At 31.2% G+C, this 141,397-nt stretch overlaps 16 protein-coding genes across 28 annotated transcripts in view; 10 read left to right on the top strand and 6 right to left on the bottom strand.

Moving 5' to 3' along the window:
- LOC124829085 (plasma membrane ATPase 2-like) overlaps positions 1–1,972 on the top strand; it is a 6,054-nt gene extending 4,082 nt beyond the window's left edge. The window contains exons 13-17 of the mRNA XM_088094037.1: positions 1–145; positions 229–429; positions 521–703; positions 881–1,059; positions 1,161–1,972. The exon at positions 1–145 is cut by the window's left edge and continues 16 nt beyond it. Of these exons, the coding sequence (XP_087950163.1) occupies positions 1–145; positions 229–429; positions 521–703; positions 881–1,059; positions 1,161–1,257 (805 nt within the window). The 3' untranslated portion in view covers positions 1,258–1,972. The remainder of the gene's footprint in view (positions 146–228; positions 430–520; positions 704–880; positions 1,060–1,160) is intronic.
- A 113-nt stretch (positions 1,973–2,085) lies between these two features.
- Positions 2,086–7,527, bottom strand: LOC124829084 (Protein prenylyltransferase superfamily protein). 4 transcript variants are annotated; one of them, XM_047302539.2, is made up of 11 exons: positions 7,392–7,527; positions 6,685–6,800; positions 6,048–6,431; positions 5,502–5,612; positions 5,262–5,352; positions 4,792–4,860; positions 4,483–4,560; positions 4,247–4,336; positions 3,053–3,103; positions 2,538–2,774; positions 2,086–2,445 (listed from the first exon to the last, which is right to left on the bottom strand). In XM_047302539.2, the coding sequence occupies exons 2-11, from the start codon at positions 6,765–6,767 to the stop codon at positions 2,326–2,328; spliced, it is 1,314 nt and encodes a 437-aa protein (XP_047158495.1). In that variant the 5' UTR covers positions 6,768–6,800; positions 7,392–7,527; the 3' UTR covers positions 2,086–2,325. The 4 variants fall into 4 exon arrangements, with proteins under 4 accessions (XP_047158495.1, XP_047158496.1, XP_047158497.1 ...); XM_047302540.2 differs by having other exon boundaries at positions 6,685–6,796; positions 7,392–7,523; XM_047302541.2 differs by lacking the exon at positions 7,392–7,527 and adding an exon at positions 7,114–7,367 and having other exon boundaries at positions 6,685–6,796.
- An 11,162-nt stretch (positions 7,528–18,689) lies between these two features.
- On the top strand, positions 18,690–25,862 carry LOC124829086 (protein PIN-LIKES 3-like). The gene is made up of 11 exons (XM_088094529.1): positions 18,690–19,283; positions 20,100–20,288; positions 20,420–20,499; positions 20,598–20,722; positions 21,613–21,734; positions 22,016–22,273; positions 22,426–22,518; positions 22,611–22,711; positions 22,896–22,948; positions 23,290–23,475; positions 25,208–25,862. The coding sequence occupies exons 2-11, from the start codon at positions 20,154–20,156 to the stop codon at positions 25,330–25,332; spliced, it is 1,278 nt and encodes a 425-aa protein (XP_087950655.1). The 5' UTR covers positions 18,690–19,283; positions 20,100–20,153; the 3' UTR covers positions 25,333–25,862.
- Positions 25,863–30,712: 4,850 nt separating this feature from the next.
- Positions 30,713–35,273, top strand: LOC148195552 (protein PIN-LIKES 3-like). The gene is made up of 10 exons (XM_088094683.1): positions 30,713–30,874; positions 31,012–31,091; positions 31,196–31,320; positions 32,398–32,519; positions 32,800–33,051; positions 33,219–33,311; positions 33,569–33,669; positions 33,843–33,895; positions 34,237–34,422; positions 35,097–35,273. Exons 1-10 carry the CDS (start codon positions 30,740–30,742, stop codon positions 35,219–35,221), a joined length of 1,272 nt encoding a protein of 423 aa, XP_087950809.1. The 5' UTR covers positions 30,713–30,739; the 3' UTR covers positions 35,222–35,273.
- Positions 35,274–38,402: 3,129 nt separating this feature from the next.
- Positions 38,403–43,020, top strand: LOC124830388 (protein PIN-LIKES 3-like). Its single transcript, XM_047304076.2, has 11 exons — positions 38,403–38,446; positions 38,804–38,956; positions 39,134–39,213; positions 39,322–39,446; positions 39,902–40,023; positions 40,382–40,612; positions 41,045–41,155; positions 41,460–41,560; positions 41,637–41,689; positions 42,221–42,406; positions 42,625–43,020. Exons 2-11 carry the CDS (start codon positions 38,822–38,824, stop codon positions 42,747–42,749), a joined length of 1,269 nt encoding a protein of 422 aa, XP_047160032.1. The 5' UTR covers positions 38,403–38,446; positions 38,804–38,821; the 3' UTR covers positions 42,750–43,020.
- A 3,489-nt stretch (positions 43,021–46,509) lies between these two features.
- On the top strand, positions 46,510–53,426 carry LOC124830387 (protein PIN-LIKES 3-like). Of its 3 annotated transcripts, none has more exons than XM_047304075.1 (10): positions 46,510–46,644; positions 49,662–49,741; positions 49,833–49,957; positions 50,654–50,775; positions 50,884–51,126; positions 51,532–51,627; positions 52,271–52,371; positions 52,515–52,567; positions 52,679–52,864; positions 53,302–53,426. In XM_047304075.1, the coding sequence occupies exons 1-10, from the start codon at positions 46,510–46,512 to the stop codon at positions 53,424–53,426; spliced, it is 1,266 nt and encodes a 421-aa protein (XP_047160031.1). The 3 variants fall into 3 exon arrangements, with proteins under 3 accessions (XP_047160031.1, XP_087951637.1, XP_087951638.1); XM_088095511.1 differs by having other exon boundaries at positions 50,884–51,129; positions 51,544–51,627; XM_088095512.1 differs by lacking the exon at positions 51,532–51,627.
- A 1,666-nt stretch (positions 53,427–55,092) lies between these two features.
- Positions 55,093–57,281, top strand: LOC124830386 (calcium ion-binding protein). 3 transcript variants are annotated; one of them, XM_047304074.2, is made up of 4 exons: positions 55,093–55,198; positions 55,330–55,450; positions 56,226–56,286; positions 56,905–57,281. In XM_047304074.2, exons 1-4 carry the CDS (start codon positions 55,165–55,167, stop codon positions 57,220–57,222), a joined length of 534 nt encoding a protein of 177 aa, XP_047160030.2. In that variant the 5' UTR covers positions 55,093–55,164; the 3' UTR covers positions 57,223–57,281. The 3 variants fall into 3 exon arrangements, with proteins under 3 accessions (XP_047160030.2, XP_087951648.1, XP_047160029.2); XM_088095522.1 differs by having other exon boundaries at positions 56,902–57,281; XM_047304073.2 differs by having other exon boundaries at positions 56,899–57,281.
- Positions 57,282–58,331: 1,050 nt separating this feature from the next.
- LOC124830390 (uncharacterized) lies at positions 58,332–59,211 on the bottom strand. The gene has a single exon (XM_047304077.2). It carries the CDS (start codon positions 59,109–59,111, stop codon positions 58,683–58,685), a length of 429 nt encoding a protein of 142 aa, XP_047160033.1. The 5' UTR covers positions 59,112–59,211; the 3' UTR covers positions 58,332–58,682.
- Positions 59,212–62,561: 3,350 nt separating this feature from the next.
- Positions 62,562–68,470, bottom strand: LOC124830385 (FKBP-like peptidyl-prolyl cis-trans isomerase family protein). 4 transcript variants are annotated; one of them, XM_088094228.1, is made up of 7 exons: positions 68,134–68,470; positions 67,153–67,246; positions 66,849–67,063; positions 65,481–65,590; positions 64,341–64,449; positions 64,111–64,187; positions 62,562–62,979 (listed from the first exon to the last, which is right to left on the bottom strand). In XM_088094228.1, the coding sequence occupies exons 1-7, from the start codon at positions 68,453–68,455 to the stop codon at positions 62,860–62,862; spliced, it is 1,047 nt and encodes a 348-aa protein (XP_087950354.1). In that variant the 5' UTR covers positions 68,456–68,470; the 3' UTR covers positions 62,562–62,859. The 4 variants fall into 4 exon arrangements, 3 of the variants coding, with proteins under 3 accessions (XP_087950354.1, XP_087950353.1, XP_047160028.1); XM_088094227.1 differs by having other exon boundaries at positions 67,153–67,277; positions 68,141–68,470; XM_047304072.2 differs by lacking the exon at positions 68,134–68,470 and adding an exon at positions 67,664–67,820.
- Positions 68,471–73,128: 4,658 nt separating this feature from the next.
- On the bottom strand, positions 73,129–76,246 carry LOC124830384 (transcription termination factor MTEF18, mitochondrial-like). 2 transcript variants are annotated; one of them, XR_015780736.1, is made up of 2 exons: positions 74,225–76,246; positions 73,129–73,659 (listed from the first exon to the last, which is right to left on the bottom strand). XR_015780736.1 is itself a non-coding variant. In XM_088094226.1 (2 exons), the coding sequence occupies exons 1-2, from the start codon at positions 76,187–76,189 to the stop codon at positions 73,566–73,568; spliced, it is 1,578 nt and encodes a 525-aa protein (XP_087950352.1). In that variant the 5' UTR covers positions 76,190–76,246; the 3' UTR covers positions 73,129–73,565. The 2 variants fall into 2 exon arrangements, 1 of the variants encoding a protein (XP_087950352.1); XM_088094226.1 differs by having other exon boundaries at positions 74,706–76,246.
- A 9,125-nt stretch (positions 76,247–85,371) lies between these two features.
- On the top strand, positions 85,372–88,682 carry LOC124844802 (homeobox-leucine zipper protein HAT3-like). Its single transcript, XM_047321808.2, has 4 exons — positions 85,372–85,828; positions 86,142–86,467; positions 87,181–87,260; positions 87,885–88,682. Exons 1-4 carry the CDS (start codon positions 85,666–85,668, stop codon positions 88,216–88,218), a joined length of 903 nt encoding a protein of 300 aa, XP_047177764.2. The 5' UTR covers positions 85,372–85,665; the 3' UTR covers positions 88,219–88,682.
- Positions 88,683–90,521: 1,839 nt separating this feature from the next.
- LOC124844803 (actin-related protein 2/3 complex subunit 5A-like) lies at positions 90,522–93,816 on the bottom strand. The gene is made up of 4 exons (XM_047321811.2): positions 93,611–93,816; positions 93,428–93,500; positions 92,558–92,658; positions 90,522–90,825 (listed from the first exon to the last, which is right to left on the bottom strand). The coding sequence occupies exons 1-4, from the start codon at positions 93,706–93,708 to the stop codon at positions 90,690–90,692; spliced, it is 408 nt and encodes a 135-aa protein (XP_047177767.1). The 5' UTR covers positions 93,709–93,816; the 3' UTR covers positions 90,522–90,689.
- Positions 93,817–100,351: 6,535 nt separating this feature from the next.
- Positions 100,352–103,334, top strand: LOC124844805 (actin-related protein 2/3 complex subunit 5A-like). Its single transcript, XM_047321813.2, has 4 exons — positions 100,352–100,598; positions 100,709–100,781; positions 101,549–101,649; positions 103,047–103,334. Exons 1-4 carry the CDS (start codon positions 100,501–100,503, stop codon positions 103,180–103,182), a joined length of 408 nt encoding a protein of 135 aa, XP_047177769.1. The 5' UTR covers positions 100,352–100,500; the 3' UTR covers positions 103,183–103,334.
- A 4,079-nt stretch (positions 103,335–107,413) lies between these two features.
- Positions 107,414–110,720, bottom strand: LOC124844806 (homeobox-leucine zipper protein HAT3-like). Of its 2 annotated transcripts, none has more exons than XM_047321814.2 (4): positions 110,269–110,720; positions 109,604–109,929; positions 108,843–108,922; positions 107,414–108,216 (listed from the first exon to the last, which is right to left on the bottom strand). In XM_047321814.2, exons 1-4 carry the CDS (start codon positions 110,429–110,431, stop codon positions 107,883–107,885), a joined length of 903 nt encoding a protein of 300 aa, XP_047177770.1. In that variant the 5' UTR covers positions 110,432–110,720; the 3' UTR covers positions 107,414–107,882. The 2 variants fall into 2 exon arrangements, with proteins under 2 accessions (XP_047177770.1, XP_087949896.1); XM_088093770.1 differs by lacking the exon at positions 110,269–110,720 and adding an exon at positions 110,003–110,257 and having other exon boundaries at positions 109,604–109,904.
- An 8,474-nt stretch (positions 110,721–119,194) lies between these two features.
- SHOT1 (Mitochondrial transcription termination factor family protein) lies at positions 119,195–122,479 on the top strand. The gene is made up of 2 exons (XM_088095469.1): positions 119,195–121,229; positions 121,952–122,479. The coding sequence occupies exon 1, from the start codon at positions 119,263–119,265 to the stop codon at positions 120,901–120,903; it is 1,641 nt and encodes a 546-aa protein (XP_087951595.1). The 5' UTR covers positions 119,195–119,262; the 3' UTR covers positions 120,904–121,229; positions 121,952–122,479.
- A 1,910-nt stretch (positions 122,480–124,389) lies between these two features.
- On the top strand, positions 124,390–126,365 carry LOC148195551 (oxygen-evolving enhancer protein 3-2, chloroplastic-like). Its single transcript, XM_088094839.1, has 3 exons — positions 124,390–124,741; positions 125,052–125,347; positions 126,152–126,365. Exons 1-3 carry the CDS (start codon positions 124,468–124,470, stop codon positions 126,248–126,250), a joined length of 669 nt encoding a protein of 222 aa, XP_087950965.1. The 5' UTR covers positions 124,390–124,467; the 3' UTR covers positions 126,251–126,365.
- The last annotated feature ends 15,032 nt before the right edge of the window (positions 126,366–141,397 follow it).

The following is a 141,397-nucleotide window of genomic DNA, read 5'->3' as shown; positions in this document are numbered from 1 at the left end:
ATCTAAAGATAGGGTTAAGCCCTCTCCATTTCCTGATAGTTGGAAGCTTAGTGAAATTTTTGCAACTGGGATTGTTCTTGGCAGCTATCTGGCTCTAATGACTGTGATCTTCTTCTATATAGTTGTTGAAACAGACTTCTTTCCTGTAAGTATCTTCTTTTCCAGTTGTCCACTACGTTTTTCTTTCATTCAATGATGTGATCGTTGATATGAAGTATTTTTCCCCAGAACAAATTTGGCGTGAGACACTTTCATTATGATCCAAATGCTGAGGACAGTGATCCAACCAAAAGAATGTTGGGATCTGCTGTCTATCTTCAAGTTAGTACCATTAGTCAAGCCTTAATTTTCGTGACAAGGTCAAGGGGTTGGTCTTACACAGAAAGACCTGGTCTTTTGCTTGTCATTGCCTTCATCATTGCTCAAGCGGTACATGGTTTTCTCAATCTTCCTGAATTACTTATCCAAACCTCTAAAACCATTTGAACTTGCTTATTTCATTTTGCCATAATTTTGACAGATTGCAACTATTATATCTGCCACTCTCACTTGGGATGTTGCTGGGATCAGAAGAATCGGTTGGGGCTGGACAGGAGCTATTTGGCTTTACAATACTGTAACTTATTTACTTCTAGATCCTTTGAAGTTTGCAGTTCGTTATGCATTAAGTGGAAGGGCTTGGAATCTGGTGGTAAACCAAAGGGTTAGTACTGTGACTGAACCTCATAAATTCAGCAAAAAAATGTGGAGAATGAATAACAAGAAATAGGTTGAAAACATAAAGTATGCCAGATGATTTATCATATATTTATACTCTAAGACTCAGAATGACTAGAGCACTTATATAGTTATGTGATACCTTGCTGATGCAAATTAACAGACCGCATTCATCAACAAAAACGACTTTGGAAGAGAAGCTCGTGAGGCTGCATGGGCTACTGAGCAGAGAACCTTACATGGCCTCCACTCTGCTGAGTCAAAAGGGTTTACAGAAAAGCACACCTTCAGAGAAATTAATACATTGGCAGAAGAGGCAAGGAGAAGAGCAGAGATAGCAAGGTCACTGTCTTTATTCAACTTCAAACTGTTTTTTAATTTTAATTTACCATTAAATGGTTTTTCTTTTCCCACTTATTAAAATTTTCTTCCTTGTGATGCAGGCTGAGAGAGCTTCACACTCTGAAAGGTAGAGTGGAATCATTTGCCAAGCTAAGGGGTTTGGACATAGATGCCATGAACGGACACTACACTGTCTAAGACTTTATGACTGCTATCTATCATGATTCTTATATCACGTGGCTCTTGTATTATGGCTTTGTCAAGTGTCAGACTACAGGTTTTACCTCAACAATGTATCTGCTGAATTTTCATTCACTTTTCGTTCAAACCATTGGTTGTTGTTTGCTCTTTTCCTTTGTCTTTCTTCTTTGGGATAATTGTATCTATTGTTATAATAATGTTATTCACACATATCACTCTTTGGAAAGTAAAATATTTCATTTGTAAACATTTCTTAGTTTTGCCAGAAAACATGAATGGCAATAGTTTTAAACAATACATTGAAGTAATATACAAATAAATGGGTGTCATTTTCTTCTACCGGAGCTATAAAATGGTAAAACATTCTGTTTCATCCTATGATATCAACTCAAATTAAGAGATTTTACAGCTAACCCAGAATTTCTTGGCAAGTGGTTAATATATGTTATATACAATTGTTTGTGGTAGGAACTAATATTACTGTGGTTTAATATAGAAAACATTCGGAAGACAGTGCTCTGATGATAAAAAAGGTAATGTGCAGAAATAAGAAATTGAGAATGAAACAAAAAATCAGAGAAGGAAAACTTCTCTTTGTGGCAACAGCTACCCACAACTACCCAAATGATCATCAAGCCCTTTTCCCTTGATCCCATGCAGACTCTCTAACCTTATCACATGCTTCCCACACTTATTGCCAGATATGCAAATTTGTTATAGGCTGCATAGTTCCCTTCTTTACAAGTACATATATAGGATTGCGTAAAATTTTAACTTAAGTGTCTGAGGTGCAATTGAGTTGCTATTGGATGAGTTTAATCATAATTAATGAATGAAATATGACCTCAAACTAACATTGTTACTGTAAAGAGTTTCATATGAAACACATCAAGAACACTTGTTATGAAAGCAACTTCCTATGGATGTTTTTACAAATACATGTATGGAATTATTTAAACTCTGCTTTTACCCTGCAAAAGATGTACCGGACATAAAATAAGATAAACTAACTGTTAGAATGAGTAATAAGATCTACTACATCCTATGTAGCTCATACGCTTTCTTCTAGTTCATGAAGTAATTGAACAGTGAGGATCTCTCTGGGCATGACTTATTCAGCAAGGTCTTCAGATCAGCATCCCTTATCTTCTCTTGGAGCTGATTCACCAGAGTCTTGGGGACTTGCTGATGCACATAATAAATGGAAGACACCAGAGAAAGAAATTCAACTAAGAAATCTTAAAATGGAAAGCTTAATGGACATATAATCTACATACCACTTTCAACCACAGAATATAACAAGCAGAATGTGCAGCTTGTGCTTGGACATCCACAAAATCATCATCAACAAAAGTTGAGCAGGAGTCGAGAAGACACAATTCATTCTGCAGAAAGGTGCCAAAGTCATGATACAGGCCTATTGCCTCCTTGGAATGGTAGGACTCATCCCCAGAATCAGGTACAAAATTATTTATCCAGCACGTGGAAAGGAAGCGCCGATGAAGCCATAGAGCCTGTTAAAAGTCAGCACCATTGAACATCTAATTCTAAACCTTTGAGAAAATTACTGAGGTAGAAAAACCACTTGCACTCAAGACACCCAAAATCACAAAAAGGTGACAATCCGATGGGACATCAAAAGACAAAAATGATAACCTCAAATTTCAAGAATCCAAAAATCCTGTAAATAATGGATAGAGATTATTTATAAATCTCCAGCTAATCAGTGTATTACTTTAGTGAGTAATATGATGACCAATTATAAAATTAATTACAGACACAGATCACCTACCTCTCTTCCAACATAACGTTTTATCAGTGTTTCATTCCAATCAAGCTCGTCCTGTCAAACCATGGTTGCCACATAATTAAAAACTAAATTTCTTTGCATGTCATATAAAGTCTAGGTGATACAGTAATGTCAATTACATCAGTCAATATGCAGTTCTTGTATTATAAAAGAAGTACATGCTGCATAACTTATTGTGCAGTAAGTAGTACATTGAATATTCCAATGAAAATGATAGAGTTGTCAAAACCAAGCCCCGACATAGATTACTACCATCAAGATCATGAACTGAAGTAGCAAAGCAAATATGCAATAACAAAGAATTATGCAAATTCAGAACCATGACCAGTACGATCATGTTATAGTAAGTGAAGCATATATGTGCCTAATAAATTGAGCTATGATGTTTGGAGCAGCAAACTAGTTTGGAAAATTTACATGCATTATTATCTTCCAACTTACTTGCCTTTTAGTTTTCAATTAACTTTTTTTGCATAAATCATTTTCGGCCCTGAAAGTGTTGAGGAAGACCAAGAAAACAATGTAATTAATTGTTAAGAGACATAACGTGTGAATAATATTCCTAAGAACTTGATTTGTAACCGACCCAATGATGTTGTATAATCCATGTGGTCAATCTCATATAGTGGGATAAGACTTGTATTGTTGTATAAACACTAATGAATTTTACAATAGAGCATACCCAAACCAGTCATTTAGTAAAATAGCATATCTCACATATTGTTGCTTGAGTTGTTCTAAAAGAAAGTTCTAATGCTTTGTGTCATATTTCTTGAACATCTCGAACCCACGGCTCTTATAAAACTGAAAGGAAAGTCTTTAATGTCTTTGCACATTCTACTACCATTTCTGCCACAGATGAGATTGAGGCTATATTTGGATATCTATTGATAGTCTAATTAAATGGAATGGAAGTGAATAAAATCCACCAGGTAATTTTCCTTCCTATTTTGAACGACCTAAAGAACACAAGTGAAAGATGAACGCATCACATGATGCCACCACAAGATCTCAGCTGCAGCAAGAACACTGCAACAACCACAACCACTGTATATTGTCATTCTATTTCATTGCAAAGCATACCTTCCTTTCTTTCAATTCACATAATAAGATATACTTGAAACAAAGACACTAGATCATGCACAATATATGAAATAAATCAGCATAATATATTACCTTCAAGGCTTGGACTATATTAACATTATGACCACAAGATACAGTATCTTCCAGACAACTTTGACCCTCCATAATTCTCAGTAATAGTCGCTGCAATACAATAGAAACCGTGATTGGCAAAAGAGAAAAATCCTAAGCTTGTCTAAGGACACACAACATACTGTATTTTTACTCAAAATGTTTTTATAGCATGGAAACAATAACTAGTCAGGTTAAAGAAGGAAAGCAAAACTTACTCTGCGATAATGGAAACAACAATTATCAGCGACATGCAGTGCAGCCCAACTTCTTGATTTCCTTAACTCAGACAGAACCTAAATAGGTACAGCTCAGGAGAACCATTTATTATGTCATTGACAAGCAAGAAATAAGAGGAAATAGGAATGGAATTGAATGCTCAGTTGTTGACTCAACTTCATTTTTATATTTGATATACTATAATTAAAATAAAAAATGCAACACAAAATAACTTAAGATTTTTTTTCAGTCAAATATGCTTAGTTCATAACACTTACAACAAAAAGAAAACATCACAGAATCAAAACCTGGTCAATGGTCATGTATGAGACTAACCAGCAACGGTGATTCCATGCACGATAATTCATTTTTGATCTCTGCAAATGATGAGGTATCAAAAAGGAAAAAAATCAATATTTAATTAAAATAATGAAAATATGATGTCACAATGATGGCAAAATGGTGAAGCATATATAAATCTACAATCAAAATCATCATCTGATATCCCCTACCCATCAATTTTCCTGCTTTAGGATGATGTTTGGAGATTCTTTCACATTACCAATGTATAATGGATTGAAATACCAAAAGTATTAACAAGATAATGTTGCAATAAAATATTGTATAATACGCCCTTTTATTGAGAAAAGGTCAGAACAAAGGTGAAATTAAAGTAACAATTATACTCCTCTCATGTACGAATGCCCATCAATCATACAAACATGAAATAAAACAGTTCCAATTTAAACAGTATGATGTTCCCATACTGAAATTAGACCTCGGCTATTTTTTCCACCAGCTCAGATTCTTTTCCCAATATCTCTTTGAAATTTGAACAGTTTGCAGAGATTGACTTGATCACCCATCGCCTAAATAAAATACTTCTATACATTAGATTGATGTTTGCATTCCAAAGCGTCAGGAGGATCAATTAATATTCAAAATTCAAAGGTATATAAAACTAATCTAGAAAATATTCATTCTTTTAGTGATGAGGTCAAAGCCATATGATGAATACCTATGATTCCAAGCTTGTTCGCTTTTGGGCGAATACGAGAGTACAAGTCCTGACAGCAGAAGTTCATCTACAAACATTGAGAGCTGCTGCTTCTTGGACACTATTAACTTTCTGCAATTGCACAGAAAAACTTAATAAGTTGGTAACAAAAATCAAATTCCCAGCATATTCCCTCAATAGAGGTTAACAAATCTTTTTCTTAGTACATTCATTATGAATCCTATCTTGTACGTTCCCTCATACATCACAACATTTTGTGCAACACTAAGCTTATGCTGTTGTTGACTCTTGAGCACATAACATTTAGTACCATATAGTACCGAAGGTCTTGTGACTGTGCAGTAAAATTTTACTTTCATCTCAAGTGGCACATTTCTATCATAAAAAGACTATGTCATCATTTAGACATTTGAACAAAGGGAAATGATGTCAAATAGACCTGTTATCATAAGTTAAAACAATTTACTGGACTCTGTCAACTTACAAGTCTTATAAATCTCAACAACACAAAGCATAAAAAAAATCATTAATAGATAAGAGGAGAACCTGCAATTCCAAGCTGTCATAAAATCACAGCTTAGCAGCAGAAGAGACTTGCTATGTCTCAGAAGGGTACTTTCAGGATGATCACAAGAAGAGGCAGGTAAGCAAATTCCTTTACCAGATTGGTTGTCACACATTCTGTATTGTTTAAATGTAATAAAAAATGCATCTTTAGCCGCTCTATATAACGGTAGAAGAACATGAGTTGAAATTCCCAGTTTATGATCTCTGTTCCAGAAATATATGTTGTCTTGTTTGGAAGGTTCCACGGGGCTTACTACTCCATCTTCTGATTGATGGATAGCTTCATAAGATAAATTACACGGAATGTCCGATTCTTCCTTTAGCAAAGGGAATTGTGAGGGATGAATAAAGCCCAGCTCGTCACTAGATCCAAAAACATAAGGGAAAACATATTTAAAGGAGGAAACATAATATAGTTAAATCAAGCAACAAAGAAACAAGATTGACCTTAGCCCAGAGGCATTGCTTACAGGGTGTTATTCCATCATCAAGGTTATATTTTACAATTTGTTATATCATCCAGAGACTTCATATGAATGAAGCTCACAAAATCTACTAAAATAAATTAGTATTAGCTTTTATTCAAGTTTGTGGGCAAGAAATCACTAAACCTTACATTAGAGCATCAGATTCAAGGATATCCTCCAACTGGCGTAACAGATCCATAGCCTCGACTTTAGAGTCAGACTCTTCACTCATATCTGTTGACCTGTATCAAGCCAAAGGTGCTGACTTCAAGCAAAACAAAAAAAGGTTGTAATCAATTGTCAAATCAATCTTATTAAATACTAAATGAGGAACAAAGTCATTACATCACAAAAAATTTATTACATCACAAAAAATAAGTCTTCACACGAAAGAAGGAAAATCACTGACTATCGCTAATACATTTCATTTAACTAAAATATTAGTTACAAATAGCCTCAAACTCACAGAAACTATTTACAAAACCAAAAACAAGGCAACTTAAGCGCACACGACTTGCACATCCCTCTATTTCTCATACACGAAACCCATTTTATACACTACAGCAGCATGGTCTTACGGGAATTTTCACAAACAGGTCACGGGCACTACAAATTCAGACTTGTTTGAGCAAGACCCAGATGAAATTATGAGCACGTGAAGTTGTTTCGGTTTCAAAAACAAAAAGAAAAGAGTCATTTTTCTTCTGGGTATCACAAACTTGCAGGTTCCTTTGGGAACAAAAGGGTTACCATTATCATTCAAATAGCTGACAAATAAAGCAAATTGAAAAGCAGTGATGCAATTGCAAAGAGAGAAAGATAAGAAATGAATCAAAGTTCAGTTTGAAAAAATTACCTTTCCCACCCTGATTGCTGTTCCTCAAGAACTTGGCCAAAAGTCATACGAACTCACCATACCTGAATTAATCTAATAATAATTATCTAATCATTGTTTTCATTGTGTTTTTTTTCTAAAAGAGCAAATTAACTTTAATATTTGATAAGTGTATCAATCTATTTAAATAAAAAATATTTTAAATATAATTCATATTGGTAAAAAAAAAAGTTACATACAATTGTACTCCAACACATTAACTTAAAATTAGAATTCTTTCCCGTAAATTTAGTCTACAAACTTAAAAAATAAATAAATATAATTATATAAATTAAGTTAATATTTATATTATTTAATATATTTTAACTTAAATATAAGTTTCAAACATCAAATAACATGTAAAAAAAATAACATATTTAAATTAATAGCATTGTATTTATATATTTTTTAAATTGAGAAACTAAAATATATTAAAATTTAAAATAAAAAAATCATTTTTACATTTGAACTAAAAATATATTTAAATCATATATTTTAAAAAAAAATATTATAAAAAACTAGCGAAAAGATATTAAACTAAATTTTTTTGGAACATCGTCAAATAAAAGTGAAAGACGAATTAAATATATTTATACAATATTACAAAATACTAATTTTAAACTCTAAAATATATATAACTCTTTGTATTTACTATTAATACTATACTATATTTTTATAATAATTTTATTCAAATTTAAAATAAAATAAATAACTTATTTTTAAATAGACACACTATATTTAAAATAAAGAAAAAAATAGATTAGGAAAAACACAATGTAATATGAAAAATATTTTTAAAAATAAAAATAAAACCAACCATCAATAGTAATACTTTAAAATATAATTCTAAAATGGTAAAATGGAAATTTTGAATAATATAATAGTTAAAAATAAATTATATAATGTAAAAATACCAACATAATATTATTATTATTATTAATCAAGTTAGTTTATATTATTTTGAGTAATTTATTGTTTAAATATGTTTTTAATTCTTCAAGTATTATAATTTGTAGTCCTCCGAAGGGGTTTATAGAGAAGACACAATACCAAATGAGATATGGGTCTTTTATCTTTATATAGTGCTCTACTTTCTCATTTTTATCTAACGTGTGTAAGAATCGAGAATTTTAAAGATTTTAGAGTGGACAGGTGTGTGGGAATAATGAGACCGAATGATTTATATTAAAATAATATTACTATATAAAGGAAAATTTCAAATGTTCGTCTCATTTTCTGATACAACCATCTCTCTCCAAATCTTCTTCTCTTTTCTTTTCTCCTCCTTCTCTCTAAAATTACTCACTGTTGGTTCATCTGATCAGTGATCAGAACCTCCCTAGACGATCATGAGATCAAGGGCTTCCTCTTCCACCAATCAATTTCGTGTTTAGAGCCGATAAGTTTGTCTCTATTTGATTCTTGAAATTACTGCAATTTTTGGTATATGCAAGCACTGTTCAGTTTTGCATGTGTTCATCGGTTCTTCATCTGGGTTTTGATTCTGTTTTTGGGTTTGGTGGTTGGTTTCCTTTCACCAATCCAAAGTTTGTAGGTTGTCCTAGGATCACTTGCGGTTTAGCAAAATTGTGGAGAGGTTTAAATTTGTCAAGTTGCTTTGAGGTAAGGGAAGCTAGTTAATTTAATTGTTTGGTTGATGATTCTGCATGTGTGTGAAATTGAATGATTTGATGTTCGGTGATCCTTGTGTGGACTATTATATGATATGTTCATGAGGTTTGGGTTTCTGCAGAATTTTGGTTCAATGGTCGAGTGAATTGTGAGGAAGTTTGATGGTGAAATTAGGGAATTTGTGTTCGGTATTAGGTGGGTGGTCGGTCTCCTAGTCGTACTCAGTTTTGTATTAGTGTTCGTTATTAGTCGTACTTGGTTCTGTATTAGCGTTCGTTACTAGCCGTACTTAGTTTTGTATTAGCGTTCGGTCTTAACTGAGTTCTGCTTCCGTAGGGCTTCAGTTAATGATTGATTGGTCTTGTACTAGCATTTTGTTTTAGTCATAGCGATCAGTCTTAGTGAGGAGTGTGGTCCCTTTAGTAGCGATCGGTCTTAGTGGGTTGTGGGATCTCTTAGTAGCGATCGGTCTCAGTGGGTAGTGTGGTCTCTTAGTAGTGCTCGGTCTTAGTGGATTGTGTGGTCTCTTAGTAGCGTCCGGTCTTGTACTAGTGCTCGACCTCGTACTTGTATTCGGTCTTAACTGCGTTCGGCCTCTCATGGATCTTACCTGTTAATGATCGTTCGATGATATTTTAGTAATCAGTATCAACTCTAAGTGTTCGGCCTAAGCTATAGGTGTTCGGCCTAAGTCATAAGCGTTCGGTCTAAACTTAATACTTGGTATGGTGGTAGTATTCGGTCATGTTGTGGTACTCGAAATCCTCTAGTTGTCGGTCAGTAATAGTGCTCGCCCTTCTCTTCAACTGTATCTATTATTGATCGTTCGGTCCTGCTCTTTAGGTAGTGAGAGAACGATTGGTCTCCAACATTCACAGGGTGTTTGGTCTTGTTCTTATATGTTGGTGATTTTTGTTTGGCCTATGTTCATAGTTATTCCAGTGTGTTGTTTTAATTAATTGATATAATTGCTTTGATGGCTTATGTATGCATTATCATAATGGTGTAAAAAGGAAAAGTAAGGTATGATGTTCCAACTGGTATGAAAGAGAATTCCAAGGAGGAATGTCTCAGTGATTGGTTATCAATGTGGTGGTAAAGTATGAATATGGACAGCGAAATCCACGGCGTTCATCCTGACATTCTAATGATTACCAAGTCGCAAGTAGAGATGGGTAAGTCATGTCGTGAGAATAGCAGGAGCCCTAGTCTAAGGTGGGACACCTTAGGTGAGGGATAACGGGCTAACCTCGTGCGGCAGCTGATGGGTTTCCAGTTACTACACCCACGAGTGCATGAACGGTTAAAGCTACATATTCATACAATCCGGATGGTCAAAATCAAGTATTCGGTCATTGCCTGTAATGTATGGTCGGTCATTGTATGCTTGAAATGTTGTTGACACATGCTTATGTATTTGTTTAATTTGCACGATAACTGTAATCAATTAAATTACTCTAGCTTACCCTTGCTTTTGTGTGGTCTATCTTTGTATGTTGTTTCTCTTTTGCGATGATCACCTTAATGGTGTGAGCTTAGGAATACAGTCTTTTCAGTTGGAGCAGCTGAAGGGGGATGTGAAGTTGATAGTATAGGTAGTTATTTTTGTTCTTCAGGTGAAATTTTTATTCACCAAATCTGTAATTTTGTTTTATCATTATGCATGTAATGTTTCATTTTAGTAAGTTTTATATTACTAAATTTGGGATGTTACAACGTGGGACTTAGACTGATGCTTGGTTTCCCAACAATTAGCACCATAAAAGTTTGATACAACTAACTCTCGAAGAAAACTATTTGCTAAAAAGTTATATATTCTCTTAAATAAAGATTGGCGTTGAAAACTTTAGACATGGGTTTCTCAAAACAATTTTTTATACAAACTATTTTTAAGCTTCATTTTTGAGGGAACCTCAAATAAAAGGTGAAAACAATGAGTAACTCATCCTCAAATTTCTCTTTGTACCTCAAAGAAAGTGGTCTCAACTATTGCCCAATAGAATAGGACACCAAAGCAAGATAAGAGATAATGATACTTTCACAACATTTTTTTGACAATATTTTAACACCATCTACGTGTCATTCTGTGATTGGTTCATATTGGTGTTTATGATTATTATTATTATTGATTGTGGAGTAATTCTGGACCAATCACAAAATGACACGTAGATGATGTTAAAATGTTGTAAACAAAATGTTGTCAAAATATCATTGTCCGCAAAATAAGTTCCAATCACTATTCCTGTTGCAAATATCTCTGGTAGCTTCCAATCACTATTTGGGACTATTCCTGTTGCAACCTAGTTCAAAATTAAAATGTTATGATTTCGTACTATATTAAGCTAGAATTCTATAACTTTTTGCAACATTTACTCTCTTCATTGAGAAAATAAAAAGTCGTGGGATGCTCTACAACCAAAAGAAAAGATGAATCACACATTTTGTTTTTTTCTCGTAACTTTATGATGCATTTATCTCTTATATTACATTGTCATAAACTGGAAAAAAAATGATGAGTATAGTTTTTATCTATTGCTTGAGTAAGTAGATACGGAAGAAAAGGAAAGTGGAAAAGACCATGAAGGATGGAAAATCATACTCCCAAATTAATGCTAGGAGAGTAAAACCAACCTGCAAAAGGGTTTGGTTTGATAAGTTTGAAGTGCGATTTAGGGTTCAACGGTTAGGAACCCTGCGAAGATGAAGCTTGCAATGACGTTGCGATTTGCGTGGATGAGTTTCTTCTCTGGAACGCGATTTAGGGTTGCTGCATTGGGTTTTATCGCAGTTGGCGACGGTGGCTTGCGTGAGAGGTTGGTGGCGGTGGCTTGCACGAGGACGGAGTTGAAAAGGATAGTGGTGGTAGTGGAGGAGGAGGAGGAGGAGAGGGTGGTGAAGGAAGGAAACTTTCAATTTCAGAAACGTGGCATCAAACGTGGCATACCATTAGGCAGCTCACTGAAATTTTACTTTTATTGCACAACATTACTAATCTTTTAGAGTTTCCGTAAGAATCAAATATTGAAAAGTAATTTAGTATTCATTGGAAGACGACTCAAGGTTACTTTAGCACTGTCTATTTTCTTGAATATTACTTGACAATACTGAAGTTGCCTTGAAAAGTAGTATTAGTTTGATAGCTTCAACGACAGCGTATCAATTACCAAAGTGATATGGTAGGTTACCATACCAAGCCTAGAATTTATCAATCAAGTGTCACATTCCCACTTAAAATAAAAAGTTTCAGTTCAATAAAATCACACAGCAATTTCACTAATATTATTAATGGAATCAAACTCAATTTTCCAGCTCGAGCATCAATTCGATTAATTACTTCAAGCATGTACAAACACCATTCTAAAACAAATTGATCGAGTAAATTTATCATCATTCATTATCATACATATCACAATACATCAAACCTTAATAAGAATTACGTTTAAAACTAGTTTCCCTTACCTTAGTTAAATAGTCCTTTAATTCATAGTTGTTTTTTAGAGTTTTATTTCTTACATATGCTTTAACTAGCTACATAGACAATAGATCACAACTCTAAGCATATTTTTACGATCTCAACAAAATAAAAATTCACTTTGAACTATTTTAAGTCACATGCATGGGTTTTAGAACCATTTGTGTCTTTAAATGCTAAACTAACTAAAAATAGAGAAAAAAGTGAACTTACGTACGTTGTTTAAGATTTTGCTCAGTTGTTTTGCTTAAGATTCTAATCGGCTAGAAATATAGACTTCTCCGTCTTGAATCCACTTGTGATCTCTTCGTCAAACAAATGAGAATAAATACAGAAGATTAGAGAAAAGATAAAAAAAAGTTTTAGAAAATCTTTATATGTGAAGATAGTGATTTTTATATAACAAACTTCAATTATTATAAATCTATTTATAATTTAAATATGTTATTATTGAAATATTATTGTCATTTCCTTTTATAAAAGTACCACTTAAGTATTTTTTAGGTTGTAACGTTATCTGTTAATTTGACAAAAATACTAAAATTGTTATATTGATTATTCTAAAAGAAAAATAAAACTAATTTAAGAACATTTGAACTGTAAAATACAATTAAAAATATATTTTGAATAAGTCTATTTAACATTTTTTTTCTATTTTCACAATTCATCTCTTCATTCATTTTTTTCATATTGTTTTTTTTTTCATTATTTGAATTTTAGCTCTTCTTTCTATTAATTTGAATATTTATGTCCTGATTTCATTATCTTTTTTACCCATTAAAGCATTTTTCATTAATTTAAAATAGCCTTTCCTTTTTATATGTGTTTGATTATTGACCCAAATTTTTTCTTTGAACAATGATTTATTATTTGCAAAATGCTCTATAAATACAATTATTCATTCATTCGTGCATAAATTTCAAATAAATGTCCATGCTCACTTTTTTTTTCTTTCTATCGACAATTAATATGTTCTAAAATGAAATTATCAAAGAACAGGTTCTTTCGTATTGCTTACTATAACTCTTTCCATTTTTTGTGGAGGTTGAACTATATATAGCAATCATCAACATATGTATTTATTTTTACCACACATTTGATTATTTATTCTGAAAAAGTGAGATTCTAATCTTTTGTAACTCTTTTATATTATTTCTTTCGTCCCTTTACACAATTATCGTTCTCAACAAAAAAATATGTGTATTTTTTAGATTTTTTTTTCAAATTTAATAACAATAAGATAAGAAAGATATTATTATTATTATTATTAGTAAGTTAATATGTTGGAATTAAATCATTTTAAACCGTGAAAATTACTATTGTTTTTTTTTATTTTCAATAATTTCATATTTTATCTTGACTTCTAACAAAAACTTTTCATTTAAAAAAAAAATTATAACTACGCTATAACTTTAGTTTTAAATTAAGTGAATGTTATTTTTATATTAATTTAACTTATTTATGACAAATATTTTAATTTGTTTAATCAAGTCAGAGCGTAAGAAATAATGTCTTTAGAGACTTCACTCCAACCATGGTGTTCATATAAAAAAAATAAAATATTTAGTTACATAAATAAATAAAAAATGTAGAATTTTCGCAACCACAAAATGAAAAATAGGATAAAAATGGCAACTCAATAGAATGAGGTAGTTAGTGGAAGGGAAACACATAGCAACATCAACGGCTACCAACTCGTGGTCCCTTCACTTTCAACTCTTAATTCATTTTTGTCATTTTTCAATCTCACACCCCACCCACAAGATTACGTAATATCTAAAATTAGATATATAAATTAGAATTTCAATTATTTAGCTATTTTTTTAAAATTTTTCAAAACTAATCTTATTATTTTCTTAATAAAATAATACTAATGAAGTAAATATTAAATAAAAATCATTTTAATATATAAAATATTTAATTAAATTAAGTTTTCCTCTTCTTTATATTTTGAATCCCTCAAGTTTTTATAATAGTTTGTTGGAGATCCTGTAAACCTAAAATTAGGCAAAATTACAATAGGTAAACGAGTAAATATCGACAAATTAATTTTATAAGATTGAGTTAAACTTAGAGTTTAATTTTTAGAATAATATTAGAGTTATTTGAAATTTATTTTAACAAATTTTTTGTTTGTTGGATTTATCGCGTATTATCAACTTACTATCATTTAATCTCACACTCAAAATATATATATATATATATATATATATATATATATATATATATATAATATATATATAAAACGATTATACTTTCTCAAAAGATACAGAACTTTAGGTTAAGTAAGGTTATTTTGGAAGAATTGTTAAAGTATATGTTTTGTACAAGTTAATGTTATGATTTTCTATTAAGTTGGATTGAAACTTATACTTGCATTGTTTATTTCATGGTATGTATAGATTTAAAACTTTGAATGTTTAGAGAAATTTGAACAGTTGAAAACTTGTTAAGAAGGTTAGAATTAGTTATTTAATTATATATGTCCATACGAAATTTGTATTAAACATTATTGATTAGATACTTAAACTTTATTGTGGTGTAATCAATTTTAGTGATAAATAACTATTACATTTGTTTATATTTATATGTATTATTTAGTAGGTTTAATGAACAACCCTTTCTTTTGGAAATGAAACTAATAATATGAAAATACATTACATATATAAATTAAACTATATCTTTGACACAAAATTTCATTAGTATCAAATATATTTTTTTATAACAACTTTCTATCAGGTATAAAAATTGTAAAAAAAAGAAACTTTTTATATTAATTAATTATAATCCTAATAAAAAGTTGACGCAGTGAAATAATTGTAATAAATCTATAAAAACTTTCCATAAAGGTATCGCGAGGGTTTCATTATGGTTATTGATTTGCGATTTAGGGTTTTGTGTGGTAGTTGGAAGCGTGAAAATCGCGGTGCAATTATGGTAGTGCAAGATAGGGTTCTTCTACTCCTTCATGGAGTTTTAGATTCACGTTTTACAGCAAATCATTTTGGAATGACAACTTTCATTTTGTTGTTTACATTAAAATAAAATTTCTTTCTTAAAATAAATTATTGAATTTTATTAGTATATAAATAAATAAAAAAACCCGATCACGACATTTTCAATTAAATGTTTTTTTTCCATAAAATTAGTCATTGAGAATAAATACTACATATATTTTTTTATCCAATTTGACATCAAACGGTGATTTCTTGTGAGTAAAAAACTCAAATTCGTTCTCTATCAATACTACCTTTTGCTTGCTACATACATGCACTTTATACTTATAAAATGATACCATTAATAAGTTGAATGAGACAAGTTCAAGTTGCCATAATTAATTATCAAGAAAAAAAAAATATAATGCAAATAATCTTTACATGCAATGAATACAAATGAGTGAATGAATCTATAAATAGCAAGATGAAGAACAATTTTAAAGTGTGAAGGGAAGTGTGTTGATATGGACAAGAGAGAAGCATTGAGAATTCTAAAAGAAAGATGAAGAGAAGAAACCTATAGAAGAGAAAGAACTCAAAACTCAGTAAGATTTTCTCTCCTTTTATAGCAAAATTTATGGTTGTTTCTTTTGATCTTGGTGTGAAATAGAAAATGAAGATGTTTTAATAAAGTCTTAAAGAAAAACTAGAAAATAAACTATATTATTAATTTTATATATATTGAAATATTGTAATATACCCTTTTTTATTGATTTTTCTTTTCTTTCAATCATGATTTATCCATCTACAAAAGTTAAATATTAAAAACCTTATTAAAAAAAATTGAGTTTAGAACACTCAACCAACATTTTATTGTTATATATACAATTCTTTATGTGGTCTTCACTTAGGTAATATACATTAATATTTAATAACTATTCTAGTGTTAGTTAAATACATTTTGATATGTTTGGAGAAGAATAACCTTATTTTTTTTCCTCACCTTTCAAAAGAGATCATAATTGAAGCCACATATTAATGAACTAAATATAAAAAATAATAACTTGATTACTTTCTATGTGTTAGCTTTTTCTTCTATTTTTCTATGATGAATTGGGTGAGTGGCTATGGTCTTTAAGAGTATATAATAACCCTCTTTTTATTTTTTATTTATTTTCAAAGAACTATTTTTAGACCTAATTTAAAATTGAAGTATTGAACCCACCATAGTTGGACCCCTTGGTATGATTTAAAGACAATATAATTTAATTGGGTCACGCTTCATCAATAATGAATAGATATTTTGTGTGCATTAAAACGCATTATAAAAAAAATTGTTTCATTGGAGAAGCTTTTTTTTTTGGTGATAAGTATTCACGAATTTAATAATGATTAACTTTTATAATCATATAATTTCTAAATTATAATTTAATTAGTATTTTAGTTTATATGGTTTACGTACGTAATATAAATGCTCATTTTTAAGTGATTAAAGTTCTTATGCAAATAATATTTTGAATGTATAAAAAACATTATGCTTTTTAATTTATAAAAAGAATATGATTTTTAATTTATAAAAGATATTTTAAATTTATAACTAGAATTTAAATCGTTGCATAACTAAAAGTGTATAAAGTTGACTCTTTGAAACTTCTTTTAAGAAAAATATTCATATTAATTTAAACTGTGATAGATGAAAATAAGTGATTAAACATATTAAATATATAAATAAAAAAATAAAAGAAAATGGTAGGTTGAAGTTGTCGAAAGGATTTATTGTCGCTAACGTGACTTTGATAACACTAAAGAGACAACTTTATATGTTTCTCATTTGTTTTCAGATTATTCAAAAGAAATTAGTGAAATTTATCGATTTTAGTTATTTTAAAATCCTTGCCATGCCTTTTAATGTTCAATTATGATATACCTATTTATAAAATACAAAGTTACTACATAAGTTAAATATTTTGGTTTTGAAATTTAACCAACCAGTTGTACTATTTAAACCCTTTATACTATTTACTCATCCAACCAAATTATAAAGACTCTAAAAATATTTATTATTTACATAATAAAAAATATTATTTAAATCTTTTTAGAAAAATTGTGAAAAATGTCTAAAAAGAGTCATCTAAAAGCTATATATATATATATATATATATATATATATATATATATATATATATATATATATATAGAGAAAAAAAAAAACTCATTTCTGAAAATGTTTTCCGAAACGTTTTTAATGTATTATGGAAATCTCTTTCCAAAATACAATTCATTTAGACATTTCTAAAAAAACTCATTAATTTTAGAAATAAAAAAGACGTATAGTTTATAAGAAATTCTTTTACCAAGTTTCTCTATTTTTTAAACTTATATATAATTTAGTTCTAATTTATAAAAAGAACTCCTCCAATATATTAATATTATATTTAGTTAAATATTATTATGGAACTAATAAGTATAAAGTTAGAAGTAATGGAGCACTAATTCTCATATTTGGAATTCCTTCAGCAAGCAAAAACCTTGGTCACCTAATCCTGCTGCCATTTTTATACTGTGTGCGATCCTACTCTACACTTTCTGTCATTTTCTAACATTCTTCTTTTTGCAATCTCATTGATCAACCAAATCAAAAGTTAATTTCCATTTCACAACGAATATGTATACAACATTTTACATGAAAAAATTAATTAATATTATTTTCAACTTTAAATAAAAAAAAGGGTCTTTCAAAAGATTTACAATGAAAGGGAGTGTTAAGTTTTTTAAGAACGAATTGTCTACTGAATTGAAAAGAAAGAAAGAAAATATTCGAATCGATTAGCAAGTTGGAAATGAAAAAAAAATCTATATGCTATTGTCGACAAAATCAAACAAGAGAATAATAGTTGGATGAAAATATAAAATATTTCAGAACAAAAATTGTTAGTAAATATTCAATTAATAAAATATACAAATTTATAAATACTTAACATTTAATTAAACTTTCATTTTTATAAAATAAATATAATGTCAACAAAGACAAACACAACGTGCTTAAATTCTTGGTATATGAGATTTTTTTAGTTAAATTTCCTAATCTTCTACTTTTGGGGATAGTGCGCAATGTTCATACTTACACTATAAGCACTTAATCTCCCACTAAAAGCCACAAAAGTCCCTTTAAAACCCCACCACAACATTCTAGTGTGCAAAATTCGGAGCCTCAGGTAATGAATGTTTTCTCACTCAAGATTGTTTTTTCTTGCTTCCTTGTGCACATGTCATGCAACTGTTTTTATCATGAATATTTTAGGAGATTTATCATGTAGATTTTTTTTTTTATATTGGTAAAAGAAATACTTTTTATATTGGGTTTGAAACCAATATAAGAATAAAGAATTTAAAATGTATTAATTTTTTATATCTCTTTCAAAAACTAATATAAAAAATATAATGTTTTATACTGATTAAAGGTGCAATCAGTAAAAAAACAAAATATTTATCTCCTACTTCCATGGACACCACCATCAACAACTCTCACTTTATCTTGAAAGTCGTCGACAAAACCTGCATCTACGCAAAGCTCAACGTTGAACGTCGCATGTGTTGGCAAATCCAAGTCCTTTCAACCCTTTCCTACTCCTCTCACTTTCATTTGCTTCTACATAGCAAAATTCCTCAACACACTTCACCACCTCCATTCTATGGGCATAACATACTGTGACCTTAAACTGAAAAATGTCCTCATCCAAAGTGGCTTCAATGGAGATGCGCTGTGGTTCCGGTTGCTCGCACAAAGTTGCTCCGGTCTGCTTTTCGGAGCTCGTAGTGTTTGCGTTGTTGCAGGTGTTGCTCCTTGATGTTGTGATTTCAAAAGTTGAAGGATTTGAGTTTAGGTTTGTGTTTATAAAAAAAAATAAAAAATAAGAAACTACTTTCTATTAGTTATAATTATAACTAAGAAAATTTTCTTATTTACTGTAACATGTTATTATATTCACTTTTTATATAGGTTATAATTAGAACCGATATAGAAAGTTTTTTTATTTATTAGAAAAATATCATTTCATCTACTTTTTATATTGATTATAATTAGAGTTGATGTAAAAATTTTTTTCTTTATTATAAAAATGTCACCACATCCAACCAGAATAAAAAATATTATTTTATTTATAATTGTGTCACTGTTTATACACAGTTAATTATAATCGAGATAATAATCGGTATAAAAATTTATTTTTTCTAATCAAATATATGAGTCAATTCATGTAAGATATTGATATGGACTCCAACCAAGACTTCATGATAATGAGTTTATTAGTTTTTTTTATATGTGTTGTTCAACATTTTATTTAAGGTGAGACTTAAATTCATATTTAAATTCTTAAATTCTTAAATTCTTAACCTTCTATGATTAATATACAAATTAGTTGTTCTTTTTGAAAATTAAATTTATATTTAGATTTTCAACATTTGATAACAGATAATCAGTAAAGAACATATAATATACAAATCAGTAGAAAGTATAAAGACAATGATAGTAATAAGCTTAGTTAGTATATTGTATTTGTACATACATAGCATTAGAAAGAAAATGAAGCTATTCTTTGCAATGAATGATTTTGATGTTAATTATTTGAAACTTGTTTTTCACATTTCAAGGTTACCACTTGATTTCTAATAGTTAAAGAAGAGAAAAGAAAAGAAGACACAAAAATGGAGTTTTGGGACCTTTTCCTTGTTGCATTAATGCCAGTTTTAAAAGTGTTGCTAATTACTGCATTGGGAACAATCCTTGCAATTGATCGCTTTAACATACTCGGAGAAACTGCCAGGAAAAATCTCAATACTGTAAGTTTAAACATTTTCTTTGTAATTCTTTTCCAATATTTTATATTTATTCAAAACTGCAATTTTATTAATTGCTACTAAGCCATTATTCATTGTAATAACTTATATGAATTTTCTTTTTCTTATAACAGATGGTATATTTTGTCTTTTCTCCAACTCTAGTTTGTAGCAGCTTAGCTGAAACAATAACTCTAAGAAGTGTGGTTAGACTGTAAGTTTGTTTCTTGCTTTCTTCTGCATCATCTTCTTATCAAGCAATAATCTCCATAGATGATGAATTAAGAAAGATGTTTTCACAAATTTTTGTAGGTGGTTCATGCCTGTCAATATTCTTCTCACATTTGTTATTGGAACAGTTCTTGGATTGTTGGTTGTTAAACTAACCAGAGTTCCTAATCATCTGCAAGGCCTTGTCTTAGGATGTTGTGCAGCAGGTAGGTATCACTTATATTTTATTATATTATGTGTTTGAAAACCCAATTTGACAAGAGATTACTAGTCCAGAATAATAGCGTATAAGTCACGCGTATAATGTCTAACTATAGAAAATCCAACATTAAAAATGATTGGTGATAGTTTTGTAAATAAAAGACCAATTTAAAAGTTGGCTCTAGGGGTCCCTGACGTCTAAATCGTTACACACATCGGCCTCCCTTATTGGATGCCAAATATATATGTCGAAAGTTCTACATTGACTAGAGATAAGATCAATTTAGAATAGATAAGTGAGTGCAAATCTTATCTTACAACCTGATTTTATGAAGTTGAGTTAGACTTAAAAGTTCTTGTGAGATTGACTTGAAAGTCTACTTCTTGTGAGATTAAGTTAGACTTAAAAATCTACTTTTTATAGGTTAAGCTAGGCTTAAAAATCTACTTCTTATAATATAATATAACTGATGGTAAATTTCTAGTTTAAATATGTAAAATTGAGTTAGACTTATATCTTTTAATATAATATCTGAACTATTAAAAATCTATTCTAATTATTTTTGTTATCTGTTAAACTATTATTATTTATTATTTGACTATTATCATAAAAATATACTTTTATACTCAACATTTAGAATCTTGGTGAAGTATTTATTATTAGATTATCATGCATGAAAATATACTTTTATACACGAAGGAAATGAAATAAAAATTTCGAATGTAGTAGAAATAAGATAGATATATAAAAGTAGATTCAAACTTTGTTTTATAAGTTAATTTTATAAGATCTTGGAATTAAAATTTTTAATTCAAGATAATAAAATATATGTATGTGTGTATATACGTATATGTTTAGTATATTAATTCTGGATTGGAATGTTTGATGATGCAGGAAATCTGGGAAATTTGCCAATAATTATAGTTCCTGCAGTGTGTAAACAAAGTGGCAATCCTTTTGGAGATTTGAATGTTTGCACCAAAAATGCATTAGCGTATGCTTCTCTATCAATGGCGGTATGATATACTAACTTCAGACAAATTTCAAAATTTAGGAATTACGATTCTTAAAGAAAACAAATATAAACATGTGATTAGACATTTATTATTAAGAATGTAGAATTAAAGTACGTTGTCATACAATTATTAGTTACATAAGAGAAATTTTCAACAAAATTAAAAAGGTTAAATCATTTTCAAGGACTAAAAGTATATATCAATTTTCAAAAAAATAAAATGATCTTTAAGCTTTATAACTATTTAAACTTTAACTATGTTTTTCTGTATTTTTTTTTCAGTTAGGATCAGTTTACATCTGGTCTTATGCATACAACCTTGTTCGATTATATGCACCAAAAATTTGCAACGAAGCCAAAATTGCAGAAAATTCCATGGAGAATCCAATGTCCATAACAAAAACTGACCCAGAGAACCCTTCAACATGTTCCACAGGATTACCATTTGTCAGTGTTGTTGGTGATAAATCACAATCTCAAGATCATGTCAAGAACTTTGAAATCCACTCTACAAACTCTAATCATGGAAAAACAGGGGAGGTATGTGTAATACATTTTTTCAAAATATTATATATATATATATATATATATATATATATATATATATATATATATATATATATATATATATATATATATATATATTCTTTAAGAGTAGTTATGTATGATTAAAAATTTGAAGAGTTTTACAGGCACAAAAAGGGGAAATGATCATGAAACAAGTGAAAACATTGGTAAAAAAAATCAACCTGAAGATTCTATTCACACCCTCCACAATTGGAGCTGTAAGTAATCTGTTCTTAACTGTGTTTTTTATTACAATATTTTTGAACCTTATTATTGTTATTTTTTGTTTTTGACTTGTTTTTGCATGCAGATTGTTGGTTTAATAATTGGTGTAGTTCCTCAATTTCGAAAACTTCTAATCGGAGATAAAGCAACTCTCCGTGTGGTTGAGGACTCTGTAATAATGGTGGGGTAAGTGTTTTTTTTAATCCATTGTTAAAAGTTTCATCGATAATATAAGTGCACGACACAAATTTCGTGGTGGAGTTAAGTTAGACTTAAAATTTATTTTTTTATTTATATTTATTTATAAAGTGAAATTCTAAGTGAAAATGAACAAACTTCCATGCAAACTTTTCTTTTCTTTTGTTTCTAGGTATGCATGCATTCCAGTAATGACTTTGTTGGTTGGAGCAAATCTTATCAAAGGTAAATCATTCTTCTTTTATCACAATTAATCCATCTCATAGGGTGATTTCAATCTATAACATGTCTGGGATTGTTTTCTGATTGGGTTGTTCCCTAAAATAATTCTGATTTTGTTTCAACTAAAAGTTTTAAAAATTTTAACAATTTTTTTCTTTATATGTTATTTCATTTTTTTTATTTTGATTTTCTTTCATCCAAATAATATATATGGATTAAAAAAATTACTTGAATAACATTTGGGTAAATTTTATATTTTAGTATATTATTTAGATGAAAAATATTTTCATTATTTTTTATATAGAAGTTTCAACTTATAAGTCGATACTGTTGTTGTTGATCAGGTTTGAATGAATTTGGAAAGCAATCTGCAGTGATTGTTGGAATCACTGTGATGAGATGTATTGTCTTGCCAGGAATTGGTGTAGGCATAGTTAAAGGAGCTATTCGTTTAGGGTTGATTCGTCCTGATCCATTGTATGAGTTTCTTCTGCTCCTTCAGTTTGCACTTCCTCCTGCAGTATCACTCAGTAAGTTCTTCCTCAAACTTAAACCATTTTATGTCAAAACCTAATTGTTTCTGAGTGTGGGGATGAAGGTCTCATTTTTTTGATGTGCTATCTAAAATACAAATTTTGTTAGGTAAAAAGAGTCTTTGGTTCGTCTATACCGTTTGGAACTTATTTGTAGAAGGTATTTCGGTATAAAGTAATTTATAAATTTTCTTATGAGTTTTTGCTTAAAGTCGACCTAACTACGGTCAAAACATAACTAATCATGTTTTAATATTAAGTAAAACAGTGTTGGAGTTGATCTAATTTGGTCATTTTCAGACTACCCGGTTTGATAAATTACCGTCCAATCTTTTGGACAATTGTTCGAGATGTTGGTTGATCATCTAAACTTGTAATTTTTTACTAACTGGATTACTCGTCCAAATTATAGTTAACCATATGGTGATACGGTACACTAGTGAATGATATACTAATAAATAATACGATATATATACTAATAAATGATACGGTACACTAATAAATGATTCCCTTGATTGCAATTAGTTTCTTTGCCATTTTGTTTGAAGACTAAATTCATGATAAAGCTAAAAACAATCAAAGTTTAATTAGCATTTGAATATACTTTTTAATCCTTAGTTTAAGATAATTTTATTTTGGTTCGTGTATTACAGGAGTTTCACAAAAAAGTCACACTATATTGAAAATAATCTAAGTTTAATAAAGATTAAAAATGCTTTAAATTCTTTAATTTTAAGATATATATTTTATTTATATTCAATATTAATTGTTTAGTAGATATATATATAATTTGAAAATTCTTTGTTCTATTAGGATTTTGTCTCAAATATTATTAAAGACTTACCTTATACATTTGACTGTAATTCTATTTTAAATATTTATTATCAAATAGGCTTAATTGCTTTTGTTCTTCAAATTTAGGAGTTAGTGTCAAGTTGATTTTCCTTTTAAAAATGGGTTAATTTTGTCTCCATGTAATATAATTGCACGGAAGAGACTTGATTGATGCAATTATACCACATTGGGACAAAATTGACACGTTTTTAAAAGGGAAAACCAACTTGACACTAACCCCTAAATATGGAGACCAATTAAGCTATCAAATACTCACTCAATAATTCGTTTTTTTTCTTATGACAATGTTAATTTTTTTTTTCAAATTACATATACTACAAAATTATCAATTTAAATTTAAACTACAAAATCAATCTAAAAATTTTCAAGTCTTTTGTTTAATATGTATAATGATAGCATGTGACTAAATGGGTGTAATAAAACAAATTATATTGTATTTAAATTAGTGTAAACCTTATTTTATTTTATTAGTTGGTTTTGTTTGTTGATTTAGATTTAAATTCATTTTTTAATATAATTTGAAAGTTTTTATAGTTTATTTTAATAGATTTATTGGTTTTTAAATTTATCAAATCCCCTGCCAAAATTGTTAATCTTCAAATATTTAGTTTCACACTTTATACGTAAATCTTTTAATGTGAGAAATGTGTATTAAAAAATTTATATAGACTAAGATCTTATAATATTTAAGTGAGTATATATATCTTAAATTAATTTTATAAGATTGAATTAAAATTTTCAAAAATTATTTTAATTAGTGTTAATTTTAACTACACATTTTAGTTCAAAAACATACATGTAAATCTTGAACTATTGTTAATAGAAAAATCATTGGTTTAGACCTTAGTCTAATATTATTTTATGAATATAACAGGTACAATCACTCAATTATTTGGAGCTGGTGAGGGTGAATGCTCAGTAATAATGTTAGCAACTTATTCTTGTGCTGCAGTTTCAGTAACACTTTGGTCTACATTTTATATGTGGCTTGTACTATAGTTTTCTTTTTTCTGTAAAATAAGATGTGCTTTGAAGCTTCATTATATATAAAAAAAAAATAGAAGTTTCTTACTAATAAGTGTTGTGAGATTATTGCTTAGAAAAATATTGAAAACTATATGTGTTTCTGCTGAATGGGATCGGGGAAAACTCTTGCTACCTCCGCACGGAAACACTCCTCCTCGACCTGCAGCAAACACTTTGACGCTCAAGTCAGAATGGGCTTTTGCAAGTCTATATAATTATCAAAGAACAGAGAGCTTTGACTGCTATTTATATGATTTCAGAGAATATTACCCATTAATTTACCTTTTAATGGCTTTCAATGCACACCTTAAATACTCGACAATGACCGTTACCTCATTAACTACACATTTATGAGCATTCAACTGCTGTATCCAGTCCACAGTTTTATACATCTGCCCGACCGGACATATTGCACTTAAGAGATTTCATCGGACATGGACACCCGATCGGACATATTAGTCTTGCTTCTACCTGCTCAGCATTGTCCAAACCTTCTCGGTCGGTTGCCCGCCCTCGGTAGTAACAATATGAAAATGAATTAAAGAAATAGAAAATGTATTTTTTTATAATTTCAATAAAAAATTCTTTTAATTTCTTAACCGATCTCTTAGAACATAGCTAAAATTTACCAAAAACTGCATGTAATATCTGAATCTATGCAAAGTCAACTAAATTAGAAGTAGTTTAAGGTAAATCGATAATATTTGTTGTAATGACAAATTAAAAAAATGTAAAATTGGAATTGCTTTACAGAAAGAATTTATTATTAGTTTATTCGAATATGATTTTTAATTTATATAAGTATTTTTTCTTTTAATTTTATTTTGTAAAAATTTTCATGAAAAGGTTTTCTTTAAACATGCCCTTGAAGTTTAGGCTATAGTATTAATTTGTATCAAATAACAAAATGGAAAATGAAAAAGAAATAGTAGCAAATATTACTATTGGGCCTAGCACTATAGCTCTATCAATTTTTGGACAATTGGTTTTTGCAATGGCTATTTTACCCTGTGCTTACAATGATCTTGTATCTATAATTTCTAAAAGTAATTTTATATTTTTTTTATCGAAATTTTTTCGTCAAATTTCAAAATTTAATAAATTTGTTTTTATCGAATTCCTATATTTAATAAAGAAAATGAATTTTTTTTATTAAATTTTGAAATTTGAAGAACAAATTCTCTTTATTAGATTTTGAAATCCGATAAATCATATAAAAAATGAATGTAAGCTTTTTAAATTGCAAAAAAAAATTTGGAATTTTCAATGTTTTTTTAAACAATAGTTTCAAGACACTTATTAATTAGTAAGAGTGGTTTTTTCTATGATGGGACAATTTATGAAGCTTCAAAACACATCTTATAGAAAAAAAGAGAAAATGACATTTCAACTTTAAAATTTGACAAATTTTTAACTTTGACACGTGTCAACGTCTCATTGATTCATCTAAACAAGTTAAAAGAATAAAAATGAAGGTGGAAATAGGATCGTCGAACCTTCAACATCACTAGTGAGCAATTTTCATTTTTAAATTATTTGATGAAATCTCATGTTACTTTCATGAAATAATCCTATAATCTAATGGATGGACATAGATTGTATCCAACAATTAATAAAAGTATTATAACAACACGAAATGTTCTATATAATATCTGTGAAATATATTTATTCACCCAATGATCCATAGGTGTCCATTTGTGCAAGTATAGAAAACAGTTTATACAAAGATTAATGTATTTTTTTTGTATTACTAATTTATTATTAGTTAGTGTTCATGTAATTGAACAGCCAATATTATTTCCTTAGTCAACAAAATTGGCTTTAAATGGCTCTATAATTCAAAGTAATCATAATAATAAAATACAAATTTATCGATTTTAGTTATTTTAAAATCATTGCAACGCCTTTTAATGTTCAATTATGATATACCTATTTATAAAATACAAATTTATTAAGTTACTAAGTTAAAAATTTGGTATTGAAATTTAACCAACTAGTTGTACTATTTAAACCCTTATACTATTTCTTACCTATAAACAAGTCATACTCATCCAACCAAATTATAAACACTTTAAAAATATTTTTCCATAATAATAAAATTATTATTTAACTCTTTTTAGAAAAATTATTAAATGTCTAAAAGGAGACATCTAAACACTCACACAAACATAGACAGAGACACAGACACAGACATAGATACAGACACAGACACAGACACAAACACACACACAGACACAAACACACAAAAACAGACACAGACACAGACACACACACACACACACACACAAACACAAACAAAGACACAGACACAAACACACACACAGACACAAACACATACACACAAACACATACACACACACAGACACAGACACAGACACACACAGACACAAACACACACACACGCACACACAGACACAGGCACAAACACAGACACATACAAATACACACACACAAACACAAACACACAGACACACACACACACACACACACACACACACACACACTGACACACACAGACATAGACACAGACACACACACAGAGACACACAGAGACACACACACAGACATAGACATACACACACACACAAACACACACACACACACACATAGACACAGACACACACACACAGACATAGACACAGACACACACAGACACAGGCACAAACACAGACACAGACACACACACGCACACACACACACACACACACCCACGCACACACACACGCACACGCACACACACACACACGCACACACACACACGCACGCACACACACAAAAACAAACAAACACACACACGCACACGCGCGCACACATACATGCATGCACACGAACACACATAGTTTCTCTATTTTTTTTTCAACTTTTATATAATTTAGTTCTAGTTTATAAAAAAAATTCCTCCAATATATTAATATTATAGTTAATTAAATATTATTATGGAACTAATAAGTATAAAGTCAGAAGTAATGGAGCACTAATTCTCATATTTGGAGTTCCATTAACAGCCAAAGACCTTAGTCACCTACTATTCGAGTTTTCCATTTTTATATTGTGTGCGATCCTACTCTACATTTTCTGTCATTTTCTAACATTTTTCTTTTTGCAATCTCATTGATCAACCAAAACAAAAGTTAATTTCCATTATTCACAACGAATGTATAGAGCATTTTACATGAAAAAATTAATTAATATTAATTTAAACTTTAAATAAAATAAGGTCTTTCAAAAGATTTACAATGAAAGGGAGTGTTAAGTTTTACCATTACATTATTAATTTAATTTTGAATAAATTAAGTCTTTAACCATCTCATAAATATGAGTATTTAAAATATTGTTTTTTGTTTAAATATTCTGCAGTTTGATTTTTGTTGTTAACGACATAATAATTAGTTTTGACTTTTGATTTTCACTTATTTTACTCTTTTCCTTTTCAATTTCTTTTAATTCATTATTCAACTTCCTATTTTCTTTTTGAAGAACGAATTGTCTACTGAACTGAAAAGAAAGAAAAATAATAATCGAATTGATTAGCAAGTTGGAATGAAAAACAAAATAAAATCTATATGCTATTGTCGACAAAATCAAACAAGAGAATAGTTCAATAAAAATATAAAATATTTTAGAACAGAAATTGTTAATATATATTCAATTAAAATATATAAATTTATAAATACTTAACATTTAATTAAACTTTCATTTTTATAAAATAAATATAATGTCAACAAAGACAAACACAACGTGCTTAAATTCTTGGTATATGAGATTATTTTAGTTAAATTTCCTAATCTTTAATGAAGTGTGACAAGACTTAAAATATGATTTGAGTGTAATACTTGGTAATCAAATCTAGATTTGCCTTCTACTTTTTGAGATAGTGCGCAATGTTCATATTTACACTATAAGCACTTAATCTCCCACTAAAAGTCCCTTTAAAACCCTCACCACAACATTCTAGTGTGACAAATTCGGAGCCTCAGGTATTTTCTCACTCAAGATTGTTTTTCTTGCTTTCTAGTCTTGTAAGTGTTTTTATCATAAATTTTTGTAGGAAATTTATCATGTAGAAAATTTTTTTATATTGGTTAAAAAAGGTTTTTTATATCGGTTATAAAACCGATATAAAAGTAGAAAGCATAAAATGTATTAATTTTTTATATCAGTTTCAAAACTGATGTAAAATATATAATGTTTTAGGTCAACGATAGAATTGGTATAGAAAACAAAAATATTTATCTCTTGCTTTCATGGGGATTCTTTTTCTCATCGACGACACCACCACCAACAACTATTCATCTACCTTGAAAGTCATCAATGGAGATATGCAGTGGTTCTAATTGCTTGAACTAAGTTGCTTTGGTCTGCGTTTCAGAACTCGCAGTGGTTGCGTTGTTGTAGGTGCTACTATGTGATGTTGTAATTTAAAAAGTTGAAGGGTTTGAGTTTAGGTTTTTGTTTATAAATAAAAAATAATAATATAAGAAATTATTTTTTATACCGATTATAATTAGGATTAGTGTAAAAAAATTTCTTATTTATTATAACAATGTCTTTGAATCCTCTTTCTAAATCGGTTATATAATTAGATCTAATATAAAAAGTTTTCTTATTTATTACAAAAATGTTACTCCGTCCATTTTCTATATCAGTTATAATTAGAATTGGTGTAAAAAAATTTCTTATTTATTACAAAAATATCATTGTATCCAATTTCAATACATGTTATAACTAGAATTGATATAAGAAATTTTCTTCTTTTATTACAAAAGTGTCATCCCATCTGTTTTCTATACTTGTTATAACTACAATCGATATAAAAAATGTTATCTCACTTACACTTATTTCATTGTGTCACTTTTTATACATTGTGTATTATAATGGATATAAATAGTCATTACAAAAATTTATTTTTTCTAATTAGATACGAGGCTAATTCATGTAATAGATCTATATGAACTCCAACCAAGACTTCATCATAATGAGTTTATCAATTTTTTTGTCTTATTGTTTAACCTTAACATTTTATTTAACATGAGACTTAAATTTATATTTAAATTCTTAACATTCTATAATTATATACAAATTAGTTGTTGTATGTAATGTGAGAATTAAATTTATATTTAAATTTGATTACAGATAATCAGTTTATAACTTATAATTAATATACAAATTTAAATCAGTCAAGAAAGTATAAAGACAATGATGGTAATAAGCTTAGTTAGTATATTGTATTTGTACATACATAGCATTAGAAAGAAGATGAAGCTATTCTTGGCAATGAATGATTTTGATGTTAATTATTTGAAACTTGTTTCACATTTCAAAGTTAATTACCACTTGATTTCTAATAGTTAAAGAAGAGGAAAGAAAAGAAGAGACAAAAATGGAGTTTTGGAAGCTTTTCTTTGTCGCATTAATGCCAGTTTTGAAAGTGTTGCTAATGACTGCATTGGGAACAATTCTTGCAATTGATCGCTTTAACATACTCGGACAAACTGCCAGGAAAAATCTCAACACTGTAAGTTTAAACATTTTCTTTGTAATTCTTCTCCAATATTTTATATTTATTCAAAAATTGCAATTTTCTTAATTGTTACTAAGCCATTGTTCATTGTATATGAATAACTTATATGAATTTTCTTTTTCTTATAACAGATGGTATATTTTGTCTTTGCTCCAGCCCTACTTTGTAGCAGCTTAGCTGAAACAATAACTCTAGGAAGTGTGGTTAGACTGTAAGTTTTTGTTTCTTGCTTTCTTCTGTATCATCTTCTTATTATAGAGCAATAATTCTCCATAGATGATGAATTAAGAAAGATGTTTTCACAAATTTTTGTAGGTGGTTCATGCCTGTCAACATTCTTCTCACATTTGTTATTGGAACAGTTCTTGGATTGTTGGTTGTTAAACTAACCAGAGTTCCTAATCATCTCCAAGGCCTTGTTTTAGGGTGTTGTGCAGCAGGTATCACTTATATTTTATTTTAGGCTTAATGACCTACTTAGTCCCCAGGTTAGGAGGTAATTTTCTGTTTAGTACCCGGTTTTAAAAATGTAGGCATTTGGTACCTATGTTTTGAAATTTGTATCAATTCAATCCTATCCAGTTAACGGCGTTATAATTGATGCGAGAAATTAAGGACGTTAATGATAGCCTGGGTGGAATAACTATCAAATGTTTGAATGCATCTTCATTAACGTCCTTAATTTCTCGCATCAATTATAACGCCGTTAACTGGATAGGATTGAATTGATACAAATTTCAAAACATAGGTACCAAATGCCTACATTTTTAAAACTGGGTACTAAACAGAAAATTACCTCCTAACATGGGGACTAAGTAGGTAATTAAGCCTTTATTTTATTATATATGTTGGAAAACCTAATTTGATAAGAAATAAAACAAATATATTTAATTGAAGAAAAATTTATGAGTTTCAAACTGTAAAATTGAGTTAGACTTATATTTTTTTTAATATAATATTTGAGTAATTAAAAGTCTATTTAATGATATTTGTTATTTATTAAATTTATTTTATTATTTTTATTATTAGACTTTTATCATACCATCATAAAAATACAGGACATGAAATAGATCCAAATTTTGTTTTATAAATCGATGTTATAAAATTGAATTAGACTTAAAAATGTATTTCAAGATAATAATGATTATCTTAATGCTATGAGTTTAGATGATATCTCTCGGAGAGCATGTGCTAGTGAGTAACAACAGAATTGAAACTTAGAATAGGATATTTCGATTTTTTCCTTTTTGTTTGTAAAGTTTATTTTTTACACTTTTGATTCAGTCTAATATGTATTTTTGTAGTGTAGGAAGGTATACATATAAAAATTTCTATTATAAATTATTTATAAATAATTGTAATGGGATTTTATATGTTTTTCTTTGAGTTAACTGTTGTGTAATATAAAAAATGTGATATATCTTATAGTAGTTGAATACTATGAAAAATGGGATTTTGCATGTGTATATGTATATATTTAGTATATTAATTCTGGATTGGAATGTTTGATGATGCAGGAAATCTGGGAAATTTGCCAATAATTATAGTTCCTGCAGTGTGTAAACAAAGTGGCAATCCTTTTGGAGATGTGAATGTTTGCACCAAAAATGCATTAGCGTATGCTTCTCTATCAATGGCGGTATGATATACTAACTTCAGACAAATTTCAAAATTTAGGAATTACGATTCTTAAAGAAAACAAATATAAACATGTGATTAGACATTTATTATTAGAATGTAGAATTAAAGTACGTTGTCATACAATTATTAGTTACATAAGAGAAATTTTCAACAAAATTAAAAAGGTTAAATCATTTTCAAGGACTAAAAATATATATCAATTTTCAAAAAAATAAAATGATCTTTAAGCTTTATAATATTTAAACTTTAACTATGTTTTTCTGTATTTATCTTTTCAGTTAGGATCAGTTTACACCTGGTCTTATGCATATCACCTTGTTCGATTATATGCATCAAAATTTTGCAACGAAGCCAAAATTGCAGAAAGTTCCATGGAGAATCCAATGTCCATAACAAAAACTGATGCAGAGAACCCTTCAACATGTTCCACAGGATTACCATTTGTCAGTGTTGTTGGTGATAAATCACAATCTCAAGATCATGTCAAGAACTTGGAAATCCACTATACAGATGATGGAAAAACAAGGGAGGTATGTGTACATTTGTTCAATATATATATATATATATAAACTTCTTTGCATGAGATTACAATACAGTCTCAGTGAATCTTGTGTGAAGTAGGAAGCATTTTTGTGTTGAAAAGTGAAGAATCTTTAACAGTAGTTATGTATGATTAAAAATTTGTAGAGTTTTACAGGCACAAAAAGGGGAAATGATGATGGAAAAAGTGAAAACATGGGTAAAAAAAATCAACCTGAAGATTATATTCACACCCTCCATAATTGGGACGGTAAGTATTGTGTTCTTGATTGTGTTTGATTAATGTTGGGTACAAACAAAGTCTAACATCAGATAAAATAATATATAAATATGAGTTTATATACACATAAGATACATTTCTTAGAAAGAAATGTTTTGAAGTGGTACCAAAAACAAATATGTGAGAACTTGCTCGAGAATAGACAATATCTTACTGATGGGAGAGATCAACTATAACTTTTCTCATAAGATGCAATTCTTATCATTTTTGTTTTTGATTGCATGCAGAGTGTTGGTTTAATAATTGGTGTAGTTCCTCAATTTCGAAGAGTTCTAATTGGAGATAAAGCTCCTCTTCGTGTGGTTGAGGACACTGCAGTGATGGTGGGGTAAGTTTCATTCATTATTCGTAATTTTACATTGATCACATGATATATAAGTTATAAGTAGATGTAACATTTACTTTATAATGTGATATATGATTTTTGTTAAATTAAATTAAGTTTAAGATTTATTTTATAACCCTATGTGAATGTAAACTTATGTTTTCTCTTAATTTTAGGTATGCATGCATTCCACTAGTGACTTTGTTGGTTGGAGCAAATCTTATCAAAGGTAAATCATTATTTTTTATCACAATTAATCCATCTCATAGGTTGAGTTCAATCTAGAACATGTGTTTGAAATGTTGGGATTGTTTTCTAATTGAGTTGTTCACCAAAAATAAATCTGATTTTGTTTCAACTAAAAGTTTTAACAATTATTTTCTCTTTATATGTTATTTAATTTTTTATTTTGATTTTCTTTCATCCAAATAATATATATGGATTTAAAAATTACTTCAATAAAATCTGGGTAAATTTTATATTTAAGTATATTATTTTGATGAAAAATATTTTCATTATTTTTTATATACAAGTTTCAACTTATAAGTTGATATTGTTGTTGTTGATCAGGTTTGAATGGAGTTGGAAAGCAATTTACATCGATTGTTGGAATTACTGTGATAAGATGCATTATCTTGCCAGGAATTGGTGTAGTCATAGTTAAAGGAGCTACTCGTTTAGGGTTAATCCACCCTGATCCATTGTATCAGTTTCTTTTGCTACTTCAGTTTGCACTTCCTCCTGCAGTAACACTCGGTAAGTTCTTCCCTCAAACCTAAACCATTTTATGCCAAAACCTAATTGTTTTGATTTTTAATGTGTTGTTTAAAATACAAATTTTGTTAGGTAAAAAGAGTCTTTGGTTTGTCTAAAACGTTTGGATCTTATTTACAGAAGGTATTTCGATATCAAAATTAGATCAATTTTATATAGAAATCAATGAATGAATGTGTATCTTAGATCAAATATTTATTTATAAAACTTTTTATGAATTTTTTTATTAAGACCTAATTACAATATAAACATAACTAATCATATTTTAATCTTAAATAAAGTAGTATTGAAACTAATCTAATTTAGTCTTGTTGAGATTATCTAGTTTAATGAATTATCGTCTAATCTCTTAGATGTATGTCCAAGTGATTGGTTAATCATTTGAGCTTGTTGTATTTTATCAACTTGATTAATCGTCTGAATTATAGTTAATCGTATACAGAGATACAGTTATATACGGTGAATGATGCACTAATGAATGATATATCTTAAATTAATTTTATAAGATTGAATTAAAATTTTCAAAACTTATTTTAATTAGTGTTAATTTTAACTGCACACTTTAGTTAAAAACATACATGTAAATCTTGAACTATTGTTAATAGAAAAATCATGGGTTTAGACCTTAGTGTAAAATTATTTTATGAATGTAACAGGTACAATCACTCAATTATTTGGAGCTGGTGAGGGTGAATGCTCAGTAATAATGTTAGCAACTTATTCTTGTGCTGCAGTTTCAGTAACACTTTGGTCTACATTTTATATGTGGCTTGTACTATAGTTTTTATTATTATTTTTTCTGTAAGATAAGATGTGCTTTGAAGCTTCATAAATGGTCCCATTATATATTAAAAAAAGAAGTTTCTTACTAATAAGTGTTCTGAGATTATTGCTTATAAAAATATTGAAAACTATATGAAAATGAATTAAAAAAATAGAAAATGTATAATTGGAAAAGTCTAAAATGTTTATATTTTAGACTTTTAGATTGCTGAATTATATTTTAGATTATATAATTTAAAATGTATTTTAAGATTAAAAATAGATTTTGGAGATAATCTGAAATCGTATTTTAATTACATAATTTTACATTTTTATATTAAAAAATAAAAATATCAAATAAAGTAAAAAAAAAATCAAATATGTCTCTTGAAAATGAATTGATTTAATAACATTAAGGATTTATTTTTTGAAATGTAAGTAACTATTTGAACAAAGAGATATAAAAGAAAAATAATATATAATTAAAGTTGCAAAAAGTACCATAAAATATGAGTAAACTTGATAAATATTGGACGAGTTTGACGTTTTTTAGTTCTTAAACTTTGACGTGAAATTAAAATTATTCTTGGAAACTTTGATTCATTTTGGTAATCAAACTTTAAAAGTGAATTTATGTTAACATTTAAGATGTGTACACTTATAAACATATTATCACTTCAATATTTGCTGAAAAGTGTATTTGACAGATAATAAGAATTTAATGTAATTGAGTTAAAAGATTATACACATTTATTTAAATGTTTGATGACAATAATGTATTAAAGTTTCTAACATAGAGGAGTTCTAATTTCAAAGTTCAAAGACAAAAAAATTCTTAATCAAGATAGAATAAAGAAGTTAAGCTTTCTCTTAAACTAAATACTTACACGATTGAACGGTCATGTGAAAAAATAAACAATAAAAAAATATTAAAATTAACTAAAAATAATAAAATTTGTGTCGCAAACATTATTTATTGAAGTTGAGGTTTCTATTTCTTGAAATACAATACACCATTTGAATAAAAGTGCAGAAAGAAAAATTATGTAACCAAAGGTGTGATAAGAGTTAAACTACATTAAAGATATGAGTGAATTTTATAAATATTTGACAAGTTGAACAATTGAAAGAAAAAATAAAACATTATGTATGAAAAGAAATAAAGAAAAATAAAGAAATAAGGGTTTTACCATATGAAATGAATCTAATGTATAAAAAAAATAATAAATATAAGTTTCTTAAATTATCTAATAAATTATAAGTATTTTAATATTAAAGAATGATAGGTATGACAATGAGGTGAATATATATATGATATTGGTTCCATGTTTAATTTTAAAATTTGTATATTACCCATACTCTGTATTCATATATTGTCAATGTAAAGAATTTTTATTTTTTCAAAATTGAGATGAATTTAGATAACGTTAATGATGAGAAATTTATTTGATATTCCTAATTTAGGTTGTCTTGGATTTATTACTTAATATTAACTTAGTTCTACTTTGTACGAGTGAGTCCAGTCCAATCCTACTTTAGTTAAACATTTCATAACTTGAATTGACTTAAACATATACTAACTTTATATTTTCAAAATTATAAAAATTATTTAGTTTATATTAATTTCACTTCAATTAAATAGATTAAATTTATAATTTAAAAATATAGATTTGGATTTGGGATAGAATGATTGTAATAAAGTTATATGAATTTGAATAATTATAAATGATTTGGTGTTATTATTAAAAAAGGAAAAAGGAAACTTAGGATCCTTTTTCCACCACCATTGCCTAACATAGGATCTTCTTAATCTTACCAAAACCCTACTCAGATATCAAAATAGGAGAAACCATTGTAATGAAAGAGACATTGAGTTTTAGACAAAAACACTTTTAGGTCCACTAAGAGCCGTTCTAATCAATTGGATACTTTAAGATCATTTTGAAACATTATAAAAAAATTATAATAATTATTTTGTAAATCTGTGCAAGAATATTTTTATTAAAAGTTAATATATTTCATAAAAAAATATATTAAAGAGATTGTCATTAGTTTATCATGATGTATTAAAAAAACCCTAAAAACTGTGTAATTTATAATAATATAAAACTATATATATATATATATATATATATATTATATAAATTATACAATTTTTGTTTTCATCCCTGACTCTATATATTGGTAGACGAGAAGAATATGCTTTTATGAGAAGAATATGCAAGTAAAAGGTGCACACATATTGAGAAACATTAATTGGGTTCTCAAAAATATCTTTTTCTTGACTATGATTTGCTAAGAAGGTAAGAGATCATATTGATTGAACTTTGTAATTATCATATTAGTAGTGTATAGGCTCAACATGGTCCATTAATATTCATGAAATTAAAAAGTATTAAGAAAAACTCCATTAAAAATTTGTATTTTTTAAAATATAACACCAAAATCTTGTTCATGTTATACATATTTGTCTTTTTTTTAGTTGGTTCCCAAGAATGACTGATCAGATACAAAGTTGTGTTTGTCTTTTAGTTTTGGGATACAACTAAGTCAACTTTGTGAAGTGATTAATTTGGGTTGGAAGAAGAAATTAGAACAATTGTTTTCTATCCCCATAAAAAAATATCACATCAGTCAAACAACATAAAGTCATGAAATAAAAAAAAAATTGTTTACATTTCTTAAATATATATTCACCACATAGGAAAAATCAATTATGCATAATGTTACCACTAATTTTGTTTATTTCAAGAGTATATAGAATACTCATTAACTTTAAAAGGTTTAATGAAAAATGGAAAGTTAATTACAACTTTCAAATAATATTAATAACGATTTAAATCTAGAATTAGAAAAAAATCTGAGATTGGTTATATGAGAATTCACTTAATCATTGAACTATGAAGAAACAAAATCAGTTCTTCTTTCTTCAAAACTCACTTCCCAATGTACGACCACCAAGCTCTGCATGCTGTCTATTTATTTTTCTGAATTTTCTGATATAATGAAATCCATGACACTTGGAAGCATCCAAGGTGATGGTAACATGCATCCAATGAAGAAAAATCACCTCTGAATATGATGATCAGGTTGAACACTCAGAACATGGAAAACCGTGATTGATTCACAGACATAGATAGATGAAAACATCATCGAAAGAAGTATATATAAACCACACATCATAGAAAAAGTGAAACACAGACAAAGGAAAAAGAAGAAGGAAGAAGAAGGATTGTAAAGGAAGGTGAATTCATTCTTTTCAAAAATATTTGTTCATCAAATTTATTTCCAATTTCTCATGTAACTTTTTCTTATTTTACAAATCTGTATACAGAATTTTGATTAGGAATGCAGATTCTAATTTTTTTAATATATTAATCTTAGAGCAGTGAGTCCTCTAACCCTAATGCAGATTCTGATTATATATGTTTCTGTCTGAGATGAAATATTCTTTTCAAAATAGATTGTTTCATTTATTTAAAATGGATTATTTGAAATTATTGCTTATTTTTCAACTGTTCCATCCTTGTTGAACAACATTAAAAGATTACATTAAGATTAATGTTTACTGTTTTTTTTTTCTGCTTGTTCCACACATCAGAAAGTGCAGAGAATCAACATGGAGATATTGAAGCTTTTTGTGATTGCATTAATGCCAAATCTGAAAGTACTGTTGCTTACTGTTCTTGGTTCCCTCCTTGCCATGAATCGTTTCAACATTCTAAGTGAATCTGCTATCAACAACATGAACACTGTAAGCTTCTTCTAACTCAAACACTGTCATTTTATCTGTCTTTAAACATGAAAAAACTTAAAAATTCAGTAAATAGATTTTTTTTTTTAATTTAGATCACTATAAAGTTAAAAATAAATAAATAATATCAATCTAATCTTGAAAATGACATATAATTGTGGTTTAATTTCTTCACAGATGGTGTATTTTGTGTTTTCTCCTGCTCTTGCTTGTAGCAGTCTGGCAAGTACCATAACTCTAAGGAGTTTGATTGCATTGTGAGTTTCTTTTCTGTGTTGAGATTGATCTTCAATATTAAAATTTCTGTATTTTTTTTATTTGGATTTAATAAATAAAGGTTTTTATTTTGATGAATAATTATGCAGGTGGTTCATGCCATTCTGTATTGTTCTTACAGTTGTTGTTGGAACAGCACTTGGATGGTTACTAGTTAAGATAACAAGAGTTCCTTATCATCTCAGAGGCCTTGTGTTGGGATGTTGTGCTGTAGGTATGAAAAAAAAAATGTATTTTATTTTTTCTGATTTTTGTATTAAAAAGGATATGCATACAAAAACATAAATAGGCCTGCATCGTGTCATATAATAAAGTAAATGAGAAAATGTTTTATGAAGTAAAATAATTAAGTGAGAAAGTAATCCATAAAACAAATAAAAATAGGATGACTTCTTTCAAAATTAACACTTCAAGGTTTTACAATATCTTATTTAATTAAAGTTTAAATATTAAATCAAAATAAAGCTAAATTTGAATTTATCAAATATATTATTAAATTTCAGTTTTGTAAAGTGAGGAGGTATAATTTTTAAAATTATTAAACATAGTATATTTCTTTCTTATTTAAATTTTATTTTGATTATTGCAATTTTACATGAGAGTGTGCCCTTGATAAATATCATGCATATATATAAAAATCCTTTAAAAATTGATGTTTGATGTGTGCAGGAAATCTTGGAAATTTGCCTCTAATGGTGGTTCCAGCCATTTGCAAGGAGAAAAGCAGTCCATTTGGGGATGAAAATCTTTGTTACAAAAACGGAATGGCATATGCATCACTCTCATTAGCAGTATGATATTATCTTCCAACATTTGAAAATTAAGTTTAAGTTTAATAAATGCTATATACTTTAACTTAATTAATTATGTTTTCCATGTTCCTCCAACTAATTATAAGCAAAAATAATCAAAATGGCTTGTTAATTAAGAAGATTATTAGTTAATCTTTTCTCTATTCATTTTCCATTTCTTATATAAAAATAGGAAAGGTATATATCATCAGTAATTACTAATTTCATTTTAAAAAATAATTTTTTTCCTTCATGTTATATTTATAATAATAAAAAAATAAGAATTGTGGGTATTTTATTTGATTAGATTTTTTAAAAATACTTTAACCTTTTCAACATATTTCTTCCCTTTTTTCAGCTAGCATCCATCTTAGTGTGGTCTTTTGCATACAACATCGTACGCATGTATTCAATTAAGAACATTTCCACTGAGAAAGTTACTGAAAATCCAACATTTGCATCAGAAAGTGATGCAAAAAGCCTATCAGAAGTTTCCACACAAACAATGGCCATTGAAACTGATGAAAGATCACACACTAACAATGATCAACATGAAATTGAAACCTATGTAGTGCTACATAAAGAAAAGGTATGTACAACATTTACTTTTGATGTTTCAGTCCTTAAGATTACAATACTCTATATATTATACAACTTTTTCTATATATTCTAAAATAACCATACTTTTAGCCTTTCTATCTGTACAAAAATAATGATTTCAGTTCTCATTTTTTAATAAAATATTAATTTTTATTTCTAATTTTCTCTCAAATAAGATACCAATAACATATATGTATATATCAGTATTTAATTATATTGATTGAAAAAATAAATTTGTTTTAGTAAAACTTTTCAACAAGTGATATTTTAAAGACAAAAGGACCAATTTCTATATTTGGCAATAATAAATAGAGGATTAGAAGTATCATTGAACCTAAAAAATTGTAGTATTTATATAGTTTAGGCTTTGAATGGAATAAAACTTATTATAATTGGTGTCTTTTGATTTATATATTTTCAGATGGTTACTATATTCAATATTTTAGAGAAGGAGAAGCTAAGAAAATACGTAAAGATGTTATGTAAATGGAGCAACTTGAAGCAACTTTTTCCTCCTACATTGATTGGAGCGGTATGTTAATAATTCTCTCTCTAGATTTATTATTTTTTTTCATCAATTAATTGTTCAATTATGAGTTTTTCTTTTCTATCCCTAATAATTAATATATAAATAAAAAAACGAGTCATCAGGATCACAATGCATGTAAAGAAATATGAATACATATGAAACATAAATATTAAATATATTTTTTTAAAAAAAAAATTCAAGTCGAAATTACTCTGATAGTGTGTTTACTATCTTTACTAACTTATTTATGAAAGTAATTACTTTATATATTATTGCTAATTTTTAGTTTATGTTTTGAATTATGCAGCTGGTTGGCTTGCTAATTGGAGTAGTTCCTCAATTTAGACATTTAATAGTAGGTGGAAGTGCTCCTCTCTATGTGATTCAAGACTCTATAATTATGATAGGGTAAGCATCATCAATATATTAAAAAAAATGAAGAAAAATAATTATCTTATCTAATTTTACTTTCCTTTGTTCATAGGAATGCTTGCCTACCAGCTATGACTATGTTAGTAGGGGCCAATCTTCTTGAAGGTACACATGATATATATTTTTTTTATCAACAATAACTAATTATATATATATATATATATATATATATATATATATATATATGTGTGTGTGTGTGTGTGTGTAAAAGAATGAAGTATTAGGAACATTTTTGAACTTTTTAAAAACTAAATTCCCTTTAAAAAAAATATCATGATAAAAATCTCACATAGATTAAATAAAAAATAGATATACAATATATAAATAAATGTAAATTCCTTCTTGTAAACTAATATTGTAAAATTGAGTTAAATTCTTAACAAACAAATAAAATAACATCCTTTGAAACAAAACAGACAAAAACACAAAAGTAAATCGTCTTATGATTTCTGTTAACTCAAATCATTACAATAAAAATCATACTTATACATGTGATTTACCCAAATCATTACAAACAAACCTAATTACACGTATATATAATTAATAAAACATGAGTTTTTAAAAATTGTATAATTCTTTTCATGGATTGTGAGATAAAGTTGTTATATAGTTAGATTTGGATATGGTTATTCTCAGGTTTGAAGGGAGAAAGAGTGAAGATTTCAGTTCTTTTTGGCATAATTGTGGTTAGAAACATTGCCATGCCAGTTCTAGGAGTAGCCATTGTTAAAGGAGCTGTTCATTTTGGCATCATCCATCATGATCCATTGTATGAGTTTGTTTTAATGCTTCAATTTGCCCTTCCACCAGCAGTGGCTATAAGTAAGTTCTTTATCAAATTTAATCACCAATTTTTTTATATATATTTCTAATAGAGAAACTATTAAAAATTATTCTTTTATATATTTCTAACAGAGAAACTATTAAAAAAATATCCAACTTTTATATATTGCTGTGAAAATGAATCATCTGGTTCAGTCTGATTCATTTTCAAATATATATATATATTATTTTTTATTTTTTTTCTATGGTTCCTTCAGGTACATCTACTCAATTGTTTGAAACTGGGAAGGGTGAATGCTCAATTATTATGCTTGCAACTTATTCCTTTGCTGCAGTGTCCCTTACTCTTTGGTGCACATTCTTCATATGGCTTGTATTATAGTTACATTTATAAGAGACAATAAATAATTCAACAAATTGTACAACAACTCATCCAAAAGGGGCAAAAAATAATTTGTAATAGAAGATGGGTGAAATAGATAGACAAAATAATTAATTATGTTGTATAATTTGTTATGAATCATCATATCTCTTAATTCAATTGGGCTTGTATTTTGTGAGTTGTTCACACATGCCTCATTGTCTAAAGAGATTTATGGGTAAGAGTCAAAGTTTGATATAATATAATAATATATCATGAGTGTTTTATCAGTGCCAAACGTTTCATTCTTTAAGTGATTTACGAATTTTTGTGTTTTCTTAACTCAGTCTCCTTTAATTGTAATTCATTAAAGTTCATTTATTCACAGGATTGACATAAATTTTGAATTTTATGTCTGGTTGGATAGAGTCGTACATACGTGATACTTAGATGAATTATTTATAAAAGTGCCGTAAAACAATTTTTACATAGACTTTTTTATCGTCTAGCGTGAAATAGTTGACGTGAAATGTTCTTTTTGTGTTAATATTAATATGTAATGAAGTATCATAAGTAATGAAATGTGATGCATGCATTTAGTGATATGATTAGTATGAGATAGTAATATTACAATGTAATACTATATAATATCAGTGTGAGAATTACAAAGACTTAGAAATTGGTAGTTTAGGAGTGATACTGGATTAAAAATAGTGAGATTTGATTATTTTAATATAAATAGTTTTGTTACGAACGAATTTTTTTATTTTAAATTACATCATCTTTTTAAAAATCACTTTTGTAGAGTTCTCTAACTTCTTTGTAAGAGTTTTTCTTCTCTATTCTTCTGTCTGAAAATAGAAGACCGTTAGATAATCTTTGAGACGAACTCTCCACTTTTATCTGATCAATTTCTCTATAGAGTAAGTTGATTTTTTCCCTTTTCTTAGTATGTGTGTTCTTTCTATGCATGCGGACCATCTCAGTTCGCATGTGGTGTCTGAATCTTCCATAAGAGCCTCTATTTATCAGTGATCCTAATGGTGTTCCTGATCGTGTTTGTGTTATTCATAAGGGTAGATTAAACTTTTTGTGTCAGGAGGTATTTATTAGGATTCTTGAGTGTTTGGTCCATCTTTAAGGTAAGTAAAGCTAATTGTATTGTTTTTAACTGATAGATAACTTATAATTACTTATGACACGCTTGTATGATAGTTGGTTCACATATTTGAGCTATCTGATGAAATATGACATGTGGAGTTAAGTTAAGGTTTTGATTTGCCTCTAGTGATTGGTATGTTTAAATTTCGTATATTGTATGGTTGATATTGAAATTGAGATGAATTGAACCATTGAGTTGTGTAAAATCTTATGGTTGGTATGTTTTGACACCTGTGGTTGTGGTTCGACTGATTTGTAGGGTTGAAATGACATAAATCGGTTGAATTCTGTTATGTAGAATTATGTAGCCTCATTTGGTGATCATATATTCGCTAAGCGAAGTCAAAATCAAAGAGCTATTGACATGACAATCATTGAGCGAAAATATACTCATTGAACGACTTTTTTGAGATTTTAAGTTTGTAAATTCCAGTGATATCTGGTCGTTTGTCAGACACCACTCGCTAAGCAAGCAGTTTGGTAGTTGAGCAAGTGTTGTCAAACACTACTTGTTGAGTAAGTAGATCTGGTAGTTGAGCTAATGTGCTATCAGACACTACTCGTTGAGTGAGTAGATCAGGTCATAGAGTGAAAATATTAGATTTTAACTAAATTTTCATATTTCTCTTATAATGTATTTAATGTGTGTGATTATGTGAATGTTAAAACAATGTTTGGCTTAATATATGATCTGTGAATAATTAATATATTTATAGATATATATGCATGATGATGATGAGCTTGTTAATGATGATGAATATTGTATATGTGTTTGGCGTGATTTTATGGATCTCTTCGAGAGATTCTATAGTGGTGTTTCATTAGTGTACGCATGTGGGAATCTAGACATTGAAGGTTATCATGTTGCTCTAATAACCATTCAAGCTTAGGTAGAGTAAAATGGGCTATGTGGTGGGAGGTATAGGAGGTCCTAATGGATTAACCTTGTATGTGGTAGAGTGAAACTCATTGACAATGACTCTACAAAGCAGTAGATATCACCAAAATCAAGACCTCCTGAGATTTCACATCAACACTTTATCTGGATATTTGAGTCTAAAATGAGTTTTTGTATATGATATGGTTGTGTAATGAATGAGTGGTGTCTGATAATATATGTTTGTTTTATGAAAATCTTTTTTGCACATTAGCTTATCCTATCGTTTCTTTTGGTGTTTTCTTGTGTCTTTAGTTGTTTCTTTTATGATTATCACCTTATTGGTGAATAGAGAAGGTAAGTGTTGAAACATCTTTGGTGGAAGACACTGATGCAACAAAGTTTTATTCTTGGTCATCTTGTAATTTTTTATAAAAGTTTTAGATATATTTTATTATTACGATAATTTAATTTTGATAACTATATATTTAACTCTTGAGACAATCTGTTTAGTTTTATCAATTTTATAAAGTCTTATTTTATTAGTTATATAAGCTATTAAAATTAATATGTTACAAGAATTAAGTTATAGAATGTGTTATACATACTTTAACTAGTTTAAATAATATAAATTTAGAAAATTATAATATTATCTTACGAAAGCGACACTTAAGATTAATGTTGTACAACATCTTTTAGCCGGCCTTTAAAATGAAGAATACAATGGAGAGGGAAGAAAATTTGGTTATGAAGCAATTGGTTGTTTTGTTGAAATAGTAAAAAATCAAATTTTTATTTTCAAATAGAAAAGACCAAGTTGCTTTTTGCTATATGTAACACTCAACAATCTTATTTTCACTCCCCCAACTTAAACAAAAATGTCTCCTTCCATATGAATCTAAAATTATCAAAATCTATATATCTTAATGTATAATTAAATTAATTAAAAATTAAATTACACACTAACTTTTTTACTTCATAATTAATAACAAAAAACAAGTTCTTACAAAGATCATAAAATATCATAATTAAACCACATTTAACAAAATTCTTATCAATTGCAAATATTGAATCCCATATCATTGTCCAACATTCAACATCACTAGTGACCAATTTTCATTTTTAAATTATTTGATGAAATCTCATGTTACTTTCATGAAATAATCCTATAATCTAATGGAATGGACATAGATTGTATCCAACAATTAATAAAAGTATTATAACAACACAAAATGTTCTATATCATTTCTGTGAAATATATTTATTCACCCAATAATCCGTAGGTGTCCATTTGTGCAAGTATAGAAAACAGTTTATACAAAGATTAATGTATTTTTTTTATTACACTAATTTATTATTAGTTAGTCTTCATGTAATTGAACGGCCAATACTATTTCCTTAGTCAACAAAATTGGCTTTAAATGGCTCTACAATTCGAAGTAATCAAAATAATAAATAGCAACGGACATTTCTGAAAATAAAATATTTTCTTTTTTTAATAGTTAAATGCTCTTAGATTATATGAAAAAGGTAAAATTATTATTTTTATAATATTTTTGAAATATTTTAAATTTAAACAAATTATCAACAAATACCCCAATTTATCACTCAGCAGTCATAGTATTAAGAAAACCATGATTTTTCAGCTTAGAGAAAGATGAAAATGATGTTCATTATTCACATATTACAAATAGTTAGAATTTTTTTCATAATAAGTTGAAGACAATTTTGTTTTTCCAGAAAATGTATTTCTTCAAGCTTTTCTCTGTTGCACTTGCATCAATTATGAAACTTTTGTTGATCACTGTTCTTGGGGCATTGCTTGCACATGATCGATTTGATATACTAAGAGAGAATGCAAGAAAGCACGTCAATGCTGTAAGTATAATTTGTTTGGAGTTTCATAATTTAATCAGTGATATATTTTTTAACAAAATTATACAAAATAACAATGATCATATATATTTTCTAGAAATTATTTTACTCTTTTCTCTTTTATTTTGTTGATTTTTGTTTTCCATATTACTGATCAGTATCTACATATCTTATTTATAATTATGATATAGTCATAAAAAGTAAACATAAGTAATTTGAAATGACAAAATGAGCCTTGATTTTTGGATTGACTGGTTAATCTATCAAAATTTGATGATCTAAGTTAGTATTTTTAACTTGTTAGTGCGTTTCGGCTTATCTTACTTGATATGTGTCAAAGTGAAGTGATAAGCCAAGATATAAAAAATTAAAAATAAAAATTAATTTAAAAAATTAAATATTTTATTATATTATTTGAAGTATGTAAATTTAATAATGTTATAACATAAATTAATAATACATACTAATTATTTATTAAAAAATAATTATAATGAAATAATTGAATATATAAAAATAATAATTATTTTAATTTATTAAATTAAAATATTAATTAATTCATTAAAGTTTTTAAAAATAATTATATGTATTTTTGGCTTGCCAACATAATGTATTACACACTCATTTTGCAACTCCTAAAGTATTTCATATATTTAGTTTTAATCCTCACAAAAATATATAATTTTTAATAGAAAAAATAGATATATTATCCTTTTGATTTTTTTCTGTGGTCAAACTCCATTAGACACAAGTTCCATTGGGCATTTTGTTTCAATTTTAGGTTTCAAAATATTTTCAACACCTAATGAACCAAGTATCCAGTTATGTGATCAAAGCCAAACAAGCATTAAACAAGGAAACAAGAATACTAGTAATTAATGAAATATATATATATATATATATATATATATATATATATATATATATATATATTCAAAACATTCAAAGATACATAAAAGTTTAGTGACTACATCTACTTCCAATAAAATGAGTTTAGTTCTCCATTGTCACAAAAAGTCCAAACTTACAAAATGAAAGGTGTAAGAAGATGGAGATATAAGGAGGGAGAAGAGATGGTTCCCATAAGCCCTAGTAGACCTCCAAGCTCTCCAAGAGTGTATTTCATGCTCCATACGTCCAAAGATGTGGTTCCCTCTAGCAACAAAAAGAAATAGGTAAAAATTGTCATGTCAGCATAAGTACCACTCAACGCAGCCTTGTACTGTCCAACACTATGTTTTGTGAATCGGATGACGCTCAATGTTGGCTTCTTGATGCTTAGTGGTGGATGCAAGGTTTCCAGATTTTGCTCTCAATAATTTTAGCGCTCAGCGACAAGGTGGTGGTGCTCAACGATAATTGAACTTGATGATCTCCCATTTTGGTTGTTCTTCTTGCTTTTTTGGGTTACCAAATTCTTTGGTTTGAGACAAAAACTTCCTATCATTGAATTAGACACACAAAAATGGGAATTAATAGTATAATTAGATTAATGTAACCCAAAAGATAAGTACTTACAAAAGCAAGATGAAATTGAATATTTAAGTAGGTTAAAAGCTAAAGAATAATTAATTTTGTTAATAAAATATAACTAAGATAATGGTAAAATTTAACATTATCAGATTCCCCAAACTTAAAACCGTGTTTTTCCTCAAACAAAAGGTAACTTGACACAAACATCAAATTAGCCATGGTCTCACAATTGAGAAACAAATCCACACAATCAATTCAGATGTCATTCATGCATGCTCTTCATTGAATTCACTTCAAAAAGAAAAGTGTTTGTTGCCAAGTTTCCACTATGGTGCCCACAATACCATACCCACTAAATGCTTGCAAAAACTTACAAGAGATCAACAATCATGACAAAAATGTTATTTATGATCAACTAAAGGAACAATTCCTCACTTGAATAAGTGTTTCACTCAAATCCACTATTATCTAAGGATGTGAGTTTTTCTCTCACACCAATTCTATACAATATAACTTTGCTTTTTGTTTCACAAGGTTATTAACATCACAAGGACTTTTAAGGATTGCATTGTGATTGGGTTAAGAAAGAAATTTGTTTTTTCTTGATAATAATGACACTTTGAGCAAAGAGAGCAAGTAGATAAAGTCATGATATAACATTCTACTTCCTTTTATAGGAAACCAAATAAAATCAAATACCATTTTGCTTTCTCAGTATTCCATTATTCACACTTTTTTTTTTCGGAAGAACTGTACCAAAGAACCAATAGCTTTTGAAAGTTGTTTTTAATGCTCTTATGTATCTTTGGTAATCCCCCACTTGAACCACATGCATGACCATGAAGTTTTTCTCTCTCAACTCAAAGTGAGGTGGTAAACAAATTTTCCAATATAGCTCAAGGTTCCAAGAATGAAAGGATTTTCTACAAATTCTCAAAGGGTTTCATCAAGGTTCAAATTCAAGAATGGTTGGCTATTTGACTCAAACAAGCAAAATACAAAAATGGCCTTGATCATATATCCAACATGCAAGGGAAGATTCAGCATAGAAACTCAAGCAAAATCAAATGTGCATCAACGGTAAGGAGGTGGCGTTCAACGGCTGAACTTGGATGATCTCCCATTTATGATTATTCTTCTTGCTGGGTTGTCAACTTGTTTGGTTTGAGGCACAAGCTTCATTGTCACATAATTAGCCACACAAAATGGAGATTAGTGGTATGACTAGATTAATGTAACTTAAAATATAAATATTTAAAAAAATAAGATAAAATTGAAGATTTAAGTAGGTTAAAAGTTAAAGAAAAGTTGATTTTGTTAATTAAATATGATAGATAACATTATCAAGAGTACTACTAAAATATACTGAAACATTTTTATTTGTGACCGTGTAAAAAAGTGGAAGTTTAATTTTATATAGTAACACTAAAAACATTACACTACGAATAAATAAAAAATTATGCATGCATTTTTTTGAATAGTTTTTGTAAAGAAATTATTTTATAAACTAATTTTGACTCTCATATTATTCTTTGTTCTTTTACATACAGATGGTATATTTTGTCTTCACCCCTGCTCTTATCTATAGCAGCATGTCTAATACCTTAACCTTGAACAGTGTGATTATGTTGTAAGTTTGTACTTTCTTACCATTCCCTCCATTATTGTTCTAAGTTTTGTAAGATTGGTTTATGTTTAATTTGCTTTATTGAATTATGTAGGTGGTTCATGCCTTTAAGTATTCTTGGAATATACATTGCTGGAACATTTCTTGGATGGTTACTCATCAAAATAGTTAGAGTTCCTCCTCATCTGCATGGTCTTGTGTTAGGATGCTGTGCTGCAGGTATGTTTGTTTGGACATTCAATGTTAAAAATGTAAAATATATGCAAATAAGATGTATAAAGGATGTTTTTATTTGAGTGTCAAATGAAACTTATATGAGTAAATCTAATGGATTTTGAATGAAAAGTCAAAGTTATTAAACCTTATATATCCTATTATAGTTATAATATTCATGAAGTTTTTTGTCCTTAGTAGGATAAAGTCTTATTCTGGTATATAACTGCAAATAATCATTCCTCAAAAGCCATACTAGCAATGATTTTAAATTGGTAGTTAATGTTTCAAACTTTATAGATTTAGAATTTAAACTCATGATCTTAGGAGATTACATGTCCACCAGATATATGTTGAAATGATTGAGTATAAGTAGGTGTACAAGCTGATCTTGTTAGGTTTAATTAAGATTAAGATCTACCAGAATTTATCTCAACGAGATTTGTTGATTCTATTGTGTCTTTTGTTATCGAATTCTAGCCTATTCCTATTCGTGAGGAATGGGTTAGAAATCTTATGTCAACTAAATATGTAAACAAATTATAGTATATAAGTGAACTCTTCTAAACTAATTTTGTGAAATGAGCAATTAAGATTGAATTTAAGTAAAATAATTTCAATCATGGTATAAATAAAATTAACTCATTCTTTGGATGCTATACGAATGTGTATATATGACCTTTTGGTGTTTGATGTGTGTAGGAAATCTGGCTAGTTTGCCTCTAACTGTAGTTCCAGCTATCTGTGAACAGAAAAACAACCCTTTTGGAGATGAAGCTATTTGCCACAGAAATGGACTTGCATATGCTTCTCTGTCAATGGCTGTATGACAATAGATTTGATTTTTACTACTTAGTAAAATATGTGCATCACAAAATGGTGTTGGGGTTTTGAATGATTTAAAACTTTTTCATGTGTTCCTGGTTTTTCAGGTAGGATACACCTATGCTTGGTCTTTTACATTCAACGTTGTTCGTATATATTCTCCTATGATATCTGAAGCAGCCAAAGTTGATGAATCCTCTGCAAATTCAAAGTTTGAATCAACAACTGATCCAGAAAACCTTTTGAAAAGCTCTTGTGGAGCACTAATCATGGATGCTGATATAGCAAAGCCTAATGGTGGCATGAAGCCAAGTGAATTTGAATGTAAAGTGCCTAATGGACAAACAAAGGTTGTTGTCTTTTCCAATATAATATAATTACTTTAACATTTATGTGCTGCATGAATTTGTGTCTCTTTTGATACATTGGAATGCTTTAAAGCCTTTTCGTGTGAAAGCTTGTGCTGTTTGACAGCAAATGATTGATAGACTTTGAGGTTCAGCATCACTGAGATGTCAAAGTTCATAGTGATGTCTAACATAACCTTATTTGGAAAGTTTGTGTTGTTTGGATCAGAGTTGAATTCAATGGAACAAGGAAATGTGATTGATGGTTTATGCATAATGTATTTGCAAAATGCTTTGTTTGGTGGGGTAAAAGTAAAAATGATAATAAGAATGATATGTAACATAACATGATTTCATATCATAAAGATTTTATGTAAGTGGTGCCTTATATTTTCAAGACTTTTACAGGTACCAGAAAAGCCAAAGTTTATCAAGCAGTTGAAACTATTAGTTGAGAAGATAAAAAACATGAAGATACTAATTGCTCCTTCCACTATGGCAGCGGTATGTCCATGATTCTACTATTATTACAAACGGAGTGCTCCCATCATAATTATTAGTTAAAATTTAACTGAAAAGTATCAAATATTGAGCAGGAATTTGTTAAATAAGAACTGAAACTCACGTGTGGTTTTCATTTTAGTTATCAGTAAAGACTGTGTTCAAAAGAATGTTGATAGCATTTCTCTACATTGCAAACATACTTTTTAAGGAATTAAGTTGAAGGAGATGCTACATTATAAAGTATAGGAAAAGGTATATTAGTTACAAAACAGAGTTCCATCACCTAAAGTCTAGTTTGTTTAGTCTATGCCTCACTTGAATTTGATCTGTTGAATGGATTTAACTAGGCAAAACTCTCCCTAATACCAATTTTTTCATACACACTACTTAAACTTGAGATATGCTTAATGGGAATCAAACTTTTTGTCAGGAGTTTGTAGACAATTACCCCTTTTGAAAAATCAGCAGTTGATATGAAAATGTTTAACTTTGATGTTCAAGCGAGGCAATGTTTTCATGATATAAGAATGTTAGATAAATCAGAACCAACTTGGCCATGTGCCACTTAAGTGACAATGGAATGTGATGAAACATATTTAGTTCCTCCTAAAAATTTCACTTCCTTTTACTTCTGTGTATGCAGATTATGGGTTTGACAATTGGTATTGTGCCTCAACTTCGAAAAATTCTAGTAGGTGACAAGGCTCTTCTTAATGTGGTTCAAGACACTTTAACCATGTTGGGGTGAGTGACCCTAACACAAGAAATTGTTGTATGATCAAGCACCACCAAGTGTCCATGATCTTGATCAAGGTTTATGTTTCATGCAACTCTTTTTCATAAATTTGAAAACACAGCTACATGTAACTCTTATTCATGGTTTTCAGGGATGCAAGTGTTCCAGCAATGGTGTTACTGCTTGGGGCAAATCTTCTTAAGGGTAATAATCATTTATCAATTAGCAACATGAAATTTTCAACTTTTTTCTTTTGTCTGAGGTTGAGTTTTGTTATATTTAAAAATCTGAGGACCTAAACTGGGTGATTTTCAGGTTTAAAAGGAATAGGAAAACAAGTTCCACTTATTGTTGGCATCATTGTGGTTAAATTTGTGGCCTTGCCAGCAATAGGTGTAGGCATTGTTAAAAGTGCTATTCATTTCAACTTGATCCACCATGATCCATTGTATCAATTTGTTTTACTGCTTCAATATGCCCTTCCACCTGCAATAGTAGTGAGTAAGTTGTTTATGATGCTTAAGCAACTGTATCAGTTTTCTCTGTTATCCTCTATAAAATGAATCCACTTAAATATCTTATATAGTTTTCTCTGCCAATAACATCATATTGTATCAGTTTTTTAAACTATTGTTTTGACTGTTAAGATATTTCACTAAAATTTGTTCATGTAAAGTAACTTTAACATCATATAGATCTCGTGTTTGTTCATTCCTATCTTCACATTGCCAACTCTTGACAAAATGCATACACTAAAATTTGATATCAGCAAGCATTATTCCAACCAAAACAGTGGCATTGCTTATTATTATATACTGAACTTGTTTGCATTTTCAATGTGTTATATTTAGTTTTCATCATCATGTATAGTTTATTCTATAATATGACATAGTCCACACACATTTAACTGAGAAAATGTTGAATTATGATTGTTGCAGGTACAATTACTCAGATGTTTGGAGTTGGTGAGGGTGAGTGCTCAGCTATCATGTTAGCAACTTATGCCTGTTCTGCAATTTTGCTTACTCTTTGGTGCACATTGTTTATGTGGCTTGTAATATAACTATTCTCTATTGTAAGATTATATATATATATATATGTATGTATGTATACGTATATATGTTCACACAACACATGTATCATAGTTTGGCTAAATTATGAGTGGCAGAAGAGGGACAGAGATTTGAACAATGCAAAAGTATATGAAAAACATACTATATGTCATTAATTTTTTCACTTAAATCATATGTTTTACCTATAGAAATTTTCTGTTGGTCAATTGATAAACATTACCAAAAGTGAAGATTTGAGTAGACTTTGATGGGTTTAAGGGTATTTTTTTTATATATATATATTTCTTTATATTGTAATATAGAAAAAAAAATGAGTATTTTACATAAGTTAAATAAGTAGAAAAACTATACAAAACATTTTATAAACTAGTTTATACACAATTTTAACTTATAAAAAATTCATCTATTTTTTATTATTTTTATCTTTTAAAAGTATGCTTTATACAAAGTTTTAATCATACATTGTGACTTATGTTAAAATTGGTAATTTCTGTTATAGTTATTTTAAAAGTTGTATTTAAAATAATTTCCAATTCATCAATACTCTGAAAAAAAATTCTTTAACACAAAATGAAAATCTGATAGAGAAAAGTGTGTATTTAAAGTTTAAAAATGAACATATAAATAATCACTTATGCGTATATTTGAGTTAAGTTAATTATCGTTAATAGAAATCTTAAGTTGCGTTTTCGTAGGCTGAAAAGCGATTATTTTTAAGAAAACCAAAATCCTAAACATACGAAAGTGATTAAAGTTGAAGTGCTTCTAATCGCAATGGCAAAAAGTAAAAGGGTAATTCTTTATTACGTATATACCCGATTCGATTATTCCTAGTTATGGTAAAATTTATTTATTTATTTATTTTTTCAGAGAAATTAGAAAAAAAAAAGCTATTGTAAAATTTTTAGCGTAATTAGATCACATACTAATCTTATTGGCGTAGAATAATTATAGGATCAATTTTAGTACATGATAGAAATCTAATATAACTTTTATTTATAAATCATGCTAATCTAATTTCTTCAACAATTATTATAGTTAATCCAATAAAAAAATTTACTATAAATCAAACCAAAAATAAAGCCTAATTGATGTGTGACTTCAACACACCCTCTCATGCTAAGGTATATACATATTGAACGTGAAACTAGACATTGATGGAAACCTTTAACACACCCTCTCACGCCGAGCATTTCGAGTGTGAAACTAGACATTAATAGATGATCCTATAGCGACCCAATAGCGGTGGAATAATATATACCTAATTCAATCTCACAAAACTAACTTATAGAATGAAGTTTGCACCTAATTATACATTATCTTTGGTCGGTAGGAGACTTCCAATAATTATTTTTAATCTAATCAACTTCAATTCTTTTATAAAATGTGTAACTATATAATTACAACAATTTAATTACATATGGATTTAACTAGGTGTTACTATTTTAATAGATTTTGACTTTCGTGATGAATTGTGACACACTCACATTACATTATTCCAAATCAAAAGGTAGAACAAATTGAAAGCTGCGAATTGAAGGCAAGAATCTAAGAAATAAACAGGAAAAGAAAAATAATAGAAAGAATACCTTACTTTCACCAAACAAACATATATACTCATTTCCTTTACCCACGTTGTATCTTGTTGTCATATATATTGCTCTTATCATAAGCTTTTTGTGCTCATAAACTCAATCATTCTCAGAACACAAACACAAACACATCATCATGGGACTGGTTATGAGTTACATGGGAGGCACAGGTCATTTTTTTTTCTTTTTTTTTATGTAGGAGTTATTGATAGAAAATATATATAATTTTCTGTTATTTAATCATGCTTATGTGTATAATTTATTTTTTATCTGATCTTAAGTTAAGGGATTTGATTATCAGGAGTTGAGGTTGCAAACAAGGGGATGACTATGATAACAGGAACACTCTATGATAGGGTTATTGAAAAGAGAGAAATTAAAAACTTTGATGACTTCCACACTGCCATTCTTGATATCTTCAAGTAAGTATGTATGTTTTTCAATTCCTATCTTGGTAATAGAAGAAACTAGAAAAAATTTAAATTTTAGATAAAGTTTTATTGATTTCTATAATAATAATATTTTTTTTAAGAGAGAGCATATATTAAAATCTGTAGTTGATTGAGAAAGTAGAAAGTTTTACATTTGGTTTATATGTTTAAACTCATTAAAAAAAATCCCTACATTAAATATTATCTTTTTCTAACGAACTAAAGTGAAAAAAGTTTCATAAGGACAGCATATAGATATTTTATATAAAGATAAGAATAAAGTATATTTCTGTAAAATATATTTTTTTTCAAAATACATTTCACATAGAAGTATTCGTTTTTGGAAAAATTATATGCGTTCTCAAAAGTTTGGTTTGAAAATTTTATTTTGGAAAATCTTTTCCAAAATGTATTTCATATATTTCAAAAATCTAATTCTAAATGTTCTATTTCAGAAATATCATTCAAAAATCTTATTCCAAAAATTGTGAAAAACCTTTTTTCGAATATATATTTAAAAAGTCATTTCGAGTAAAATGATCATTTTGAAAATATGTCAGGATGCATGAATAAATTTTAGGTGTGCAGAAAGTAAAAGCTATATTTTGATAAGCCTATAATTGTGAATGAGACAAACAAATGTTTGAAGTTTGTAATATTAAATTTTTCAAAACATTAGTTTTGGAAAATATTTAACTTTTTAATATCAAATTTTCCAAAATATTAATTATTTTTAACGATAGTTTTGTTAACTATTTTTTCACAGTGCAATCAACATGGCTTTGCCCGGTAAGCATTATGATGCACCACCACATGATGATATAAAAGTGAGTTAACTCTTCTTTACCTTACCTTAATGGTGAATAATAATAATAAAAGTTAAACATGTATTTACTATCTAAATTTTTATGTAAAATTAAAACTGATTTTTATTCTAAATTTTGATATAATTTAATTTTTAAATTTTAAAAATAAATAAATATAGTTTTTATAATTTAACTATATTAATCATTCTTATTTATATATCAAATACTATTTCAAACAAATATTTAAATTGTCTATATAATTTAACACGTTCCAACTCAAACAAATTTAAAAGAATGAATTTGGTAGAGTTAAAACTATATATTCAATTTTACACCTAAGTTTAAACACTAGAATTATATTTAACGTGATAAAAAGTAGAAAAATGTTTTTCTAATAATTTCTTTTACAACTTTTTTACGATCGTATACGTGATAATCCGTGATAGATCCGTTTCTAATATACGAATCAATAAAATACAATTTTTTTACGATCGTCTATGTGATAGTTCGTGATAGATCTGTTTCTAATATACGAATCAATAAAATAGTAACACGTAGTCTATTATAAAAAAAATTCTAAATAGTATTACACTATGCATTCATTCTTGATAAACTGAGTGACATGTTTGTAAGAAGCAGAAATATTATTACAATGGATGGAGTGATGAATCTGATGAAGATAAAAGGAAGGAAGCTTTCAAGAAATTCATGAATGAGAACGTGAATCTGAGCAAAGCAGATGAATCGATGATGATCACCGGAATAGTGGCTCCACCAGTTGCCATGGTGGTTAAGAAAACTGGACAGACAGTGCCTCAACTGAGTGTGATTAAAGCCATTCCTGATGTTGCTTTTGTTCCTGGAGCTACCATTTTGGCTCTCATTGCCATTAAACTCACCAAAAGAATGGCTTTCAAGAATATCCCTTCCATTGATCAAAAACAAAATGCCCTTTAGCTTTTCCTTTTCATATGCATCTGCATATCATTCATCAATGCAAATATTTCTCACATTCATATATACTCTTCAACAAACATCAATTTTAGTGTTCATTAACTTGTATATGTATATAAAACTCATAATAATCTGTGATTTCACTAAAAGTTTTATGTTAAAGATGTTATATGGATTAAAAATTGAATTAAATATAAATATATAAATAATAAATCTTTTAAACTTTAAATTATAAATACAAATTTGACCTTTTAAATCAATTTATAAAATTAAGTTGACTTTAAAGTTTATTTTTTATTTTTTACATGACTTCGTAAATCATAAAATGTATTTATTATATAAATCATAAAAAATAAGTTGAATCTACTATATTTTTATTTACTTCACTTGAGTTATCACGTCTCTTTCGGACAACGTTTTAATTGAAGTTAAACTTATAACTAAGATGAGAGAAAAAAATTTATGAAAAAAGAGCACACCCAAATACACACCAGAGAGAAGAAAAGGTAGAAAAAATTCCAGATTTTTAATTTTTAGATAAAACTAGAAACTACAATTATTATAAATTCTTAAAATTTCAATTATATATTTGAAAAAAAATACTTAAATCACATATTTTTATCGTAACACATTTCAAGTTTTCTTTAAAAAAATTTATCTTCTAAAGATTTTCCATCCTAATACAAAATATAATATTAAAAATTTGATTTCTTTTAAAAAAAATCTTATTAGGAATTTAAATCGAATTTTTACCTACATGTTTAACAAATAATGTTATCTCTTAACAATGTGATTGTGATTGGTTAAACATATTTAAAAATATTTTAAATCTACTTAAATCAACACATGAATAGGAAGATTTATAAGATCATTTATATAGAACCATAATATACAATCTCTTGTTACCTTTATTTTGCCATTAGGAACAATTAACATTTATATTTGAATGCTTTTCCGTGAAAATTAAATGAAACTGAAAATGAATGACAACAACAAATAGAAAAATAAAAGGGAATTAACATTTATCATGGTGAAAAAAATAAAATAAAAAAACCTCATAAAATTCGTCAAGTGTTTGAAAACAACATAAACACTAGAACATCTCACTAATCCCTTCTTTAATTACATCTCTCACTTCTTCTCCCACCTTATTTTCAAAAGAACAACGAAAAATTATTACACGATTTCGATCAATCTCTACGTGAAACATGAACCAGTTTCATTATTTTTCCCTTCAGTAAAATTTGAAAAACTCGATTACATATGTCAAGCTAAGACTGAGACTGATCAAAACTATAAAACCACATGGCGATCATGCATGCATGGATCATACATGCATGTAATAATTTCTTCCAAACCCAGCAAATTATTATCAATACACAAGGTATATATATATATATAAAATGGAAAAAGGGAAACCAACCAATAATTGAGACATATGAATAATGACAGACACAGAAACCTCAATAGCATTGAACTCCCTTGTCATTTTGTTGGGGAGACAAATCCTCAAAACTCCAATCTCTTCTCATTCCGCTGCTCCTTACCAATCTTGGTCCAACACCACTATCACTGTTGGTGCGTCTATGTTGTGCCTTAATCTTGGCCAAAGGTCCACTATGTGCATATTGGCTTGGTGTCATGTTCCCATAAGATAAGCTCCTGTTATGACTCACTCTTTTTTTACCATTGTTGTCATTGTTATTGTTTCTGCGATTATTGTTGTTAATGTTATTGTTGATGCGATTGTTGTTGCTAATGTTATTGTTGTTGCTAATGCTATTATTGTTGTCGTAAGATCTGATTGATTCTTCTTCTGGTGGGAGACATGCATCATTGTTATTTGAATTCACCCTTTGGAGAATGTTACAAGAAAGGCAATTGAGGCTCATGGTGTTGTTTTGTTACTCCCAAGCAACCCAACCTTGGAAGGTGTAGGTTGAATGGTGAGGAACTTAGGGTTAGAAAATTACATCAGATGAAGGTGATGGATGTTGGAGAACAAAGGGTCTTGGGTTTGGATGTTAAAAGGTTTGGAAACTTGTTGAAACAAGTTCTTCTTTATGTGTTCTGCCATCAATTTCGAACCCTTAAAATCAGCTTAGCCTTTCATTCTATTTGTGGTTTAAGCAAGTTTTCCAACCTATGCTTTCTTATTATAAGGAACTATTGATCTAAGAGTTTATTTAGGACTTTTAATTTTCATTGCCTATAGAGGTCTACCTTTTTTAGGATATTTATACCTTAATATTATAAACTACCACACTATTTTGTTTAACTTTTTGTTACCAAATATTTATAGCACGTTACTTTTAAAAAAATATATATCGAGGAGGAAACTTTATATATGTTTATTTTTGAACAGTTTCTTTTGTATATTAGTAATTTTTTTTATTTTGAAATATATGGTAAAAATTTCTTCAAAATATAAAATAAAAAATATTTCAAAATCTCTCATTTAAAATATATTTGTATTTTATACTATACAATTTAGAATAAAATTTTTGTATCATAAATATTGGATATTCCAAAATAGAAAAACTTATTTTAATTATAGATTTTAAAATATAAAATAAAAAATATATTTTAGATTACAAAAATTATACGACTTAAAATACAAAAATAATTATGAGGATACAAGATAAAACTATCCAAATGTAAGAATAGTAGTCTTACGTGGAAAAGGAGAAAGAAGATACAATTTTAAGAAGGAATACCGGATTATCTAAATATTGCAATCTAGTTCATCTTCTTCCTCCTCTCTCTGTTTTCTTCTTTCTTTATCTTTCCGATTTTTTTTTTCTGCTTTCTAAAAACATCCACAATTTATCTTCTTCTTCAACTACAATCACTGTCTCTAACAACTATCCCAATCCAAACTATTTCTATAGAAGGTACTCTTATGCCAAAGTTAGTAAGCGTTCAGCAGTTATAGCAATTAATGTGTATTAATACAATCACCTATCTCTTTACCTCAAACCTGTATTTATAGTTTTCGGAATGAACTTTTGATTAACGAAACCTAACTACGACTCAATTATTGGTAATCATACTTTACTCTAAGCTAATTTGTATTGGCATCATTATGTTCGATAGATGAAAGGCCTAATGTTAATCCTATAAATTATAAGGCTTATAAGAAATGAAAACATACAAGAAGCATATTCAAAAATATATATAAGTGAGTGTCATTTTCTAACAAATTGGTATCAGAGCTGAGGGCCTAAGTGTCCAAGTGAGAAAGAGATAATGAGAGAGATAGTCAACCTAGCAAACAATATGTCTTTGCCTCAATTGAGAAAGAAAGTCAATTTTGACAATTGAAGTGTGCAGATGAGAGCCCTTCTTGGATCCCAAGACGTTTGGGATGTTGTTGTGAATGGCTATGAAGAACTCGCAAAAGACGCAAAGCAGACAATGGCCCAAGTTTGTGCATTAAGAAAATCGCGGGTGAAGGATCAATCAGCCCTGTACATATTGAACCGAGATGCTAATGAATTTGGTTTTGAGAAGATAATGAATGCTAAATCTTCAAGAAAAGCGTCATAGATTCTTGAGAAAGTTTACAAAGGCGATAACCGTGTGGAAAAGTGAGAGATTAAGGATGTCAATCTATTAATTTTAGAGTGGAATGTTATAAATGTGGCAAGCATAGTCATTACGCAAATGACTACAAGTCGACCATATAGAAAAATATTGTCGAGTTGAAAAGAAAAAGGAAAAAGATTTCCTTACTAAGAAGGTTGATGAAGAGATTGAGATCCTGATGATGCCAAGAACCCCAAAGACCAAACTGTCGAGATGAAAGGTTGGGCTGCCAAGCTAGAGTACGAAACTCATTCTGATTAGCTTGATATCTAGGAGTATGGAAGTTGAGGTGAATATAAACAAAACAACAGATGTCGAGTTAAAGTCGAGTTGGTTAAACATCTCGGTTTGGTATCTAGATACTAGGACTAGTAATCATATGAGCGGTGATGAAAGCATGTTTTGAGAGCTCATCTAAGTGGTTGTTGGACATGTTTTTTTTTGGAGATAATTCAAAGGTAGTTGTAAAAGGGAGAGGTACAATCTGGTGAATGCGAGACGTATACTTTGTACCTAATCTCAAGAGTAATATTCTAAGGATAGGACAGTTGATGGAAAAGGAAAACCCAGTTTTGATAAAGGACCGAGTATTGTACTTGAAGGATAAATTTGGTCGATTGATAGCCTGAGTTGAAATGAAAAAAAAATAGAATGTACAAGATGGAGTTAAACATAGTACAGGAGAAATGTTTGAAGATGGATGTGAGAGATGAAGTTGTGATGTGGCATTTCCACTTTGGGCACTTAAATTTTGGAGGATTGGTCGAGCTATCGATGAAGTAATTGGTGCATGGACTACTAGATATAAAGTTTGAAAAGAAGTTTTGTGACGACTGTATACTTGAAAAGCATCCAAGGATAGAATTTATGAAGATTGTTGAGTACCAAGCAAAGACACAACTCGGTTTAATTCATCATTCACTCCTGAGTCTTTTAGTGGTAAGAAATATTTTATATCATTTATGGATGACTTTTCACAGAAGATGTGGGTATATTTCTTATGAGAGAAATTCAAGGTGTTTAAGAAGTTCACGACAAGTTAAGAAGGAGACTAGGAAGTCAATAAAAGTTGTTCAATTTGATAGGGAAGATGAATTCATATAAGGAGAATTCATGGAATATTGTAGGAATAAACTTAAATTTAAGAGTTATCAAATATTTATTAAAAGTGATAGTGTTTATTGCATTGGGAGAGGAAGAGTAAGTTATGTTTTACAATTATTATAGTGTATTATTTATAATAATTAAGAACATTATAGTAGGTAGATAAAAGACCTAATGTTAATCTTATAAATTATAAGGTTTATGAGAAATAAAAACACACCATAAGCATACTCAGAACTATATAAATAAGTTTTATTTTCTAAAACAATAACAATCCTTTTATTCAATTACTTAATTATTCTAATTCATATGAATGTTGCACTCTAGTGTGTAATTAAATGACTTAGTTATTCTAATTCATATGAATGTTGCACTCTAGTGTGTCAATTGACATGTGAAAGCGCGGTGCAGGTGGATTTAAATAGTGAATATGCAAACAAATATATCAAGGGTTCTTATGTATGGTTAAAGGTAAGACTAATGTGTTCAACTGAAGTGGAAAACACTTTCTGGTTTAGTAACCTTATCCATTAATGAATAATTCAATGGACCTTTAATTTTATAGTATAAGGATAGTATTGTTTCATGTCCAGGCTACAATTGTTTTTGATTTGCTATCCAATGAAACAAAGATAACAGGATCCTACAACTATGAAAAACTGTTTATCCATTTACCAATGAATATTGTATGTTTGTAGTCCTTTTTTATGATTGACAAGGTTAACAACTTACAAACCAGAGCAAAAGAAAATACTGGCCAAAGTGAATCACAGAAAATAGAGAAAAATCTTAACAATGTTAGATTATGATTGCCTCAAAGAAAAAAGCTAAAAGGTTGTGTGTTGCTATCTCTATATAGTACAATCATAAATAAGTTCCTAACTAGAATAATCTGTGCTTTATGCCTTCAGTGGTCATGATTTAGACAACTCAAATGGCAGCCTTCTCTCAATTGCAAATTACATCTGAGTAAAAGGCTACGGTCCTCCTTTCACAATTTTGCACGCTTAATAGCTCCACATCAAAAACTTCAAACTGTTTTGAGCTGAAAAAGGTTGAAGGTCCTACCTGCAGAAGAAAAAACATCAGCCATCCAACTCTAGAGAGATTTTGAAATTGTGATTTCTAAGAGATTCAGTGCAGTTGCAAGAAATGTAAAGTAGACAGTATTAGTAAAGTTGATGAACTATTGTTAAAAAAGTGCTCAAGAATTAGGATTGAAACCTGTTAATACAAAACCAGCTTGTTAGTTGAGGTTTGCACCCACTTATATACTATGTGGTCCGATAGTGGTCAGATAGCGGGTGGAACACACAAAATCGGAAAAATCTGATATCATGTTAAGAAATGGACTTTAAACCTAACTCAACTCCACAAAATTATCTTGTAAGGTGAGGTTTGCACCACTTATATACTATAAATTGACCTTATTTATAATCGATGTGGGACTTCCAAGACAAAACCTATACTTCACTCTAATTTGCACATAATATTGAAATGAAATTTCTTATGCAGAGAAATAGGGGGTTGAAGTAGAGTTTCAATCTTTCTAGTAATAGTTTCCAACATATTAATATTTTTGTTTTACTTTTACCAAATTCAACATATTATTGAATCTTACAGTAACAGTTTAGATTAGTTATTACAAAAAGAGTAAGATGGATCCAAGTAATAGACTTCATTATTCTGCCAAAATTTCATCTGCATTTGGTGGTGTATAAAATCAAATTCTACCCACTTAAAGGAAAGGATCATGCTCAATCATAACAAGCTAATAGTTTTGAATAAAACTGATAGGTTTGGTATAGTATATAGTAGAAGGAAGAAACTAGACAGTTCATGTAGTTATAATTTTATAAATGTAAGACATTATATAAAGTCTGTTTAGGTGCTAGGAAGGGGTCTGGTCTGTTTAGGTGTTAGGAAGGGCTAAGGAGAGTGAAGTCTCTCGAACACCTCATTTGTGTCTGTTGTCCAACAATTGTTGTTTTGGTTTCTAAATCCCTATCACATTGGTAAGGGATTAGAGTTCAACAGTAATAAAAGTGTTCTTTCTAAATTCTATATATCAGTTCTATCAAAAACACTGAAAATTTATTAGGATTAAGTTCTAAGCAGTCAATATCATACAATATGGAAAACCCCAAAAATGGATTAGAGAAAGGTGATAAAAGAAAAATAAGAGATGTTGGAACTCACTGGTGGTCCAAGTTCAGGGGGGATGATGATTCTTCTCTTCCCACCTGGTCTCATGTCTCTGATTCCCTCCTCAAATCCTACATCAGAAAATGTACTTTTCTCACTTCCTTCTGCACTTATTTCCTCCCCTTTTGGGTTCTTTAAGGGAGAGACAGAAATCAAGCAAAGGATGAATATTTTCTTCATAAAGTTGCAAGGAAATTTACATTTCTAAATCTAAAAATTTTAACCTGGAACTAATGCCTTGGTACCCATGCGGATTTTGGCAGGAGTACCCTGCAAGTAAGTGCTGTCAATTCGACGACCAGATTCGTTATAACCAATGTAGTGAAAAGTGACCTGCAAGGCAAGATTTACAAGCATATTAGTGAATATAATTCGTGCATACAAATCATGCTTTAAATTTTAGTGCCTAAAAGTTCCAGTCTTGCAGCTGAAAATGACATTTTTTTAAGATTGCTTCTCACATTCACCCAATCACCACCTGACCTTAGTGTCTAACGATAGTTTAATCCTTGACAAATGATAAAACAATGTTAACAAAGGGCAAAATTTTACATTAACCGGGAGTTTATTTTGTTATACACTAAAAATTAAGAAAGCATAAGTAACACAGAAATCATATATGATCTTATTAATTTCACTAAGAACCCACCCAGTAATGGAGATGCACAAAATTTCTAGCAAAAGTTCTTGACGGAAGTTGAATGCCAACAAGAGAGAACTATCAACAAAAGTTGACACAAAAACTGGTACAAAAACTCTTGAAGGAAGTAAATGTTGTTGCCCTAATATTCAGGCTGACTTACTAAGCAAATTCCCTGAAGTTTATAACTTTGACATCATTAGTTTGTACAAACTCAAACCAAAGATATTCCTTAAAACAAATTATTATGCAATAAATATTAGAGTGCAAAAAACTGCTTCCGTGCTTTCCTTGACAGATAGCAAATGTTTCAATTCTAAAGCAAAAATATCCTAGTTTCCATTCTGCAATATACTAGTATTAGTTTTTCTATTTCACAAACATTTAGTGGAATTTCCCGCTTTCCAAGACAAAAGCATAGAAGAAGTGGTTTCGTGAATTGTTCTGTAAGGTTTAAATATAAAACAAATACACATTTAAAGAAGTTGCTAAACCCTGTGTAGGAACAATTATAGTTTAATAACAAAGGAATAAAACAACCCATTTCTACAATAACAAAATATCTGCAATTGATTCCTGATATTCTCCATTGAATTGTAAGGATTTTATTTCCTATCATAATCTGACTTTAACACCAGAATTTCAAACTTTCTAACTTACTGACAAATATTCATTTAAAAATAAAAGAAAAAGCAGCAGATTGGAAAGAAAATAAAACAAAAACCTGCTGACCATCCTTTGGGCAATCACCTTGACCAACTACAAAATCCCGGTATATGAGTCCCGAGTTACTCTTTACATAGTTCTCTGAAGATACTATTTTAACTTCAAAACCTGAAATGTATTATAACAATAAATCAGACAATCATATCCAAAAAAGCATACAAGATGATCACAACAAATGAATTTCACAGTAGGCTCCTAAATTTAACTCATTGAACTTCAGTAGACAAACACAATTGAGACACTGACCAGAGTCACCACAGCAAAATAAAGTACTAGAACTTGTTTAACTAAACTTAGAAAGGAACATAATAGCAACAACAATATCCCATATGATGAAGTGAGCTACGTTGATCATAGACGTCATTGGACTCAGTTAGGAACCAAATTCTTAAAAGATATTATTCACTGTGTAGTCTCTCTGAAACAAGGTTTGACTCGTGAACAAGTTTCATGCTGGCCACTAAGGGCATAACACAACCCTCTTCCTTTAGTTGAGGTTGGTACCGCCTATGAAACCATGGTCAAATTTAAAGAATATACCATGGAAAGTAACACAACCATGTGAAAAAAACAAAGATCAACTCAGAAACCATGGTTTTATTTATAGAATATACCTAGAAAGTTGACAATGATGTGCAAAAAAGACAAATGTAAGCTTAGAAACCATGGTCCGATTTACAAAATATACCGTAGAAAGTAAGATAAACATGTGTCAAAAACAAATGTAAGCTCAAAAACCATGGTAAAGCTTGGACACACCTCATAAATTGTGTGTCCGGTGTCCGACAAGTATCGAACACTTAAATATGTACACTCGTACAACACGTATCAGTGAAGTGCCCAATTTGAAAGACATTATTTTATCTCTAACATGATTTTGACATGGCTTCAATACATTGTTAATAACCACAAATACAATGATTTTCTAAAAGGCTATAAACTTTTAAACTTATTACATAAGTTTGTATTATGATTATAGAAATAAGGAACAAATCTTATATGATCACTACTTTTACTTTTTGGATATTAGATAAATACATTAGACTCATTTTTGTATTACCTGATAATGTGTTTAGATTATTATATTTGACTAGTCTTGTTTATAGATGATTTTGAGTATGTAAATACATAATAATATAATATATAGATTTGTGTCTCTGTGTCCTACATTTTGGAGACTACATGTGCCGAAATGTCCGTGTCGTGTTCAGTCTCCATGTCAGTATTCGAGCTCCCAGAGAAAGTAACATAATCATGTGCAAGAAACACATGTAAGCTCAGACATTATGGAACGGAAACTGGAAAGCATATAGCTAAATCAAAAGTAGAGCTTTAAATTGATGAAAGAAAAAAAAATCATTGTCACCTTCTCTAATAAAATTTGGGAAGTCCTCTGGCGCATTGTTTTCCTTCTGTATCCGCTGATTTTGTTTTAGCAATCGTTTTTCATCATAAGGATTCTTACTCTTTGTCTTTGCATAAGAATACAAAGTTGGGAAAAAACCAGTTGAGACCAAGACAGAAAGGAAGAGTGTTCTCCTCAATGATTTTTCAGAACGCAACATGGAACTATCCTGCATTCTATCCTCACAGACAAAACATAACACACCAAATCACAATCCATTACCGAAATTTCACAAAAAGAATATCAAAACATATGCCACTCTTACAGGTAATAATCCTTTGAATTTTGGTTTGTGCATCCATGAGATAATTGTTTCCTCTGAGAAAATATAGTTCCTTGTACAGCGCAAGGAAAGTTCACTGCCCAAAACAGTAAAACCCTTTTTAGTACCTGCAAAAAACTTTCATTCCCTAATTTGTTGACTAATCATATAAACCCTAAAGCAACATTGCCAGCTCCAAATTGTTCAAAGACATAGTATTTACATTAAATTTCATTGTCTCTCACTCCAACACATAACTGGGAATGTAAAAATTCCAATCAGAATTAGAAGATTCTACCAACATATTATGAGAGGAGTAAAACTGGGTAGAGAAAAGGAAAGTGGCATCAATCCCCAACATTACATTACACCCAACATAGCTCAATACACTAACTTTAACATCTAAAAGAAGCACAAAACCAATATAGCTCACAGAACACCGAACACAAACATAGAAAGCTATTTAAGGTGAAATTAGGAATTTGATGCAAAAGGGTGTCTGAGAAAGACTTACAACAAAAAGACGACAACATAGCCTCCTAGAGTAGATGCACACAGCATAACACAACACCTATTTCGTGTTGCTTATACCTTATCTACTTTGTTTATCCCTTAAGCAAATAAACAAAATTTGCCTCATTTTTTTACTTCAGACAACAGCTTTCGTTAATTTTAAAAGTTTATTGTAACATAAATTATTTTAAAATATATATAATTTCATTTCTAAATTAATATAAAAAATTATATTTTTTATATTAATTTAGTGAAAATATTTATTAGTGTGTTAGTTTTTTTAACGATAATAAAAATTAATAAATTTATTATTATTATAATTGTAAAAATAAATATAATTTATTTTTATAATTTTAGAAAATAGCCTCTGTTTGTTTGTTATGTAGATCCATTGTGTGTGTGTAATCACTAAGATGGCCAAACCAGCAGCAACAAGAGACAGCACTGTCCTACGGCTACTGTGAGCCTCACCACTCACTTGTTCTTGTTGATGTTGTGCTCTAACTGCGAATCCTGCACGTGTGACTGAAGACACCCTTTTGGCATGCAAACGTGTGGAGCCACTGAGTTGAAGGCTACCTGCCATTGATGCCATTGCTTGAGCCATTGTATTTGCTTGATCCTTAGCTAGCCAAGTTCTTTCTTTGCCTTCTGCTTGCTTTTCTGGAATCTGACAATATAGTTTTGGTTTCTCTGTGGTGATTGCTGTGTCTGTGATTATGAGTGGCTGTGGAGAGTGCCTTATCTCAACATTTTCCACTTGGATAACTTGGATGTGCTTTTGGTCAATCATTGTCGATCATTTCTGCCTTCACCATGACATGCTGGATTCTTAGTCCTACTTGGACTCCTACCAGTGTGACACGTGGATTCAAGGATTATTGAATAGTCTTTCCCCTCTTTGTATATTCGTATTTCTTACAAATGTTCATGAAGTCGTATTTATAACTTCAAAAATCTCTTTCTGAGAACATTCTTTTAACAGACAAATTATCATGGTCACAGTTAAACCTTAGTATTAACGATTTTTCAACGTCAGTAGTGTGTCTGTCAGATAATTTTCTTGTAATGTCATTATTGTGTCTGTCAGATATATCATTTTTTAACATTTTCTTTATTATCAATAATTATGATAAAAGTATTAATGAATCTCACAAACATTTTTAATAATATGAACTGATAAAAAGTGTGTTGATTAACAAAATTACATAGATTGTTATTAATGCTCTTTATTTGTGATTAGAAATGAGATAAGAAAAGAGACTAAGAAAAAGTGTAAATGTAATAATAATAATAATAATAATACTAATAATATTATTATTATTATGATAAAAAAATAAAATTTTAAAAGATACAATATAAAACGTTTTAAAAATGTAAAATTCTGAGTAAACTTTAGGGTAATTTTTAACATGGTTTTATTATTAGTTAAAATTTAGCAAAGGGTAAAGTTATATGAACTTAATAAATGTTAGTCATAATTTAAAATTATAATAAAATTTAACTTATAATTAGAAATGTATCATAGTGTATACAGATTATAACCATTAATAACGAAAATAAACCTAATAACGAAAATAAACCTATTGAATAATATATTTGTAAGAATCTAGAAAATATAAAATGTTAGTTAATAGGTGTTTTAAACTAATGAAACCAAGTATTTTAATTTTAAATTAATTCAATAATATAAATAAAAAATTTTAAATTTGTTTCATTATCTAAAACACTTATCATCTTTCTAAAAATCTTTCTTTGAGTTATCTTTTCTTTCTCTCTACAAATTTTAACTCCTAGATCATTTGTTTGATGATCAAGAAGTGCTTAGAAAATCATCACAATGCAATCTCCATTATCTACCAATCAGTTTTTAGTTTGAAGCAAGTAAGTTTTGATTCATTTTTCCTTTCGTTTTAAGGTTGAGATCATGTATGGTGATTCCTTATCACATGTGTCTTATGGTCTATTTTCCTAGTTTATTGTTGATCAGAGGCTCTAAGGATTCTCTCTTATCACTTTTCTGTGCTCTGTAGGCATTCTTAGAATTCCTTGAGCTCTGAGCAAGGTTTGGTAAGCTGTGTTGATTTGTGGTAGTTCTCTTTGAGGTAAGGGAAGCTAGTTTTTGTTGTATGTTGAATTATTAAGTATGAATTGTTAGTGTTAGAGTGTGGAATTAGTAGATGTTGAATTATTGTTGTGTAAGTGCATTTGATCACATGATGAATGTTGATATTGAATGATTCTGTGTTAAACTCAAAATGTATGATGAATGGTGTTTTGAGATGTTTGATGGTGTTGAATTTGGTTAAATGTGGAGGAGAACTTAACTAGGCTGAGTTGTAAGTGTTTTAGTCAAAATAAGGGGCTTTGGTATGTGAGTTTTTGAGTTAAGGGTTATAAAGAGAAAATTAAGCTTTAGAGTCTCTTTGAATGTGAGTTGAGACTTATTTGAGTTGTGAATTGGTTGGAATCTAATGTAGAAATAGGTAGTAGTCCATTGATGGTGTTTTGGATGGTTTTAAGTGCAAATTAGAAGTCTTGAGTAGTGAGATTTTGATTTGGATATCCTAAAGCGATTTAGAGTGGTTGGGGTCTGTCTTTGAGTCATTTATGACTTGTTCAGACCCTTAAGTTGCTCAAACATGAGCTAAAACTTGTGGAATTTAATTTTTGTATTTAAAGTGAGGTTTTTGTTATTTTTGGGTTGGAATCTTGTGGTAAAACAGGTCAAAACGAGTTTAGGTTAGCTATATACATTTGATTGGGTCAATTTTTAGTCTAGAATTCAATCTATGAGTGTTAGAAGTTGGTAAAAGTGTTTAGGATAGGTTACAGGGGTTTAGTGGTGAAAATTTTGTAGTTTTTTTATGCTACAAAATTGTGCAGAGAAGTTAAAGCTTGTTCAGCGAGTTTATGAGGTTCCTGACAATGAGTTTCAGAGGCTAGGCGAGCCAACTCGTTGGGCTTTTGAAGCTTGTTATTTTGTCTCCTGCTGGGCGAGCAGAGGTTTCTCGTTGAGTGAGCATGTGCTCGTTAGACGAACCTATGCTCGCTTGGCGAACCTATGCTTGTTGGGAACTCTGTTTTTGGCGCTAGGCGAGTAGGTCTGAGTCATTTTGGGTGTTTTAACTTCCTTTTTCTTATGTACATAGTTTTGAATGGTATGATGGTTTATTATATGATTTGTAGTACGATTTGGAACATATGATTGAATAGAATGAGGTGTGTAAGAGTTCCAAGGAGAATTCTTTATGGTTGTATTAAAGTGTTATAAGTATTAATGATCATTCATTCACAATTAGAGAAGAGTGATACATGTGGTGAGAGTAGTAGGAAGTCTTAGCCTATGTGCTTCCAGTATGACCTAAGACGCGGTATAGACTAACCTTGTGAGTGTGGTAGGGTGAAACTCATTGGCAATGGCTCTGTAGAGTAGTAGAGACCATCATAAGTGCATGACTCGCTATAGCTTGAGATTCATACTAAATCTAGATAGTCTAGTCTAGGTCTTTGGCATAATTAAGATGTTTGATCTATTTTATATTTGTTAGATATATTATCTTTATTTTTTCTTTATCTTTTATCTTTAGTTAGTTATATTAATCATGATATATGCATGACATGTTAATATATTTATTAAGTTTGGTTTTGTATCACTAGCTTACCCTATTTTGTGTGTTCTTTATTTGGTTATCTTTATGTACTTGTTTGGGCGATGATCATCTAGTAGGTGTAAGCAGAGAAAGATGATGTGATGGTATAGCAAACTTTAGATGGATATGGCCCGAGGCATGGTAGCTTTAGTGTTTTATGTCTTTTAGTTATGTTTTAGTTTTGATGGTTTAAGATGACAATTCTTATATATAATTTTGAGCTTAGTATTTTGTATATAAAATTTGTTTTTATAATTGTTAGATAATGAAACTTTATAATTTTACTTATTAACTAACTATTTTATTAATAATGTAATTATTCCTTCATAATATTAATACTATATTAAAATGGGGGTGTTATAGCATTCGAATCATTCCTTTTATATACATTTTCTTTTCATTTGTTGAAAGCTCAACAAATTGATTGATGTTGAAGAGAGAAAGAAAACAAATGTTTTATAGATAAATTACTGTGCATCACTAACAATTGTAGATTTTTTATTCAGTGGCTCGTGAGTGTATATATGAGTAGATATATCTTCAAGAAATATATATATATATATATATATATATATATATATATATACATTTTTGTATAATTTAGTAATTTACACACTTGAGTTTAGATGGAGTAATTATGCGCTAGTATAACTCACTTCCATACTTAAATATATTTTTATTCATGAAAATAAATGTCTTTTAATTTTGTTTCATACATTTTTAAAAGTCCTTCTAAAATTGAAAATCATTACTTTTGATTTCTATTATTGAGACTAATTAACTACTTATTTGTGGAACAAAATATCATGTGATATTTTAAGTGGTGTATTATGTATATTGTTGTGATATAAAATTTATTTATCTATTTTAAAATAAATATTAGAAACTAAAAATAATTATTTGAAATTATGAAAGAATGGATAAAAAAATATAGAAGAACTAAAATCAAAACTCACTAGTTTTATAAGAACACAAAAATAATTATTTCAAACTTTACAGAAATTAAAATAAAGTATTACTTTTGGAATCAAAATAAACTTCATAAATTGACTAAACATATTTAAATTATGTAAACCCTAAATTTTAAAAAATATATTATTTTTTTTATCTTTTTTTACACCTAAATGTAGCGATTTATATTACTGTACTAAATCCAGCAATCATTCTTTATATTTAAATTCAATATTTAGTGACAATCACAAAGTTAACAAATGACTAAACTCATTTTTTTTTTAAATTGAGGAGTAATTAATCGAAGTATAAAATCAAAACAAGTTTGACAAAAAAATAAAAAAAGATAAAAAACATATTTAATTATTTTAAAAAATTAATATAAAAGTACTGGAAAAACAGTAACATTTTTCTGTAATTGTTTTCATGACCAAGAGAAATTTGAAAACACAAAGATAAGTTTGAAATGAGATAATAATGTGACAAAGACAATAAGAAATCAGTCATCAACTTACATGTATAAGAACCTCATTAAGCAATCCTAAACCTTCCCTATCTTAATCCAATCATAAGTAATAAGTGCAAATGTGAGTTAAAGATGATTAAAGATAAATACTGAACTAAATTTAAGTATGAGAAAAATCTGCATTTGGAAACACATCTCTTTCACTAAGATGGTTTATCCAAAGAACTTCAGACCAATTTTTTCACACTTACACAGCTTCTCAATGATCAATTCTCATATAAATTCATAATACTTTTAACAAAAATGTAGAGAACACAAATTAAAATATCAACAATCAACCTAATAAGTTACCAACTTACCACCATGACATGAGTAAAATTTTAGTAACACAAGTCCTGAATCACAGTAATAGAAGTTGCATTGCAATTCAATCTGACAGATACTAGTCTACATCAATTCCAGATAGATTTTCTGTGAAACTTTTACAGAACTCTCATATGAAAGCTAATACACAAAGATGCCTGCTGCATAAAAAACTAAACAAGAACCATCAAAACATTAGAAGAGCTAGTAATGGTCCCAGAAGCATTCCTGCAGAAACAGAATGGATCATAGACTTGCATTCATTTGAACAATCTTCCAATTTTTTTCTGCAACAAAATGAAGACCAAGATTGCTCTAGTATAACATGCAACAGTCCTTGGAATTGCACTTCATATTACTTTCCATCATGCAATTTCTTATCACCTGCCACTCTGGTATTTTTAAAATGTGGTAACATGAAAATTTTCAGGAATGATGAGATGGTCTTCCACAAAGGGTTTTATTGATTTTCAACCCAAGGGTCCATTACCAGGTGTTACATAGACAGTAACTTTTTGGCCCTCCCTGGTGAAGGATGGGTTGGTTCTCAGTTCCTTGGACCCGCTGAAAAGAAACTTAGAATAATTAGATTTCCCAATTTTGCTACAATAAAACTATAAAGTGGAGAATATTAAGTTGAGCTAGAAATTCTGGTCACTTTTTTACCAACTCTTTGGATAACAGATATACAACTAGCATCCAAGAGAGGAATAGAAATGAATACTTAAAATTATGCATTAGAGAAAACATATATTTTTAGTTTGTTAGTGTTGTTAGTTTTTCTGCTACTAGTTCTCACTGCAGCATTTTCATTATGAAATTTCTGAGCACAAATTTAAGACATTCAAAACAAGCACCAAGTTCAAGAATCTTAGTGTCTACAAACGCTTAGGGATAATGTAATAAAGTATTATCATGCATATCGGTGCATCTTCTCAGTTATCAAGTACATGACACAACCTCTAGCCTTTTACATCTCACCAAATTTGCATTCGGTACTTTACTTTATGAACAATTTATCATATATATACAATTTTAAAATGAAAAATTAAAAAGTGAGTTCATTTGAAGATATCAAATGAATAAAGTCATGCTAAAAAGTACAAGTACTTACAAATGGTCAACCTACCTCTGATATATAACCTAGAAGAAGCATAAATAACAGTTCACAGAATTTGTGATTTATCTCACAAATCAGACCAGAGATGAGGTCATTGGAAATGAAGAAACCATGATAAAAAATTTGCAGGTCATTCTTGATTTCTCACTACCATTGCGAAGCAAATAAACCACTGCCACGAGTTCTCCAACAACATTGAATGGTCTGTCTTCAACTCCAAACCAGAACACAGCAAGTAACAAAGTTTAAGAATCTTTACAACGTCATTTGAAATAATTGCTGGAGTTTCAAAGACAATTGTTAAAAAAAACATAGTCATCATATTGGCAAATTTCAGGGAATAAATTGCTCAAACCAATGTTTCGGAGCAGCAGGATGGATTTTAAAAGCACGGGAAACAAAATTCCTGTTGCTTGTTGCAACTATGCTTGCAATAGAATATCTTTTGGAAGACAGACCCTTTTCCATAATCCACAAATGGAACCTATACCTGGGCTTAATGCGATTCTCTAAGTCAAAGCACAAGAATGATGGAAAAGTCACCAAAATCTCAAGTGACTGTCCCATTTCCTGACACAAGAAATTAATCTTTTGCTCCAAACGTTCAGGGTTTTGGCGAAGAATCTTGGGATCAACCGTGATCATTTTACAGACCTTTGAAAAGTCAATCCCACGATGTAGAAGGCAATCAAATCTCTTTTGTAACTCATCACTTGTTCCGTGCATATAAGAGAAAATATACATGGTCAAAGCATTTTCTCCAAAGCCAATGCCATGCAAGAAGTTCAACTTACTCATATTGTGAATTGGAGATTTAGACACCTCAATAGCCTTCAAAAAACTTGGATAACCTTTATCTCCGACCACTTCGCGATTGTTCGCGACAAAACTAACCAACAAACTATGATTCCCATCCTTAATCTTCTCAAAGAACCACTCATGTAAACCCAAAGCTCTCATCACATTTGGCAGGTTACACAGCTTGACTGTCCCCAACACATGAGCATAGTCCCTCTTAACAATATCAACATCATTGGAACTCATTCCAAAGTGTTTCAACAGCTTCAACACATTGACCTTCCCCATGTTCAAAACAAGTTCCAACAATTCCGGTCCATTCACAATCAATCGTGCCACGTCCTCTTTCTTCGCACCAAACCTACAAAAATACTCAATTGCTTGAACCAACTCCTCTTCCCCATGCTCAACAACAACACCTACACCAACGCCATTGCTCCCTCCAATTAACTCCCCTATGTTCTTTCCTCCATTCAAATCATAAAACAACCTTATCTTCCTACACAACCCAACCCAATCATCCACACCATTCCCCTTCTCTTCAACACACTCAGCCAAACCAAACTTCCCAAACAGCAACCTCAGATCACAAAACAAAGCCTCAACCTCAGCACCCTTCTGGCCATCAAACACAAATGGGAAAGCCAAGCATATCCCCACAACCTGCACATTGCAAAAACCATACCCTTTGAATCCACAAAGCCTATCATTCAATTCAAAAGCACCCCACTTGAACACCCACCCACTCTCCTCATACAGCACTCCAAGCTTGTCCCAGGGAAATCCAAATTCGCTGAGAACATAAGCAGCATCCAAAAGGGTCTCATCTTCTGAAAAGAAGAACTTGTTCTGGGGAAACAAAGAGGGGAACTTTGAAGGGTGTATGCCAATGCTCTCAAAGAAGAACTCGAATTCGTTGATGGGGTTGTACCTGAGGAACTTGTTGAGGTTGTGGGGATAGTGGGGAGGGGAGAAAGCACTGAGCTTGGTGATGAGATTCATGAGGGCATTGTTGGAGTTCTTGGAGATTTGATCAGCGAAGGCGTAAGGAATGCAGCGCGTGGCGTGGAGATAATCAGTAACAGACTTCTGCCCCTGTGCTATGGCGAACTGCTTGTACTTCCTAGGGATCTTTGATAGCTTTGAGGTTCTGCAAACATGGCGGTGGAGAGACATGTCTGTTCCAAACCCAGCCAGGGTTTGGTTTCTCTCTCTATCTTCGATTCATCTTTGTTTGATAATGGAAAGGAATAAAAAAAAACTTATTATAAATTCATGGACTAACATATAAAATACTTTCTACAAATTGTTGTTGATATAATTTTTTATTGTGCTTACTCTAAAGTTTAATAATTTATAACTTAATTTGACGAATAATAATTTTGTATACATAATAGTTTTGAAATTTTATAAAAACTATAGACTTTTTTGTTTATTAAATCGTGACTAATATTTAAATATTGATAAGATTATGTTGGAAAAAAAGAACAACCTTCATTCTTAACAGCACCACACCAGTAAAAACACATTTACTATATACATGTGTATTTATTTTATTTTTTATTGTAAATAAATTTTATTTATTTTATATGTAATTTTACAATTAAAAAAATTAAGTTTTGAAAAAACAGTCGAATGAAAAAGTAATTAAATTTAGAAACTGATCAAAGTGTAAACTGATAAAATAATAATATTAATTTAAAATATTCATTTAAAGAAATAAAATTAAAAAATAAATATAGACACGAAAAAAATTCTCTTTATATATATGATATTTAGATATGGATTTAAAAATGTATCTTCAAAAACAATTTATATAAATTGAGAATAAATTATTTTAATATTAAATAGTTTTAATATAAATAGTTTTGTTAGGAATGAATTTTATTATTTTAAAACACACAAATTCTTTAAAAATCATTTTTTTAAAGTTTTTTTTGACTTCTTTCTAAGGATTCTTGCTTTCTGTTAATATGTTTAAAAATTGTAGATTGTCTGAGTGATCCTCACAACGAGATCTTTAAGTTTAACCGATTAGTTTCTTAAATATAGTAAGTTAGTCTTTTACTCCTCTTTTTAGGTATATTTCGTCTTCCTTACATGCTAAACCTTTTTGTTTTAAATGTGAAGTTTAAGTCTTATATGAGACTCTCTACTAATAAGTGGTATTAACAGTGTACTATAGGAGCAACTAGGACTTCTTGTGTGTTTGGAGCTATTTTAGGCTTTCTAGAACGGTTTGATCATTTGTCAGGTAAGGAAAGTTAAATTACCTTGCTTTTAAGAATCTGAGTTGCTTGAAATTGGTTAAAATGTTTATATTAGTGTTTGTGCTGATGAAATATGACATGTTGAGTTTAGTCAAGAGCTTTGAATCGTTTTTAGTGATTGAATGTTGAAATGTGTGATTGAGATTTCATCTGAGGCGAATTGAGTCATTGATTTTGAAGTATTTGAAAAACACTAGAAGGGGGTTGAATAATCTTATAGGAAAACTTTTCGCAAAGGAGATAATTTAACAACTTTGTCAAGGATTAAAAGATTTATATACGTTGTTAAACGTTTGACTTGAAAGTTTTGTTCAAGCTATAAGTTTTCAAACAAATATTTTTCAATCGTTTAAACAGATTTGTTGCATCTTTTTGATAAAGTTAGCTCTTAATAAAAAGACGTTTGGTGACAAGAGCTTTTATAATGGTTAAGATAATACACAACTGCTGGATTTGTAATAGAATAATTTAGTAAGATTAATGCAATAAACACATGGTTATTTTTATACTGGTTTACTCCACCGAGCTACATCCAGTTCTCCTTTAAGACCTCTTAGAGGGTTCCACTATAATCTTCCACAAGATTACAACTGAGTATTCTCACCACTTCTGGTATCACCTAGTCAAACCAAGTAACCCCCGTTACTTTGACTAGAACTGAGTTTTACCCACCTGGTTGTGTAATATTCTTCACCCATTCCTGTTTTCTACTAGACAAACCTGTCTAGCTATCGTTTAACCCACCAAGTTAAGTTTAAGTGTTTGGATTCTTTTCAAAATTTGTAATCAAACAGATCGCTTACAAGTCCATAGACGTTGCTCTTGTTGAAAAGATGTGTGTGTATATATATATATATATATATATATATATATATATATAATTCAATCTAATAGACTATTAGAGTTTTCTCTCTTCTTACAACAACAAGCTTATGTTTCTATGAAGCTTGAGAGTATTTTCTTTTTCTTTTGAGCTTTCCTCACTAATATTTTCTTTTTTGTTCGTATGTTTATTCTCTTCCTCTTTTCTACGACATTCTTCAATATATAGGCTTCAAGAAAATGTTCGTTAGATAGTACTTTGCTTTGATCTTTGGATCTTCTTAGCCTTGTCGTAGGTAGCAGCCATTGGTTAAAGTCAAATTGTCAGAGCAGATCCTGCCTAATCAACATTTGAATATAATGTATAGTATAAAATATTAACCGAGTGGTTACAAACAACCAACCGGATATTCAGGTAATCTGTTTATATCTTATTCTGTTTATATTTTATTGGGCTTATATCAGCTCAGGATCCATGAGATAAATTATAAATACAAAGCCAGGGCCAAAAGCCAGGTACGTTCCACTTACGCATTATTTACTCTACGCTACTCTCAAATATTCAATAGTGATAATCATTCACTAAATATTCAAACAAGAGCCGAGGCTCTTCAAATCACACGCCTAACTTGGGCGTCGGAGTACCTTTTGCAGGTACATCCCCCTCGTCAAGAAGGAGACCGATCGGTTTGCGCCAACACCGATCGGCCAACAGGAGGAGTTTGGAAGCGAGCGAGCGGCCCAGACGCGTCAGCAGGTTAGTCTCTCGGTCCCTAAAAGTATCTACCGAAACATTTTGGCGCCCACCGTGGGGCCGAGCGGCAAACCCAATGGCGACCACGAGGAGCATGGAGGAACAACAAAGCTGAACGGTAAAGCCCGTTCCCTATGAAGCACTCTACGTGAATCATCATCTCTACGTGAGACGTCATCCACAAGATAAGTATTTTTTGAAATATGAATATTTCATAAAATATCTAATTGATAATAGATATTATAACAACTATTTTTATGTTAAATATATAGTATAATCCATAATATATTATATGATATATGATATATAATATAGTACATAACTATAAATATAGTTATCTAATTATTATAACCGAAACATTTTCTGGCGTGATTCAAATAGTCAAATAAATTATTGTGTTAGAGATAACTATCAACAACAATATTATAAAATCTCGAAACGGTTTTGATACCTTGTTTATTATCTATGTTATTTATTCGGTGCAATTCATAATATCTGGTAACCGAATCATTTATTATACGGTTATATACCATAATATATATCATCATGAGAATTTTAGCAATACAACATCTTGAAGAAATATATATCAAAATCCACGCCATCAACTATGCAAGTGCAGACTAGGATCTAGTCATAAACGGACTTCATTCTTAAAGTATCATGGAATTCAATTAACGAAGGGGAAGTCTCCTATTGCAAACACTGATTGCCAATTTCGTCAGGAAAGTTCATAATTAACGATCAAGTCCAAGACCGAGCGGTAAATCCCTCTCGGGAGAGAGGTAAAGCCCTTTCAAAGCCGAACGGTAAAGCCCGTTCCCTAGGAAGCACTCCTAGGTCAAAGACCGAGCGGTAAATCCCTCTCGGGAGAGAGGTAAAGCCCTCTCGAAGCCGAACGGTAAAGCCCGTTCACTAGGAAGCACTCCTAGCTCAAAACAGAGAGGTAAAGCCCTCTCAAAGCCGAACGGTAAAGCCCGTTCCCTAGGAAGCACTCCTAGGTCAAAGACCGAGCGGTAAATCCCTCTCGGGAGAGAGGTAAAGCCCTCTCAAAGACGAACGGTAAATCACGTTCACTAGGAAACACTCCTAGCTCAAAGCAGAGGTAAAACCCTCTCGAAGCCGAACGGTAAAGCCCGTTCCCTAGGAAGCATTCCTAGGTCGAAGACCGAGCTGTAAATCCCGCTCGGTTAATGTTGAAAGACGAGCGGTCAATCCCTCTTGGATAATGTTGAAGACCGAGAGGTAAATTCCTCTCGGTTCATGTTGAAGGACGAGCGGTAAATCCCGCTCGGTTAAAGTCGAAGGCCGAGAGGTAAATTCCTCTCGGTTCATGTTGAAGGACGAGCGGTAAATCCCGCTCGGTTAAAGTCGAAGGCCGAGAGGTAAATCCCTCTCGGTTCATGTTGAAGGACGAGCGGTAAATCCCGCTCGGTTAATGTCGAGGGTCGAGAGATAAAGCCCTCTCGGTTAACGTAGAAGACCGAGAGGTAAATTCCTCTCGGTTCCTATTGAAGGACGAGCGGTAAATCCCGCTCGGTTAATGTTGAAAGTCGAGCGGTAAAACGCTTTCAATTCCGCCAACACAGCCTCCCTCAAACTCATCAGTCCTATAGTTAACCACGGCTAAAGCCAACCGCTTAACTCGGACTTGGGGGGCATAATGTATAGTATAAAATATTAACCGAGTGGTTACAAACAACCAACCGGATATTCAGGTAATCTGTTTATATCTTATTCTGTTTATATTTTATTGGGCTTATATCAGCTCAGGATCCATGAGATAAATTATAAATACAAAGCCAGGGCCAAAAGCCAGGTACGTTCCACTTACGCATTATTTACTCTACGCTACTCTCAAATATTCAATAGTGATAATCATTCACTAAATATTCAAACAAGAGCCGAGGCTCTTCAAATCACACGCCTAACTTGGGCGTCGGAGTACCTTTTGCAGGTACATCCCCCTCGTCAAGAAGGAGACCGATCGGTTTGCGCCAACACCGATCGGCCAACAGGAGGAGTTTGGAAGCGAGCGAGCGGCCCAGACGCGTCAGCAGGTTAGTCTCTCGGTCCCTAAAAGTATCTACCGAAACAGAATACAAACAACTCTTGTATGGTTATTGGATCATATAACAACCTTTTTCCAAAAGATCATTTAGTGTACTTTAATATATAAATGACTACAATCCAATGATCTTCACTTGGGGAATTAATAAATTGGCTTACCACACTAACTGCAAAGGAGATGTCAATTTCCAAACTATCTTATATATTGCTTAGGATTTGACATAGGCTCCACTGATTTGGTAGGAGTTTGGTATTAGAATCCATGGGTGTGTCAATAGATTTTGAATTCTTCAACCCAGTTTCCTCCAACATATCCAATACATATTTCCTTTTATATATAAAAATACCACCATTGGATTGTGCCACCTTAATACCCAAGAAATATCTAAGTTTGCAAAGATCTTTAGTCTAAAAATAGTGACAAAGATGTTGTTTCATCTGGGAGATGTCATGGTTGTCACTGTAAGAATAATGTCACCAACATATACTATCAAGTAGACACATACAACACTCAAGTGATGATAAAAGACTAAATGATCTGCATCACACCGTTTCATACTAAAATGTTGAACAAAACTACTAAATCTTCCAAATCAGGCCTTAAGAGACTATTTTAGACCATATAAATGTTTGCGATGATGACATACCAATCCAAAAGACTTTCCCTAAGCAACAAATCCTGAAGGTTGCTCCATATAAATCACTTTCTGCAAATCTCCATTAAGGAACACATTTTTTTACATCCACTTAATAAAGAGATCGAAGAACAACCATGACTATAAATAAATGAACAAAAGCCATATTTGTCACTACAAAAAAAGTATCACCATAATCTAACTAAAAAATTTATGTGTAATATTTAGCCATAAGACCAGTTTTAAGACGATGACTAGTACCATCAAGACTAACGTTGATAGCAAAAAAACCCCGTAAAGTGATGTCTTAGCTCATCTTGGTTGACATTAGACCATGCTAGAATAATAACAAAGTAACAAAAAACAAGTAACTAGATAAAAAATAAATATAAGATATTTAATAATCTAAGATATTTAATAAAAAAAACTAAAAATATATGAATAATAAGTATTTAACTTAATATGTTTCTAATTATTAATTAAAAATTAATTTTTCTTTTATTATTTAAATCATTAATTTTAAAACAATGCCTGATTTTATAGTAATTGGTTTACTCTAAATAAATCACTAATTTAAAAACAAAATTGACTATCGATAATGATTACAATTTTTAATCACAAAATTCAGTTATTATTTATTATTTTTTAGTAGTGAAAATCATTAATAATTCCATAAACATGGAATCTACATACTTGCATTCAAATCTTTAAAAGAATGTCTCAAAAATCCATATAATCTAGCATCATATTATAATGTCATTATGTTATGGATGTAGAGTTGACCATGAAAGAAAAGAAAAGACTTTTTCACACTTTGAGTTGATGATCTCTAAGTTAGTAACCAAGTAAATGTTCTAAAAGAATATTCATTGAAATATATTGAGTTAATTCATGCAAATATCATTGAAATATATTTTCTAATTTTATAAAAGGATATTCATTTTCTCTTATACCTTGGGATATTTAATAATGATTTCAAGATTATAAGTTATTGGTATAAAATAAACACTACAATTTTTCTTCCTCTTCCTAAAGTTTATGTGGCTTCTCTAAATAGAACAAGACTTTGAAAGAAAAACGTTTATCTTGTAATGACGGTTGAAAACGTATGTAAAACAAAGCATATGCAAAACATGATTTAGAGTTCATCATCACAATTCTACACATTGACTTAAAATCATAGAAAAACTCATAACATTATCTTTCTTTGTCCTTAAATGAAAAATTAATCTACTTCAAGCATTACTTGAACCTTGATCTAGACAAAAGCTTTGTAAACACATTACTTGAACCTTCTCAGTTTTGACCTTCCTATACTCAATAACAACTTTCATGAAGTATAGTATAACATATTTTGTATTTCATTATCTTTAGATAAATATGATAATAAACTAGAAGAATAAAATTTTGACCATGTCAGTAAATAATCACACAATCTTACATTATGCCTATCTTTCCCATCCTCTTCTTTAATCACAATTTTTTCTTCGGTCCTTGAGACGATATACTCTGCCTAATTAGTAAATAAGGTCACAAAAAATTGTAAAATGACCTTTTAACTAATTGTAATTCCAAACAATGTAAACACATTATTAAAAATAAACTTTTTAATACCAACATGTATAATTAATATGTACAAATTTTTCTGTAATAACTTTGTTCTAGACAAATCATTTATACATTATGACAAATAATAATGTTTTATTCCTATATCTTAATATTCATTTCAAAGTCTTATCATAACAAATTACAATCTATCTAATAAATTATAATTTGAAATAATGTACAGACATGTATAAAAAAAATCACATTTTTCTTTCAACATCTCCAACCTAATAAACTTTTATAAATATCTTTGTAACAACTATATATTATAAGTATATACTACACTTGAAAACATTAATATATCTTAGTATCCATAATTTGAAATGATACTAACAAAATCAAAATATAAAATAATTACATCAATATAGTGGATATATTACAATGAATAATGTGATAATAATTACATTATGATATGTTATAATGAATAATATGATAATATTTTCATAATAAATAGTAAACAGATATAGTTATTACTAAACCTAATATATAATGATTTGTTACTACAACTCATTGTAGGTTCACTTATAATTTTAATCTTGTTTTAAAACTATTTACTTATAGTTATTCTTATTTTCATCTATGATTTTAGAAGTAATTCTGAATTTGCTTAAAATTAATATTTTGCATGATAGGAGTTCATTAGACTGCCACTTATGACACATTTCTGTCTTTGAGTGTCTCCCTTAGAAAATATGATGGATCTTAGAGAAGTTTTATAATAATTAATGTCACTTTTATGTTTTATATTTAGCAACAGTGGGACCCATTTAATGATGACACAAAAACATACATCTAGTTATCTATCATCATCTCTATGATGAGATCATGATTCCAAAGTGAAATCACATCTTTTTCTCCCTCTTCTACTCTACAAATTCATCAGTCAACCATGAAAAAAAGCATCTTTTCCTTTTCAACTCAACAGAAAACACAAGCAAAACCACATGACTATCATAAATAAATAAATAAATACATTGGTAAAATAATAATACAATTTAGGATTCTTAATATAAATAACTTATCAAAATAAATTTTGAAATTTTGTAATATTATTGTTGCACTGAACATGTATAATTTTGATGTTAGAATAAATTAAAATTATCACTTTACTGATTTTATAGAAAATATCATTTTTTAAAAAGAGTTAGAAGATTAATAATAAAACTACCTATATTTATCAAATTAAATGTTGCTTTAAATAAAAAATCACATCAATAATAACTAATATTACTTCTACCATTTTCTTATTTTAGTATTAGATTTCAATTCTACTCTTTTAAATAATATATATATATATATATATATATATATATATATATATATATTAATATGAATAAGTATATATTGACCATATACTATTTTTTATACACTATTATTAAATGAAAAGTATGTTTGTATAAAAAATTATATAGTTTTCTTGCAAATACTTTTTAAGTAAGGATACAAATTTTTGAAACTGCTATAATATTATTTTATACTACATTTTGTACTTTTATGTAAAAAAATATAGTTTTTAGAATATTTTATTTTATTTTTGTAGTAAGACTGTTATTTTATTAAACTAAAATAATTCTATTTTGTGATTCTCGATCCAAACAATAATTGATGTATCTCCTATATTCAAACAATAATTAATTAATTTTTCTTTTAAATATACTTATTTTAAAATATGTGCATGCGAGTACAACTTGTTTGTATTGATCATACATGTTTATTAAACTCTTTAAATATAAATATTAAAATTAAAATTAAGATAAATAGGTTAAAAATAATACATTTTATTAATACTAATCGATAAAACTAAATAACACAAGCCAAATGTTTTAAATTCATTATAAATTTTTTATCCTATTTAATTTTTGAATTAAAAAGAAAAGAAAATATCTTTAACTGGTTGCAGGTAGTAATGCATGCTTAAATAAAGGTGCATAAAATATCTTAAGGTGCATTGTAACTAAAACCATAAAATTTAAGGTTGGTCAACTTAAAAATATAAAAATCCTAAATCAGGTAAGTTACTTCTCTCCTCATTATCCTTCAATCCTGTGCAATAAATGAATTTCGGAACTCCAAAAACAAGACTTGAATGCATCATTCTCATCTTTTTCACAGCACAACACAACCATGGTTAAAAAGCAACCACATTTTAATGGTATATGTATTTAAGCTTTGAAATTCATCATAGGACAATGTTGCTTTGTAGTACCCAGTACAAGCCATGTCATATGATGATTGAACCAATTTGGCTCTCTGACACATCTCATCATTAACTCTATTGTGCCTATTTACTCTTTCTCAGCTTTCTCTTTCACACCCTCTTCAGTAGTATTTATCTCTCTCTATATATATCTATATATCTATAGATATATACACACACTTCTGTGTTCTGTTCTTTTCCTGTTCTTCAAAAAGCTTCCCTCACTGTCACTAAAGTCTACCCATTTGCTAATCTCTTCTACACAGTCCAAAATCAAAGAAAAGTCTTCACTTTGACCAACAATGGCTGAAAAAGATGATGGTTTGGGATTGGGGTTGAGTTTGAGATGGGGAGAAAATGATGATAATAACATGAATGAACAACACCCTTTCATCATGCACAAACCTCCTCATCCTGTTCCAAACCAAAGGGCTTCTTCTTTCAATAGTTTGTTCCATTTCCATGGTAAAGTTTCTAATCACAATCTCTTCATTTTTTTTCAATTCATTCCTTCATTCTGGCTTCTAGTTTCTTCCAAATGTTTATTTTTGAAAACAAAAAAACTTTCCTTTTTCTTCTTTCATACACATTTTTTTTGGCTGAAATAAGAAACCCATTTCTCATAATTTTCATGCTGTGAAGAACACTCATCTTTGATTTTTTTGTTGTTGATATTTTAGTAGAAAATCATGCAAACAGGAACAAGGTATTTTCTTTTTTCCATTTTTTATAACGTCTGAAAATTCTTTGTTAAACTACTCCTTTTATCGTTGCTAAGGTGCGTCTCATGTGACCAATCGAAGCTCTGAGCCACCACCTTTCTTCTTTGGAATAGACGTGAACTTGCCACCACCACCATCGGTGGCACCATGCTACGAGGAGAACGGTGTGTCTTCGCCAAACAGTGCAGTTTCGAGCATCAGCGGGAAGAGGAGCGAAAGAGAGGAGAATGAGAGGGGGTCATGTTCTCTAGGCGGAAGTGAAGATGATGACGGCGGAGGATGCGGCGGTGATGCCGATACATCGAGGAAGAAGCTCAGGTTGTTGAAAGAACAGGCCTTGGTGCTTGAAGAAACATTCAAGGAACACAACACTCTGAATCCTGTGAGTCAAACATAATAAAAGTGTTGTAATTTCTATTGCAATGATAATGCCTATTTTGGAATAATCAAACTCGTAACCACAAAACTTAGATACTGTTTCCAAGTGATTTCGGTGTTAGTTTGATTTAGAATTGAAGTTTATGCAATGTGCTACAAAAGAGGTTTTTGTCCAAATAGATTTCTGATTGAATATTTTCTGTTAGTCATTTTGGCTGAAAGTGTGGTAGAACTGAACACCTCGAAGCTGAAAATATGGTGGCGGTGACATAACACCAAAAGCATTACATTCCAGCCAAAATTGTGGTCTTAATCAGTCAAGATGAAACCATACATCTTTCATCCGAAATTGTGGTCATGGTGACACAAAACTGAGAATCTTTTGGCAGAAATTGTGCATAACCGAGAACCTTTTGGCAGAAATTGTGGTTATAGTGCGATCATTGTGGCTGAAATTGTGGTTGAATAACTTACTTAATCTCGTTTAAATTGACTCCAATGTCTAACTTTTGTGATAAATCATTCTGACTTTCTTCTTTTCACAAAGTAACCGTAAAATTATTGAGGAAAGTGATTGAAATTGTAAAAATCAGTTGCTAAATCAAACTTTGTTTATAATTTCAGGATAGGATGAGGTTTATTCTGAATTATTCATTTGTGTTGGAAGTATGATTCAATGCTGGCATTTAGTCTCAAAATTATTTTTGTTATTTATAGAAACAAAAGCAAGCTTTGGCAAAGCAGTTGAATCTGAATCCTAGACAGGTTGAAGTGTGGTTTCAAAACAGAAGAGCAAGGTGAGGATATTCATCCAAGGGACATTCTTGACACTTTTGTATATGATTACTTGAATGATGAATATTGTGTTGTGACATTGTTCATTGTCTTTCTTCAGACAAGTTTTTGTAATATGTATGCCCCACTGTGTTGTTATGTATTTAGAAGGATTTGTTGTTCCCCATCAATGCCATTCTTCTTTAACAGTAACTTCAAGACAACTCCAACTTTCATGATGAGATTTGACCAATTTGAATGTGATCAATAACACAACTTTTGTGAGACATCAAAGTATATAAAGTTCTGGATGGTTTAGATTTTAATTTTTTGAAATAAAACACGGCATGTGTAAATAACTTACATGTGTATGCTGGGGCCACAGCACTGACAAACATGTAATAATTTGGTGATGATGGATTTTGAAGTTAAATTTTGGAACCTTTGGTGTTTACTTGAGTTCATTCATTTTTTCATTAGTTAATGGAAATACACAAATTTCCAACTTTACAATGATAAACTAATAAAGTGATATAAACTAACGAAAATTGATGTGGCTTTGTTGTTGTGTGTCGTGTCACGTGTTACTTTGTCTTGCATTGTGTAATGAAAAAAAGAAAGTGATGTGAATGCTTTTGGTTCAATAGGACCAAGCTGAAGCAGACTGAAGTGGATTGTGAATACTTAAAGAGGTGCTATGAGAATCTAACGGAGGACAATAGGAGGCTACAGAAGGAAGTACAAGAGCTAAGAGCATTGAAGTTTTCCCCACAGCTCTACACGCACATGAACCCTCCAACCACTCTTACAATGTGCCCTTCCTGTGAGCGTGTTGCTGTCTCATCTGCATCCTCCTCATCGGCCGCCATGCCTTCTGTGCCGCCTCCAAGCAATCACAACCCATTAGGCCCTACCATCCGGCGGCCGGTGCCTGTCAACCCTTGGGCGGCGATGTCAATTCAGCACCGTCCCCCACCATAATTTATGACTCCTGGCTGTGGTGGTAGGGTAAAGATCAGGATTGATGCTAAGACATTTTTAGGTGGTGGACAGAAATGAATCAACAAAATAGATGTTAGATGTTGGTTACTTGCTAGGTATTGAGGTTGGGAAATTCTATTTGCTCCCTTATTTTTTTGTTGCACTTTCCTTTCTTATTTATATTCCAAAAATTAATTTCTAGAATGCACAATACTGTTCTAGAAATTAGTTTTTGTATTGTATAAATACAATTTTGAAAATACATTCCAAAAACTAATTTCCAGAATGTAAAAAAAAGGTGGGAATTGTAAAGAGGAAAAAGGGAAGCAAATGGAATTATCATGGTTTTGGTTATGAGCTCTTTTTGTCTAGACTTATTTTATTTTGAGCCTGAATAGAACATGCTTTAGTGAACTTTAGGATGTGTAAAGTTTGGATATGTTAAAGCAGTTAGTGTTTTCATATGTTAGGCTTGGAAAGATTGAAAAGTGAGTTAGAATAATGTGTTTTATCTTATTTTATTTATTCCTTTTCATTGGGTTTGTGATGCCACATGGTGAGATGAGAGGTGGGATTTTGTGCAAGATATGGGAGGGTGACAGAATCAAAGGGATTCCCATGAAGGGAGAGTGAGTGTGGTCTCATTTAGAAATGATTTTCTGCATCTTTTGCTCTGATTCCCATCTTTTTTGGTCTAATATGCTTGGGACATGGGGTTGGGTGAGTCAGATTGTGGGACTCAACTTTGGCTCTTTCTGCACACTTCATTCTCCTTAAGATGTGGATTTCCAATACCCTTTTTCAAGAACTGAACAGTAAACACCAAAGGTAAAAAAAATGTATGTTTACGCACTAGTGAGTGGTGACAGAGCTTGTATCATCATCATGTGTGTGTGTGTGTCAAAGTAAAGTTTTTCCAAAGGGAAGTAACTAACAAGCATGATTAAAGGTAGCCTCATGGGCCATATCAGAGCCATGGCTACAACTTTCAAGCTGTAACTTTGGCCAATGCTGTTTTTAAGAGTGTTTCCCTTTTGGATTTGACTTTGGTTTTTGGTTTTATTATCAGATTTGTTTACAAAGAATTTGTCTGTGTGGCTGGTGCCGTGTGAATTTGATCCCCTAACAACCCTTCAACTATTTATTTGTTCCACTTTAAGCTCTTTTTTCCTGCTAAAGATATTATTACCTGACATATAGTAATATAAAGCCTATTTAGCAGTTACCATGTGTTGATGTTCAGTGTAATGTTAGTTCATTTTCTTCTTTACTTTTTCTGCTGAGGTTACACAATTCTTTAGGCATTAAAAGCACTAACAGCTCTCTTTAGTGTGTTCTAGACATGTTAGATTATTTTGATAATACATTACAATTAGAATAAATTATAATCACTTTTTATCTGTGTAACTTTGTTGATAACCAAGTTTACGCCAATAAGTTTGATTATTTAAAAAAAAAAGATTATACGTAGTAAATCAGCAAAATAGGGTATGTGGTTGATTATGGCTGTAATATATTAATTAGATACATGGATAATTTGGGGATTACACCTTTTGAAAGTAAAACAAAAATTGTCCCATGGATAGCTGAAATATCTAGGAAATAAGCTAAAAAAAAGATGAGATGGATGTGTAGGTGTAATTAATATAGTCTTTTTATACTCTTTATTTCTCCTGAATTAATTTCGTTCATGTTATTATTTCAAGTGATATACTGTTACGTAAAAGTCAGGTAAATATTATCTCACGTAAGCTGCAATTAAATTTTCAAAATAAGAAAAATAAAAGAATGAATTTGCCAACTTACAAAATCCAATTAAGAATTCTTTTGTAATGGGGTACAGTCCAGCAACAAGAAAAAAAACAGTAAGAGAACTTAAATGGTACTGCACTTCATTCTCATTTCGGGAAAAATCCCCATGTTGCCAAACATTGACAGTAAAATATGCAGAACAAGGAAAAGAAAATTAGAGAAAATTGTATGACAAAAAGAAGATCTCGAGAGAGATAGAATGGATCATTTCCAACGACTTTTCTCCCCCACTCTCTTCAAATGGCTCCTTCTAATATTATTCCTTATCCTTCAATTAGGTGTTAGTTATTCTGGACCGAACGCCCTCTCAGCTAATGACTCTTTTGCCTTGTTCTGCCTTATTACAGTTTTACAATCAAAATGTATTGAAGTTCTCCAAAAGTAATTCAAAACTCCATAGTCAGGGAAAAATGTGTTTTGTGACAATGCTGGAGGTAAGTTATGAAGTTAGAAGCTCCTCTAAAAGTGCTTTGATGTTTCAGATTTTTCAATGAGTATTAAAAAGGTAAAGTTCATATTACTTTGAATCCAACAATCCAACATTAATATATTTCCCTGATACTTCACTACATTGATTGCTGTAGTCTTGCATAGACAAGAAAAATCAAAAACACCAAAGGAAAAGAACAAAAAATTCAAATATAAAGGTAGTTCAGAAATCAAACTGTATGTACAGTATCAGTCAGAAAACGTAGGATGCAACCAAGTCCTGCTTTCTCTGTCAATTTTTCATGAATCCGAAGACATTGATCGCATGTGGGACGATCTCCGGTAGCTAAGCCTCTATACAAGTACCTAAGGAAGATAACCTCTTAGGAAAGAAAATGGTGCAAGAATATCATTAGCAATCTACTAGTTACTATCATATTGTTAAATACCAGTAGTTATCCACCACAGTTAACATTAATATTGTTAAATGAAAGACTCGTTTAAGGCCTTAGCTTTCTTAAAAATGTGAAAGAACAGAAGAAAGTGTTGTTTTCAAAGAATTTCTGTTGAGGGAATATCTTAGGTGGAGTTCTTTTTGCTAAACAAGTTGTAGATGACATTAGGCAATGGAAAGGAAGAAAAGCTAGAAACTGGTTTCAGTAAAGGGAACAGGGAATATGCTTATTTTGAAAATAATAGGATACGATACTATACGTTCTTAGTGAATCCAAATGCAGAACTGGAAAAGAATGCTTCCAGAGTCTTAAGACTTAAGACTCAAATGTGAAGCAGTGTTTGGTGGTTTAATTGAAATATGGAATGAAGAAAGGTTGGAGATAAACAGAATGGCCAGTGTGAGTTGAAGTGAGGTTGTGGAAAGGGATTTGGATGCTTGAAGAAGAAGATGGCTCAGTGATTGGAAGGTGACTAGACGAGACCTTTTTGGAATCATAGTCATGACTACCAAGTGAATTTGCACTCTGGAGTTCTCTCAACAGATGAACAATTTCATATCACTCAAAAGTGCTTTTACAAAGATAAAGAATGGTATTTATAATAACCCAAGCTCGTGCAAGCTCAATTAATCACCCATACAAAGTGTATCAGCTGCAAAGTGGCAGGACAAGTTGAGCAAGGTGACATTTTAAAAACCTGACAGGTGTTAAAGTTCTAAGCTGGATCAGTTGAATTGGCAGATTCGGTCTGGCTTTAAAAACAGTGGATAGAGGCATTTCTTTGTGGTCTGGACATAGACATGCTATTCTTTTTCTTCTGTAAGAAAGATATTTGGGGAAATGTTGTGTTTTGTTGTAGGTTTTAAACTTTACAGGAACTGCATGATCCGCATATTAGTATGGCTAAAAGCAGTCTGATATGCATATTACTGTAACTTCCTAATCTATATATCATCCTATTAGGACTGTAATTTTGTCATAATTACCTTCGAATTATATATTAAAAAACCCAATAAAATCCCTGATAATATTCGCTACAAAATTTATATGAACTTTGCTTTCTCTAAATAACACATACAGAAATCAGAAGGCTTCTAAAAAATTAGGACAGAAACAGCCTACAGGAATTCCAGAATGAAATAAGGTTGAATGCAGAATTGTATAGCAGAGAAGATCAAGAGATTATGCCATTTCGTTCCTAATTAATAACCGTTAATTTCCCCACACTATAAAACACCCCTTTAGAATGTTATTCCCACCATCTACATCACAGGTTTACTTTACCAAAAGATTATCATTCCATTTCTGAAAATAAAAAATATATGCACTATGTTAATTACAGTCCATATTCCTATATCTAGCAGTGATGGATCTTTAAAAGAGGAGGTTTTTATCGGGAAGACAGTAACACTAATGAGACTTGAGTCCAATTACATAAAATATTGATATTACTCTCAACCTAAAACCTTAAGGTAATGTGTTTATGAGTTTTTATTCTTATATAGTGCTCAACTTTTCTAATCATTAACTATAAACCTCATAATTTTAACATCATGCAAGCAATGCTGTACCAAACAAATGACAAGCTAGCCAAATTACAACTGAAAAGAAAAAAAAATGCAAGAAAGATATACTTCACTCACTTCATTAGGATATCATAGTACTCAGGATCCAATGAAGAAAGCATCCCATCCACATCTTTTATAGCCATGATAGCTCTGTGCACCACAAGCCAGTGTGCTGACTGGCAAAAACAAAAGACAAAAGGTAAATTAAAATATGCCACAATTTCAAGTTTCAACATATTACAGAAAATTCCATTACAATTGTAAATGTAATCAAAGGAATAGTCTTTACAGGTTGAACTTGGATTTAAACGGGGTGGGGAAACATTGTTTTTGTTTCTCAGCAATCAAAATCAAAGGTATGCACAAATATTTTTAAGTATCAAACTCTAAAATGTAAAAAGAAAACATAAAAAGAAATCCAAAATACATGAAAAATATGGTATGATTTCAAGAAATTAGAAAACATCAATTGAATTGCACGAGATCTCCAAAAGTAACAACAGGGGACAGAAACTAGACATTGTTGGTAGCTGAAAAGGGCTTAAGAATGATGGTGATAATAAGAAGAACAAATTACACCAACACTTCACATGATTTCTTTGAAATTCACATGATCTTACTTTTGCTTTTGTACAGTATCTCTCCTTAATTGATTGAAATAAATTACAAAGACACTTTTATTATACATGAGAGGCATTACACTATGTGTTCCTAAAAGGAGCCACATTAAGCGAGGAATTTTATGTGAATTTGGAAGAAATCATGAGTATCAGGGTAGTTTTCCAACTAATTAAACACTGCTTCAGTTCCACAATGATCCAAATAAAATGCAAACACAAACACTATCACAAAAGAACAGTTAATTATCAAATTTTCTTTCCAAAAAAGACGAAAAAAAAATGTAAGAAAAATACACAAAAACAAAAGGAGGGGTGAGGGAGAAACCTTGCAACGCTCATCCCCAATGATGGCGTATGTGCCTTCAAGGGCTGTTTTAAGAGCTTCCACAGGTTTATACCTGAAATTGCATCACACACCACAGATGATGATGATTATAAACAAACAAATAGAGAGAATTAATTGATGGATGCAGTGATGAGAGAAGAAAAGGAGTAGGGGGGTTGGTACTGTTTGAGTAAAGTTTCGATCTTGCGGGATTTGTGTTCAATTCTGGTGATAATGGCCTCTGCATTATCTGCTTCCACGAACACTTCTGCACCTGCCATTTTCTATTTTCTTCTTTTCCTCTTCCTTTCACCAAACCAAGCCAGACAAGCTGAGGGTGGAAGAACTACCTTACCTCGTCAGGTGGGTCCTATGTTCTTCACTAGAAACCAATGCTTGCTTGTTAAAAATTAAAAAAAACCAAATTTGAAGAGACAGAAATTTTAATGGAAACAACAAAAACGATGTATCAATTAATTATGAGAATAAAATATATATTTCCATGTGTAAAATGATTTTGAACTTTCATTCAATCATAAATAATTATTAGATATTAATTTACATCACGATAAATTAAGTCAAATGTCACATATGAAGCAAATTTACACAGTTTATTTAAATTATGATTTTAAACTTATGATTGAATTAAAAATTTATATCACATAAATTATACATACAAATTTATATTAATATAGAATTATTTAATACGTTTATAAAAATTAAAATTGATAATATATATATATATATATATATATATATAATTAAGTTATACTAAAATATAATTGTTATTCAATTTTAATAAATTTAACATAAATAATTATGATATATAAAAATATAATTAATAATTTAATTAGCACATATTATCTTTATATAATATATATATATATATATATATAATAATAATGATTATAGAAGGGAAATTAATAATCTATATTTTATTTTGTGAATTATTTTCTATTATTTTATAGAGATTAGGAGGTGATGGAAAAAAGAAAATTACGATATTAACATTAACTTGTCAATGTACTTCATTGAAGATATTTGAGAGTGAATGTAATGTTTTTACATAAATATCCTTTCTTACTTTATTTTCACATGTCCACCATTGTTATTTTTTACATGCATACGTGAGATTCTTGAAGTATATAAGAGAGATTATTGACTTCAAAGGTGACCATACAACATTGCCTTGTTGACCATGCATAGGTGAGTCTCTTCAATGCACTATTAAATAATTGGTTGTAGTTTATTAGTTGAGCAATGGTAGAGAGTTAAGTTGTGGGTGTTTCCTCGAAGTTGTGGAGATAGTTTTGTGTCAAACATTGCTCGAATCTAGGTAAGTTCCAGAATGAATGTGGCAAGTGTGTTATGCATGGTTAACGTTCACGGTGAAGAATCCATGGTAAGGGTTATGGTTCATGGATACAACTCGAATGGCATGATGCATACAAATGGAGATTATACTAACTTGGAATCGGATCTATCACAGTTAGAACCAACGTTGTTGTGCTTGAAGAAAATGGAATCTGTTCTATAATGGTTGAAACCGATTCCAAGGGTGTTGGAAGAAAATGGAAGAAAATTCATCACATTTGACCCTCGACTTGAACAGATGTTAAGATGAAGTCAAATTCAATGTGAACCAAATTCTTGACAAATTAGACAACAATGAGGACTCTTTCTACTAATTTGTATCCTTTAACTCTTTTTTTTTTCATTTCAATTCAATGAATCAGTTTACCCACAGGTAAGATATTGTCTGCTTTGGGCCAAACTCTTACGGATTTGCTTTTGGTACCACTCCAAAAAGCCTCTTACCAATGAAGGTATTTTATGTGTATATAAACTCATGTTCATCTCTTGTTTTATATGATGTAGGACTTTGTTTATACCCAACAATCCTCCCCTCAAACAAAGGAATATGGTTCTCCTACCTCCACCTCCCCTACAGGGGAAGTCTTTTCTTATCCTCGAGTGCACCATGCTCAACATTGAGCATCTCTTTGCCCTCTTTCACAATCCATGGTCACACAACACTGAGCCACCTCTCATGATTCATCTAGCTATCTGCCATTGGCCACCTGTCAAGGCATCACTTTATTATGGAGGGACGTACTTGTATGAGCCCGGTCACCAAACCTAAACCATGGGCTCTGATACCATTTGTAGGGAGGTTCAACACACACATAGATCTCTACACTGGTAAGATATTATCCGCTTTGGGTCAAGCCCTCACATATTTGCTTTTGGTACCACTCCAAAAAGCCTCTTACCAATAGAGGTATCTTATGTGTATATAAACTTATGTCCATCTCTTGCTTTATCTGATGTAAGACTTTGTTTGTACCCAACACTTGGAACCCCTTCATCTTAACATATTAGATTGCAAATTTTTAAGTTAGTAACAAACATAAACATTTCAAATGACAATTTATTCAGACAGTACTACAACTTTCTTTGTTTACACCTATTGCATACATGACGTATTATGAGGATGTCGATACAATATTGTAGAATAGATTACAAACTTATATTAATGAAGGGACTTTACTTTGACTAATCATAAATGATATTGTATCTTCTTATGTATGTACTCGTCCTATATTATGTCATATTTTGATTTGACTTTATTACTTGTGATAATAAATTTTTAGTTTTTTAAGTTTTAATATTCAAAATAAAAATATTTAATTTTTTTATACCAAATATATTGTATTATTTATTTATTTCAATTAATAACTTTTTTTGTTTAAAATTTTGTTCTTTAAAAAAAATAAAAAAACAATTCTAACTCATCTAAATTGTATTTTATATCACTTTTAACATTAAGGACAATTTTGTAATCTTCCCTCCACAAAAAAGAATATTGTCGGAAAGGCCTAAGAAGAAAAAAAGACTAGAACAATGGGAGATGAGGAATGATGATTCACGAATGACCAAAGTTAGGTTGCGCAAAAGATGTGGCTTTTGTAGGAAACATGACCACAATGGAAGTCGTTGCCCCATAGCAACCCAAGCAGGTCCTGTGCATTGCGAGGAAGAACACCAACATACTCCATCATCTGAATCGGTTATGCTATCAACTCAATTTTTTGAAATATCACATCAGGGTAAACCTGAAGCCTAAAAGGGTGTACGAATTGGAAAACCATGAAGCCTAGGAATGTCATTATGTAATAGTTGAAGGCTACAGACATTATGTAAGAGTACATGTACCAAAACTTATTTCCCGCTTTTAACATGTCTTCTTAAGAACAAAAGTTAATGGAAGATTCTCATTTTGTTTTTGGTATATTTATTGTTAACTATGATGTGGTTTAAGATTCAGTTTGGTTTGTTTTAATTATTTGCCCAAGCATTGTTCTTGCTGTTATGAGGGTTGTTTTACTATATATAAGAAGCTTAAAAAATGGGCTCCCAATGCTCCTCTACAACAATGGCATTATAGTATGAAGCATGACAAAACTTTTTATGTTATGTTGTTTGTTATTGCATTTTAACAATTGTATGTTCTTTTGACCATTACGAAAGAGCCTAACTTGTTAATTATAAAAGACTAAATCCTATTGGTTAGATATTCTGTTTTGCTTGTCTTTTATTATGTTTCATTTACAATCTAAGAAATTGAAGTAACCAAGTCCTATATTGAGACTCGCTCAGTTCGTTAAAATTGGGAACATTTAGTTGCATAATCATGGCTTAATTTCTAAGATATATCTTTTCAGGTTTTGATAGATAGATTGGTATTTAACTTAAAGTACCTTATCAGTAAAGTTGACAGTGTCAATATGACAACAAGTCAATATTTACATAACTTTCATTCATTACGATACAGTTGTCAAAATTTAGAAGTAAAGTTGACAGGGTATAAATTTACATAACAGATTATGATATAATTCTCTGAATTGCTTTCCTTTCTTAGATATAAACCAAAAGTAACAAACAATATAAACTTTTCAAGTCAAAATAACTTTTATTCTTTACGATAAATAACAATGTCAATTACACAACACTAAGCTTAATGTATTTCTCATACATATTACATCTACATTGGATCTAAGTACAATGAAAAACACTACTAAAAGGCATCATGGATTTTTCATCCATATTATGACTACAATTATGTTCATCAGATAAACGACACTACCCACCCCTATCAACACCTTAATCCATTTTTTCAATATCTTAACCAATTTCTCAAAATCACTTATAATCTTCCATCCACATTCCATTTCTTCTCTGTTGACGAAAGAGACAGTCTTTCCTTCACACTGCACACTCTTATCCCTTTCCTATATCCCATCATTAGGAGACCATCTGAAATAATTGCAACACCATCTTCATTACCATTTTTTGACAAAAAAAAACACCAATTGCATCCAACAATGGTCTGTTTTAAAAAACAATAAAAAAATACCATACAATCCATGTTCTTTTACCTTGTACTTAGGGTAGCCCCAAAATTGTTTTCCTCTGTTCTTAGCAGTTCTCCCAATTCTTAAAACAGATTTATCTCCACAAAGGCAAACGGGTGATAACCAACAATTGTAGATCCTCCACCACCACCACAAACGACATTAGGGTTTTGCTTCTATCACTCACTACATGAAAAAGACGACACAAATAGGTCATCTTCAAACATTTCTTACTTCAAGAATAACAAACACTCTCGAACAAGAAGCACAAAGTTTTCCCTTTTTATTAGGGATTGAAGCAATTAGAGATTCATAAAAATACGAAGTTTTTCCAACATTTTTATTTGAAAACAACTGAAATTCACATAACGACCAACATATGTTAGCTATGTCATTTAAAAACCAACATCACCATGCCACATCAACCTAACTATAGCACCGTTAGACTCAATTTAACTGCAGAAGTCTAATTGGAACAATTTTCATAAAATAAATACCCAATTGAAAAAAAGAGACCAATTTAAAATTTCAACACCAAATAGGAACCTCGTGAATGATCAAACCTTCTTACTATTATTATACATACATACATATATATATATACATATATATATATATATATATATATATATATATATATACATATATATATATATATATATATGTATATATATATATATATAGGCTTAATACCTCTTTTGGTCACTCGAAAGAGGAGTTGTGTTCAAAATGGTCATACCTTTTTTAAAAAGTAACAAATGATCCCAACTTGTAAAAAAACGGATCAAGTTAATCTTTTTTGCTTACGACATCAAAAATTAAACGGTGCAACTGTCCCCTTAGACAAAACTTAATGATGTGTCAATTTTATGTGATTGCACGGTAGTGTTAAGTTTATTGACGTGTAAAATTAAAAATGGGAGAAAAAAATTGAGTATGTGGAAATGTACTATGAGAGAGGTTAAAAAAAGAGGGGTTAGGATTAGAATGAAATCGCTATCTGTTTGCATTTACAGGGTTTGGATTGGGATGTCTGATGACAAGTTTCAGGTAGTGGTCCATAAAATGGCTTATATCTCTATTTTGTGTGATAGGTTGGAAGCATTAACTGTGATAAGGAAGTCTCATTGTGTAAAGAGCTTGACATGTATCCAATAAATGCTCCTAAAATTTTTGTTTTTTCTTACGAGAATGAAATAGGTTCTTTGGTGGAGTACAGTGGACACTTCGCTGCTAAGAATTTGAAGGCTTTCGTTCAAGAACACTTGCCAAGGTTTTCCAAGCGAACCAACTTGAATAATCTAGACCAGTTTAGCACTACGGCAAAGTTGCCTAGCGTGCTGCTTCTCTCCACCAAGAAGGACACTCCAGTAATTTGGTGTGTTCTTAGTGGCTTGTTTCACAAACACATTATTTTCAGTGATGCACAGGTGTGTAAATGTTTGACGCCAAACACATTATTTTCCTCTGTTGATTTCCTATTGGGAAAGTCATATACTTTGAATGTTAAGATTTAATGTATACATTGAATGATTTGTAGGTTGACGATGTTTCTGATCCAAGAATAAAAATTCTAGGAGTTGATGCACTTCCATCAATTGTTGGTTGGCTACCTAATGGAGAAAAACGTGTTCTGAAAACTGGGATTTCTTAAAAGATTTAAAATCTGCAGTTCTCGATCTTAGTAAAATGCTTGATAGTTTTGTAGAGGCAAGTAAAATGGAAGCAAGGGACGAACGCAAAGATCATTTGCCCCATCTATTGGAAGACGAAGAACACCCTTGGGAAGAAGTCATTCCTATCTCGTTACAAACACTTTCTTCACAATAGACACCAAGTAGGACGAACCCAAACCTTAACCCCTCTTTTTTTAACCTCTGTCAAAACATTGCCAAGTAATGTATTTTTTTTGTCACAATTTTAATCTTACTGTCCTGCAACTGTCACGCAATAAGATAAACTAGACACGTCATTAAGTTTTGTCCCGGGTAGCTACACCCTTTAATTTTTGACGTCGTTAGCAAAAAAACTTAACTTGACCCGTTTTTTCATAAGTTGGAATCATTTGTTACTTTTTAAAAACGATAGAACCATTTTGAACATAACTTCACTTTCAAGGATCCAAAAAAGGTATTAAGCAACATATATATATATATATATATATATATATATATATATATATATATATATAGGTGTATGTATATTATATCAATTTTAACTTTTATAAATGTATTACATAATTCTATATTAATATAAATTTGTATGTATGGTTTATGGGATATAGATTTTCAATTCAATCATAAGTTTAAAATCATAGTTTAAATTAACTGTGTAAATTTGCTTCATATTATGTGACATTTAACTTAATTTATCTTGATGCAATTTAAATTCTAATAATTATTTATGATTGTCTCAAAGTTCAAAATCATTTTACACAGTAATATATATTTTATTCTCATAATTAATTGATACATTGTTTTTGTTGTTTCCATTAAAATTTCTCTGTCCCTTCAAATTTGGTTTTTTTAATTTTTAACAAGCAAGCATTGGTTTCTAATGAAGAACATAGGATCCACCTGACGAGGTAAGGTAGTTCTTCCACCCTCAGCTTGTCTGGTTTGGTTTGGTGAAAGGAAGAGGAAAAGAAGAAAATAGAAAATGGCAAGTGCAGAAGGGTTCGTGGAAGCAGATAATGCAGAGGCCATTATCACCAGAATTGAACACAAATCCCGCAAGATCGAAACTTTACTCAAACAGTACCAACCCCTCTACTCCTTTTCTTCTCTCATCACTGCATCCATCAATTAATTCTCTCTATTTGTTTGTTTATAATCATCATCATCTGTGGTGTGTGATGCAATTTCAGGTATAAACCTGTGGAAGCTCTTAAAACCGCCCTTGAAGGCACGTACGCCATCATTGGGGATGAGCGTTGCAAGGTTTCCCCCTCACCCCTCGTTTTGTTTTTGTGTATTTTTTCTTACATTTTTTTTCATCTTTTTAGGAAGAAAATTTGATACTTAACTGTTCTTTTGTGATAGTGTTTGTGTTTGCATTTTATTTGGATCATTGTGGAACTGAAGGAGTGTTTAATTAGATGGGAAAACTACCCTGATACTCATGATTTCTTCGAAATTCACATAAAATTCCTGGCTTTTTAATGTGGCCCCTTTTAGGAACACATATTGTAATGCCTCTCATCTATAATTGAAGTGTCTTTGTAATTTATTTCAAACAATTAAGGAGAGATACTGTACAAAAGCAAAAGTAAGATCATGTAATTTCAAAGAAATCATGGGAAGTGCCGGTGTAATTTGTTCTTCTTATTATCATCATCATTCATAAGCTCTTTTCAGCAACCAACAATGTCTGGTTTCTGTCCCCTGTTGTTACTTTTGGAGATCTCGTGCAATTCAATTGATGTTTTCTAATTTCTTGAAATCATACCATATTTTTCATGTATTTTGGATTTCTTTTTATGTTTTCTTTTTACATTTTAGAGTTTGATGCTTAAATATCTGTGCATACCTTTGATTTTGATTGCTGAGAAACAAAAACAATGTTTCACCACCCCCTTTAAATCCAAGTTCAACCTGTAAAGACTATTCCTTTGATTACATTTACAATTGTAAAGGAATTTTCTGTAATATGTTGAAACTTGAAATTGTGGCATATTTTAATTTACCTTTTGTCTTCTTTTTTCCAGTCAGCACACTGGCTTGTGGTGCACAGAGCTATCATGGCTATAAAAGATGTGGATGGGATGCTTTCTTCATTGGATCCTGAGTACTATGATATCCTAATGAAGTGAGTGGTGAAGTATATCTTGCTTGAATTCTTTTTTCTTTTCAGTTCTAATTTGGCTAGCTTGTCATTTGTTTAGTACAGCATTGCTTGCATGATGTTAAAATTATGAGGTTTATAGTTAATGATCTTTGTAGTTTGGCTTGTGTTCCATCTTGCATGATATGTGCTGCACTAGAACAGTTACAACTTGTTGAGAATCTAAGTGTGAATCTAAGTTCCACATTAGATAAAATTAGGAAAGGTAAGCACTATATAAGAATAAAAACTCATAAACACATTACTTTAAGGTTTTAAGTTGAGAGTAATATCAATATCTTATGTAGTTGGACTCAAGTCTCATTAGTATCTGTCTTCCCGATGAAAACCTCCTCTTTAAAGATCTATCACAGCTAGATATAGGAATATGGACTGTAATTAACATAGTGCATATATTTTTTATTTTCAGAAATGGAATGATAATCTTTTGGTAAAGTAAACCTGTGATGTAGATGGTGGGAATAACATTCTAAAGGGATGTTTTATAGTGTGGGGAAATTAACGGTTATTAATTAGGAACGAAATGGCCTAATCTCTTGATCTTCTCTGCTATAAAATTCTGCATTCAACCTTATTTCATTCTGGAATTCCTGTAGGCTGTTTCTGTCCTAATTTTTTAGAAGCCTTCTGATTTCTGTATGTGTTATTTAGAGAAAGCAAAGTTCATATAAATTTTGTAATGAATATTATTAGGGATTTTATTGGGGTTTGTAATATATAATTCGAAGGTAATTATGACAAACTTACAGTCCTAATAGATTAGGAAGTTACAGTAATATGCATATCAGACTGCTTTTAGCCATACTAATATGCAGATCATGCAGTTCCTGTAAAGTTTAAAACCTACAACAAAACACAAAATTTCCGAAAATATCTGTCTTACAGAAGAAAAAGAATAGCATGTCTATGTCCAGACCACAAAGAAATGCCTCTATCCACTGTTTTTAAAGCCAGACCGAATGATCAGGTTTTGAAAACGTCACCTTGGAAGCATTATTTTCCATTTCTGCATCTGGATTCACTAAGAGCGTATCCTATTATTTTCAAAATAAGCATATTCCCTGTTCCCTTTACATGAAACTAGTTTCTAGCTTCTCTTCCTTTCCAATGTGCTTTACAACTTGTTTAGCAAAAAGAACTCCACCTAAGATATTCCCTCAACAAAAATTCTTTGAAAACAACACTTTCTTCTGTTCTTTCACATTTTTAAGAAAGCTAAGGCCTTAAACGAGTCTTTCATTTAACAATATTAATGTTAACTGTGGTGGATAACTACTGGTATTTAACAATATGATAGTAACTAGTAGATTGCTAATGATATTCTTGCACCATTTTCTTTCCTAAGAGGTTATCTTCCTTAGGTACTTGTATAGAGGCTTAGCTACCGGAGATCGTCCCACATGCGATCAATGTCTTCGGATTCATGAAAAATTGACAGAGAAAGCAGGACTTGGTTGCATCCTACGTTTCCTGACTGATACTGTAAATACAGTTTGATTTCTGAACTACCTTTATATTTTTAAATTTTTGTTCTTTTCCTTTGGTGTTTTTGATTTTTCTTGTCTATGCAAGACTACAGCAATCAATGTAGTGAAGTATCAGGGATTGTTGGATTCAAAGTAATATGAACTTTACCTTTTCGATACTCATTGAAAAATCTGAAACATCAAAGCACTTTTAGAGGAGCTTCTGACTTCATAACTTACCTCCAGCATTGTCACAAAACACATTTTTCCCTGACCTATAGAGTTTTGAATTACTTTTGGAGAACTTCAATACATTTTGATTGTAAAACTATAATAAGGCAAAACAAGGCAAAAGAGTCATTAACTGAGAGGGCGTTCGGTCCAGAATAACTAACACCTAATTGAAGGATAAGGAATAATATTAGAAGGATCCATTTGAAGAGAGAGGTGGAGAAAAGTTGTTGGAAAGGATCCATTCTATCTCTCTCGAGATCTTCCTTTTGTCATACAATTTTCTCCAATTTTCTTTTCCTTGTTCTGCATATTTTACTGTCAATGTTTGGTAACACGGATTTTTCCCAAAATGAGAATGAAGTGCAGTACCATTACAAAAACATTACAAAATGAGTAAATGAAGGGACTTTTCCTTGTTGTCTTACTGTTTTTTCTTCTTGTTGCTGGACTGTACCCCATTACAAAAACATTCTTAAGTGGATTTTGTAAGTTGGCAAATTCATTCTTTTATTTTGCTTATTTTGAAAATTTAATTGCAGCTTATGTAACATCCCAAAAATACAGTGTAAAACCATATATGAGAGTCATCACATGTTAATAATAATACATATCACGATATACTATTATGGCCGAACGACTTTACTTAATAGCAGGGAATTAAAAACTAAGGCTAGTTACTACTAGACCGAACGTTTTTACAAAATACATTAATATCGCACGATCTTTACAAAAGAGAAAGCCAACACTAGACCGAACGCTCTCAAGGTTCGGCCTTCACTTCCGTTATGTCTTCCAACAGCTCATCTCCTTCTGCTCACATCCACACGGATGATCATTGCAACAGGACAACGACAGGACGTACAACACAGACAAAAATGATAAACAGGGTAAGCTTATGTAATTTAATTTATTCAATCACAACATACAACATATAACAAAACCAACAACGACCACATCATAATTCATACATCCATGCATGCAAAGAACGACCACATGACTCTGACTATCTGGACTGTATGAATCTTGTGTAGCTACGACGTTCGTGCATCCGGGTGATGTAGTAACTAGGATACCTTCAACAGCTGCTACCCGAGGTTGATCCGTTCCGTCCAAGTTAACCTTATGGACTAGGACTTCCTGTCATTCCCACACGTGACTTACTCCTCTCTACATGAGAACGAGTAATCGTGGAATATTAGGATGAACGCCCGCTAAGCTTTGCCCACATTCATACTTTACCAATCAATAACCACTTTCTAAGATATTCCTCCCTGGAATACTCGTTCATAATCAAACTATTTCATACACATCACATTTCAAATTCTCTCATACTTTATCATCCACATATTCAAATGAAATAAGATCATACGTTCTTATCATAGCCCAAGTACGACTGGTATAACGCTTCTTAGAAACTAACAAGACTGAGCGCTACTCATCTACTTTAATAAACAAACTCCTAAGAGTTCAAACCGAACGCCACAAAGCCTAGGCCGAGTACTAAGACTCTAGGCCGAACACCTTTTTAAAGACCAACACTGAATTATACTAAGTAATAATACTGATGAGAAACTATGAATTAACGAACGCTATCTAGTTTGAATAAAGACTCTGATTCTAAGCACAATAATACTATATTACAGAAACCAAACACTATTGAACGAGCGCTAGTCCAAGACCAAGTGCTTATCAGGAACGAGCGCTACTGAGACTGAAAGATTGGTCCAAGACCGATCGCTAATAAACTCACAGAAAATGAATGAATATATATATACAATTGAGCCACCACTTATTCTGAATGAAAAGAACGATAACGTTTACGACCTTGAGTAGTATATGACACGTTAACTAAACTGTTCAGGAAGTCTAAAGGAGAACTACACTTAGGCTGATCACTCATATTTACATTCTAATATTATAACACGCTCGTTATTACCGTAATTCCTTGTATAAGAGAACCTAATATAGACGGACGCTCGACCAGATTACTACCTTTACTCAAAATACTACAGTTGACGATCAATCCCTATCTCAACTCAATTCACCACATGCATCATTCATCCATCCACACGTCCAAACAAGCAGTGCACGCATATCTCATATTCATCAAAGAAATCAAACAACGTATCATGCAAACATGCCAACATTCAAACAAGAATTTAAATCAAATTATATAAGCTTCCCTTACCTCTAAGCGTGACCGAATGTTCACAATTTGAACAGAATGGCTCACCACCAATTTCTTAGAAGACTACGATCACGATTTACGAAACTAACCACATGAAAGACCAGAAAGGCGTTCAAAAATGGGTTAAGGAACTCATGTAACTGGAAACTGAGTTTGCATGTACAGAGAAAAACCACTCGGCTGTGAGAGGTGAACTTACCAGTCCAGAATCTGAAACTGATCGGTTCAAACAAACGCCCTCGACGCCGGGAGTGTTGAGATGGTGTCTGAGTGGTGATCAGAAGAAGAAAAGATTAAGATTTCTTAGAGAGAAGTAGGAGATTTTTGAGAGAAGGAGGAGAAAATGAAAGTTCAGAACTTTGGGAAAGAAGGGTGCATGCAGAAGTGGCGTGCATTTTTGAAAACTTTGAGTTTTGCTTCTACCGTCAAAACCGAACGTCCAATCTGCATTACACACCTGTCTTTTACTGGCTGATTTTCGAATCTCCTTCCTTGACATATATAATCCACTAAGATGGAGTTTTGAGTGAATTTTAATGGGTCTGACAACTTATGTGAGATTATATCTATCTGAGTTTTACGTAACATTATATCACTTGAAATAATAACATGAACGAAATTAATTCAGAAGAAATAAAGAGTATAAGAAGACTATATTAATTACACCTACACCTCCATCTCCATCTCATTTTTTTAGCTTATTTTCTAGATATTTCAGCTATCCAAGGGACAATTTTTGTTTTACTTTTAAAAGGTGTAATCCCCAAATTATCCATGTATTTAATTAATATATTACAGCCATAATCAAGCACATACCCTATTTTGCTGATTTACTACGTATAATCAATTTTTTTAAAAACAATACTCAAACTTATTGGCGTAAACAATAAAGTTAAACAGATAAAAAGTTATTATAATTTATTATAATTGTAATGTATTATCAAAATAATCTAACATGTCTAGAACACACTAAGGAGAGCTGTTAGTGCTTTTAATGCCTAAAGAATTGTGTAACCTCAGCAGAAAAAGTAAAGAAGAAAATGAACTCACATACACATTACACTGAACATCGACACTTGGTAACTGCTAAATAGGCTTTATATTACTATATGTTAGGTAATATTATCTTTAGCAGGAAACAAGAGCTTAAAGTGGAACAAATAAATAGTTGAAGGGTTGTTAGTTGATCAAATTTCACACGGCACCAGCCACACAGACAAATTCTTTGTAAACCAATCTGATAATAAAACCAAAAACCAAAGTCAAATCCAAAAGGGAAACACTCTCAAAAACAGCATTGGCCAAAGTTACAACTTGAAAGTTGTAGCCATGGCTCTGATATGGTCCATGATGCTACCTTTAATCATGCTTGTTAGTTACTTCCCTTTGAAAAAACTTTAATTTGACACACACACACACACATGATGATGATACAAGCTCTGTCACCACTCACTAGTGCGTAACCACACATTTTTTTTTACCTTTGGTGTTTACTGTTCAGTTCTTGAAAAAGGGTATTGGAAATCCACATCTTAAGGAGAATGAAGTGTGCAGAAAGAGCCAAAGTTGAGTCCCACAATCTGACTCACCCAATCCCATGTCCCAAGCATATTAGACCAAAAAAGATGGGAATCAGAGCAAAAGATGCTGAAAATCATTTCTAAATGAGACCACACTCACTATCCCTTCATGGGAATCCCTTTGATTCTGTCACCCTCCCATATCTTGCACAAAATCCCACCTCTCATCTCACCATGTGGCATCACAAATCCAATGAAAAGGAACAAATAAAATAAGATAAAACACATTATTCTAACTCCCTTTTTCAATCTTTCCAAGCTTAACATATGAAAACACTAACTGCTTTAACATATCCAAATTTTACACATCCTAACGTTCACTAAAGCATGTTCTATTCAGGCTCAAAATAAAATAAGCCTAGACAAAAAGAGTTCATAGCCAAAACCATGATGATTCCATTTGCTTCCCTTTTTCCTCTTTACAATCCCCACCTTTTTTTACATTCTGGAAATTAGTTTTTGGAATGTATTTTCAAAACTGTATTTATACAATCCAAAAACTAATTTCTAGAACAATATTGTGCATTCTAGAAATTAATTTTTGGAATATAAATAAGAAAGGAAAGTGCAACAAAAAAATAAGGGAGCAAATAGAATTTCCCAACCTCAATACCTAGCAAGTAACCAACATCTAACATCTATTCTGTTGATTCATTTCTGTCTACCACCTAAAAATGTCTTAGCTTCAATCCTGATCTTTACCCTACCACCACAGCCAGGAGTCATAAATTATGGTGGGGGACGGTGCTGAATTGACATCGCGGCCCAAGGGTTGACAGGCACTGGCCGCCGGATGGTAGGGCCTAATGGGTTGTGATTGTCTGAAGGCGGCACAGAAGGCATGGAGGCCGATGAGGAGGATGCAGATGAGACAGCAACACGCTCACAGGAAGGGCACATTGTAAGAGTGGTTGGAGGGTTCATGTGCATGTAGAGCTGTGGGGAAAACTTCAATGCTCTTAGCTCTTGCACTTCCTTCTGTAGCCTCCTATTGTCATCCGTTAGATTCTCATAGCACCTCTTTAAGTATTCACAATCCACTTCAGTCTGCTTCAGCTTGGTCCTATTGAACCAAAAGCATTGACATCACTTTCTTTTTTTCATTACACAATCCAAGACAAAGTAACACGTGACATGACACACAACAACAAAGCCACATCAATTTTCGTTGCTAATCACACTTTACTTTACTTTATATCACTTTATTAGTTTATCATTGTAAAGTTGGAAATTTGTGTACTTCCATTAACTAAAGAAAAAATGAATGAACTCAAGTAAGCACCAAAGGTTCCCAAATTTGACTTCAAAATCCATCATCACCAAATTACTGCATGTTTGTCAGTGCTGTGGGCCACAGCATACACATGTAAGTTATTTACACATGCCTTAAAATCTAAACCATCCACAACTTTATATACTTTGATGTCTCACAAAAGTTGTGTTATTGATTACATTCAAATTGGTCAAATCTCATCATGAAAGTTGGAGTTGTCTTGAAATTACTGTTAAAGAAGAATGGCATTGATGGGGAACAACAAATCCTTTTAACTAGATAACAACACAATGGGAGCATACATGTTATAAAAACTTGTTTGAAGAAAGACAATAAACAATGTCACAACACAATATTCATCATTCAGTAATCATATACAAAAGTGTCAAGAATGTCCCCTGGATGAAAATCCTCACCTTGCTCTTCTGTTTTGAAACCACACTTCAACCTGTCTAGGACTCAGATTCAACTGCTTTGCCAAAGCTTGCTTTTGTTTCTACAAATAACAAAAATAATTTTGAGACTAAATGCCAGCATTGAATCATACTTCCAACACAAATGAATAATTCAGAATAAACATCATTCTATCCTGAAATTGTAAACAAAGTTTGATTTAGCAGCTGATATTTACAATTTCAATCACTTTCCCCAATAATTTTACTGTCACTTTGTGAAAAGAAAAAAAAGTCAGAATGATTTATCACAAAAGTTAGACATTAGAGTCAATTTACACTAGATTAAGAAGTTATACTAAAATAAGGGCTTTTCTTCGTTTATTTGAAGAATTCATGCAAGGCTTTAAGATGACCCCAACCACAATTTTAGCCACCTGTCAAAAGGTTCTCGGTTATGCACAATTTCTGCCAAAAGGTTCTCGGCCGTGACCACAATTTCGGATGAAAGGTGTATGGTTTCATCTTGCATCATTAACCACCATTTTGGCTGGAATGTAATGTCTTTGGTGTTATATTTTCAGCTTCAAAGTGTTCAGTTCTAGGTCACTTTGACCACACTTTCAGTCAAAATAGCGCATTGCATGAACTTCAATCTAAATCAAACAACACCGAAATCACTTGAAGAAACAGTATCTAAGTTTTGTGGTTACGAGTTTGATTATTCCAAAATAGGCATTATCATTGCAATAGAAATTACAAAAATTTTATCATCTTTGACTCACAGGATTCAGAGTGTTATGTTCCTTGAATGTTTCTTCAAGCACCAAGGCCTGATCTTTCAACAACCTCAGTTTCTTCCTCGACGTGTCGCCATCGGCATCAACACACCCTCCGCCATCATCATCTTCGCTTCCTCCTCGAGAACATGACCCTCTCTCATTCTCCTCTCTTTCGTTCCTCTTCGCACTGATGCTCGAAACTGCACTGTTCGGCGAAGACACACCGTTCTCCTCGTAGCATGGTGCCACCGATGGTGGTGGCAAGTTGACGTCTATTCCAAAGAAGAACGGTAGTGGCTCAGAGCTTCGATTGGTCACATGAGAGGCACCTTAGCAATGATAACATGCGTGGTTTAACAAAGAAATTTCAAAGGTTATAAAAAATGAAGAAAAAAAAAACACCTTGTTCCTGTTTGCATGATTTTCTACTAATATATCAACAACAACAAAAAATCAAGGATGAGTGTTCTTCACAGCATGAAAATTATGAGAAATGGGTTTCTTATTTAAGCAAAAAAAAGTGTGTATGAAAGAAAAAAAAAAGGACAGTTTTTTTTATTTTAAAAAATAAACATTTGGAGGAAACTAGAAGCCAGGGAAAGGGAACAAGTTAAAAGCATGAAGAAATGAATTGAAAAAAATGGAGAGATTGTGATTAGAAACTTTACCATGGAAATGGAACAAACTATTGAAAGAAGAAGCCCTTTGGTTTGGAACAGGTTGAGGAGGTTTGTGCATTTTGAAAGGGTGTTGTTCATTCATGTTATTATCATCATTTTCTCCCCATCTCAGACTCAACCCCAACCCCAACCCATCATCTTTTTCAGCCATTGTTGTGTCAAAGTGAAGACTTTTCTTTGATTTTGGACTGTGTAGAAAAGATTAGCAAATGGGGTAGACTTTAGTGGCAGTGAGGAAGCTTTTTGAAGAACAGGAAAAGAACAGAACACAGAAGTGTGTGTATATATCTATAGATATATATAGAGAGAGAGAGAGAGAAAGAAAGAAATACTACTGAAGAGGGTGTGAAAGAGAAAACTGAGAAAGAGTAAATAGGCACAATAGAGTTAATGATGAGATGTGTCAGACAACCAAATTGGCTCAATCATCATATGACATGGCTTGTACTGGGTACTACAAAGCAACATTGTCCTATGATGAATTTCAAAGCTTAGATACATATACCATGAAAATGTGGTTGCTTTTTAACCATGGTTGTGTTGTGCTGTGAAAAAGATGAGAATGATGCATTCAAGTCCTGTTTTTGGAGTTCCGAAATTCATTTATTGCATAGGGTTGAAGGGTAATTAGAAGAAAAGTAACTTACCTAATTTAGGATTTTTATATTTTTAAGTTGACCAACTTTAAATTTTATGGTTTTAGTTACAATGCACTTTAAGATATTTTATATACATTTGTTTAATCATGCATTACTACCTGCAACCAGTTAAAGATATTTTCTTTTCCTTTTATTAAAAACCAAATAGGATAAGAAATTTATACTCGATTAAATTTTTTTGGCTTGTGTTATTTAGTTTTATCTATTAATGTTAATAACACGTATTATTTTTAGCTCATTTATCTTAATTTTAATTTTAATATTTATATTTAAAGAGTTTAATAACCATGTATGACCAATAAAAACAAATTGTACTTGCATGCACATATTTTAAAAGAAAAATTAATTAATTATTGTTTTAATGGAGGAATTACATCAATTATTGTTTGAGATGAGAATAAAAATAGAATTATTTTAGGTTAATAAAATAAAAAATAATCTTACTAAAAAATAAAGTACAATAATTCTAAAAACTATATTTTTTTATATAAAAGTAAAAATATAGTATAAGATAATATTATAGCAGTTTCAAAAATTTGTATCCTGATTTACAAAGTATTTGCAAGAAAACTATATAATTTTTTTATACAAACATACTTTTCATTTAATAATAGTGTGTAAAAAGATAGTATAAGTCAATATATACTTATTCATATATATATATATATATATATATATATATATATATATATATATATATATATATATATATTTATAATTTAAAAGAGTAGAATTGAAATCTAATACTAAAATAAGAAAATAGTAGAAGTAATATTAGTTATTATTGATGTGATTTTTTGTTTAAAGCAACGTTTAATTTGATAAATATAGGTATTTTTATTTATTAATCTTCTAACTCTTTTTAAAAAATGATATTTCTATAAAATCAGTAAAGTGATAATTTTAATTTATTCTAACATCAAAATTATACATGTTCAGTGCAACAAATATAGTACAAAATGCCAAAATTTATTTTGATAAGTTATTTATATTAAGAATCATAAATTTTATTATTATTTTACCAATTTATTTATTCATTTATTTATGATAGTCATGTGATTTGCTTTTTCATGGTTGACTGTTGAATTTGTAGAGCAGAAGAGGCAGAAAAAGATGTGGTTTCACTTTGGAATCATGACCTCATCATAGAGATGATGATAGATAGCTAGGTGTATGTTTATGTGTCATCATTAAATGGGTCCCACTGTTACTAAATATAAAACATAAAGGTAACATTAATTATTATAAAATTTCTCTAAGATCTCCCATATTTTTTCAAGTGAATACTCAAGGCAGAAATGTGTCATAAGTGAACCTACAATTGTAACTAATTATTATATATTAGGTTTAGTAATAACTTATCTGTTTACTATTTATTATGAAAATATTATCACATTATTCATTATAATATATCCATTATATTTATGTAATTATTATTAGCATTCATCATAATATATCCAATATTTATGTAATTATTTTATATTTTGTCATTGTTTTTATAAATTATGGTAAATATACGATGTATTTATTCAAAGTTTTGAGATAGGTATTAAGATATATATGTTTTCTAGTATATACTTATAATATAGCTAAAGAGGATTTATAAAAGTTGGTCATGTAAGAGATGTTGATAGTAAAATGAGATTTTTGATTTATATATCTGTTTACATTATTTGAAATTATAAGATTGTAATGTGTTATTGTCTTATTAACTACTTAAGCAGAGGAGTATATAAGACTTTGAAGTGGGTACTAGCACGTATGAATGAAACATTATTATTAGACATCATAATGTATATATGATTTATCTATAGTAGAGTTGTTAAAAAGGAGTTTGTAAGTGTGTTGACATTGGAAAGTTTATTTTTGAGTATATGTTTATGTTGTTTGAAACTATAATAGTTAAAAGGTTAACTTGCAATTTGTTATGACCTTATTTACTAGTCAAGTAGAGTATATTGCACTCACAGAGAGGGTTAACAAGAAAGTATGGTTTAAGGGGATGATGAGAGATATAGACATTTTGCAAGATTGTGTGATTGTTCATTATCATGGTTAAAATGTTATTTTTCTAGTTGATTATCATATTTACCTAAAGATAATGAAATACAAAAATGTTAAACTACATGAGAGTCATTTTTGAGTTTGAAGAGATCAAAATTGAGAAGATAAAATTGGAGGAGAATCCCACTAATGTGTTTAGAAAGTCTTGTCTAGATTGAGCTTCAAGTAATGCTTGAAGTAGATTATTATTCAAAGATAAAATATTTTTATTCAAAGTCCTATTCTATTTAGAGAAGTCACATAAACTTTTTAAGAAGAGAAAGAAAAATTGTAGGGTTTATTTTATACCAAATAACTTGTAGTCTTGAAATTATTCTTAAATATGTATAAGAGGTAAGGGATATCCTTTTAGAAAATTAGAAAATATTTATCGACGAGCTTTGAATTAACTAAATATTTCCTTATTTCCAAGTATTGATACTAAAACTTAAGTACTGGATTGTGAACATTTACTGGGCTAAGTGATCAACAAGTCAAGGTGTGAAAAAGTCTTTTCTTTTCTTTCATGATCAACTCTACATCCATAAAAATATTGACATTATAATATGATGCTTGTTTGGGACATTCTTTTAAAGATTTGAATGCATGTATGTAGATTTTGTGTTTGTGGAACCATTAATGATTTTCACTACTAGAAAAATCATAAATAGTGAATGAATTTTGTGATTAAATATTGTAATCATTATTGGTAGTCAATTTTATTTTTAAATTAGTGATTTATTTAGAAATAAAACTTTTATTCACTAAACCAATTACTAAAATCAGACATTGTTTTGAAATTATTGAAATAATAAAAGAAAGTGTGAGACAGATTATTTAATCTTTTATTGTCACTCAAGTGCTAGATGTGTCTACTTCATAGTCATGACATTGTTCTTACAACCAGTGACATCTCCCAGATGAAACAATATCTTTGTCACCATTTTCAGACCAAAGATCTTGACAAACTCAGATATTTCTTGGGTATTGAGGTAGTATAATCCAATTATGATATGTTATACCTCAAAGGAAGTAGGCATTATATATGCTGGAGGAAACTAGGTTGATGAGCCTACCAAACTCCTACCAAATCAGGGTGAGCTTATGTCAGATCCTAAGTAGTAAGAAGATACTTTGAAAATTGACATTATCTTTGCAGTCACTATGTTAAGCCAATATTAATTCCCCATGTGAAGATAATTGAAACGTAATCATTCGTATATTAAAGTACATTAATGGATTTTCTAGAAAATGATTGTTATATGGTTCCAATAATCATACAAGAGTTGTTTGTTATTCAGATGCTGATTCGACAACATCTCCTTCTGATAGAAGATTCACTTCTAAATATTACGCCACCATTGATGGTAACTTGATTTCTTGGAAAACCAAGAAACAAAGTGTTCTCGCAAGATCTAGTGCTAAAGTATAATATAAAGTCATGACCTTAGTTGCTTGTCAACTTGTTTGACTTAAGCAATTGCTTACAACGTTACAATTTGGAGATGTTACTCAAATGACACTTATATGTGACAATTAGACTGCTCTTTATATTAGTTCTAATTTTGTATTTCATGTGAGGACCAAACACATTGAGATTGATTTTCATTTGAAAAAATATTATATATAGAGAAATCAAGACTCAGTTCGTTAACTCAAGTGATCAGTTAGAAGATATTTTTACTAAGTCTCTATGGAGATCAAAAATTGATTATCTTTGTTGCAAGCTTGATATATACAATTTATATGTATTAACATGAGAATGTGTTAGATATATTATATTTATTTTTATCTTTAAGTTACTTATCTTTTATTATTTTTTTATTATCTTTTATCTTTAAGTCCACATTTCCTTTATTAGAAATAAAATAACTTATGTGCATTTTCTACATAATCTTATACATAATTTTCACTACATTCATACTTTTATTTAAATCATAAAATAGGAAAATAGCATATTACATACATTAATAAAATAAAAATTATCATGTAAATTTCTCCTTAAATTTGTTCGAATTTATAGTTATTAAAATAATGTCTCTTTCTTTTTTACATTCCTATGATGTGGATTTTTTGATAATGTGTTTATAAGTTTGATGAAAACTATTAATAAATAACATCTAGAAAAATAATTAATTAAATTGTAAATAGATATTTGAAGTGAATTATTATAAATAATTTATTATCATAATTTAATCTATTATTATAAATCAACAATTTATTATTATTATTATTATTATTATTATTATTATTATTATTATTATTATTATTATTATTATTATTATTATAAGAGAGTAATAAATTATTTTTTACGAACTTTATAGATAAATGAATTGTTAATTGGTTATTTTTAAAATAATTGGTTAAATATAGTAACAATTGAATATAAGATACTAAAGCATGACACTAGCATTTGACATGTGATATTGACATTAACACATGATATTAACACTGACACGTGATACTAACATGTGACACTAATTCCGCCTTGACACGACAATAACATTTGTCATGTGACACATTGTTGACTTGATACATAAACAACTTTATTTAAATTAAGAAAATAATAATAATAAAAAAAACATAAACTGACACGTGACACACACGATTCATCTTTCGTTAACAATTTAGACAGTGTCATGAAAAATACTAAATTGAACATAATGTACCAAAATAAGGACTATATTGAACATTCAAGAAAAATGAGTCTCACATTGAATAAAATCGATAAAAATAGAGACCAAAAGAATATTTAAGTCAAATTAGTTATACTAGATACAACATTATGACTCATCTACCATATATAAAACAAGCAAATAATTTCATATCACATATGTTTACTTTCCTTAAAATTTCATACGTCTTTAGTTAAGATCAATTAATCAGCATGAGTCCATCTTTTTCTTTTATGATATGCTACTTTTATTATCTGTGTTATATTAATTTACCCTTTCATTTTAATCTTAATTTATTCACACCTTTTCACTAGACCTCATTATATCATTTACAATATTATTAAATAAATGATCCTCGATTTCTATTTTTACGGCTAATGTTAATGGTTTACGTACAGGTAAATATGATGACAATATCTAAAGTAACAATGATTTTATTGTCAATAATGATGTTGCTTTTTAGCACAACACACTTAGTTGTTTTTGAGTATGATGAAAACCATATCAAATTAACTACTATTTTTTTTTTAAATTGAAGCAGGACGAGAGAAAATGATAATGAAAACATTTTTAGATATTGACATTTCAAAGGGTCACATTGTGGTCAAGAGTTTTGACGTTGAAGTAGTTAATGAAGATGGTAATTTTGTACCTTTGTATGAAGCTTACCTTCATTGTAACTCCAGGAAAAATAATATACTTAGAAGGATGGTTTGTGTGTGAACAATATTAATTAAAATAAGAAATGTTAAGTTATATAGAAATGAAGTGTAGTATAGTTGGTTAGAACTCCTTATTATGGGTTGAAGGTCACGTGTTTAATTCTTGTTGTGTGCATTGGATGTGTTTTGATTATGATTATTAATTGAACGCGTGGTGTGTGATTAGGTTTGTAATGTTTGTGGTGCATGCTTATGACAAGATAAATGTGATAGTTGTTTGGTTTGGTGTGTTGTTTGAAGCTTGTTAGGGTTGGAGTTTCTATTTTTTGTTTTATGTGTGAGGGAGAGCTAATAGAGAAGGAGTATAAAGAGAAAGAGGAAAAACAAGAGCTTAAGGAAAACATTCTCTCGAGATAACTTATTTACATTCAATAGAATAACTTATTTGAATAAACCAACAAAATGCATATATGAAAAAAATTAATAGATTACATCTATCAAATATATATTAAGAACTTCACTCAATTTCGAAATCCGTTAATTAGTCCAAATTTGGTATTCAATTACAAATTTCGACTATACTAAATATTTACAAATTTAGAAATGTAAACGAATGTGTATCTTTTTTTAGTAGCACAAATTGCTTGAAGGGAACAGGTGTGTTGGTGTTGTGGTGACGAGGGATGTGGTGCATGTGGTGAGGGAGAAATGAGAAAGGAATTTCTTTATGCATGGATGCTGAGACTAAGGTTAGGAGAAAGGAGAAAGTGTGAGAGTAAAAGTGGATGGGTAGAGTAAATATAAAGTGAGATAAAATTTGTTTTTACCCTTATCAGAAGGCCAATTAAAGGATTTTAAAAAATTTAAAGGTACAAGAAAAAAAGACTTAGAGAAACAGGAAGAAAGCCCCCTCATTTATATGTCAAAATCATGAGGGTTACTCCCTCCACCACCACATGTTTCTCCCTGCATTTTCTCATTCCCATTTTGCCCTACAAATCAACGAATATGAGAGATTTGTTTGGTCTTCAACGGATCTTGACATCCGTCAATGGAAATCAAGATCCGTTTGGTCTTTCAACGATTTTTTTAAACAAATTAAATTAATAAAAAACTTAAAATCTAAAATTATATACTGCACATAAAAATTTATACAAAAAATTAAAATTAATAAACTAAAACAAAAAAAAATAAAAGAAGCCAAATGCGAAGGCTTGAACGGATATGAACGGATCTTGACATCCGTCGACCAAAATCAAGATCCGTTGAAGGCCGAACGAATCTCCCATATTCGTTCAAGCTTTCCCGTTTGACTTCTTCTACGTTTTTCAAACAACAGCGCACAAATACCAGCATTTATGGAGACGAAACCAACCACAAACCACACTCTTCTTCGCAAACCAACCACTTTGGAGCCTACTCAGTAACAATAGAAGCATCGAAAATGAAGGAGGAAATGAAAATAAAAAATAAAAGATGTATTAGGAGGAGAGGAAGAAGAGAGTGAAAGGAAAAAATAAAGTTTGTGAGGATACGGGGTACGTGGGACTGCGACAGTGAAAAAGGAAAATAGAAAAAGAGGAAGAAGAGAAGTTTGTGGTGTGAGGATGTGGGGCTACGACACTAAAGAGAGAGATATTAGATTAAGATTTTAGACTTAAATAAGTAAAAATAAAAAATAAATATTTAAATAAGATCAATTTTGGAAATAAAAAAAGTTGGAAAAATACAAGAGTAACCTGTGTGCTGGTGGATGGAGTAACCCTCCAAAATCATTGGAACAATCATATGTGAACAAATTTTAAGTTCAGTTGGCTCATTAACAGTGGACCATTAGTGTAAGGCTTTTGCTTCTTAAACCTCCGAAATTACTAATTACACCCCTCAACATCCAACCCCTTGTATCACGCACCACCACCGTCAACGTCTCCATCACCATCCTCGTCAGATTGCCGCTGCAAATAAAGACCAAGAGAGTGAAAAGGCTGCATTGGAAGAAAAAGAGAAAAATGCTAAAAAAACTAATTCCAAAAAAATTATTCCCAATCATATTCCATATATTTCGAAAAAAAAAATTGAAACACATTTCACGTATGAATGTTCTCAAAAACTCATATCAGAATATACTTTATCAATTCTAGAAAGTCATTTCAGAAAATTCTATTTTGAAAATTGATTCTGAAACATAGAAAGCTCCCAAAATATGTAATCCTGAAATTACCTTGTTGAAAGATAAAGTCGTGATCTCAAGAGTTTGGTGCTAGAAGAAATTGAGAGGTGCAAATAAAAGTCTTCTTGTAATTCCAAAATATATAAATAATTTTTTTTTGAAACATATTTAAAATCTATATCTAAATGTTATATATACAAAGAGAATTTTTTTTTTCGTGTCTATATTTATTTTTTAAATGATTTTTTAAAATTAATATAATTATTTTATCAATTTAAACTTTGATCGATTTTAAATTTAATTAGTTTTTATTCGACTATTTTTTCAAAAGTTAATTATTTTTTTAATTGTAAAATTACATATAAAATAAATTAAATTTATTTACAATAAAAAAATAAAATAAATACACATGCATATAGTAAATGTGTTTGTACTGGTGTGGTGCTGTTAAGATGAAGATTGTTTTTTTTTTCAACACAATCTTATCAATATTTAAATATTAGTCACGATTTAATAAACCAAAATGTCTACAGTTTTTATAAAATTTCAAAACTATTATGTATACAAAATTATTATAGGTCAAATTAAATTATAAATTATTAAATTTTAAAGTAAGTACTATAAAAAATTATATCAACAACAATTTGTGGAAATTATTTTATATGTTAGTCCATGAATTTATAATAAGTTTGTTTTTATTCCTTTCCATTATCAAACAAAGATGAATTGAAGATAGAACGAGAAACCAAACCCTGGCTGGGTTTGGAACAGACATGTCTCTCCACCGCCATATTTGCAGAACCTCAAAGCTATCAAAGATCCCTTGGAAGTACAAGCAGTTCGCCATAGCACAGGGGCAGAAGTCTGTTACTGATTATCTCCACGCCACGCGCTGCATTCCTTACGCCTTCGCTGATCAAATATCCAAGAACTCCAACAATGCCCTCATGAATCTCATCACCAAGCTCAGTGCTTTCTCCCCTCCCCACTATCCCCACAACCTTAACAAGTTCCTCAGGTACAACCCCATCAACGAATTCGAGTTCTTCTTTGAGAGCATTGGCATACACCCTTCAAAGTTCCCCTCTTTGTTTCCCCAGAACAAGTTCTTCTTTTCAGAAGATGAGACCCTTTTGGATACTGCTTGTGTTCTCAGCGAATATGGGTTTCCCTGGGACAAGCTTGGAGTGCTGTATGAGGAGAGTGGGTGGGTGTTCAACTGGGGTGCTTCTGAATTGAAGGATAGGCTTTGTGGGTTCAAAGGGTATGGTTTTTGCAATGTGCAGGTTGTGGGGATATGCTTGGCTTTCCCATTTGTGTTTGATGGCCAGAAGGGTGCTGAGATTGACGCTTTGTTTTGTGATCTGAGGTTGCTGTTTGGGAAGTTTGGTTTGGCTGAGTGTGTTGAAGAGAAGGGGAATGGTGTGGATGATTGGGTTGGGTTGTGTAGGAAGATAAGGTTGTTTTATGATTTGAATGGAGGAAAGAACATAGGGGAGTTAATTGGAGGTAACAATGGCGTTGGTGTAGGTGGTGTTGTTGAGCATGGGGAAGAGGAGTTGGTTCAAGCAATTGAGTATTTTTGTAGGTTTGGTGCGAAGAAAGAGGACGTGGCACGATTGATTTTGAATGGACCGGAATTGTTGGAGATTGTTTTGAAGATGGGGAAGGTCAATGTGTTGAAGCTGTTGAAACACTTTGGAATGAGTTCCAATGATGTTAATATTGTTAAGAGGGACTATGCTCATGTGTTGGGGACAGTCAAGCTGTGTAACCTGCCAAATGTGATGAGAGCTTTGGGTTTACATGAGTGGTTCTTTGAGAAGATGAAGGATGGGAATCATAGTTTGTTGGTTAGTTTTGTCGCGAACAATCGCAAAGTGGACCGAGTTAAAGGTTATCCAAGTTTTTTGAAGGCTATTGAGGTGTCTAAAACTCCAATTCACAATATGAGTAAGTTGAACTTCTTGCATGGCATTGGCTTTGGAGAAAATGCTTTGACCATGTATATTTTCTCTTACATGCACGGAACAAGTGATGAGTTACAAAAGAGATTTGATTGCCTTCTACATCTTGGAATTGAGTTTTCAAAGCTCTGTAAAATGATCACGGTTCATCCCAAGATTCTTAGCCAAAACCCTGAAAGTTTGGAGCAAAAGATCAATTTCTTGTGTCAGGAAATGGGACAGTCACTTGAGATTTTGGTGACTTTTCCATCATTCTTGTGCTTTGACTTAGAGAATCGCATTAAGCCCAGGTATAAGTTCCATTTGTGGCTTATGGAAAAGGGTCTGTCTTCCAAAAGATATTCTATTGCAAGCATGGTTGCAACAAGTAACAGGAATTTAGTTTCCCGTGCTTTTAAAATCCACCCTGCTGCTCCGAAACATTGGTTTGAGCAATTTTATCCCTGAAATTTGCCAATATGATGACTATGTTTTTTCTAACAATTGTCTTTGAAACTCCAACAATTATTTCAAATGACGTTGTAAAGATTCTTAAACTTTGTTACTTCCTCTGTTCTGGTTTGGAGTTGAAGACAGACCATTCAATGTTGTTGGAGAACTCGTGAACAGTGGTTTATTTCCTTCGCAATGGTAGTGAGAAATCAAGAATGACCTGCAAATTTCTTATCATGGTTTCTTCATTTCCAATGACCTCATCTCTGTTCTGATTTCTGAGATAAATCACAAATTCGGTGACCAGTTATTTATGCTTCTTCTAGGTGATTATATCAGAGGTAGGTTGACCATTTGTAAGTACTTGTACTTTTTAGCATGACTTTATTGATTTTCATATCTTCAAATGAACTCACTTTTTCATTTTTCATTTTAAAATTGTATATATATGATAAATTGTTCATAAAGTAAAGTATCGAATGCAAATTTGGTGAGATGTAAAAGGCTAGAGGTTGTCTCATGTACTAGATAACTGAGAAAATGCACCCATATGCATGATAATACTTTATTACATTATCCCTAAGCATTTTCAGACACTAAGATTCTTGAACTTGGTGCTTGTTTTGAATGTCTTAAATTTGTGCTCAGAAATTTCATAATGAAAATGCTGCAGTGAGAACTAGTAGCAGAAAAACTGCTTCTTATGAAATTAAACAAAACCAAGCCTATGCTTACCTATTGCCAGGGATATATTCTTAGACATCAGAGACACATGTGTACGGACTCTTAAGGTTTTACCATTTCTGAATTAAAAGATCAGATTATCCTAATTATTTCCCAATATAGTTGTTACCAACACTAACAAACTAAAAATATGTTTTCTCTAATGCATAATTTTAAGTATTCATTTCTATTCCTCTCTTGGATGCTAGTTGTATATCTGTTATCCAAGGAGTTGGTAAAAAAGTGACCAGAACTTCTGGCTCAACTTAATATTCTCCACTTCATAGTTATTTTATTGTAGCAAAATTGGGAAATCTAATTATTTGTAAGTTTCTTTCAGCGAGTCCAAGGAACTGAGAACCAACCCATCCTTCACCAGGGAGGGCCAAAAAGTTACTGTCTATGTAACACCTGGTAATGGACCTTTGGGTTGAAAATCAATAAAACCCTTTGTGGAAGACCATCTCATCATTCCTGAAAATTTTCATGTTACCACATTTTAAAAATACCAGAGTGGCAGGTGATAAGAAATTGCATGATGGAAAGTAATATGAAGTGCAATTCCAAGGACTGTTGCATGTTATACTAGAGCAATCTTGGTCTTCATTTTGTTGCAGAAAAAAATTGGAAGATTGTTCAAATGAATGCAAGTCTATGATCCATTCTGTTTCTGCAGGAATGCTTCTGGGACCATTACTAGCTCTTCTAATGTTTTGATGGTTCTTGTTTAGTTTTTTATGCAGCAGGCATCTTTGTGTATTAGCTTTCAAATGAGAGTTCCGTAAAAGTTTCACAGAAAATCTATCTGGAATCGATTTAGACTAGTATCTGTCAGATTGAATTGCACTGCAACTTCTATTACTGTGATTCTGGACTTGTGTTACTAAAATTTTACTCATGTCATGGTGGTAAGTTGGTAAATTATTAGGTTGATTGTTGATATTTTAATTTGTGTTCTCTACATTTTTGTTAAAAGTATTATGAATTTATTTGAGAATTGATCATTGAGAAGCTGTGGAAGTGTGAAAAAATTGGTCTAAAGTTCTTTGGATAAACCATCTTAGTGAAAGAGATGTGTTTCCAAATGCAGATTTTTCTCAAACTTAAATGTAGTTCAGTATTTATCTTTAATCATCTTTAACTCACATTTGCACATATTACTTATGATTGGATTAATATAGGAGGGAAGGTTTAGTCTATATAAATTTATGAAGTTTATTTTGATTCCAAAAATAAAACATTATTTTAATTTCTATAAAGTTTGAGATAACTATTTTTTTGTTCTTATAAAACTCGTGAGTTTTGATTTTAGTTCTTTTATATGTTTTTATTCATTCTTTCATAATTTCAAATAATTATTTTTATTTTCTAATATTTATTTTAAAATAGATAAATAACTTTTATATCACAACACTAAAATACATAACACCACTTAAAATATCACATGATATTTTGTTCCACAAATAAATACTTAATTAGTCTCAATGCTAGAAATCAAAAGTAATTATTTTCAATTTTAGAAGCACTTTTAAAAATGTATGAAACAAAATTAAGACACATTTATTTTGCAAATAAAAATATATTTAAGTATGGAAGTGAGTTATACTAGCATAATTACTCTATCTAAATTCAAGTGTGTAAATTACGAAATTATACATACATATATATATATATATATATATATATATATATATATATATATATATATATATATATTTCATGAAGATATATCTACTCATATATACAGTTATGAGCCACTGAATAAAATATCTACAATTGATAGTGATGCACAATAACTTATCTATAAAACATTTGTTTTCTTCTCTCTTCAACATCAGTGAATTTGTTGAGCTTTCAACAAATGAAAAGAAAATGTATATAAAAGGAATAATTCGCAGTATAAAAGGATTGCTGATACATTCTTCAATACGTTTATTTTTGTTATTACTGGTTATAATCTGTATACAATATGATACATTTCTAATTATAAGTTAAATTTTATTATAATTTTAAATTATGACTAACATTGATTAAGTTCATATAATTTTACCCTTTTAATAAATTTTAGCTAATAATAAAACCATGTTAAAAATTAGACTAAAGTTTACTCACAATTCTACATTTTTAAAACGTTTTATATAGTATCCTTTAAAATTTTATTTTTCACCATATTAATATTATTATTATTACATTTACACTTTTTCTTGTCTCTTTTCTTATCTCATTTCTAATTACAGATAAAGAGTATTAATAACAATCTAATGTAATCTTGTTAATCAACACACTTTTTTATCAGTTTATATTATTAAAACTGTTTGTGAGATTCATTAATACTTTTATCATAATTATTGATTATAAAGAAAATGTTAAAAAATGATATTAGAATTGCATTACAAGAAAATTATATATCTGACAGACACAATACTGACATTGAAAAATCGTTAATACTAAGGTTTAACTGTGACCATGATAATTTGTCTGTTAAAAGAATGTTCTCAGAAGAGATTTTTGAAGTTGTAAATACGACATCATGAACATTTGTAAGAAATACGAATATACAAAGAGGGGAAAAACTGTTCAATAATCCCTGAATCCACGTGTCAGACTGATAAGAGTCCACGTAGGACTAAGAATCCAGCATGTCATGGTGAAGGCAGAAATGATCCACAATGATTGGCCAGAAGCACATCCAAGTTATCCAAGTGGAAAATGTTGAGATAAGGCACTCTCCACAGCCACTCATAATCACAGACACAGCAATCACCATACAGAAACCAAAACTATATTGTCACATTCCAGAAAAGCAAGCACAAAGGCAAAGAAAGAACTTGGCTAGCTAAGGATCAAGCAAATACAATGGCTCAAGCAATGGCATCAATGGCAGGTAGCCTTCAACTCAGTGGCTCCACACGTTTGCATGCCAAAAGGGTGTCTTCAGTCACACGCGCGGGATTCACAGTTAGAGCACAACATCAGCAAGAACAAGTGAGTGGTGATGCTCAGAGCAGCCGTAGGACAGTGCTTTCTCTTGTTGCTGCTGGTTTGGCCACTGGCTCCTTTGTTCAAGCTGTTCTTGCTGATGCCAAATCCATCAAAGTTGGACCACCTCCTCCACCTTCTGGTGGATTGCGTAAGTCTCTCTTTCTCTCTCTCACCATCATAGGGTTAGAGGTATATATGTAGCATAGGAGAGTAAGTTTTGAACATAAAATAGGTCATGCATGTTGCAGTAAATGATGAGATATGAAAAATTGAAATGGGTAGAAAAGTTTGTGGTAGATTTTAGTAGATTTCATTCATGATAAAGGGTTGGAGCCAAAGACAATGAAAACAAAACAAAACAAAACAAAAGAATGGGGCAATTAGAGTGACATGAAGAAAGGTTTTTGAAGATATATATATAATTATAACGATGGTGGGTGTGTGATGGAATATGGCAGCTGGAACCTTGAACTCAGATGAAGCAAGAGACCTTGATCTGCCACTGAAAGATAGGTTCTTCCTTCAACCACTGTCTCCTAGCGAGGCTGCACAAAGGGCAAAGGAATCAGCCAAAGAAATTGTTGCTGTTAAGTCTTTAATAGAAAAGAAGGCTTGGCCATATGTTCAGAATGATCTGCGTCTCAGGGCTGAGTATCTGCGGTTTGATCTCAACACTGTCATTGCTGCAAAGTCTAAGGATGAGAAGAAATCACTCAAGGAACTCACGGGCAAGCTCTACGAGAATATCAGCAATGTAAGTTCAAAAACTCTACAAATCTTGTTCTAAGTGTTTTCTCATCCGATTTGAAGTTTTTTTCTTGAATAATTTACACAGTAAAGAGTTCTTTATATACTGAGGTCAAATTCTAATCTGATAGAAAAATAGCACGACTGTATCTATGGTTTAAAGGGAGATAAAGGAGATACTTAAGTCTGTAGTTCTTCGTCAATTGGGAAAAACGTAGATGCAAGTCTTTCAATTTGGATTTTCTGTTGAGCTTTTGGTATTGTTTATCTGTTTTGCTTTTAAAATATACTGATATACACTTATTTTGATGTTTTAAAACTTATTACAAAAAATTTAACATACCAAAATCAATGTATTTTGAAAGCTCAACAGGATAACTACACCAGAAAAACAGCAGAATCTGCAGAATATGAACTCCAATCTTTGTATACTTTTGATGTTCTTCAGCAATAGAGTTTCTGCTAAGTGTTTAGTATTATTTCTCAGTTGTGCTTTCAAATGCTTTCAAAATACACTGAAATTTTAAAACATGTTAAAATACTTTTAATATACCAAAGCTCAGCAGAATAACAGCACCAGAAAAACAGCAGAATCTGCAGGATATGAACTCCAAATCTTTGTATACTTTTGATGTTCTTCAGCAGTAGAGTTTATTCTTGATGATTTACACAGTAAATGTTTGCATGAAATCGGTAATACTCTAACTGAAATTGAAAAATAGTATGAAAAACAAATGAAGTTTGTGCTTATGAATTTAGGATTGAGGAAGTTTCAGAGTGGTAACAAGAGTTTTTGATTTTTGTTTGGCAGCTGGATCATGCAGCAAAAATTAAGAGCAGCCCAGAAGCAGAGAAGTACTATGCTGCTACTGTTTCTACTCTGAATGATGTTCTTGCCAAGCTTGGTTAATGTGATTAGTTTCTTGCTTTTTCTTGTGTAAGCTTTTGTCCATGATTTTCTCAGACACTTTGTTGACTGCTATTTTAAGAAAATCAAATGATGAGAGAAAATTTTCTATAAATAAGCATATTTAATATTGGAAATATAAAAACAATTAATATTATAAACACAGTTTCATTTGAAGGAACACAAGGTGCTGCATAAAGGATTCAACAAAATTGGAGAAAAAATGTTGAAAGTAACATGAAAAAAGAACCAATAAATTAAATTATACAAGTTGTCATATTTCAAAATTAACGGTTCTGTGCTTTCATTAAAAGGCAATATAGGACTTATATCTTCTAAATAATTTATCATAAATAAAAAAATAATACTAATGTACTAATATTTATACCATTAATTTTCAAAATAAAAAATCATTTAATTTAAAATTATATATATATATATAATTATTCAAGACTAAATAATATAATACTAACAAAGTGATAGTCATAGGTCTTAAGTATCATGATTCACAATATTAAAATTAAAATAGCGTTGGAGTGAGATAGCCTCTTCATAGAATAATCATTAGTGTAAAATTGGTCTTTAGCGTCACCCAGACGTCGGATCACAAAATAACCAACGTAAATTATTGATTGATGGCATGTTCGTAAATAAGTTGGACGCATAGACGTCTGTTAGGCGGGGCACCGACGTCTATAATATTATAGACGTCGATGCCCCTCCTAACAGACGTCTATGTGTCTGACAGGTAAATGAAAAGTTCTTTTTTTCCGCCATATAGACGTCTGATCCCGCCATCCGATGTCTAAATGCGAGAATATACATCATATTAGTGAGGGCTCCGACGTCTAGGCGAGAATAGATGTCGGTGCGCTCCGTGTCCGACGTCTTGTTTGCTGTTAAATCAGAAATCGAACCCGCGATTACGCACACTTTATTGTCTTCCTTCTCGTCTTTTCTCTCCGCGGCATTGCATTTTCATTTGCGTTTTTGTCTCTTTTGAATCGTTTAAAATTACTTTTACTCCGATTAAATTAGTCTTTGATGGATTATCTTCCATTTGAACCGATTAAAATGAGTTTTCGTTGTGTTTTAATGTAGTTTTTCTCGTGTCTTTGGGTAGCGTAGTAGCACATTCTCCCTTTGCTAGTTTCCTCGTAAGAAAAACTTGCGTCTTTTAGATGTCTTATAGCGTTTCAACACAAAATTGAACCTGGGTCCTTGCCTAGTTCTCATGTCACCGTATTCGTTTTCATTTTCGGTTGGAATGGAACTAGGCAAAGACCCAGATTCGAATTTCGGTTGAAATGTCATAAGAGGTCCAAAAGACGCAACCTTTTCTATGACAAAACTAGCAAAGGAAGAAGGTGATACTATGCTACCCAAAGACACGAGCTGCAGTAGAAGTCGATTAGTGCCATGTCCGACGTCTATAAAGACATCGGACCTGTGGAGTCCGACGTTCCATTAACGTCACCCATAAAGACGTCGGATCGGGATCTGACGTTAAAAGCCCAAAATAACATACGTCTAAAGCCCTTTCTGCACTAGTGAATGAATTAGTTTGCTTAATAAATTTAAATATAAATGAATAGAAACGACTATTAATATATAATAATGTAAGTAAATATAATGTTTAAACCCTTGGATAGTCTTCGTATTTGTTCAAGAATCTCAATTCGATATTCTCATTTAAAACGACCTCAATTGAGTCCTAAATTTTGTAAATTAGTAACAATTAAATCATTTTTGTTAAGTGGTAAGAAACAACGTCAATATAGGTTGACGTGAATGATTTTATTATATGGAAATGAAATTAAAATTATAACGTGAAATTTGATAAAGTAAAAAAAAAGAAAAAAGAAAAAAAGAAAAAGAAAAGAGGAAAGAGGAACAAAGCTTTCTCTTTCTCCCTATTCGTCGTACACCCTACTATGTCATCATCTTTAACTTCAGAAGCTGCCACCGGACCGACCAATCCAAAACAGAACCACCACGAGGCTACCGGAAATCACTGCAAGAGTGAATGAAACCTTTCATCGCGCACAACGAGAGAACCCTAAAATGGTGAGTTCCATCATCTCCTCCGCAACAACCTTGCCTCCATGCGTCGCCTCCATCTCCCTCCTCGCGCAACCACCTTGAGAACCACCATTGTCCAAAACTTTCATAAAAACTCAGTCACAAATCTGCGAATTCGAATAACTTAAACTCTCAATCTCACCGCGAAAGCACAACGCCTCCACAGAACCTACAAAACCATCCAAATCACATAACCCAGATTGCGAACGCGTCTTCTCCTCCGTCGCGCCTCCATAAGCCAAAGGGATCTATACCTGCAAGGAAGAAAACCCAAAACGAACTTACTCTATCTGAGAAATTGATTCGTCCAAATTGAAGAGTTCGCCACTAGACGGTCTCAATTCTTTAATCAAACAAATATAGGACGAGAATTTCTAGAGAGAAGTAAAAAAAACTCTTAAAAAGCGCACTAGTAAATAAACAACTTTTTAACTCGCACATTACGCTTCAGTTTCAAAAAAATCGAAGCATATAAAAATGCGATGTCAATTTCATAATTTTGGCGATACTATATGCCTCGGTTCAGTGTGAACCGACGCCTAAAGGTGTATACTGCTTCGGTTCTTTGACCAACCAAAGTATAAAACCTTGACAACTTTTTTGAAATAGGCCTACTGTCTCCGTTCTTTGATCAACAGAGGCAAAAAATCCTGACAGCTTTTTCAAAATAGGCCTACTGCCTCGATTCTCTGATCAATCGAGACAAAAAAACCCTGACAGCTTTTTCAAAATAGGCTTACGGCCTCAGTTCTCTGACCAACCGAGGCAGTATCTCCTGCCAAAAACTGACAACCTTTGATTTTGAATGTTTCAAATCCATTTTTTTAACCTCTACTACCTTGGTTCCATTTTAACCGATGTCATAAGCCCTTTATACCTCAATTTAACCGCGAACCGAGGCCTATAATTAGTAAATTTTCCATTTACAATTTTATTTTGAATTTTTTTTGGAAGGTTTACGCATCAGTTTATTTTATAACTGAGGTAATAGTCTCTTCGATAGATATATTCCAAAAGCGTAAAACATTAAGCACATTTTCACTCTTCTTCTTCTTCCGCGAGAGAGCGAATGCGAACTGCTGCCTCCCATCTCGCACGAAGAACTTTTACTTGTTGCTCCGTCGCCACTACCTCCACCACTAGTCGTCGCTACTGCCTCTACATTGGCCGTCATCGTAAGAAATTTTAACCTATTGTTCCTTTTTCTTCCTCGCACAATCATTCTCTCTCTCAAGCGAAGTTGTTGGTTTGTGGTCTTCATTTCTCTCGCGCGAAGTGCCTAGTGTGGTCTTCATCTTCGTTGGCTCCATTTCTGTCGCACAACGTTTTTGCCTGTACTTCTCTCGCGCGAATGTTGTTCATTGTCGCCTTCGGCTGTTTGTCGTTGCTGCCTTCGACCGTTTGTCGTTATATTTATTCGTTTCGTCGTTGCCTTTGTTATCCCATTGAATATAAAAAAAAGAAAAAAATGATTTTGAATAGACAAAAGACCCAATTTTCTGGAAAAATAAATAAATAAATAAAAGGGCATCTACCGCATCGGTTCGAAACCAACCGAGACAAAAGACCCCACATACTGACTCGGTTCAGAACCGAGGCAAAAAGGTTACCCCTTTTTGCATCGCCTATATATACCTTAGTTCATGAACCGATGCGTATAGACGAAAATAACCGGTGTCGTTTTCTTTTACTGTACTAGTGGTGGTTTCTAGAAAGATTGTCTGTTTTAAAATAATAAAATTTGTTCGTAACGAAACTATTTGTATTAAAACCTTTTAATATTAAAATAATCGAGTCTCACTATTTTTAAATCACTACCAATTTTAAAATATCATTTTATATGTATTTACTAAACTTAATAAAAGAAAAAAAAATTAAACTGAATGTTTGTAATACTGATAAAATTTTCAAATATTTTGAAGAAAAAAAATTCTCAAATAAAATAGCAGCAGAAAATTAAGGTTTTTCGTGTAGTGTACTTTTTGTTTTAGTTTTTTTAAGTAAAAGTTGTGATAAAATAATATTTAAAAAATTGATCATAATAAAAAAATTAACAATATATTGTTTTGAAGATATGTTATTCTTTTTAACATTAAAAAAATACTATACACGTAACATTTATTTTAAAAAATGTCACAATATTATGTTTATATTATTTAGAGTGACATTTATTTTTAAAATATTATCATAGTGCGTGAAAATTTTCTACTTGAACATTTTAAATAAACATAACTAAGAAAAAATTACCAAAATTATTAAATAATGTAGTACATTAGGTATCTGTGAGAACCTGATAATTAATACACACTAATTCATTCTCTGATCACTATTTTAATGCACCGTGACACGTCAAAATGCACTCACACTTCCACTGCATGCGCTTGCCATGTGTCACGGTTAGAGCATTCTGAGAAGGTTAGTGGGAGACAAGTGGCGTGTGGAGGTTGGGGAGTTTATTCTGCATAGGAAGAGAAAAATAATTCTGGAAACTCTCCCTCTTCCTCCTGCATGCTTCATCTCCTTCTCAGAATTTCTGTTTTCGATTTCTCTGCTTTTCTCTAAACCGTGTTCATCTTCTCCCTAAGATCACTCACTATCAATTCCTCCAATCCTATTTCAGACACCATAGAAGCCTTCCCTGCACTGTGAACCTCATTCTGATCCGAACAGAATTGAGAACTGAACTGGTAAGTTCTCATCTCTGCATCTTCGTCCATTTGGTTCATGCAAACCAAAATTCTGGTTGCATGCATGAGTTAGAAGTCTGATCTGCTTACGGTTTTGGTGTGTTAGATTAAGTGGAAGTGGTTGAGTGAAATTCTGATAGAAAGCTGTGAGAGCACGAGAGAAACTCTAAACAATTGAAGTGAACTGCTTGATAAGGTAAGGGAAGCTTATATGTTTAATTCATACTGCTTGATTTTATAATCTGAGTTGCATGTATATGAAATCTGATGTTTGAGCATTATGAACGTTTACTGATATGGGATATGAATTCTGGTTCATTTGCATGTTGCTTTGAATACGTATGAAAGGTGTATGAATGTTATAGAATTGGAATGAGTGGATTGATTGAATCTGTCATGAATGAATACTGATATATGCATTATACAGGTTGTGGTTGATTTGATTCAAATGCATGTTGATTTGATTATGTATGAATGGAATATGTTGATTGTATAGTTGGAATGATTCAAATGTTGAAATCTGTATGATTTTAATGTATTAAATCTGGAAGGAAAGTTGTAAAATTCATAAATTTGAAATCTGGAAAAATTCTGTTAAAGTTGAAAAAATCTGGAATTTACTCTTTCCCACTGATAAAGGACGTTCGTCCCTGTACGGTCTTAAACCGTTCGGCTTTCAGTAAAATTACTTAGATTGGAATTCTTTCATTTGGAAAGAATTCTGCTCGAGAACGAGCGTCCCCAGTTGATGGTCTGAGCGTTCGTCTAGCTCAGCAATGTTTAAATATTTAAGACTTTATAAATAAGTGACGTTCGGCCTTAAGTCGAGCGTTCGTCCTTAATGTCGTTCGACCTTATGTCGAACGTTCGTTCTACAGAGCGTTCATTCTTATACTGAACGTTCGTCTGAATTGGCGCTCGGTCCTATACCGAAGCATTCGTCTTAAATAGCGCTCGGTGTATATCCAGCGTTCGTTTTAATTCGTGCTCGGTCATTGACCTAGCGTTCGTCCAAAGCAGGGTTCGGTTTCTAACTGAACGCTCGTCCTTATTATTGAATTCTGAGCGAACGTAATTGACGTTCGTCCAAAGTAAATTTCTGAACGTTCGTTCATTGACAGTAAGAGTTGTTTTCTGTACTTTGAATATTCTGGTTATTTATCTAAGTTATTCTGTAAGATATTTATTCTCTTGATTCAACCTAAAGTTCTTGTACTCAACATCTTCTAAGTATTATTCTGAACTTCTAAATTCAATCTCATTTAAATTCTTTAAGAATTCTTAACGTCCATCAATGAATAAGAGTTCGTTTCTTTTGTTCAGAAACGTGAAATCAAAGGTTCTGTAATAAGTTCGTTTTATTTGATTAAAGAATGCATGACGTTAATGTTAAGAGAGTGGAACACAGAATGGAAAGATTATAACTATGAAAGGATTTGATGGTTGAACACTATGTGATATGATTATACGATTATGGAATTGAACGAGCGTTCCAAGGAGGAACGTCTCATATATGATTGAATATGGAATTGGTAAAGTATGACCGTGGTTAGTTAATGCTGGCTTGGTCCATCCTGATATTCCGTGATGCTCATCTTCACGTAGAAGGGAGTAGTCATGTGTGGGAATGGCAGGAGGTCATTCGTATCTCTCACTTAGCAGGGGCGAATGATTAACCTCAAGTGGAAGCTGATTAGGTATATCCCGGCTATTACACCACTTGTGTGCAAGGACGCCTGTAACTACATGGTTCATACAGTCCGGACGGTCTGTCATATATATATATATTTATATGTTAAATTATATGATTAAGTTACTTGATGAATGTGTGAATTGAATCATGAACTGTATGTATGTTGTATTTATTAAACAATATAAGCTTACCCTTGCAATGTTCCATGTGTTGTCTGCTGTTTCTGTATGTCCGTCTTGTCAATGCAATGATCATCCGTTGTGGATGTGAGCAGATGGCGAAGCACCCTTGGAATCATTGCTGGAAGAAGAAAATTTGGAGGATGCCACCTTGGTGGAAGTTGAAGTCAAATCGGAGCAGTAGGGATTAGTTCCGTAGTAGATATTAGATTTTTCTGTACTGTATTTTGACAGTTCTGTATACGGTTGTGCAGAATAGATTAATCAGAACTGGTTTTTGTAGTTTGGCTGAATTTCTGAACACGGAAACTACTGTAAATACTGTTATGTACGTGCTGTATCCTTTTGAGCAGCTGCTGTTTATATTTAAAGACTGCACTGTATTTTCTGTAAATGTAATTAGTTCTGATTAATGGAGATTTCTATTTATTGGGATGTTACATTTATTGGTATCAGAGCAGTTTTGTTCTTCTAAGGACACTGTAGGGTTATGAGTGCACTGTGTTTTTGCTGTGTGCTTATTGCATGTTTAATGAGTTATTATTGTTTTAACTCTTGGACATAACTAATGCTCGTTTGTTTTTCTCTGCATCCAGAGAACAAATGGCACCTAGACTTCCTCCTCCTCCTCAACCGAATGAGTCCGAAACGTCCAACAACACTAGATTGTTGGAAACCGTGGTGGAAAGATTGCATCAACAGAATACCACGTTGCTGGAGCAAAACGCCACTCTGATGCAGCAAAACCAAGCTGCTATGCAAGGTTTGGAGGCCTCGCGTGTCAATTCTGAAAACACGCAAAGGCAGTTGATGGAAATCTTGGCTGCAACTAGAGGTGCGCCTGGAGCATCTTCTTCAAACGCTGCTCAACCTACTGCCGAGTGGAGTTTGGAGAGCTTCCTGCAGCATCACCCAGCTAAGTTCAGTGGGAAGTGCCTCCCTGATGAGGCTGATCAGTGGCTAAGGGATATGGAGAGGATTTTTAACGCCAAAAGGTGTCCGGATGAGAACAGGTTGGCGTATACAGAATACTTATTAACTGGAGAAGCAAGCCATTGGTGGACGAGTACAAGGGCCATACTGGTAGACGCTCACCGCCCTATTACTTGGGAAGTATTCCGTAATAAGTTTTATGAGGAATATTTCCCTGACAGCGTAAAGTTTGCAAAGGAGGTGGAGTTTTTACAACTGGCTCAAGGTGGAATGTCTGTATCAGAATACACCAATAAGTTTAAACACCTTGTCCGATTCAATACAATGGCCACTAGTGAGGAGTGGCAGTGCAGAAAATTTGAGAACGGTCTACGCAGTGATCTAAAAGTTGTAATTTCCAGTTTGTGTATCAGAACGTTCCCTGCTATGGTTGAGAGAGCCAAGGTGTTGGAGAAGAACTTGGCAGAGGCGGAACGACACAAGAAGCAACAACAAACTAGTAGGGGACCAATTGTGTCCAGGGGAGGTTCTGTTCAAAGGAAAATACCTTACACTCGTCCAAATCAATCAGCCAATACGAGTGGTTCTCAAGCATTGATTCCTGTCGGACACACTGGACAAGGAAATATAACTTGTTTTCAGTGTGGGGGGCCGCATTATCGTTCATCCTGTCCTCAGCTAGTGGGAGGAAAACACTGCAACAGATGTGGACGAAATGGACACTTGGGGAACGAGTGTAACATGAGTGGAAGAGCAGTGATGAGACCACCCAACACGGGAAGAAATCAGCCCAGGGGGGGGCGAGCACAAGCAGTAGGCCGTGTGTACGCTATCACTGGAGCGGAGGCAGCAAGCGCAGGTAATCTTATAACTGGTGAATGCTTGCTGTTTGGAATGCCTTGTCATGTACTGTTTGATTCTGGGGCGACGCACTCCTTCATCTCGAAGGCGTGTGTTGAAAAGCTGGGAATAGTGGAGAGGGATATGCAGTTTGACTTGGTGGTATCAACACCAGCGGCTGGAGAGATTAGGACATCTACCGTGTGCATTAGATGTCCTATTGTGGTTGAGGGGCATAGTTATAAGGTGAACTTAATCTGTTTACCTTTGAAGGATTTGGAAATAATTCTAGGAATGGATTGGTTGGCTACCAACCATATTATTATAGATTGTGGGAAGAAGGAATTAGTTTTTCCCAGTGAAGAAGAGGAAGAACTGTCAATCACTGTTGGGCAGTTTAGGGAGGACATCATGGAGGGAGCAAGCTGTTTTCTCATCATGACGCATGAAGATAAGAAATTAGGAGGATTGGCAGAAGCACAGACGTCCCAGGAGAGCAGTATTGAACAAGCGGTTGTGAATGAATTTCTGGACGTTTTTCCAGAAGAGATACCAGGATTGCCTCCTGTTAGAGAGATTGAATTCACCATTGATTTGGTGACAACGGCAGCCCCTATATCAGTTCAACCATACCGTATGGCACCTGCAGAGTTGGTTGAACTCAAGAAGCAGATTGAAGAGCTTATGGAGAAGCAATTCATTAGACCAAGCGTATCACCATGGGGGGCTCCTGTGCTCTTGGTGAAAAAGAAAGATGGCAGCTCTCGGTTATGTATAGACTACAGACAATTAAACAAGCTGACCATCAAGAACAAATACCCGTTACCAAGGATAGATGATTTGTTGGATCAGCTACATGGAGCAACGGTATTTTCTAAAATTGATTTGCGTTCGGGATATCACCAGATAAGGGTTAAGGAGGACGACATCCAGAAGACAGCATTCAGATCACGTTATGGGCATTATGAGTACGTGGTAATGCCATTTGGAGTGACAAATGCTCCAGCCATCTTCATGGATTACATGAACAGGATATTCAGACCCTATTTGGATAAGTTTGTGGTTGTGTTCATAGATGATATTCTCATCTACTCCAAAACCAATGCCGAACATGAAGAACACTTGAGAACAGTATTAACCGTGTTGAGGGAGAAAGAGTTGTACGCAAAGCTGTCCAAGTGTGAATTCTGGTTGAAGGAGGTGCAGTTTCTGGGGCATGTGATATCGTCTGAAGGTATTTCAGTGGATCCCTCTAAGGTGAGAGCAGTGTTGGATTGGAAGAGCCCGCGTTCAGTCACGGAAGTGAGGAGTTTTGTGGGACTGGCAGGCTATTACAGACGTTTCATAGAGGGGTTCGCCAAGATAGTGGCTCCGCTTACCCGGTTGACTAGAAAGGATCAACCCTTTGCTTGGACTGATCTGTGTGAGGAGCGATTCCAGGAGCTGAAGGTGAAACTGACGAGCGCGCCAGTTCTGATTATTCCAGACACGTCCAAGCCATTTGAAGTGTACTGTGACGCTTCTCACCAAGGCTTGGGCTGTGTGCTCATGCAAGAGGGACGTGCAGTAGCATACGCGTCTCGCCAATTGAAGATTCATGAGAAAAATTATCCCACACACGATCTGGAGTTAGCAGCAGTTGTTTTCGCATTAAAAATTTGGAGACACTATCTATACGGATCAACATTCCAAGTCTTTAGTGATCACAAGAGCCTCAAATATTTGTTTGATCAGAGGGAGCTGAATATGAGGCAAAGACGTTGGTTGGAGTTTTTAAAAGACTATGATTTTGAACTGCTGTATCACCCTGGAAAAGCCAATGTAGTTGCTGATGCCTTGAGTAGGAAGGCCGTAAGGGTTTCTGCAATGATGGTGAAGGAACTGAACTTGGTGGAGAGTTTTAGAGATCTAAGATTACAATTTGATTTGGGAGAGAACGTTATAAAGTGCTGTAATCTTAGAATTTCCAGCGATGTGTTTGACAGAATTTGGATGAAGCAACGTGAGGATGAAGAATTGGTGAAAATTTTTAACGTGCTTGGTACAGATCAGGCCAAGGAGTTTAATGCTGGGACAGATGGTATGCTACGTTACCGTGGTAGGACGTGCATTCCCAATGACGGCGAACTGAAACGAATCATCCTGGAGGAAGCACATCACAGCCGTCTTAGCATGCATCCTGGCATGACTAAGATGTATCATGACCTTCGTTTGTCATTCTGGTGGCCTGGTATGAAGAGTGACATTGCACGTTTTGTGTCATCCTGTTTAACCTGTCAAAGAGCCAAGGCTGAACATCAAAGACCAGGAGGATTGCTGCAGCCATTGGAGATTCCAGAATGGAAGTGGGATAGCATCTCCATGGATTTCGTGACTCATCTGCCACGTACAGTCCGAAACCATGATTCAATTTGGGTGATTGTGGATAGATTGACTAAGAGCGCCCATTTCCTGGCTGTTAATTTGAAGATGTCCATGACAAACTTGGCCAAATTGTACATTAAAGAGATTGTTAGATTGCATGGAGTTCCTTCAAGTATCATATCAGATCGGGACACGAGATTCACATCTCGTTTTTGGCAGTCATTGCAAGGAGAATTGGGAAGCAAACTGCAGATGAGTTCTGCATATCACCCTCAGACGGATGGACAATCTGAGCGAACCATCCAGACTCTTGAAGACTTGTTGAGGACTTGCGTGATAGATCATATGGGAGTATGGGATGAAGTTCTGCCGCTTGTTGAATTCACGTATAATAACAGTTATCAAGCAAGCATAGGAATGGCACCGTTTGAAGCTCTTTATGGAAGAAAGTGTAGAACTCCTTTGTGTTGGTTCCAAGAAGGTGAAACTGCAGTAACTGGACCTGAATTAATTCAGCAAACAACTGAGAAGGTGAAACTGATTCAAGAACGTTTGAAGACTTCTCAAAGCAGGCAGAAATCGTATGCAGATAAGAGAAGAAGACCCTTAGAGTTCTCTGCTGGTGATCACGTTTTTCTGAGATTGAATCCGATCACTGGAGTGGGAAGAGTTCTTCGTCCAAAGAAGCTTTCACCAAAGTACGTAGGACCCTATCAGATTCTGAAAAAGATTGGAGCAGTGGCGTATGAACTGGCCTTACCTCCTCAACTGTCCAACCTTCATCCAGTCTTTCACGTGTCTCAACTCCGGAAGTATATAGCTGATCCATCTCACGTACTGGAGTTAGAAGATATCCAAATTCGCCCAGACAGAACACTGGAAATGCAACCTGTTTGTGTGGAAGACAGCCGCACCAGACTCTACAAAGGCAAAAATGTTCATCTCGTGAAAGTGGTGTGGAATGCCAAGACGGGTGACTCAACATGGGAGGTGGAAGAGGCTGTGAAGAAATTGTATCCTCACCTATTCCCTGGTAAGCTTTAGAATTTTCGAGGACGAAAATTTTTGTAGTTAGGGGGAATGTGAGAACCTGATAATTAATACACACTAATTCATTCTCTGATCACTATTTTAATGCACCGTGACACGTCAAAATGCACTCACACTTCCACTGCATGCGCTTGCCATGTGTCACGGTTAGAGCATTCTGAGAAGGTTAGTGGGAGACAAGTGGCGTGTGGAGGTTGGGGAGTTTATTCTGCATAGGAAGAGAAAAATAATTCTGGAAACTCTCCCTCTTCCTCCTGCATGCTTCATCTCCTTCTCAGAATTTCTGTTTTCGATTTCTCTGCTTTTCTCTAAACCGTGTTCATCTTCTCCCTAAGATCACTCACTATCAATTCCTCCAATCCTATTTCAGACACCATAGAAGCCTTCCCTGCACTGTGAACCTCATTCTGATCCGAACAGAATTGAGAACTGAACTGGTAAGTTCTCATCTCTGCATCTTCGTCCATTTGGTTCATGCAAACCAAAATTCTGGTTGCATGCATGAGTTAGAAGTCTGATCTGCTTACGGTTTTGGTGTGTTAGATTAAGTGGAAGTGGTTGAGTGAAATTCTGATAGAAAGCTGTGAGAGCACGAGAGAAACTCTAAACAATTGAAGTGAACTGCTTGATAAGGTAAGGGAAGCTTATATGTTTAATTCATACTGCTTGATTTTATAATCTGAGTTGCATGTATATGAAATCTGATGTTTGAGCATTATGAACGTTTACTGATATGGGATATGAATTCTGGTTCATTTGCATGTTGCTTTGAATACGTATGAAAGGTGTATGAATGTTATAGAATTGGAATGAGTGGATTGATTGAATCTGTCATGAATGAATACTGATATATGCATTATACAGGTTGTGGTTGATTTGATTCAAATGCATGTTGATTTGATTATGTATGAATGGAATATGTTGATTGTATAGTTGGAATGATTCAAATGTTGAAATCTGTATGATTTTAATGTATTAAATCTGGAAGGAAAGTTGTAAAATTCATAAATTTGAAATCTGGAAAAATTCTGTTAAAGTTGAAAAAATCTGGAATTTACTCTTTCCCACTGATAAAGGACGTTCGTCCCTGTACGGTCTTAAACCGTTCGGCTTTCAGTAAAATTACTTAGATTGGAATTCTTTCATTTGGAAAGAATTCTGCTCGAGAACGAGCGTCCCCAGTTGATGGTCTGAGCGTTCGTCTAGCTCAGCAATGTTTAAATATTTAAGACTTTATAAATAAGTGACGTTCGGCCTTAAGTCGAGCGTTCGTCCTTAATGTCGTTCGACCTTATGTCGAACGTTCGTTCTACAGAGCGTTCATTCTTATACTGAACGTTCGTCTGAATTGGCGCTCGGTCTTATACCGAAGCATTCGTCTTAAATAGCGCTCGGTGTATATCCAGCGTTCGTTTTAATTCGTGCTCGGTCATTGACCTAGCGTTCGTCCAAAGCAGGGTTCGGTTTCTAACTGAACGCTCGTCCTTATTATTGAATTCTGAGCGAACGTAATTGACGTTCGTCCAAAGTAAATTTCTGAACGTTCGTTCATTGACAGTAAGAGTTGTTTTCTGTACTTTGAATATTCTGGTTATTTATCTAAGTTATTCTGTAAGATATTTATTCTCTTGATTCAACCTAAAGTTCTTGTACTCAACATCTTCTAAGTATTATTCTGAACTTCTAAATTCAATCTCATTTAAATTCTTTAAGAATTCTTAACGTCCATCAATGAATAAGAGTTCGTTTCTTTTGTTCAGAAACGTGAAATCAAAGGTTCTGTAATAAGTTCGTTTTATTTGATTAAAGAATGCATGACGTTAATGTTAAGAGAGTGGAACACAGAATGGAAAGATTATAACTATGAAAGGATTTGATGGTTGAACACTATGTGATATGATTATACGATTATGGAATTGAACGAGCGTTCCAAGGAGGAACGTCTCATATATGATTGAATATGGAATTGGTAAAGTATGACCGTGGTTAGTTAATGCTGGCTTGGTCCATCCTGATATTCCGTGATGCTCATCTTCACGTAGAAGGGAGTAGTCATGTGTGGGAATGGCAGGAGGTCATTCGTATCTCTCACTTAGCAGGGGCGAATGATTAACCTCAAGTGGAAGCTGATTAGGTATATCCCGGCTATTACACCACTTGTGTGCAAGGACGCCTGTAACTACATGGTTCATACAGTCCGGACGGTCTGTCATATATATATATATTTATATGTTAAATTATATGATTAAGTTACTTGATGAATGTGTGAATTGAATCATGAACTGTATGTATGTTGTATTTATTAAACAATATAAGCTTACCCTTGCAATGTTCCATGTGTTGTCTGCTGTTTCTGTATGTCCGTCTTGTCAATGCAATGATCATCCGTTGTGGATGTGAGCAGATGGCGAAGCACCCTTGGAATCATTGCTGGAAGAAGAAAATTTGGAGGATGCCACCTTGGTGGAAGTTGAAGTCAAATCGGAGCAGTAGGGATTAGTTCCGTAGTAGATATTAGATTTTTCTGTACTGTATTTTGACAGTTCTGTATACGGTTGTGCAGAATAGATTAATCAGAACTGGTTTTTGTAGTTTGGCTGAATTTCTGAACACGGAAACTACTGTAAATACTGTTATGTACGTGCTGTATCCTTTTGAGCAGCTGCTGTTTATATTTAAAGACTGCACTGTATTTTCTGTAAATGTAATTAGTTCTGATTAATGGAGATTTCTATTTATTGGGATGTTACAGTACTTGTTTCAAACTAAAACATATAAACTGATAATTAAAAAAACGAGGTAGGCTTTAGTAAATAATATTTGTCCAATTCATATTCCTCTCACTCAATTCTAAGTCTTTCTATACTAATTCTCACTTTTCTTTTATTTTATTTACTTTCCCATCCACCAAGTGTACACATTTTTTTACTATTTCTTTGACTATTTTTTAACTACCATTGAACATTAATTCATTTAACAATCTTCTTTCCAAATGGAATCTAAATCCTTATCAACAACAAGCTCAAAGTCGTAATTGTTTGCTATTTTCTATTTTTCCAAATACACTAGAAACCAAATTCTTTCCAAATATTACTATCGAACATTTTCTCTTTAGATGATGCTTAATATATAATAGATCATCATATTATTTCTGTTTACTCAAACAAAACAAATAAAGTTGAAAGAAAATGGTAATTTCTATATATTTTGAAATGTGAGTCTGAAAAGAAGACAATTATGCATATTCTCTTCTTAATTATAAAATATATCAATCTTCTTTCTTTAATAACTACACACAATATCATTACAAAACCCAAAGCTT

The sequence above is a fragment of the Vigna umbellata genome, chromosome 7, assembly GCF_029865625.1.
Source record: "Vigna umbellata cultivar VRB3 chromosome 7, Vumbellata_1.0, whole genome shotgun sequence".
Classification (NCBI taxonomy): domain Eukaryota; kingdom Viridiplantae; phylum Streptophyta; class Magnoliopsida; order Fabales; family Fabaceae; genus Vigna; species Vigna umbellata.
The sequence above is the reverse complement of the archived record's forward strand: the minus strand, read 5'-3'. Positions and strand labels throughout refer to the sequence as shown.

What these genes read in the sequence shown, in the direction of transcription:
- LOC124829084 (XM_047302539.2), bottom strand. Translation starts at nt 6,767, where the DNA reads ATGAGTGAAGAGTCTGACTCTAAAGTCGAGGCTATGGATCTGTTACGC. An exon ending in CTTGAATCTGATGCTCTAAT is followed by an intron (nt 6,432 to 6,684) that starts GTAAGGTTTAGT and finishes TTTTGGATCTAG; the next exon opens with TGACGAGCTGGGCTTTATTC. An exon ending in GTTGTTTCCATTATCGCAGA is followed by an intron (nt 4,337 to 4,482) that starts GTAAGTTTTGCT and finishes ATTGTATTGCAG; the next exon opens with CGACTATTACTGAGAATTAT.
- LOC124829086 (XM_088094529.1), top strand. Translation starts at nt 20,154, where the DNA reads ATGGAGTTTTGGGACCTTTTCCTTGTTGCATTAATGCCAGTTTTAAAA. An exon ending in ATCATGGAAAAACAGGGGAG is followed by an intron (nt 22,274 to 22,425) that starts GTATGTGTAATA and finishes AGAGTTTTACAG; the next exon opens with GCACAAAAAGGGGAAATGAT. An exon ending in TGGAGCAAATCTTATCAAAG is followed by an intron (nt 22,949 to 23,289) that starts GTAAATCATTCT and finishes GTTGTTGATCAG; the next exon opens with GTTTGAATGAATTTGGAAAG.
- LOC148195552 (XM_088094683.1), top strand. Translation starts at nt 30,740, where the DNA reads ATGGAGTTTTGGAAGCTTTTCTTTGTCGCATTAATGCCAGTTTTGAAA. An exon ending in CCAGGAAAAATCTCAACACT is followed by an intron (nt 30,875 to 31,011) that starts GTAAGTTTAAAC and finishes TTCTTATAACAG; the next exon opens with ATGGTATATTTTGTCTTTGC. An exon ending in CTAGGAAGTGTGGTTAGACT is followed by an intron (nt 31,092 to 31,195) that starts GTAAGTTTTTGT and finishes AAATTTTTGTAG; the next exon opens with GTGGTTCATGCCTGTCAACA.
- LOC124830388 (XM_047304076.2), top strand. Translation starts at nt 38,822, where the DNA reads ATGGAGATATTGAAGCTTTTTGTGATTGCATTAATGCCAAATCTGAAA. An exon ending in CTAAGGAGTTTGATTGCATT is followed by an intron (nt 39,214 to 39,321) that starts GTGAGTTTCTTT and finishes ATAATTATGCAG; the next exon opens with GTGGTTCATGCCATTCTGTA. An exon ending in GACTCTATAATTATGATAGG is followed by an intron (nt 41,561 to 41,636) that starts GTAAGCATCATC and finishes CTTTGTTCATAG; the next exon opens with GAATGCTTGCCTACCAGCTA.
- LOC124830387 (XM_047304075.1), top strand. Translation starts at nt 46,510, where the DNA reads ATGTATTTCTTCAAGCTTTTCTCTGTTGCACTTGCATCAATTATGAAA. An exon ending in ATGCTTCTCTGTCAATGGCT is followed by an intron (nt 50,776 to 50,883) that starts GTATGACAATAG and finishes CTGGTTTTTCAG; the next exon opens with GTAGGATACACCTATGCTTG. An exon ending in TGCCTAATGGACAAACAAAG is followed by an intron (nt 51,127 to 51,531) that starts GTTGTTGTCTTT and finishes AGACTTTTACAG; the next exon opens with GTACCAGAAAAGCCAAAGTT.
- LOC124830386 (XM_047304073.2), top strand. Translation starts at nt 55,165, where the DNA reads ATGGGACTGGTTATGAGTTACATGGGAGGCACAG. An exon ending in GAGTTACATGGGAGGCACAG is followed by an intron (nt 55,199 to 55,329) that starts GTCATTTTTTTT and finishes TTTGATTATCAG; the next exon opens with GAGTTGAGGTTGCAAACAAG. An exon ending in GCCATTCTTGATATCTTCAA is followed by an intron (nt 55,451 to 56,225) that starts GTAAGTATGTAT and finishes ATTTTTTCACAG; the next exon opens with TGCAATCAACATGGCTTTGC.
- LOC124830390 (XM_047304077.2), bottom strand. Translation starts at nt 59,111, where the DNA reads ATGAGCCTCAATTGCCTTTCTTGTAACATTCTCCAAAGGGTGAATTCA.
- LOC124830385 (XM_088094227.1), bottom strand. Translation starts at nt 68,455, where the DNA reads ATGATTGACCAAAAGCACATCCAAGTTATCCAAGTGGAAAATGTTGAG. An exon ending in AATTCAAAGGATTATTACCT is followed by an intron (nt 67,064 to 67,152) that starts GTAAGAGTGGCA and finishes CTGTGAGGATAG; the next exon opens with AATGCAGGATAGTTCCATGT. An exon ending in TACCAAGGCATTAGTTCCAG is followed by an intron (nt 64,188 to 64,340) that starts GTTAAAATTTTT and finishes TTTCTGATGTAG; the next exon opens with GATTTGAGGAGGGAATCAGA.
- LOC124830384 (XM_088094226.1), bottom strand. Translation starts at nt 76,189, where the DNA reads ATGTCTCTCCACCGCCATGTTTGCAGAACCTCAAAGCTATCAAAGATC. An exon ending in GAGAATCGCATTAAGCCCAG is followed by an intron (nt 73,660 to 74,705) that starts GTATAGGTTCCA and finishes GTTTCTTTTCAG; the next exon opens with CGGGTCCAAGGAACTGAGAA.
- LOC124844802 (XM_047321808.2), top strand. Translation starts at nt 85,666, where the DNA reads ATGGCTGAAAAAGATGATGGTTTGGGATTGGGGTTGAGTTTGAGATGG. An exon ending in TAGTTTGTTCCATTTCCATG is followed by an intron (nt 85,829 to 86,141) that starts GTAAAGTTTCTA and finishes ATCGTTGCTAAG; the next exon opens with GTGCGTCTCATGTGACCAAT. An exon ending in TTTCAAAACAGAAGAGCAAG is followed by an intron (nt 87,261 to 87,884) that starts GTGAGGATATTC and finishes TTGGTTCAATAG; the next exon opens with GACCAAGCTGAAGCAGACTG.
- LOC124844803 (XM_047321811.2), bottom strand. Translation starts at nt 93,708, where the DNA reads ATGGCAGGTGCAGAAGTGTTCGTGGAAGCAGATAATGCAGAGGCCATT. An exon ending in ATCGAAACTTTACTCAAACA is followed by an intron (nt 93,501 to 93,610) that starts GTACCAACCCCC and finishes ATGCAATTTCAG; the next exon opens with GTATAAACCTGTGGAAGCTC. An exon ending in TACTATGATATCCTAATGAA is followed by an intron (nt 90,826 to 92,557) that starts GTGAGTGAAGTA and finishes TATCTTCCTTAG; the next exon opens with GTACTTGTATAGAGGCTTAG.
- LOC124844805 (XM_047321813.2), top strand. Translation starts at nt 100,501, where the DNA reads ATGGCAAGTGCAGAAGGGTTCGTGGAAGCAGATAATGCAGAGGCCATT. An exon ending in TTGGGGATGAGCGTTGCAAG is followed by an intron (nt 100,782 to 101,548) that starts GTTTCCCCCTCA and finishes TCTTTTTTCCAG; the next exon opens with TCAGCACACTGGCTTGTGGT. An exon ending in TACTATGATATCCTAATGAA is followed by an intron (nt 101,650 to 103,046) that starts GTGAGTGGTGAA and finishes TATCTTCCTTAG; the next exon opens with GTACTTGTATAGAGGCTTAG.
- LOC124844806 (XM_047321814.2), bottom strand. Translation starts at nt 110,431, where the DNA reads ATGGCTGAAAAAGATGATGGGTTGGGGTTGGGGTTGAGTCTGAGATGG. An exon ending in TAGTTTGTTCCATTTCCATG is followed by an intron (nt 109,930 to 110,268) that starts GTAAAGTTTCTA and finishes ATCATTGCTAAG; the next exon opens with GTGCCTCTCATGTGACCAAT. An exon ending in TTTCAAAACAGAAGAGCAAG is followed by an intron (nt 108,217 to 108,842) that starts GTGAGGATTTTC and finishes TTGGTTCAATAG; the next exon opens with GACCAAGCTGAAGCAGACTG.
- SHOT1 (XM_088095469.1), top strand. Translation starts at nt 119,263, where the DNA reads ATGTCTCTCCACCGCCATATTTGCAGAACCTCAAAGCTATCAAAGATC.
- LOC148195551 (XM_088094839.1), top strand. Translation starts at nt 124,468, where the DNA reads ATGGCTCAAGCAATGGCATCAATGGCAGGTAGCCTTCAACTCAGTGGC. An exon ending in TCCACCTTCTGGTGGATTGC is followed by an intron (nt 124,742 to 125,051) that starts GTAAGTCTCTCT and finishes GGAATATGGCAG; the next exon opens with CTGGAACCTTGAACTCAGAT. An exon ending in TCTACGAGAATATCAGCAAT is followed by an intron (nt 125,348 to 126,151) that starts GTAAGTTCAAAA and finishes TTTGTTTGGCAG; the next exon opens with CTGGATCATGCAGCAAAAAT.